General features: G+C 50.7%; 1 protein-coding gene across 4 annotated transcripts; it reads left to right on the top strand.

The window, feature by feature from the left end:
• The first annotated feature begins 51,852 nt into the window (after positions 1 to 51,852).
• ST3GAL1 (ST3 beta-galactoside alpha-2,3-sialyltransferase 1) lies at positions 51,853 to 138,540 on the top strand. Of its 4 annotated transcripts, XM_032609443.1 has the most exons (9): positions 51,853 to 52,164; positions 96,829 to 96,883; positions 120,059 to 120,119; positions 121,160 to 122,066; positions 128,063 to 128,259; positions 129,413 to 129,592; positions 130,878 to 130,923; positions 132,046 to 132,165; positions 134,082 to 138,540. In XM_032609443.1, exons 4-9 carry the CDS (start codon positions 121,755 to 121,757, stop codon positions 134,253 to 134,255), a joined length of 1,029 nt encoding a protein of 342 aa, XP_032465334.1. In that variant the 5' UTR covers positions 51,853 to 52,164; positions 96,829 to 96,883; positions 120,059 to 120,119; positions 121,160 to 121,754; the 3' UTR covers positions 134,256 to 138,540. The 4 variants fall into 4 exon arrangements, with proteins under 4 accessions (XP_032465334.1, XP_032465333.1, XP_032465335.1 ...); XM_032609442.1 differs by lacking the exon at positions 120,059 to 120,119; XM_032609444.1 differs by lacking the exons at positions 51,853 to 52,164; positions 120,059 to 120,119 and adding an exon at positions 96,602 to 96,675.
• The last annotated feature ends 4,239 nt before the right edge of the window (positions 138,541 to 142,779 follow it).

Genomic DNA, 142,779 nt, shown 5'->3' with positions numbered 1-142,779 from the left:
GTGACTCTGAGGTGGGAAGGGAGGCTTCTGCTGAGCACCTACCTTGGGTCAGCACCAAGAGATGTGGAGGCCCTTCTGACCTGCAGAAGAAAAGGTCACCTCCCTACAAGAAGGCTGCAGGATCATTTTTGGGTACGCGAAAATCAGGAGTTGCTTCCTTGAAATTTCACTCCGAACACCAATATCTCACCCAGGTTCTGCCCTGGTAAGTGGGTCAACATCTAATCCTCATACTTTGTTTTATTATTTGGAAACCATCATGGGAATGCCACCATCTCGTTTTTAGAAAACAAAGGCTTGATGGACAACTGATAGATTCATACCATACGTCCTCCTGTCACCACGGGAGAAAAGTGCATATTCAGACCCTCCTGACATTACAAAGAACACACGTTCTCAGGGCAGACAGAGTTGTATTCAATTAGTGAACAAGTGAACAAGTCTCTTGTGTCTCTGAGATTCAGGCTTCTCATTATGTAAATGGAAATTATGATACTTACTCCAAAGAGTTTGTAGGACTAGGAAGAGGTCATCTTTGAAAACATCTCGCATGACAAGGCCCAGAAGATGATTGGTAATTATTATAATGATAGAGCTGTACTGGTACCACAATGTACAATACATAATGGTACAAACTGTTTTGCAGGGAAATCGCTCTAGCAAACCCCAATAATCATAATCAAAATAATAAGTAAAGGCCATCTGTAATTTATCCATACATTCCACCATTTAATAATCAGGAAGTTCTTCCTTGCATCCAACCTAAATTTCTCCGCTGCAGGTAAACCCGTAAACCAACCACCTGCCATGTGGCATTGACCCTGGTCTAGTGCCCGATGGCATGAAAAGAGCACTTCCTCCAGATTCACAGCAGGGCATGATGTGCTGGGCACATCACTAAAAATCTCTTGAGCTTCAATTTCTCCCTCTTTAAAATGGGATCAATATTACCTAACTTAGCAACCTGTTTTGAGAAATATTTTCAGAGTGATATATGCCACGCATCTGGCCCATAAAAGTTGTGCATTGAATGTGAGTTCCTTTCCATTTATTTCTAATGGATTTTACCATTTAAGGGAAAACATATTTTTTAAACTAAAGGGTTTTTTTTCAGCTCATTATTTTTATCCAGGACCATTATAGCTATTAAGTGTTTTGAGCTTCTCTCTCTCTAGAGACGTTTTATGATGCCAATTAGAAGCGTGAGTACACTGAGATTAAAAAGTAATGGCTAGCAAAATGAGCAGTGGATTTCCCCTCCTGCCACCCAGCTTGCTGCTCCTGAAGCTTATTTCCAAATATCTAACTCTCTACGGGGAAAAAAACACGTTTCTGGGGTCAACGGAATATCGTTAAGATTTTACAATTCAGGATCATTTGAAGGCCATGGGGGAGAGGGACGATCTACGTAAGCAGAGAAACACATTTACATTAAAACTGCACAGACCATATCGCTGCTCTTAATTAGGACAGAAATCTGACAACAGGAAATGAATAGACACATCTTAAGGAACTGGAAAGGTTGAGTCACCAATGAGAACAACCAAAGATGGGGTTCAGTTTTACATGCATGGGTCTCCCCCATTTCATGATTACACACAAAGAAGGTTCTCAGCAAATGTGTGAATTCACTGATGAATCCATGCTCATCTTGATGAAATTATATTATAGTTCTCCTTTTAAGGCTATTCTTTTCTGCCTCTTTGGTCCCTTTTCTCCACCTCCTCTGCTCTAAAGACCAGAGTCATGAGAATGAAGTAATCTTATTTAATTTGGAGACCACAGACAAGTTTCCTATTCTCTCTGAAGACCACTTTCCCCTCTGCGAATGGGGTAAGTAATGCCTGCTTTTGAACCTCATCTGTTTAATGCCCATGACCACCTCTTTGGCTCAGGCCCGTTCTCCCTTCTGGATTAAGGCAGCTGCAGTCCATCTTGTTTCCCTACCTCTAAAACCAGCATCACTGCGCTGTCCCCTAGGCCACACCCTTCATTCTCCAAGCTGTTGCCAATGTGTTCCTTCAGCAACGCCATCTGACCACGCCAAGAACCGTTATATTTCTGTCTATAGTAGAAGGGACTCACCTACCTTCAGAAGAAAGGAAGCTTGAGCCAGGCCTAAGGGAAGCAGGGCATCTCTCCACAGCTCATCATCCCTGCTCCTTCTTATTTCATTCCCCTTCCAGCCTCATGGTGCCCTTCTCCCAAACCTTCCTGCTCTTTACATCTCCAGTCTACACATGTGCTCTGCTCTCTTCCCGGATAATTCCTACCTGTTGAAGAGGAATCAGCTTGGAAATATACTCTTCCAGAAAGAATCTGAAAAAAAAAAAAAAAAAAATATATATATATATATATATATACATACATACGTATATACATGTATATTTACTTACGTATATATAAAACTGAAAAAAAATAAAGGGAGGTAGCCTGACTGCTGCAAGGGGAAATGGAAAGGCAGTAAAGAAAAAAATACATGCATTTATAAAATCAGGTATTGTATGTAATGCAATATATACCTATAAAATACATAAATTTATAAACTCATTTTAAAAATAAAGGGCACAAAGATGAATAGGGGAAAATAGAGGAGAACTAAATTGAGGCCCTTATTATACTCATAGAAGTTACTATTAACCATTCTTTCTTTTTGTTAAATAATGTACATAGAAGGAGATTTGAATGTCTTATTTCAAAATTACTTACTTTTTTCAAGTAAATTTTAAAGTGAAAAAAAAAAAAAAGAAATCTACTCTTCCATGAAGTCTCCCCTGACCACCCTAGGTTTCGCTCAGGACCTGTCTTCTGTGACTCAAAAGCGCTCTGCCCTTACAGGTGTCCAGGTCTCCTGCTACCACTGGATTGTACATCTTTCGAGCTGGCCTGAGCTCACTGGGACAGGCAAGGCCTCTTTCATATCCACATCCCAGTGTTTAATGCAGCACAGTGAGCCCCTAAGTCATGGTTCAGGAAGAAGTGAAAAATACATACCTTGCAAAATGATGCATGCTATAATAGAAATACCCTAAAAGATTGAATATCTCAGAGTCTAAAACTGGAAGCAAACAGCAGAAGCGCTCTGGGAGGATGCTTTTATGATCTCATCACTTCTTTTTTTTTTGGTAATTACTCTATTGAATGGCTAAATTTGGTAGGGTACAATTACAAAATAGACTGCTTCAGACAGTCTGTCATCTCTCCCTTCCCCACCCCCGAATGATAGATAGAACCATGAGCTTTAAGGTCACTTTCAGGAATACTTATGGTCCCAGAGTAATATTTAAACTTCCATGCTACACCAATCCAATCAGTCAGGGCCACCCCCTGACTTGGGAACCAGAAGAAATAAATGGAACCGGTGAGTTCTTGGACCCTCCAGGCTATGCACTCACTCTCTCTGCTGCTTCTACTGACCCTCCAGGTCAGTAGCCAAGAGCAAGGAAGATGCACAGGGAAGCACAGGTCTTTGAACTTAGATGATGCTGTGTGTGTCCCGCTGCCCTCCAGGCATCTAAATGCTGCCTCTGGAACTGGTTTCTGCAGAGCCCCTCATGGGCACTCCCACACTCAGTCAAGCAAGCCCTTCAGCTCCAGACAGACCCCCACAGCCCCTTTCTTCTGGGTTCCACACGCCTACAGGCGGCTCTCTTGAGTGGGCCCTTCGAGTCCTGCTAACTTCCCCCAGGGAAACCCATCTGTCCTTGCCTTCTGTGCTTCACCCAACACCTCCCCTCCCCTCCTTAATGCTTCAGTCTGTCTTCCACCTTCTAACTTCTCCAGGAGAGAAGCTGTGGCTACTTTGTCTCACATTGGCCCCAGCACCCTGGGACGTGTCAGGTCCTCTGGGGCTCCCTGCAGCTAGAGCATCACAAGCTTCCGTCCAGAAGGTCAGCTGCCTATCTCTCCTCTTCTGACACGCCCTCCTCCCTGGTCTCCACACAGTGTTCCCTTGGAGCCCAACTCTCTGATCTCCCATCTCCAAAACCCCTCCCTCCATTGACCCTCCCCCATGAATCTCTAGGTCACTGGACATGTCCTCCCGCCTTCCACGGAGGGAGCTTGCATTTCTCTCTAGAACGTGAGGGTCCTGGTCATCCTTTGTCCTCAACTCTGGGGTTTCATCCAAATTCTGAGACAGTAGGGAAAAAGCATCTTTTGTTATTATAAATCACATCTCAATGATATCAGGAAAAAAAGAGATAGGAAATTTATTTTAATGACTGACAAATAATGATGGTGTGTTCTGCTAAGCTAAAAACAATGGCCCGTGATGTCACAGAGGCCCAGTGCCTGTGGTTCCTACAGACAGAAGGATGGGAGCATCCCCACAGGAGTGATGCTGTGAGTGGTCTCATAAGCAGAGGTGGCCCACGTTTGCCGTTTATAAGAACTATTTGGGTAACAACGGCCTAAAAGGTAGAATTGCACTGTGTGCACGCATGGGTGTGTACTTATCTGTTTAACGTGCCAAAGAATTTTTCAGCACCAGTGGGCTGCATTGCAGCTAAAAATGCCTAAACTCTAAAAATATTAGTAATTCAGAAAATGCCAGGTGCTGGGCCACAGAGAAGGGAGTCACAATCCTGCCTGAGCTGGGCAGGTAGGAAGGCGATGGGACTTCTAGACTCAGCAAGAGTTCTTTGAGGGGAGACGGAAGAGCATGCAGGCCCCAAAGCAGCTTGAATCAAGGAAGAGAAAGATAGGAGCACCTGGTGGATGGGGGCACATTTCAAAGTCCCGGGAGATGAGAAAGAGACAGGAACAGCGTGTTGTCTGAGCCCTCGCTCCATCGAGACTGGGGCTTCTGACATCTTTCCCCATCTGGTCCTTACCGCGGCCCCATGAGGGTATTAACATCTCTTTTTATTTATTTATTTTTATTTATTTTTTCAGATGAGGAATATGGTTCAGAGAGGCTGATTGACTTATAATGAAAGCCAAGCTGGGAACTGAATCCAGGTTTGGCGGACAGTAAGGCATGTGTGTTTCCTACAGGCAGGGAGGAAAGGCAATGGAAACTCAGCCGGGCCTCAGGACAACCTGACCTTCCACACAGCACCTACCTTGCTCGCCAGAGAACAAAACTGCCAACCCCCACTGCTGGGAAAGCACAACAGGTGTCAGAGTGGCCTTGCTGGAGAGTGGCCAAGGCTGGCCCTGCGTCCAGACGGGGAGAAATGTGGGTCCCCAAGCTCGGGAACAGGATGGGTGTGTGAGAGGCTCCTTCCTGATAGGATGTCAGGGATCTGAGCCCCACTCCAGGTGTTCCTGTCACCACGAATCACCATCAGATGCTTTGACCCCCAGAAAACTTCAGCAACTTCACAAAATCATCCCCGCGGCCCTGCATCTCCAACTCCACAGTCCCGCAGTCATCCTCCCTCTGCCCTGAGAGTGGCCTGCAGCTGAGGGCTTTCTCTCAGGAAAAATCCCTGCTGATTATTGCTGGGACCTGCCTGCCCTTCCAGCCAGGTCAAAGTCAAGGTGAGAGCAGGGCTAGCAGGAAGGGGAGGGCGCCGGGCCCAGAACCTTCAGGTGTTTGCTCGGCCTCCATTCTGTGCCAGCCCCACCCTGGGCAGTCGCGGTGCAAGGAGAATGAGATCCACTTCCTACCCTGGAGGGGCCACTGTCAAGGAAGAGAGATGGACTTTCAAATAAGGAATGGGTCCCCTTGACTGCCCTGTAGGAGAAGGTTCACTCAGCCATTCAGTAATTCTAAGCAGCTCATGAAAAACAAACACACAGGGCTTCCCTGGTGGCTCAGTGGTTGAGAGTCCACCTGCCGATGCAAGGGACACAGGTTCGTGCCCCGGTCTGGGAATATCCCACATGCCACGGAGCGGCTGGACCCGTGAGCCGTGGCCGCTGAGCCTGCGCGTCCGGAGCCTGTGCTCCGCAACAGGAGAGGCCACAACAGTGAGAGGCCCGCGTACCGCAAAAAAAAAAACCAAACACACACACACTCTTTTCTACTCTCCCACTTCCCAGAATATGTCTAACAACCCACTGTGACTAATCTACCCAAAGGACTCATCAACTCTGGCTTCTCTAGCCTCAGAGAAGTGGGAAAAAGGACTTCCCTGGTGGTCCAGTGGTTAAGACTTCACGCTTCCACTGCAGGGGGCACAGGTTCAATCCCCGGTCAGGGAGCTAAGATCCCACATGCAACACGGTGTGGCCCCCCCCCCCAAAAAAAGTGGGAAAAATAATAATAACAACAGTAAAGACAATGGCGAATCCCCAGTGAGATGTTACCCTCGGCCCAACATTGCCTCAGGATGTATGGTTTTAATGCCATCTATTCCTTGATGACTCCCCGAGCTTCACTGAAGAGAATTCTGATCTCTATCCTGAACACAGACATCTCCACTGGGCTGTCCGATAGGCCTCTCAGACTTGACCCAAATTCCTGATTTCCAGCCCCTCTCCCAACGTTTTCCTCCCACAGTTGCCCCCATATCAGTTAGCGGTCATTTGATTCTTTTGGGACCTCAGCCCAGAGCCCTGACATCACCCTCCAGGTCCAATGGATCAGCCTATGTTGCCTCTATCTACTCCTCCAAATCTACCCCGAAGCTGGTCACTTCTCACCAACCTCCAACACTCACACACTGCCCACTGCATTATTTCAATAGCCACCAAGCTGGTCTCCCTGCTTCTGGCCTGTGCCCCTTCAGTACAGCAGCCAGAGAGACCCTTTTGAAATATAAATCAGATGGTGTTACACTTTAAAGCCTCCCCATAACTCCCTATTGGAGTTAAAGCCAAAGTCCTAACAGTCACTAACAGGAGCATAAATGATGTGCTCCTCCCAACAGTTCCTGTCTGTCTTCAGCTTTCCTCCTCCCCCTGTACTCCATCTGGTCCCCACAGATGTCAAGACCATGTCTATTTTCCTCACCTGCAGAGAACCTAGCATCGTGCCTGACACCGCAGAGACCTTCAGTAAACACTGGCCAACTAAAGCTCTCTCTCCTCTCTCTCTCTCTCTCTCTCAATCTTTCTTTCCCACCAGACTGGGCACAACTCCAGAGCACAAGCTTTGCCTCGTTCCCCTTTGCAGCCTTGAGCACGTAGCACATCATAGGAGAGGCTGTAATTACAGGATTCTTCCTGCCTTGGCTTGAATGCTGCTCCTGGACCCCACGGGGTACTGAACCAGACACCAGCGGAAGGGTGGGAAAGGCCCACACACAGACACACGGAACTTAAAAGGGGGATGGAGAAAAGCCTATCCTACGCTCTTTGAATTCCTCAGTTGGAAGGTCAAGGTCCGAAAGAAGATAAAAGATTGGTGAAGAAACTTCTTTTGCCCAACTGCTCTGGCTGGAGGCCAGGAGTGCGCTGTTCCACTGGAATAGGTCTGCTCGTGTAGCACTAGAGGGCACATTCATGCATCTTTGGCAGTGACTCTGCTAAAAATGAGCTGGAGTGGGCATCTTAGAACAGCTGTAATCCTTCTCAGTGGAGGGTGGGAAGGACCAGGTCAGTGGGGTACAGGAGAGGGCCAGGGAGAAAGAGTCAGCTTAAAGCGACAGTCGAACCAGAAGGAACAAAGCCACCTTATGACTACGACAGCTCTTGAGACTTCTATTTTCTATGACACACCAGAAACCGGCCACGGAAGTAGAAAGAAGAAAAGCCAGGCAGAGAAACGGAACAGAAGCCATCCACACTTCCATCTGCCGCTGCAGGCTTCACCCTGAAACCCACCCAAGGCATGAGAAGGGAGAAGATTTGACACTAAGGCAGATGAGAGTTTTAATAATTAGGTGGGACTGAGACCACCTAGGGATTTCTAAATCAAGACGCAAAGTGAGGCAAATGTCTGCTTTTCTGTGAGCGGAAAACTTATGAGCCCAGCAGAGCTTGCAACCAGGGTCAGAAGACAACAACTTCAACCGCTTAATGTTTGAAAGTTGCGTCTTGACCATCATTCACACACCTTGCTTATTCCATGTGTAGAAACACACACACACACACACACACACACATCCTGAAATCAGCTAGGGATATAGAAATAAATAAGACCTGAACTCTACACCTAAGAAACTCACTTTTTGGAGGTATCAATCACATCCTTCAACTACCTTGTGCTAATTGCCAAGATAAACCTATGTGCAAGGTGCCATGGGAGCCCAGGGCAGAGAGAGGCGGGGGTCAATACAGATCCCACTGCAGAGATTCTGTCTCATAAAATGTCCTGAAAAACTCTGAAGCCAAATATTTCTATCTCCATGTCATGAGTGCAGAAAGACCCTGCATCTTAGAGAACATGAGAGCCTCATCCACAGGCTTCTCAAGTCTCAGCAGCTGCAAAGGAAGAGGAAACGCAGGATCCTGGACTAGCCAGCCTGCCTCCCACCACCCCCACCCCGGGATACCCAGGAACAAACTCGGGAAACCTAGAAGCTTCAGTTTGGAATTTTTTCCAAGCTCCTGAGGCTGCTCATCAGCTCTGGACCGTTCTGATGGCGGAATGTTCTCCCTGAGCTTAAGCTGAAGACGTGTCTCTCTGTGGTTTCCCGTCCTTTGTCCTGGTTTTCCCAGGTAGCCTCACAAAGTTTCACAGAGCAACTTTGCTCTTTTCCCACACGACGGCCACTAAGAAGCTTGACAACTCCAATTGCAGTCCCGTCCCATCACCCCCCGCTGCCTGTCCCTGGATTAAACGGCCCTTGCTCTTCAACTGAAGGTCCTGTCACCCTGTCCCCTCTTGTGAACACATTCAGTTGGCCTCTCTAGTGAAGTAAGCTTTCAAATGAGACCTGGAAGAATTGAGTGGCGAAGCGTCCAGGAGGACGGGGAGGCAGGTCCTGAGGCAGCAAAAGCTCATGAGTTCACAGGTCACTGCAGAAGCATGGACCAAGCAGAGTGTAGTAAGAAAGGTGGGAGAGGTAGTCAGAGGCTACTCTAAGTAGGTCTTATTGGTAGATGAGGACTTGGGGTAAAATTACAAGTAATGGGAGTGATGTCATTAGACTTCATTTTTAAAGCCATCACAATGGCTGCAGGATGAGAATGGATTATAGAAGAAGCGAGAGATGACACAGGAGACCCCGCGGAGGTGACCACCGAGGCCTGGGAGCTTTGATCAGCGTGCCCTGGTGGGTAGTTGTAGGTTATAGTCTCTACAGGAAGTTTAATCAGAGGTGAAATCACAGAGGTGGGAAAATCTTAACACCAAGGGCTAACATTTCTTTTCGTGCTTACTATGAGCCAGGCACCCTTCTGAGTGTTTTATAGGTTTTTAATTATTTAGTTCCCACGACCAGCCTATGAGATAAGGTTGTTGTAGGGATTAATTTCCCATTTTACAGCTAAGGAAACCGAGCTACAGAGAAGTAATCATAAACTCCAGGGGAAAAAACTGGGGTGTTGCTGGGAGATGTTTGGTTTCCCATCTGCCAACCCCATACTCTTGTGAAGTCCTCCATCTCTGTGCACAAAGCTTCCAGAATGTACATTTCCATCTGAGGTTAGTGCAGTAGGGTGGGAGGTCAATGATACTTCCTGGACTGTGACAGTGTCCACCACATATGGCGCCTCAGTGGTCCCAGAACTAACCCCATCAGGTCAGTTGAACGTGGGAAAGCCCACTGGACAGAGTCACTTTGTGGAGGGCTTGGGCTTGACCTGCCAGACCACAGGGAGCCGCTGACAATTCCACGGTCCCCTCTGGCCACTGGCAAGGCACTAATAATGCAGATGAAGAGATCTCTGAGACAGCTCATCACCGAGTTCCAAATGAGCACACAGCCCCTTGGAGAACTTGTGGGGGTAATTAGTATTAGGAATGGGTTTGGAGGACAAGCTTATGTGCACGTGTTCTTGAAACATTCCCATTGGACGCATCCTTGTTTCTGAGTGTTAATTAGAGCTTCTGCACCACAGCTTGGAATTTAGTGGGAAATAAGTTGACATAGGTTAATTCGGTGGATAAAAGAAACTGTCCCTCCTTGAAGTCTCATCTGCTTCCAGGATTGGGAAGCTGGACAAGTTCCAGGGGCTGCACCTGGAGATCTCAGAGTGCATTCTCCAGACTGAGTAATATCCCCGAGGTGTCTTTCCAATTAGCGGTGTTAGAGTTTCCCTCCCAGGTTAATTGAAGGACAGAGTGGTGAGATGAAGTTTGAAGGTCAGTTCTGGAAGAGCTGTTCTGGCCTTGAGTCGCTCTGAGGCCCCAGGGAAGTTACACAGTCTCTCTGAGCCTCAGGGTCTCCATGTGGGAAACAGGGATGGGAGGAGCAAGATGTCTCATAGAGTTGGTGTGAGGATCAGAGGGCCAAGGACCCAGGAGGAGATGGGCCCTCGGGAGGGTCTTGTCTCAATGCGCAAAGTGTGGCTCCATCACTGTCTTCTGGACACACCTGCTTTGGAAATATGCTCCCTCCTGGTTCAAATCTATAGCAGAGTGAGCAGGTGTGTCTCCAGTGACCTGGGGCTGGATCTCTGTGCTGCAGGAAAACGAGGTCTTTCATCTCTCTGCCAGGGGAGCCACTCCAAGAAGGGAGTACCAGACATCAAGGGGAGAGCCCGTAGGATGCTGGCTAGACTCTGCTCTTTGATTTGGTCCAGCAAATGCACAGATGACAAATAAAGCCCACCGGTAAACCGTGCCAGGATATTTTTACAGATCATCACATATTGGGATTCTGTAGCAGCCACTGTCAGGGCTCTGCCCACATCCCCCAGGAAAACTTAACCATCTCAAGTCCCCTGACTCCTAGCATGTTTCCACTCCCAACAGCACCTGTGTCCCTCCATCACTCCATTGGAGGGCTGCCCCGAGGCAGCTGGAGCCCACTTTGCCGGTCTGCATAGAGAGCAAAGTGCCTGAGAAGAGTTTGAAGGTGATGGGTGCTGGAGTATCAACACTGCAGCTCCCTGGCCCCTGGGCTGGACAGCTCTAAAGGATGACCTGCACTGTCCCCAGAGTTCTCCTGCAGAGCTGAACCGAAGTCATGCTCTGTGGGACTTTGCTTGGCATCACAGCTTTGCCTGACCTCCTCCCTCCACAGATCCACTTCCCCACAGCCACACCAATGTTTTTATGCAAACACTTCCTAATACACCACTGTCACGTGCCTTATTCCAAGGTCTGCTTCTGGGGAACACAAACTAAGACAGAATCAAATTCAGATCCTGAGTATTTAGCACTTATTCTGTGCTAGGCACTGAGTTAGGAAGGTTTGGGGTTTTGTTTTGTTTTGGGATACATTATCTCATTTAATTGTCACAATTAACTTTGGGGATATTAGAGGTAAAGAAACTGGGACTCAGAGATTTTAAGCCACTTACTCCCAGTTGCACACCTGGCAAATGATGAGCTTCTGCACCTGGGAGTCCAGTGCTCTTACATCTGCCTCTTTTACATGATGGTGGGGGCTGGGAACGGGGAGGTAGGAAGGATAAGAAGGTCACCAGGTCTACTGAAACCACATGGCAAAACTTTCATCCGTTCTAGATATTGAAGGGTCCATAGAATATTTTATTTTCAATGAAGATTCTGTCTAAAAAGAGCAACTTGAAAACCATTGCCTTATATCTTCTCTGTGGGATAACTATAAAGATTAAATGAAATAACGTATGTAAAGGGCTTAGCACAGAGCTTGGCACACGGCATATAGCTGACAAATGCCAGCAGACAGGATTACCTATTTATTACCTGCACTCCCAATTTATGTGTGCTTGTTCTATATAAATATGCCACCTATAATTTAAGAAAACAAATAACTTATACCTTTTCAGTGGCTGCAAATAGTACTCTCAATGTCTAGTTAGTAGAAGTAAATTATAGAAACACACATATATGCATTATTTCTATGTACACATTTGGAGTGCATGGATACAAATGATTTAACGCCAAGCTGTAGGCGTATGGTTTCTGGGATCCATCTCCTAAGAAAAGTATGAAGAAGAATGGCTATACGTATACGTATAAATGAATCACTTCTGCTGTGAACCTGAAACTAACACAACATTGTAGATCAACTATACTCCAGTATAAAAAAAATTTTAATGTAAAAAATTTTAAACAATTAAAATCTTAGCACAACAACAAAAAAATTAGTTTGATACTCCCACCCCATCCCTACCTCAACCCTACCCCCAATTCCACCCCCATTGTCTGCTGTCTATGTATTTGTCAGGAAGTGAAGGGAATTCGCTCTCCGTGATCAGCTCATCCCAGCCCTTTGCTGCTGGGCAACAGCAGAGAGGACCCATGGACAACTATCGCTTCCCACACAGAAGCCAGGTGCAGGCGACCCATGCACCAATCCCAGAGCTGCCCTTCCCATTCATTCACTGCAGAGCAAATACTTGGGAAGACCTGCTCTACGTGCCAGGTTCTGTGATAAGCTCTGGGACAGACACAGTGGAGAAACAAAAACAATGATTAAACAGGCATGACCCCTGTCCCCACAGTGAGGTAGAGTCACACTAGTGTATAAGTATATACTTATTTGTATATTTCTACACGATTATACAAATAAGTGTATATGGCCAACTGTGAAAATGCCACTAATGCTGTATAGAAAACCGCATCAGGAATCTGAAAAGACAGAGAAGGTTTCTCTACCAAAGGGAGATGTGAGATGAAATCAACAGGTATTAGTCAACTAAGTGAGAGAATAGTCAGGTGGGAAAAGTTCCCAAAGCTAAGACTCTAAGATGAACAGAGCACATAGGCTTTTCTGGGCAGTGAAAATATTACAAGGGTGGATCCATGACATTACGCATGTTTCAAACTCATAGAATGTACACCACCAAGAGTGAACTCTGTGATAAACTATGGACTTTGGGTAATTCTGATGTGTCGATGTATGTAAGTTCATCCTCGGTAAAAACCTCATCATTCTGAGTGAGTGATGTTGATAGTGGTGGAGGCCATGCCTGTGTTGGGCAGGGGGTATATGGGAAATCTCTGTACCCTCCTCTCAATTTTATTGTAAACCTAAAACAGCTTTAAAAAATAAGGTCTATATATTTAGAAAAATCCGTTATCCCTTGTAACTGGATTACTTATTAAGAGAAACCATTCCCTTTGATTGCCAGGGCTGCTCTGCGTGGTCTTAAAGAACTTTATATTGAAGGGCCCAGAGTTTGAGTTTCCTCGCCCGGCTAACAAGAGCTGGGGTGTTGAGATCATTAGCCAGACCTCTGCCCACAGGAGCCCATAGTCTAGTGTTGGGGACGGATCGTGCTCAACCAGATATTTGCCCACTGGGTATGCTGGGCACTCTGGCGCCCCCACTGCCCTTGATGATTTCCGACACCATAGCTCTAGCCATACTGCACTCTAACTGTCCTTAATGATTGCTCTTGGAGTGAGAACAGTCATTCTCTACTATATCTCTATCTCAGTGTCAAGCTCTTTTCAATAAATATTTGTCAGGGAGATTAGGGGCCGTTTGGAGATGGGTAGAGGTTCAAAGGTGAGAGAGAGGATAGACAGATGGAGATGAGCAAAGTGCCAGTTGAGTATATTCAGTGTGCCTGGAGAGGTCAGAAAACACATCCTAGAGAAGGGGATATTTGAAAGGGCTCTTACAGATTGAGTAAGAGTTTGCTGACCAGAGAAGGAGAGAAATGGTGATCCAAGCCGAGAGACCAGCGTGTGGTAACTGCAGAAGCCTGAATAACAATGACTTCTCTGGGCAAGGGATGTGGGGGAATGCCTAGAAATGAAGCTAGGTGGGACGCAGGCCACGGCCAACTAGGGAAGACATCGGTAACGTAAGTATGAAAGCTGGGACTCCAGCCTCCAGCAGCAGGGGCCAAGAAGGATTTGCAGGAGGACACCGATGAATGCCAGCAAGCTAATTAGGTTAGCAGGTCCAGGAGTTAATAGGGATAAGTCAGGCCATAATCCCTGAGGCTGAGGACAAACTCAGGCCAGTGTACACTGCCTTTACAGTTGAACAGCTCACAGGTGCTCCCAGAGACAGGCTGGACCAGCCAGCTCCTCTTGCTGTAGGTTTAACAGTTCTCTCTCCCGGCTGCTAGCAGACTAATCCCTAATGTTTATGTGAATCAATTACAATAGAGAGAAATCCCATGGGCGGAGAGGGTCTTAGAAGTCACCTTCCAGGGTAGTTTTCTACCTGACCAGAGTCTAGAGGCTCACGATTTTGCCAAAAACACACAAAGCGGGTGGCAGAGCAGAGGTTGAAACCCTGTCTCCAGATCTCTACTGCAAGGGTCCTAGAGCTCTTGCACCATTCCCTGTCCCAGCCATCTGTGCTGGGGTTCTTAGAAACAGCTCTTTGGACTTCCTAGGTACAGGGCAGGTGAGGGTGAAGGGCTGGGGCTGCCCTCTCCCCACGAGAGAAGGGACAGCTGAGGGTGTTTTCTGCCTCTTTCCTCCAGAGGAATCATTCTGCAAGGAGTAGAGGATGCCCTCACTCTGAGACCTGCTAAGTCTTGAATTAATTTCAAGTTCCTCTGGAGGCTGTTGCTATTCTTGTGCCCCTGCTGGACTAGGCTGGGAGCGGGAATGCCCGGGACTGAAAATGGGGCCATGTGCCCATCGAGCCATGGGAAGTTGGGAAGGATTCCAAGCCAGGAGCTGCCCACTGCTCTGATGCTCAAAACAAGACAGCCTCCCCCATCACTTTCTCATTGATCTACGATTTAGGAGACTGAAGCAGCCCCTGAAGCATTAAACAATGCCCACTCTCCGACCTCCCCCCCGTCCAAATATAATTCACTGATGGACACTTAGGCCATGTGGACAAGTATTAATAAATTATTCCCCCACTCCCAATTTTCCTTTCATTATGCTTTGAAAAATCAAATCAAATCCAGAATATGGAACAGCTTATTAAAAACAGAAACTCACTCTTTGACTCTGTGTGTTTGAAATAAAAGGTATTTTTTAATCCAAAGGAATTTCTAATTCACTGCAGGGCTCCGTTTGCTGAACTTAATGTTTGAAATGCCACTTCTCTAAACAATGTGGGCTGGGGTCTGGTAGAGAATAAAGCAGCCATCTCAGCCTGTTCTGCATCGGCTTTTCAAGAAGTCATACACACTTGAAAGACATCAGGCTTTGGAGAAGTCTGCTGAGGCCCCCCCAAAAATATTTGAGTTAGATATGTTTAAAAATAGAAGAATATCTAAAGGAAACTTACCCAGGGGAATGAAATGGGCTAATTTCATCCATTCAACTGTTCGTGCAACAAATATTTATTGGGCACCAGCTATGTACCTAACTTTGTTTTAGGTATGGGATGTCTAAATGTGCCTGACTTTGTTTTAGCTATGGAATGTCTAAAAATGACTCATATGTGGCCCTACCCTCAAGGAATGCCCCGACCGGTGAGGATTGGCCCACAGCGATGAGGGCCACCAAGGAGAAATATGCAACGTGCAGAGCAAGAGAGGAGAAAGAATGAACACCTCGTCTTCCAGAAGGATCCAGAGAGCATTTTAACTGAAACTAGTCACAACTCTTTCTGCTGCAAGGGGCTTAACTCAACTTGGCTTAAACAAAAGAGAGATTTCATTGGCCCGAGTGAACACGTAGAGATTCAGGTAGAGGTAAAGATTCAGGTATGGCTGAATCCAGGAGAGTTAACAGAAAGAAGAGCTTCTGTAAAGGCCCTGAGGCAGGTTTGTCTCCATCTCTCAGCTTTGCTTTGCTCACCAAGCTTTCTCCTTGGGCCCGTTTCCCTAAGTAACAGTAAAACGGCCTCCTTTAGCTGGGAGCCCACATGTTGTCAGTTCAGCACCTCCACAGAAGAAAAGAGCCTCTTTCCCGGTAGCCCCTGGGCTGACTCTTACTGGCGTGACCAGGGCCTCGTGCCTCCCTGGGCTTATCCCTGCTTCCAGCGGATAGAAGATGCTGCCTGGGTAGGCAGGCTTGGGTTACCTGCCCATCCCTGGAGTCAGAGGGCTGCATCAGGCCTTTCCAAACTACATTCATTCCAGAACATTCATTAAGGAACACTGTGAGCTAAGCACTGCTCTGACAGTTGAGGATGCATCAGGACAAACAACAAAAAAAAGAGAACTCCCTGCCCTCAGTGAGCTTTCAAATAAGAACACATCCAGGCAGATGCATAAGTGCAAATGCTGGAAAGCAAAATAAGCCAAGGAATGGGGGTGCAGTGCCTGCGGGAGGGGCAGTAGTCGCTACATTAAAAAGGTTGTCTGGGTTTCCCTGGTGGCACAGTGGTTGAGAGTCGGCCTGCCGATGCAGGGGACATGGGTTCGTGCCCCGGTCCAGGAAGATCCCACATGCTGCGGAGCGGCTGGGCCCGTGACCCATGGCCGCTGAGCCTGCGCGTCTGGAGCCTGTGCTCCGCAACGGGAGAGGCCGCAACAGTGAGAGGCCCGCGTACCACAAAAAAAAAAAAAAAAAAAAAAAAAAGGTTGTCTGGGGAGATTCCCCCCCCCAAGAAAGAGACAACGTTGTACAGAAGCCGAAGTTGCTGAGGACTCAGGTCAGAGGGACTGCAGAGGTGGGAAGAACCTCCCCGAGGCCCTGGGCAGGGATGGACTTGACAGCTCTGAGGGACAGCACATGTCCCCGGGCTTGACCCTATTGAGTGATGGGAAGGAGAGCCCGTCAGAAGAGGGCGGGACGTGAGAGTTGGCGGGGCCTGAGAAACCTCGGTTAGGACCTTGGCTTCTGTGTCGAGGGCAGCAGGAGCGGCAAGGGTAGAGCACGCGCACCAGGTGGTGCCAAAAAGGAAGATCGGGACCCCATTGATCGGAGAGCAGAGGAGGGATCCCAGGCGAAGAGGACCAGAGACGCCCTACTCAGAGTCCAGGATGGAGTGTGCGTGGACCCGGGGGATGGACCAACCCTGAGAGGCAGAATGGCACAGAGCAAAGACAGACATAAAAGGCACCGGCCGCTGTGTAGGCTAGAATATTCAGAGAAAGAGACTACGTCTGGGTCAGAGCCACCATAAAGAAGGCCCAGGAGAGGGACCTAGGGTGGTCCAGGCTGTGCGCCAGGCCCCAAACTGAACGGTGTGGGTGTTCAAGAGTATCTCTATGGAGACAGTAGAAGCCTCACAGAATCAATCACTCCTCCTACTCTTCCTCCCGGGAAACTTGCAGATATTAAAATGACCACTCAAGGGGAACGGCATTTGATGTCAGGTTTAATTGAAGGGCATTGTGCAAATGCGGAGACTGAGAGAGGGAAAAAAAATGTTTCCTGGAGATGGTTTGATTTCCATTTCTTCTTAAAAATACAGCAAACTGCCTATTAAAAATGTTAGATAAAGGATATTGCAAACAACCATTTCTTTCTTTTTTTTTTTTTTTTTTTTGCGGTACGCGGGCCTCTCACTGTTGTGGCCTCTCCCGTTGCGGAGCACAGGCTCCGGACGCGCAGGCTCAGCGGCCATGGGTCACGGGCCCAGCCGCTCCGCGGCATGTGGGATCCTCCCGGACCAGGGCACGAACCCGCGTCCCCTGCATCAGCAGGCGGACGCTCAACCACTGCGCCACCAGGGAAGCCCCAACCCTTTCTTTTCCTTCCCGGGAAAGGAGAGATGACATTTGGGATGCCCTGAGCAGACGATAATATTAGCGAACACGGGTGAAGCTCGAAAATTGGCAAAGCACTGTCCATATGTGCACGTCATGAGCACAGCAGCTGCAGCGAAAATGTAGTGGAGTTTCACTCCACATCGAGTGTGGAGGCCTAGAGTTCTAGGAAATCAGTCCCACCTGGAAGACACTTACGCAACTCAGCAAGCACACAGGGAACCCCATCGATGTGCCACATGCTGAACCAAGCTTGGGGGTGACCTGGCTTCTCCTGTGTGCCAGGATGGTCTTAGAGGCCAGAAGACATGGACCCAGACGACCATGACGATGAGTACAATCTCACGTACTAATCCTTCTTGCACTCACAGCACCGCTGTGCAGCGGGAATTAAGCCAGATCTATATGACTTGGGTGTTCTGGTGGCTAGGACTTAGTTCTTGTCTTAAAATTCTGGACCACCCCATAAAGTACCTCCTTCTACCGGCTTTCTCAGCTGCTTCGACTCTTGGGCTAAGAGCTGTGTTTTGCATACCCTTAATTCTCAGCATAGCCTACGAAGTTAAGTCCTGTTACTATCCCTATGTTCAGATTAGGACACTGAGACTTAGGTTAAATGAAGTGCTTCAAGGTCACTGCCTAGACTTGACCCCAGGCAGCCTGGTTCAGGAAGCCATGCTTAAGCACCCAGCTCTGTGCTGGGCACCTGAGGTCAAGGGTCAAGTGTGAATATGGTGTTATGGTAGAAGATTATTTTTAATCCTCTGCAATCCCTGAAAGCTTTTGTCATAGCCCTATTCTCAGATGTGGAGATGGAGACTTGGAGACGCCAAGCCAACCCTGATGTCTGGGCTTCCTCTTAGGAGGTGCCAGAAGTGGGATCTGAACCCAGCTCTGCCCCAGTCAATCCACTGAACCTGTGTGCCTCCACAGGACTTGTCTCCTGCTAAAGGTTCATCACGGTACCTCCCGATTCATCCTGACTTTTCTTCTCTTCCCCTCCGAGAAAACCCAACGGGTATATCCCTGAAGGTTCCAGTGCGGCGGTGCAGGGGGAATTCCGGTCCCCAACTTCCACTGCTGCTCCTTGACTCCCACCAGGACCCCCAGAACCTAAAAGATCCTGGGAGAAATGAGGTCATCAGGATTTCTACACCTGCACACACACAACCAGTCTGACCACAGTGCAGCTAAATGGGTCCAGTGGTCAATCAAGGAAATGACAGCTGAAGGGCTGTGTGAACAGCCAAGTTAGGGTAAAATCAACAATGGTTTGAACAACCAGTCCCTTCTGTCAGGGTGGGGGACTTTACTGGGGTGAAAAGGGCACTGGACACAGAGCCGGGGCCTCTGGCTCCCACCCTGGCCATGATACTTGTTTGCCCAAGTAACTGGACCCCTGCTTCCTCAGCTGTAACATGGCTATCACCCACCCGGACGGAGGTCATGAGGCCTCAGTGAGGACAAACAGGGGAAAACGCCTAGCGTTCCATTTGCTCGTAGTGTAGGTTCACTAAACACTCGTTAAATATACTGGTTGTGTCTGGATGTAACGTTAGCTCATGAGGGAACATGTATCAAAGTGGCCGTTATCACTGGATAGATAAGAGAAGCAGTTAAATGTATTTTTTTTCTGTCCTTGACCATCCACGTTTTCGGAGGGGCCTCATAAAACCAAACTTTGCAGTGGCCTCAGCACCCTCTGGGGCAGGGGGAACGTGTATGCTGTTGGCTTGTATCTCCTGCTTTGAAATCCACAAAGAAGCTCCATGGCAGTAATCCCAGAAGCCACCTGACGATTTTCTACTTCCCAGTGCACTGCTGCTAGGAAGGAGACCCAAAGGCGCCCCAGGCTGAGTGTTGGGAGCTCGGGACCAGGGGAGACAGAACACTCCCTCTTTCAGTAAGTGGCTGTTTGGCTTTCAAAAGCCACTTTCTCTTCCCTTTGGGTTTCCTCAGTGAGTGGAAGACAGAGGTTAGAAATGTCTCCGCCACAGTAATTAATAAGAAGGGGAAATACTTGCTGGGCTCACAGGAGCCTATCGTGGTCTTAAACATGTAGCATTCACCATCTCCTCTGATCTTTACGACCACCCTACAGATTTCGGGAGCTGCCCCATTTTACAGACAAAGAAACCAGCAGGGAGATGAAATAGCAAGCCCATCATCACAGGGAATGAAGTGGTGGAGACCACCCAGGGGAGCCGATCCGACGGGGTCCAGTGTCTGAACACTTAAACACCTTCTGGTTCTTTGATTAGGACCATCTCTGAGCGTCAACTCGGACGATATTAGTTGGCGTTTCTCAGGCAAGCCCGAATCGCAGTCTCTGCAACGCTGAACACAATTTCTTCTACCTTCCAAGACAAGCATCAAGCTAACCTTCTGGGAGTTTAATTTCAGTGTTTCCATCCAAGTCAAGAGGAGTCTGGGAGGTCAGGGAGGACACGCCGCCACGCCCCTGCTCCCACCTTCTCTCCCTCTCAGAGCACGGCCCCCCATCCTCCACCTACCCAATCAGAGACCCAAGGTCTGCCCCACGCCTCCCTCATTCCCCCCAGATCCAATGAGCCCCCCAGTCTTTCCCACTGCCCCTGGGAGGACCCAGCTTCCCACCTCCACTCTCACGGGCTCTTACTGGTGTTCCCTCAGCAACTGCCCTGCCCCTGGTTTGCCCCTATACACACATGCTCCCCCCCCGCCCCGTCTCCAAGTCTCCAAGGTGTTCATTCAGAAACCCGCATTGGATATTACTGTGCTCCCGCGGAAGCCCTCCGACTGCTCCCCAAAGCCGCAGACTAGGGGGCCAGCTCCCAGGATCCACCATGACCCACTGCCCCCTCCATCTCCAGCCTCATCCCGCCACCCACCCCACGCAGGGCGATGCTGGGCTGCCCCTCTCTGCAGGCCGCGGGACTTCCTGCTGCCACCCGTTTGCCTCCTCTTCCCAGAACTCTCTCTCCACCCTGGTCACATGCTCACACCTCTTCATCTGCCAGCTCCCCCTTGACCTTCAGACTCAGCTTGGCATCACCCTCCCCAGGGAGCCTTCTCTGAGCCCCGGGTTGGGAGGCACCTCCGCTGTAGGTGGTGAGGACCTGAGGAGCGCAGGTGACGCACCTACCCCATGGTGATGCCCCTGTATCTGCCTGGCTCGCCCACCCGCAGTGACTTTGAATTCAGCATTGCCACTGAGGCTTCTGGCGTGGAGCCCCGGAGTCTGTGCTTTTAGCGAGTGATCCTTGTGGCCTCTGGAAAGCATTGTTCTAACCTTGCTTTGCCTTTCCTGGTTTAGACCAGGGTTTGGCTGAAAGTTGGCCTCTCAGCGATGAGTCGTGAATAGGACTGAATCAAAGTGTTAAATCAGAGTCTCTTGGGGCCCCTACTACTTTGCCCTTCTGCTGTACCAGTTCTTTGCTATTAAAAAAAGAAGACTGTGTGTCATTCCTCAGGCCCAGTTTTTTCTTTCCAGCACACAGTTCCTGTTGAAGGGGCAGAACGTGTGTTGGGACACCTTCTGCAGTTCGTTCCTGGTCTTTCTTGTTATTCTTGTTGTTCCAGGAGGTTCCAATGCCCACAAACCCTCCCCTCATAGAATCAAGGACAGCAGCCATAGGGCCTTTGGGGAGCTTTAAAAGGGTGACTCTTTTTAGCGAGTTGATGATTTGAGGAAGGAGAATGCTGCTCTGTGACCATAGAGGTGCCTGTGCTAATTGTCCTTTGACAAGTCTGAAACAGCAAGGTCAAGTGGAAGATATCTCTAGCAAAACTTTTGGTGCCATGAGGAAAAAGAAACGAGCATTTATCAAAGACCCACCCTGTGCTGGCCGTGGGCACTGTGCTTGACACACACTGTTTCATTGAATCCTCTCAAATGCTCCCATTTCAGGCACGAGGAAACTGAGGCTCAGAGAGGAAAACACGTTGCCCAAGACGGTATGGTTGTTACCTAAGAGCAGCAGGGTTAAAGGTTGGTTGCTTAAGGCCTCACGCCTGTGAGCCTTCCACCGATCACACCTGAGCTGGGATGGGGGTCAGGGAACAAGGGTCTAGAGCAGGGTGCAGCATCCTAGCTGTGGAGCCGGGGCCCCCGGGCCTCCTCTCTGGACCGCAGTTTCTTCCCTTGCCGGCTGTGAGGCTGGATTTCCCGGGTGCTTTCAGGAAAAGAGCCTTGTTCTGGGAACAGGAGCTTGGGGTTTTCTGCTCAGTTTATGGCAGGTTACGTTCCCTCACTTTCCACCTTCCAGGTGAAGCTTTCTGACCATGTTCCTAGGAAGTCCTGAAGCACCATGGAGGCTGTACTAGGGCTCAAGGTAGTTGAAGGGGGTGGGGTCCTGACCAAGAGGTGAGGTCCTGACGCCACTTTGGATGGTTTACAGATGGCGGTTACGTGTAAGAGCTCTTCTGAAGAAAGATCCACGGCTACATATGAATGAGTGTAGAAGTGAGTAAAAGAAATAATACACACAAAGCCCGACGATTACAGTCTCTGTGACCCCAACTCTCTCAAGTTCAACAGCCGGGTGTTCTATTGACCGATGGCAAGCTCTACCCATGACTGTGGTGTCAGGAGTGGTAATGTCTCCACCCGAAGCCAACACCTCCCACAGGTCTGTAGAGCCCAAATGTACCAACATGCAAATCACTATTACCCCGCTTAGTCAGCCCATTGGTCACTCACAGGGTGTTTCACAGACTGTAAAGCACAGTCATACCCATGGTCGTATTGTGATGTGTTGTCAGTTTCACCAAGATTGTGGTGTCAGGGTTTGGGAAGCTCCATTTTAACGGGCCCACCTTCTCACTGACACCCTCACACCAGCCCCTCTGAGGCTCTGGAAACTTCTATCTGCCCTTAAAGGCCAGCTCGAGTGCCACCATCTCTGGGAAGCCTCACCCCGTCCCTTTGCTGTCTGGCCCTTCTTCCTCTGGGGCCCATCTGACTCTGGCCCTGGTGAGGAATGTTCCAAGTTTTGTTGCTATCTAGCTGTTACTCGTCTCCCCTCCGATCACAAAAGCAAATGGTTAACCTAAAGGGATGAAGAATGAAGGATGTATGAATGCATGAACGAATGAATGGACCAATGACTAAATGCATGAGAACCTGGTTTCTTATACTAGTCAACTTCCTCTACCTCCCTGATTCCCTAAGTCAAGTCAGTCCCACCCTCATGCTCACCATACAGCAGGTTTATGAGGGCCTGCTATGTGCCTGGGACCACACCAGGTACAAGGGACACAGCGGTGAACAGGAAAGTCAAGGGTCTCTGCCCTCACGGAGTTTCTACTTTTTATGTACACAGTCAGAGCACTTCTCAGAGGGAATGGTCTGCCCCTGTATTGATGTGTGTCTTTCCAAATCTCCGTGGGAATCAGGACTATGTCTTGTTAATCTTCATTCCCCCGGCACCCAGCTCAACACCTAGTGAAGGTTAGGTGCTCAGTAAATGTTTGATGGATGAATGTTGACACCCATCACAAGCCAGGTTCTTTGCTCGATTCTATTTCTGGGTCATATCCAGGACCTAGGACTAAACTGTAAACACATTTCCTAACATTCCAGGAATCTCAAGCAGCACCCTGAGCAATGAATATTTTCAGTTTTCAATACTTACACTGTTTACCCTCAAGACAGGGGCATTAATAAATCCCATTCAGTGTGCCTGCACGAGTGTCTGTGTGTGTGTGAAGCTATAGTTTCTGTCACCTGGGACCATTGCGAAGCCCTTGTGTCATGACGTGTGATGCGTCTGGTGTGTGGCAGGGGCTCAGAAAATGCCAGCATCCTCCCCTTGGCCATTCTCAGTTATAATAGCAGCAAACAGAAACCCCTCAGTATCAGCCTCCTGGCTTAGGGCTTAGGGAGTAAGAGGTGATTTGGAGAAATTTAAAGCCAAGCTGGAACAACCTTATGGATTAAAATCACCACCCATGAGCTGGAACTGATACTGCTTCTACAAGGCAGAGCAGAAGCTGAGAAAAAAAGCAAAAACAAAAACACGAAAGAAGATAGTCAAGAATATTAGAACCTCAATGTTCACAGCAGCACTATTGACAATAGCCAAGACATGGAAGCAACCTAAGTGTCCGCTGACAGAGGAATGGATAAAGAAGATGTGGTACGTGTATACAGTGGAATATTACTCAGCCACGAAAAACAATGAAATAACATGACTTACAGCAACACGGATGGACCTAGGGATTATCGTCATACTAAGTGAAGTAAGTCATACAGAGAAAGACAAATATCGTGTGATATCACTTCTATGTGGAATCCAAAAGAAAATGTTACAAGTGAACTTATTTACAAAACGGAAAGAGACTCACAGACACAGAAAACAAATTTAAGGTTATCAAAGGGGAAAGTGGGGGAGGGATAAATTAGGAGTTGATTAACAGATACATGCTACTATATATGAGATAGATAACCAACAAGGTCCTACTGTACAGCACAGGGAACTCTATTCAATATCTTTTAATAACCTACAATGGAAAAGATTCTGAAAAAGAATTTATATATATATATATAATTCACATTTTATATATATTATTATATAATTTATATTTATATATATAATATATATATATATATCTGAGTCACTTTGCTGTACACCTGAAACTAACACATTATACATCAACTATACTTCAATAAACTATAGTTTTTGTTTTCTTCTTGCTTTGGCAGGATCGAGTCTGAATCTCCAGCCGCTGCCTGACCAGCCCCACTTCTTCAGTTTAAAGTGCTGATCTGATTCTGGAAAAGAGTCTCTGCCATTCATCCTTTCATCCCTATTCCTTTATTTAAGTGAGTGTTGGTTGAACATTTACTATGTACTTGGGTAGGGTTGGCAAACTATTTCCACCAAGGGCCGGACAGTAAATATTTTAGGTTTTGCGGTTTACAGGGTCACTGTCACAATTACTCAACTCTGCTACTGCAGCAGGGAAGGAGCTACACAGTCTGGAAGTGAGGTCGCTGTGTGCAATGAATCTTTACGTATAAAAGCAGGTGGGGGGCCAGATTTGGCCCACGGGTCACCCCTGCGCGGGGACCACTAGGTACTGGGGAAGTAGAGGTGATCAGCTCCGCTGGAGAAGTTCACAGAGAATGAAATAGGCAAATGCAGTGCCCTGCGCTCAGGCTTCTAACACAGAAGGTCCTTTGAATAAGATAAAGGAAGCGAGGTAGGCACAGAAGCAGAGAAGGATTGACAGAGGAGAGGACTTTGTCTGGGTCTTGAGAGGTAAGTAGGAGTTCACCAGGCAAAGGGCGAAGAATATTACAGGTGGAAGGAACAGCATATGCAGAAGCGTGGCGTCTGGAGAGAGTGCTGCGAACTTGGCTCGAGGCCACCATCTCAGCATCCTGTTCCCGCCCTGCCTGCCTTCTGCTGTGTTCTCTGTACTTGTGGTGTGTTCACTGGTCATTTTATTTACCTCACTTGCTTATGGGTGGCCCTACCTCTGGAGTGTGAGTTCTACGAGGGCAGGAATGACCTGCACCATGGGGTGAAGTGTCACACCTTTATGTTTTCCCAGCGCCCATGGCTGCTCCCACCACGGCAGTCATGTTGCGGACAGTCGTCTGTTCATGGGTCTGCCTATTCCCTTGCCGTGAGCCACTCAGGGCAAGACCCAGGTCTTCTTAATCCATGTGTGTCTCCCCTGCACCTCGGACCATGGCTGGGGCTCAGCACATACATGCTGTGGGGAGAATCAATGCAAGTGACTCAGCGTGGTGAAAATGAGGCAGGAGAGGACGCTGGAGGGGGTCAGGACTCAGGTCATGGTGGCCGTGTGTGTCACAGGCAGGGGCTGGGATGTTGACCCGGATGTGCCGAGACACAGGTTACTCCCTTTGCAGAAGGAGTACACGCTCAGGGGCCAGTCCCATAAACTGACAGTGTTAATGCAGGTGGCGGAGGCGAGGGCAGGAAGAGCACCAAGGGCAGGGCTACTACACCACCAAGGAGGAAGCTGGGCTGTTTGGGAGCAGTGGGGCGGGTCAGGTAGCCAGAGCATTGCTGCAACGCCTGAGGGCCTGGAAGAAACTCGTTACTGAAGAACCAGGCTTTAGGAAAACACAAAAGTGACACTTCGTCCCACATTGTAGGTCATTCTTGTCCCCAGAGAACTCACCTCCGTGTCCCCCTAAACTACGGAGGCAGGCCTGCCCCTTGGGGACCGAGGACTTACAAGCTATGACGTGCAGCAAGTCACACCACGACTTAGTCCCTGTTTCTCATCTGAAAAACAGAAATACCCATAACACCCCTGTCCTGGCTTGGGCTCTCTGGGAAGCAAACTCTGAGGAAGAGATTTAGGCGCCAGCGGGGCATTAGGGAGTGGCCCCATCCATCCCGCCGGGAGGAAGAAAGTGGGAGGGGCCGCAAGAGGAGCCGGACTGTGATGCGGTCACAGTGAAGGCTTCCAGCCTCAGGGCTGCATGGTCCTGAGGGGATGAGGACCTCATGGGAGTGGGGCCATTTCTCAGATAGTGAAATGACTCTCTCTGGCTCCACCTTGGGAAAAAAAAAATTAAGATCTCCAAGAAAAACCAGGGAAGCTTGAAGATCTCAGTCTTCAATAACGAGTCTGTCACAGGCACTCGTAGCATTACAACAACCGGAGGACCACTCCAGCCCTCCCGTTGAACAGATGGGAAAACTGAGGCTCAGGGAGAAAAATGGCAGAGCTGGGTCAAGGGTACAAGTCTCTCGACTGTCAAATGGGTGTCTTTTCGTGTCAGCCTGCCATGTCAACATGCCTTCTTTTTCTGCCAAGTTTCACTCAAAGGCGGAAACAAGTCAAACTCAATCCAGCAAGGCATCTAAAAGTCCTTAGGATGTGGTCTAGGGACTGAGCTCTCTGGTGTGAATTGGAATAAATCTGCACACAGATTCCAGCTCTATCACTCACGTTGTGTGATCTTGGAGAAGCCACTCACCTTCTGCACCTGTCCTTTCATCTGTAAAATGGGCATGGTGATACCAACCTACCTCAGAGAATTGTTGCAAGAAGTTAATAAATACTCTGCGGATGAAGTGCTTGGCCTAGAACCCCGCTCACTGGAAACACCCCAAAATGACAGCTGCTGCCATTATTATATGTTTTTGGTGCTGGCCCGGCACTGAGAAGCTTGGGGCAGGTGAATGATCTCTCCCTTCGTGGGACTTATGATAAAGAGCTAAGATTTAGAGCTGGGGATGAATACTTAAAGGCAAAGGTCAGGGAGGGTGTAATTAAGTGACTTTGTATGAGGCAGTGAGTAACACAGAGCTTATAAGAGAGGAGGAAATGCATAGGGTTGACTTCAGACTGACATGAAATGTATGTTTGACATCATTTTATTTCTTATTAGAAATATCTCTTGTAATCATTTGATATTAGACGCATTTTCATCAAAATGTCAAAGCAGTTCGGCAACGCAGGCAATCATTCCCCTTTTACAGAATAGAGGACGTGGGCCCAGAGAAACCAAGTGACTTGCCCAAAGTCACGCAGTTAGACATACTCAGGACTGTTTTTAATGAAAAAAGAACGTTTATTGGTATTCTTTAGTTCTTCTGATACTTTTTTTCCATTGAGGTGAAATTAACCGTTTTATTTAAAGTGTACAATTCCGTGGCATTTGCTACATTCACTGTGTTGTACAAATTCCATGTCTAGGTAGTTCCAAAGCATCTTCATCACCTCAAAATAAAACCTCTTACCTATGAAGCATTTATTCCCTATTTCTTCCTCACCTAGTCCCTGGCAACCACCATTCTGTGTTCTATTGGTCTGATTTACCAATTCGAGCTATCTTATATAAATGTAATCATACAATATTTGTCCTTCTGTGACCGGCTCGTTTCAGTTCGCTAATGTTGCCCAGTTTCATCCAACTTGTAGCATGTATCAGAGCTTCATTCCTCTTTATGACTGAATAGCAGATCTCATTGCATGTATAGACCACAATTTGTTGATCTATTCATCCACTGATGGACGTTTGGGTTGTTTCCACCTTTTGACTATTGTGAATAATACTGCTATAAACATTTGCGTGCAAGAATTTGTTCAATTCTTTTGGGTATGTATCTAGGAGTAGAATTTCTGGGTGGCATGCTAATTCCACGTTTTGAGGAACCCCCAAACTGTTTTCCACAGTGGCAGAACCACTTTACATTCTCATCAGCGTATATATCAGCAGGTTCCAATTTTTCCACATTCACGACGACTCTTGCTATTTCCCTTTTTTACAATTTTTACATTCATCCTAGCAGGTGTAAAGTGGTAGCTTGTTGTGGTTTTGATTTGCACTTCCCTAATGCCTAACGACATGGAGCATCTTTTCCTGTGCTTGCTTGCCATGTGTCTACCTTCTTTGGAGAAATATCTATTCCAATCCCTTGCCCATTTTCTAATTGAGTTGTTTGTCTTGTGTGTGTGTGTGTGTTACATCATAAGAGTCCTTTCTATATTTTGGATACTAGACCCTTATCAGATATATGCTTTGCAAATATTTCCCCCCATTCTGGAGGTTGTACTTTCTCTTGATAATGTCCTTCGATGCACAAAAGTGTTTCATTGTGATGAAATCCAAGTTCTCTGTTTTCTTCCGTTGCTCATGCTTGTGGTGTCATCAGGGCTGATGTTTAAACCTGGGTCCTCTTGCAGAAAATTGAGGTCCCTTCTGTACACCACCGCAGCCTTTAGAGGGGCGGTGAGAGGAACTTACATTGGATGTGAAATGAGCCTGGTCCTGAGGGAGTAGGGGGCTGCCAGTGGGAAAAGCTGTGTGAACAGAAAGACTGAGGTGAGGGGAGGGCTCCCTGAGCAGCTTCTGCCCTCTCTGTTGGGCTGAGGCGGGGGGGGGGGGGGGGGGGGTCCCAGTTCCAGATGCTGGAGGGAGCTGTGCAGCAGGAGGGCCATGGAAGAGCCCTGCCCAGACAGGAGGGCAAATCTCTAAACAGAACCATGGGGGCAGGGAACTAGGGGCAGCCATGAGACCACGCGGGGAGGCGGCGACAGCAGAGGAGAGGGGAGAAAGGACAGGAGAGAGGAAGAAGAAGGGGAACATCTGGGCCGGGCAAGGGACAAGAACAGGTGTGGGAAAAGAAAGTGCTTTGCCAAACTCTCAAGCACCAGGTCCGCATTCCACCTGGGAAAATTAGTGAAACAGGGGGACCCCGGGCTCCAGCCTGTGGCCGCCAGGGGTGCCCCGAGGGGGCTTGGAGTGAGGGCTTGCCTTTGAGAATAATTTCAGACCCAGATACATGTAAAACGTGTCGTGTCTTTACACACGTTAGCTCATTGAATCTTCCCGCTAGCTCTATGGAGTATTTATTTTCTCTACTTTACAAGTAAGGAAACGAAGATGCTGAGAGCCAAAATAACTTGCCAAACGTCACATTACCGACAAGGGACAGACCAAGATTTGGACTCTGATATCCTGATCCCTAGCCTCGGGCTGTTTCTGCTATAACCCAGCTACAGTCAAATCTACAGTGATGCTAAGTAAATCCTAGAGGCCATTCGGATGCAGAGTGCAGTACACACAGGTGTGGGGTGGAGAGGCTCGATACTCAAAGTGTGGTCCGTGGACCACCAGCGTCTGTATCCCCTGAGAGCTGGTTAGAAATGCAGAATCTCAGAACAGCTGAATCCCAGTCTGCATTTTTTTAACGAGCGCCCTGAGGGGTTTGTATAACAGTTTGGGAAACATTTGTCAATGCCATATCATTTCAGATTTTCAAGAAGAATTTTTACCATTAGAAATAAAGATAATAATAAAAGTAATCATCATACTTAAGCTTAGCCTCCTGAGTCAACCGCTGACCTCCCAAACTTGGAAATATCATTTAACTTGGAAAAGATTACAATCTGTTTTGCTTATCAGCCAACAGCTGACCTCAAAGCCTTTGGCAAGACAAGATGTTCTGCTCTCCCAGTGAGATCAATAGTACGCTTCTGGTGGTGTATTTATCTAGCTAGCATTTCTGACATATGTTATGTAAAACTTCCCCTCTTCTTTCAGCTGTCTCTGCTTTATCTGAATTTCTGGCTTAGCTTGACCCTAGAGCACACTGACGCTTATGCAACAGCACAGTGTTTCTCTTTGGAAGTCCCCTGTGTTCCCACAGTGGCCTTGCCTCCTGCCCTTGCCCTGCAGATAAGACAGCTGTGTCCCACCTGCAATTCTCTGGGCGAACTGGGATCCAACATTGGCTGAGTCCTTACTGCCTTCAATTCTTTGAGAATTTTCTGGACTTGACTGAGGTCCTTTTCAGACCTTCTTTGCCAGCTTTGCTGGGAGTAGAGACTGCTAGGTGAGTAGACGCACCTGTCTCAGCGTAAGCGTAGGTCATGCCAAGCAGACTTTTCCTCCGCTCTCCAGGATGGCAGGGGAGGAGTGTAGCTGGTGGGTTAGGACCCAGGATGGGACCCCAGGGGTCAGCTAGGGAAGGCAGAGGTCAGGAGAGAACAGCCTTGAAAACCTAGCGCTCTAAGGTCGGACCGAACTGAGACTGGATCCGGTTGTGCTTCTTATTTGCTGGGTGACGCTGGGTAAATGACTTATCCAGGCTGAGCCTCCCAGCTCTTATCTATAAAATGGGATTATGATGTCCACCTTTGGGGGTTAAACTAGATAATATAAATGAAGTACTGGACACCAGGCCTGTCACGTACAGACACTCAATAAGAGGGAGTTTGTAATTTGATTATAGAGTAGGTCATTGAGGGACAGAGCTCACAAATGTCACGCATCTTCCAATTCTTAAAACACACACTCACACAGGAATTTTTCCTGCGCAAAATTCAATGAAGAATAACTGAAAAAATTAAAAGTGACATGACTTCTTCAGGTATTTAATACAATAGTGGCCCACAGGCCAAATCCACCCATGGCATATATTTTTTGTGGTCCACAAACAAAAATAAATTTTTAAAGAAAATTTTGCTGGTCCTTGATTAGAGAATAGTCCTAAGAACAGCCTCCTGTATCGAGTCCACACTACGTGCACAGTTACCTTCACGGATAGCCTTGGTCAGTCTTCCCAAGAAACCAGCAAGACACCCATCGTTGTCTCACTTTGCCGATGAGAAAACCAAGGCTTAGAAAGCATAAATAATTTGACCAGAGCCACAAAGCTAATGAGTGGCCAAGCCTGGATGGAGTGTCACTGCTCTAAACAAATTACTTTATCGTGGACCTTCTGAATTGATTTGATGAAGAGTCTAAACCAAGAAAGGGAAATCCATGAATGCCAAGAGTCCACTCATCAGCCTGAAGGAGAGGACATGGCTAGTGGGGAGACTCACATCCAAGGCCCCATCAGGGAGTCTAAGTCAGCTGAGTCAGGAGTGAAAAAGGTCTGGGTCATCACAGGAGCAAAGAGCAGGAGAGACCTGGTAGGCTGTTTCACACCTGGGCTGGGCAGAGGGAGTTGAGATGTTAGAAGACAGTGGGGCACATGGAGTGGGCTTTGTGGAGTATTTCCTCAACTTGATTTACCTCCACTCAATTATCAGCACCCCACCCAGGTGCTAGGCACATGCCAGATGCCTTGAGAATGCAAACGTGAGGAAGGCCTGCTTCCTGCCTTGAAGTCACACTAGTGGGTAGAGGAGAACAGACTGCAGACATGAGGTCTGTGTCAACGAGCTGCAGTTCAGGTGCGAAGGAGGAAGCATAGGTGAAGCCCTACTGGGCGAATCAGGAGGAGAGGGACCCACGGACCTGCTCATTGGCATCTGCTTCCCTTCTCTTCCCTTCCTTCCTCCCTCACTAATATTTTCTGAGCCCAGTGCAGTGATGGATGCCGAGGAAAACACAAAGAAGCAGCAGACCGATTCTCTGCCCTCACAAGCTCCTGAAATCCTGAGGGGAAAACATGGAGCCGGGCTCCAGAGCAGCGTGGTTGGAGGCGTGTGCAGGCACCGGGCAAGTCGGAGGGGCCTCCGGGTGGAGTGGTTTCTAAAAGCATGTCAGGCACAGTTGAAAAGACTTTACTAACAAGATTCCATTTAATCTGCATGTCCAAGTAACACAGTCAGAGCAAGGACTCCAAAAAACGCAAATGCACTGAGCCAACAGCAGACTCTGCAGGGCCGCCGCGTACAGCTCCGCAGATCGCGCACTGCGTGAAGGGGACGAGTGAGAGCTGAAATCCAGCCCTCCTTCTTCTGGCCAATTTGTGTGCTCTGGTGCAAGCCTACCCCTGCCCAAAGCAACTGGGGCGTTTCTTCTCACGAAGGGGCCACCCACCCCCCACGCTGTGGGGCTGCACCCACCTACCAGGGGCATCTTTTTCAAATCACGTCGCGACTCCGTATAAGTTAGCAATGTCACAACTCTGTGAGGATTTAGAAGGAGCCAGGCCTGGGTGGTCTCGGAGACGGAGGCATTTTCACCTTTAAAGCACAGAGAAAGACAAGACAAATATGGATCCTGAGGTCTTACAGAGGGCGTGTCCCAGGCCCCAGGGGGAAGCCCAACTTGCCCAGTTAGCGGCACAATTCAGAGTAAAACTGACCCCTATGTTTGGCAGGCTTCCCTCTACGCCCTGCAGTCTCTGAGACTGTCTCTCAAAACGCAGGAAAGAGGACAAGGAAAGTAGGAGGTCGGGGGATCTTTCCCCAGCTTCACAAACTGGGCTGCAGGATGGCGCCATGTCTTTATGACTTCTCGGAAACTCAAACTGCCTGTAGTCAGGAGTCGCTCAAAGTCTTCATAAGTGGCATCATCTCATTGATAACTATACTGAGCACATGTCCAGTGATAATAACGAGAGCGGCGAGGGCAGCAATAAACTGGGGCAGTTTTCTGGTCAACGTCTATTTTTCCAACATAGTGTTGCATTTCAAAGGTCTTTTGTATAGAAGCCAGGGGTCACGCACATTGGGTGCAGAGGAATCAGAAGAGAGGTGTCTCCATCAAGGATCCCTAGAATGGAGTGTGCTGGGACGCTGGGAATGTCACATAGTCCGATGGAGGTGGCATTTCTGTACATAGGTGCATGCATATGTAAAATGCATTGAGCTTTACACCGAAGATTCACACGCTCTCTATAAAGTGTATTTCCACCGTAGGCAGTTGACACGTCTTGTCTGATTTCATCCTCCATAGGCACAGCTGCGTAGAATTGTCCACGGGTTTACAGGGGAGGAAGCTCAACTCTGCCACTCACCAACGCAAGCTCAGACAGTCTCCCGGAAATGCTGCTTCTTTATCTGAAAGTGGTTCCTGCTAAATTAGATTATATGGGGTTGTCTGTAAACCCTTGGTCACCACTCCAGCCCTGCTCTGTCTGCACATCACCCTAATCGAGGTGGATGGCACTGTGCGCTGATGCACTGAACCACAGTAGGCTGTTGGGACATTAGGGTGGATCCCATCTGGACAGCGCTCGTGTCCTGCGGTTAGCAAGTCAAAGCTCGTACTGCTTGCCCCACGACTGGCCAGTTAGTCGAGAGACCAGGCATTAGGGCGAGGAATAGCGACTTTATTCGGGAGGCCAACAGACAGAGAAGATGGTGTCCCAGAGAACCATCTTACCCGAGGTAGAATGCAGGCTTCTTTCATACTGAAAGAGGAAAGGTTGTGGTTGGTTGTTGCAAACTTCTTGGTGCCAGATCCTTTGTTCTTGGGGCTGTCCACCTAGGTCAGGTCACAATGTTCCTATAAACCTCCAACAGGACAAATGTTATTCTCTGTTTGGCAACTTTTTATCTGTGAATGGAAAAGTGGTATACCTTTAAAGGTCAGAGCCTTGAGAATGGGCGATCTTGTATATTTCAGGCTGTAGGCAACATTCTTAACTTGTAGCCAAGGCAAGAGAATACAGAGGTTAAAGGAAAAGAAACAGATCCCATATGGAGCCGGATTTGTTCTTCCCTATTACACTGTCTTCTCCCTGTGCAGCTGCCTTTTCCTGAAAGCAACTTGAGCACTTAGAAGGGTGCCCAGGGCATGTCCCTTCTGATTGTGTGAAGTGTTCCGTGGCAAACCTCGATTAAGCAGTCATAAAACTATTTAAAAACCCCAGCTGGAAGGATAGGGCAGACCCACTATTTCCACGCTACTTGAAATGAGATTGCTTCCTCTTAATCCTGGAAAATATAGCGTGTATGTAAGTGAGTGTGTGTGAGGGAGAGAGGACAAGAACATGGTAGGCAAGCACCCCAAATTCCCTTTTATCTTGGAGCCTGTGCGCTTCCTTTTTCTGCTGAGCTGTTGGTCTGGGCAAAGGACATGGACAAACGTGTACTCATTAAAAATGCTTCTCACGTGGCTGATCTGTGCAGGGGTTTGGAAGAGCTGGCATGATGAGCCCAGAAATTAGGACAAGGCTGTGCGTTCTCCAAGAGCATCGGGCTCTGCCTCTTCCCACTTCAGGCTCACGGTGGATGTAAATGAAATGTTCGTTGAATTGAACTGAGCAGAGAGAAGCTGATAAATAATCCCTCTCGACTATGTTCCCCTGGAGATCAATCCAGGCATGCACAGGTACAACCAAGTCAAATCTCAAGTCACCGAGTCATTATTACTCTCCTATGATGAACCAGAAGAGGTTGTATTCAGTTATTCATTTGTTTATTCAACAGACATTTATCTGTTGAGCTCCTGCATTTGTCAGAAACTGTGCTGGGCGCTGGGGTAGTTACAAAGAGGTAAACCCTTCACCCTCAAATAACTCAGGAAGAGGACACATTCCCTGATAAACGTGACACAGTGTGCTCACTCCCAAGGCTCCTGAAACCTGCGGGAGGGGCATTTTAGCTGGGGGCACGTGGAAGGCATGCAGATAAGTTGCAAACTAATCTCTGTTTAAGTTCAGAAGAGCAAAGGGAAGAAAATGGGCATTGGTTAAATTCCATCGTGTTCCTGGCTTTGAACTAGGGGTTTTTACATAGCTTGTCTGGTCGAACTTCATAAGACTCTTGCAAAGGAAAGGGTTTTCTCCTCATTTTGCAGCTATGGACACAGAGTTTTAGAGAGGTGAAGATGACGTGTTCAAGGTCAGAGAACTAGAATGTAGCCGATCAGGGTTTGAAGGGTAATTTTCCTGGCACCACTGAGGGGCATAGAATGGAAAGGGTTGGTGGGTTGGGAGGCTGGCGGGGTAGCCCATCCCGCAAAGAGTTTGCACTTTATCCTACAGACAGCTTTGCTGCTTGGCGGCTCAGGGGCCAGATCTGGGTTGTGGTAAGTGTTAAAAAGCAGTGAGTGGAAGTGTAGAGCGTGAAGTCTAGAGCTAGATGTCTGGCGGGTAATGTCAATTCCACCTCACACCAGCTGTGCCATGTGGGGCAGGTGACTCAGCTACTCTGAGCCTCATTTTCCTCATCTGCAAAATAGAGATAGTCACACCACTTCCTCTCTCCCAGGGCTGCTGAGAGGAGCGAATGAGTGGCACATTGTCCTGTGAGAAGCAGTGCCCAGAGCAGAGACGTGCATAATGTGTGTTAACAAATGTGATGAATATACAGCACCTAGCACAGTCTCTGGTACCTAAGTGGTATTTAATAGATGATCATTTTTCTTATCTTGTGTTTTACCAAAATTATCAAATATCTACAATGCTTAACCGATCTGTAGCACAATAACGAAGGAAGTATTGGTCAGCTACTGATGCCATCTGGGGACAGGGGCGCCGTTTATTCATTGAGAATAAACCTTTTCGGACAACTCAGAAGTTAGGGACCTAGGAGAACGCACTTTCTTGACTCGAGATGAATTTCTGTGTCCCGCTGTGTGGCCGTGATGTGAGGGGCTGCACAGCCATTCACAGATCGCTCATGTATGTAACAGGGGGGTCTTTTCCGCAGCTGGCTGGCTTGGAGCTGGTTAAAAGTTTCTTATTCTAGAGTGCTGCTTGAGAAGTACCCCAATTTTACTGCAAAATCTAGATTCTTTTCCTTTGGCTCTACCACCAACCCATTGTGTCATCCTGGAGGTGTCCCTTTCCTGTTCATTTGCTTATTTGATCTTCATAATATCTCATTTAGTGAATGGGAAAGTGAGAGGAATGAAGAGACCTGCCTCAAATTACAGAGACAATTAGACTAAGGATGAAATAGGAATGAGAACCAGAAACGGGGAACTCCTGGCTAGATTTGGATGTCAGGAGAATCCAACAGCTCCACGAGGCAGGGGTATCAGACGCCTTCCACCCCCAGGACGCAGACCAGCTCCCCAGAGACCCCTCTGTGCACCCTGGGCCAATTTCCCACCCCAACTCTGCAGGGCTGCAGCCCCTCCCCTCATGACAACCTTCTCCAGGGGTCTCTGCTGCTGCAGAGGTGAGAGATACCTGGAGCCTGGCCAAGACGGCAGCAGTAGCCCCGGAATGTAGGAGAGTGAATGCCCCAGGGAGCAAACCTTTGACCTATGTAAAGTGGGAGCCAATGGATGCATTCTTCCCCCTACCCCCTCCCCTCTGCAACTGTTTCCTGGTACTTCATAGGCCTCTTAGAGACAGTCCCTCATGAATAAACAATACCAAATGGAGACCAGCTCAGTGATGCACCTTGGGATGCATCCCCCTCCTTCCCTGCCCCCCACCTCCCCCTTTCTCTCTCTCCAGCTTCTTTGGAATTCTCTATAGTCAAGTAGTAACAACACATAGGCTTTTGCTCAGCCTCCGCTCAGTGGGATTCTCAGAGAAAGTAATTTCACTCTCTTTATTATTAATTAGGATAGATAAAAGGCTGGAGGGAAGGAGGGGGAGAGAGGAGGGGGGAGAGATGGAGAGAAGAGGTGGCATTGACTGTAGATGAATATTGAAGAAGCATGATGAGTATTACAGGAGCTGAGGCCAGTAAAGTGGTTCAGGTTCAGTGCACAGACTCTACAGCCAGCTGCCTGGATTACATCCTTCTTTCGTTAATTACAAGCCTGTAATTGGGCAAGTTACTGACCCTTCCATTTCCTCATTTGTAAAGTGAAGATGATAATAATTTCTGCCTCATAGGGTTTCTGTAAATATTAAATGTTCTGACAGTTGTAAAACACCTAGAATAGTGTCCGATACAGTATAAGCATTATGTGTTTATTAAACATGCAAATCAACAAGTGCCTCTCCCTTGATCTGGTATGCAGGACTCTAAGGGAGTTAGTGAGTTTCTCTGGGCCACAGTTTCTTTAGCAATAAAATAAAAGGCTTGAGTTACAGTCAAGTATCTGACCAGTTCTGATCCTGGATATTTTAAGGAGAACCCAGGTACTAATGCAAATCCAGCAGGGATGGTCTTCATGATCTTGTATAAATGGCCTTAAGTTTTATGTAAATTTTGCCATAATTAATCCTCACAAGAGGTCTATGAGGTCGCAGTGAGTTCCCTGCATTTTACAGATGAGAAAGAGAAGGCTCAGAGAGGTTAAGTAACTTGTGCGTGGTTACACAGGGAGCTGTGGGGGGAGAATGCACACTTGGATCTGGTTGACCCAGAAGCCCTACCAAGTGATAGTCCTGTTCTAGGGCTGACAAACTATGACCGTATAGATCTAAGTTCTGGTGTTAAAGGTGTGAAGAGTGGGCTGGTGGCATCTTGGCAATTTGTAGATTACTGACTGGGTGTCCTTCTGCATACTTGATGGCTTATGAGAAAAGGGGGGACAATTGCCCAAAGGTCTGCGGTCAGAGTGTGAGACGAGATGGATTGATCTGGGGGCTGGAGTATAAGGGTCCAGATAAGGAATGAAGCACACATTTTGAAGGGACAATACCATTTGGGTTAGAATTCACTTATTTCTCTGTCTGCCAGATACCGTGTTGAACCTGGCCCATGGTGGATGCCCAGCACAGGTTTCCGTGGGACTACTTCAGCTTTCCCAACAAATTTGGTTAGATGAATGCTTGGTTTGGGTTTCTTAAAGTTTTTTTTTTTTTCTTTTTTGGCAAGATGTCTCTATGTTACTATGAAACACTTCATATTTCATTAAAGGAACGATCGCATAAAATAAATAAGACATGGTTTCTTTTGTCACCTTCTTAGAAGAATGGCAGTGGCAGAAATTCAGAGCCCCAGACTTTCTCTGTAGATTTGAAGGGGGACAAGGCTGAGGGGTCATTGGAGGATGGAGGGGTCGGGGGAGTGAGGAAGAGAGACGTGCACCAGTAATAGCATCTCCCTGCTTTGGGTCTCATTTCTGCAGAAGCCCAAACACTTCCCTTCGGTCCAAGCTAATAGCATTTGCTGTGAGTTTATTTTGATTTTGTCACAACTGTCCCCAGAGAGTGACATTGACAGGCTTTCTCTTCTTTCTGCCTTGGTAGCACAGCACCAGATTCATTGCTCACGGGTATCAGAATCATTTCATCTTGACACCAAACCCTGGCATCTACAGATTCCAAGAAACATGCCTCTGCTTCTCGAGGAAGCTCACACAGGTCCTTGCATTGGGGCGACCAGGACATGACAGACCATCTGTCTGGCAGAGATTATGTTATGTAAGCGCAGGGTGGGCTTGGACTCAGGTATGCAGAATGAGCAGTGGATGGATTTATTATTCTATCTAAGGCATGATTATTTGAGTACCTTTTTAAGCACTGGAGACCCAGCAGGGAAAAAGGATGATAGTCTCTATTTTCAGAGAGCCTCGTTTGAAAGGAGATTCAGAAACTGAACCAACTGCTTCCCCCAACAACCGATTTCCAGCAGGGGTGATGCCCTAGCAGCCAAGCACAAGGAAGGGAAGCGTATCAGAGAAGGACAGTGTGGTCTGGGGAAGACCCTGTTCAGTAAATATTCAGGACCACCAGCTCTGGGTCAGGGACTAGGCTGCAGTGGGTACAACATGATGGAGAGACACACACACCCTGCCACAAGGATGTCACATTTGACGAGTGCAAAATGGGGTTACATGTAAGGTGCATAGAGCAGTAGGGACAGAGATTCAGCGGCATGCCTGGGGAAGTCAGGGGCTGTTTCAGGGAAGACAGAGTGTGATCTGAGGCTTGAAGATGAGTGGTCCGTGCCAGCTGGACAAGACAGCAAGGAAGGAAGGAAATACACACAGATGTGGAGGCATGAGAGAGCGGGGAATAAATAAGATGTAGCGGGAGTCTGGTACTTATGAAACACAAAAGATGACTGGAAGAGAAGAGAAGAAGCAGAACTGGGAGTGGACAGGTAGCCAAAGGCCGTCCTGGGCCGTCTGCGTGCCATGCTGCGGAGTTGTCACCTTTATCCCGTAGATGAGGGGGGCTCGAGGGGGGCTCAAGGGGGGCTCACAGAAGAACACACCGAATGGTTCGGTGGAACATCCAAGTAGTCCTGAGACAGTGGTGGTGGTTTTCTGCTTCCCCTTCTCCATCTCATTCTTATTTTCCTCCTCCTCTCCTTCTAAAGTTGACCCTTGTTGAATATATTGTACAATTACGAGTTTATTCCTCTGTCTTAACGAGACTCTTGTCATCATAGACCCTCCTTGGATATTTGTCCAGAAGTTGAGGTCACTATTCAGTACACGATCCTTATGGCCAGGGTGACAGGTGGGACTGGCGAAGGGAATCAGAGCACACAAACCAAGGAGGAGCCCTTAACACGACTGGGTCCAGTGGGTTTCAGGCAACGTCACACGGAGGTGATCTTACGCAACTGTAGCAGGTACAGGGGCCCAACGGGTCATCCGTTGAGGATATCTATTTTGACACTGGGGTTTTTCCAGCCAGGAAATATTTGCTTATAAGGAACATAAATAGTCCAGAGTTAAAAAGTAAGGAGGACAAAAGGAATCCAGTGGAAAACCGTGGGTTCATTCATATAATTGAAAGGAAAGCTCAGCACCTAGGTAATAATAACAATAAACATACATTGAGCACCTACTATATGTCAGCTGCCATTCAAGAGCTGTACATGTATTAATTCACTTAATCTTTACAACAATACTAAATACTAAAGAGGACATTAGTATGGTGCTAATTTTATACATCAGGAAACTGAGACTCGGAGAAGTTAAGTAATGAACCCAAAGTCACACAGGGAGGCAGCATCAGAGCCATGATTTGAACACACAAAATCTGGTTTCTGAATCAGGACTTTTCACGCCTGTGCTAAAAAAACAGGAAGTAGGAAGGTAAAATTGAGTGTTCTAGGTAAAAGGAAATAAAGAATGATTGATGTCTTCGGAGAAGTGTCACACGTGACGGGCCTAGCTTGGGGTGCCTGCCATCTTGTAACTGAGGAAGGAGAGGGTCCCTTATCTGAAAGGCTCCCCAGACTACTTGGAATAAGGGAGAGTCATTTCTCAAAACAAGCCCAACTCTGGATTCCACATAAGATTTAATTTGTTTTTTTTTTTTTTTTTTTTTTTTTTTAATTTATTTTTATATTTTGGCTGTGTTGGGTCTTCGTTTCTGTGCAAGGGCTTTGTTGCGGCGAGTGGGGGCCACTCTTCATCGCGGTGCACGGGCCTCTCACTGTTGCGGCCTCTCTTGTTGTGGAGCGCAGGCTCCAGACGCGCAGGCTCAGTAGTTGTGGCTTACGGGCCCAGTTGCTCCGCAGCATGTGGGATCTTCCCAGACCAGGGCTCGAACCCGTGTCCCCTGCATTGGCAAGCGGATTCTCAACCACTGCGCCACCAGGGAAGCCCAAGATTTAATTTGAAGCAACAAACAAAGAAACAAACACAAAAGAACTCCACTACTAAAAGAAAAAAGAAATTATCACCAGAGACCTCTTATTTGTATGTGAATAAATAAAAAGTTCTAAAAGTTGAAGCTGTCAGTGTTTATTATATTATCATTATTAGGCAGCTTTTGCACATAGAAAAATATTTAAGGTTGATTTTTTAAATGTATTAATATGAAAAAAATTTAGAAATCCATTTTTTGCCTTAGGCCTTTGAATTCAACTTACAATTCTCTTTTAACATAGACTATATTTTAACAGTTACTATCAGGGAGTTGCTTATTCAATGTTTAAAGAAACCTAAATAACTTTAAACAATGGACCCAGATAAAACAACTCAATTCATTAAATCTCCTCCAATACTTATACCGATATGATAAGCAAAAGCCTTCCTTAAGTATTCAGGGACCTCCCTGGTGGCGCAGTGGTTAAGAATCCACCTGCCAATGCAGGGGACACGGGTTCGAGCCCCGGTCCGGGAGATCCCACATGTTGCAGAGCAACTAAGCCCGTGCACCACAACTACTGAGCTTGCACTCTAGAGCCTAAGAGCCACTACTACTGAGCCCGTGTGCCACGACTACTGAAGCCCGCGTGCCTAGAGCCCGCACTTCACAACAAGAGAAGCCATCGCAATGGGAAGCCCGCACACCACAACAAAGAGTAGCCCCTGCTCGCCGCACCTAAAGAAAGCCCACGCACAGAAACGAAGACCCAACACAGCCAAAAATAAATTAATTAATTAATTTTTAAAAAAGCCGTCCTTAAGTATTCAAAACATCTAGTGAAGCAATAAACTTAAAACCAAGTTTAAAGACTCTTAGATTCTTCTAAACAATCAACATGGCAAATTTTCTTTCTTTAAATTTTCCAATAAAAATTTACACTAAATTCAACTGCTGCTTGGTTACATTTTAAAGTGGCGTCATCAAGCTAATCTGTCTCTAATATGTCAAAAATATTTTTTACTACACCACATACTTCAAATACCAAACATGTGCTGATTTTCCCACAAGTATTATTTCTGTGACTTACTTTCCCATCATTTGGTGTATTTCTATGCTTTCCCAGGGTGAAAAAATGTTTAGCACTAGGAGAATAAACAAGTTGTTTTAACATCATAAGTAAGTACCACCCTAAACTTAGGAGCTTATCAGCCAGAGTTTTCGGGCCAGAACCCAGGATCTGAGATGCAAGGACAATTTTTTTCTTCATAACACTTGGCATGTTCAGTCTTTTCTGGTTACTATGGCAACAAGCAACTCGAAGTCCATGCTTTGCACATGGGATTAGGTTCTGCACTCCTGGCCCTGGTCAAAATTGAGTGATCTAACCCCTTTTAACCCTGCAGCACAGACTGCTAATTGTCCCCACATAGCCACTTCTTTCAGCATACATTCCCAGGATAAAGCCTACATTACCAGCATCCCTTGTAGCTAGGCAGCAGGGAGTGGCCTGGGGGATGAGATGTAAGCAGATATTGGTGTGGGCAATCTGTTGGAGATGTTCTGAAAGGTAAAGGACATGCTCTTATCTCTTTCTAAATGCCTGGAATAAAGATTTGATGGCTGGAGCTGCAGCAGCCAATTTGAAGTAGGAAGTAAGCTTATGGACAGATGGTAGGCGCTCTTGAGGAACAAGATAGATGAAGCCTGCGTCCCTGAAACAATAGAATGCCATATCAGCCTTCCTACCAGGACTTGTAAAAGAGAATTAACTTCTATCTGATTCAGCTACTGTTATTTCAGGTTTTCTGCAGCCCAGCCTCATCCTAACTGCTACAGATACTATCATCTGATTTGCATAGATGAGATTCTGAATCTTTCCTCCATCAACAAGATTTTTCACCAGTCAGCTATTTTACTGCCTGATGGAATTCCACCCTCTCCCATGTCTGGCTATGGACCACAGTCCTAAGGCACCCTAATGACTTAAATAATTTTACCAAATGGGCAGCCCAAATTAGTAGCAGATGTCACATCTCTTAAAACTGATGCCATAGCTCCCAACACAATCTTAAGGTAGATATAGCTGCCTCCAGAATCATTAAATGCAGATTATTAAGTGCAAGAAGCTAATATTAATTTATATTTTATGAGTTTGCAGTTCAAAATATATGTCAATATCAAAATACTTAGTACATTGATACACATCAAAATAGCAATAGCTAAACTTACTATACACTTTCTATGTGCATGGTGTATTTAATAATTATCTTCTTTAACCTTCCCAACAATCCCAGAGGGTTGATCCTATCATTATCCTTATTTTAGACGCAAGCAAGGTGAAGCTAAATGTTTTGCCCAAGTTCATACATGCAGCTCCACCCCATAAACCACTGGGTTATAGAGGTACGCCAGCCCTTGTGCATTCTCTGATTTGTTTTAATTACCAAAAGAGGGGGGGAATTAAAAAGATGTTTGCAGACTTAGTCTCAAGGAAAGTTAACCTATTAAACTATCAAAAATACAGAGAAATAATTTCAGGGCCTCTTTTTTTATTTCTCAATAACATATATTGATGCCATCTTCATTCTTTGCAAACATGGAACACTTATATCCCAAATTTGAATATTTAGGCTTTGTTTCAACTGGGAAAAATAACTCACTCTCCTTTGGGAGAAAAAATAGGCAAACTCAAATTTTGAAGGCCACCACCGTGGGCATGTATTTTAAAAAAGGAAGAAGTACAAGGCTTTCTTCCCTCAGAGAGATGCTGCTGGCTTGGCAGAGCCCAGATCCTGGGCAACGCTTAAACTGTGTGACTTTCTATTCTCATTTATAAAACATCTGCAGGAACGTTGACAAGTGTCGTATGCATTAGAAAGATACTTAAATTAATGATGGTCATCATTTATTGAATACTTAGTAAGTATCTGGCAGTGAGACAGTAAATTTTTATATATAATATTTCTCCTTGAAAGGTCTCTGAGAGGCAAGTACCACACGCCCATTCTACAGATGGAAACTAGAAGGCTCAGAAAGTGCAAATCATCTGACAAGCAGCTTCAGCACACATATCAGAGTCCAGAGCCCCGCCCTGCACCTCTATGCTCGGCTGCTTCCTTTAGCAAGCTGGGCTACATTTCACCCTTCTCGGTCTGTTCTTTCACTCAATTTCCCAGGGTAAGGCGCTGGTTTTTCAATGTCATAAAACCATGATATAGAACATTTTTGATCCCTAAAGAGCCCCACAATTTCTTTTCAAGAATGACGTGTTAACCTTGGGGTCTTGGACAGCCTTCAAATCCAGGAATTGCCTTCTGCCTGTTTTGATTTTACTCCAAAGTAAAATCATTGAAAAGTATCACAGAACAAAGGTTTATGGTTGCATGGACTCTTAGAGATCGCCTAAGCCAGTGGTTTCAATCCTGGGAAGGGTTTGCCCAAACGGCAACCCAATGGGAAGCACATGTACGACGGTTTAAACCACCTTTGTCGACTCCCTCTCTTACCCCTTCTTGGGTTTCTCTTTTGAAGTACCTTTCATAATGGTAATCGGTCACTGATTGGGTCATATTCCTAATATCCAGCCCAGGGCCCAGCCGACAGCAAACATTCGCGAAACGGATCAGTGCAGACGGAAACCCAACGTGGAACCCCTTAGGTCCCCTAGAGCACAGTTTGAGAACATTGCTTTAAATCGGCCTCCTAATTGTACACATGAGAAAACTGATATCAGAAGAAGGAAACTGATGGATCTAGAGACTGTAATACAAAGTGAAGTAAGTCAGAAAGAGAAAAACAAGTATCGTATATTAACGCATATATGTGGAACCTAGAAAAATGGTACAGATGAACCGGTTTGCAGGGCAGAAATAGAGAACAAACGTATGGACACCAAGGGGAGAAAGCGGCAGGGGGTGGTGGTGTGATGAACTGGGAGATTGGGATTGACGTGTATACACTGATATGTATAAAATAGATAACTAATAAGAACCTGCTGCATAAAAAAATAAATAAAGGGCTTCCCTGGTGGCGCAGTGGTTGAGAGTCCGCCTGCCGATGCACGGGACACGGGTTCGCGCCCCGGTCCGGGAAGATTCCACATGCCGCGGAGCGGCTGGGCCAGTGAGCCGTGGCCGCTGAGCCTGCGTGTCCGGAGCCTGTGCTCCGCAGCGGGAGGGGCCGCAGCGGTGAGAGGCCCGCGTACCGCAAAAAAATAAATAAATAAATAAAACAAATAAATTCCCACTGATGCTAGCATGTATGGTATCCACAACCAGGTCGAGTTCCTAAAGCAGCCAACCTCCCCCTCCTCAAGGCCAGGTGGACACATTCTGTTTACCACTCGTGCAATCAGTTGGCCTGGCCGCCATCTTTGTTCCCTCCACAGGTCTGGAAAACATTATCACACATAGGAAACCTCTTACTAAATTCACCCAAAAGCCATAAGTTATAGCCAACAAAGCCTACCCTTACCAAACATTAAAATCTCTCTGATAAAAAAAGCAGTCCTCCCAAATAAAATGGCCTTAAACATTATTATTGCCTCACAAAGAGACACCTAGGCCATTATCCAAACAAAATAACATATGTTCATACCTGATAAGTCTACCAATATATCATCTTTATTAAATCACAGAGAAACACAAATAAATGCCCTCAATGATCCTATCCCCAGCCTAAAAAAAATGGTTCGGATCATGGGGCACTTCATTAAAAAAAAACAAAAACTGTTACTTATTTTAAAAATCATTATCTTAACTGTGCTTTTCTTTACATGTACCTTTATTACTGCTGTAGTATCTGCTTCCAGTACAGCCAGGCAGCCACCAAATAGTCCAGTTTCATGCCAGCAAAACTCATTGCTGACCGCTCAGGGCATATTACACAAAAAAAAAAAAAAAAAAAGAAAGGAAACATAAAATTGTAAAATCCGGTCACAGAAAAGAAAATGTTGGAGGAGGTCATCAAGAAGACATGACCTCGGGTTGACCCCTGAGCCGGACCCAGGCAATTGGAGGCTCCTCCCCGTCCCCTGTCCTTGGGATGAACTCTGCCTGTCATGCCCACAGTGGGAGCTGTTTTCAAGGACGCAGCCTTGAGAGAGCATGTGTGGTTGAGACCCTCTGGATGGTGTATGTCACTGAGCCCCTTTAAGGCCTCTCTGTAAACTCAAGATTCTGACTGGCAAGTGCAGAAATCTACTGGTTTTGTTGCCCAAAACAAACTTCGTAAGTTTCCATACTTATTAAACCTGCCACCTACCAATCTGGTGTGTCTGCCTCTCTCTTTGGTCTCTTCTCGCCTCCACCTATGGGGCTGGTTTCATATTTCACCCAAAAAGCTCCTGAGGTTGCAGACCAACAACCTGTTTGTGATCTCCCTATACCCACTTGTTAGCTTATCACGGTGCTACCCAAACGTGGTGAAATAACCAGCCACCATCAGTCTCCTGCAAATTGTGGGCTCCTTGGGGGCTGGAACTATGTCGTGTCCACCTCCTTGCCCCCAGCACTTGGCACAGTATCTGACACTTAGTAGGTGCTCAATAAATTTGTGTTGGATGAATGAAGGATTGCACGTTTTCTCCAGGACTTTTCCATCTTATTGGAAATGTAGCTTAATACGCAAATAAACTACCAAGCTACAAGGAATAAAAGATTCTAAGAAAGACACAGGATTTCATAAAGGGAAGAGACAAAAGCTACACAGGGGATGACAGTAACGGTTTCATGTGGGGACAGTGAGACAGCAGGGGTCAGGCTAATGGAGAGCCTTCAAGGGCACCGACTGTCCATTTGCAGAGCCTGGTGGTGGGTTTTCTAGGACTGGTGAGGTGTGAGACCACAGGTATGACAGGCACAGCAGGTCACTCTATTTACCTATTAGTGGGTTTTGTCCCCTTTGTGTTCCTGTTTTCCCCATTTCAAACCAGGCCTTGGATGTTTCTTTGCCTCAAAGACTTTTGCCAAAGGGAAAATTAGAAGTAGGAATTCTTTGAAATCCTGTTTCAATCCATGTACAAAGGAAAAGTGGAGAGGACCATACTTCTGAGAACACCAGGAGGGAAAGTGACAAAAAGGATCTCTGAGGCTGGAGGTCAGCTGGAGGTCTGCAGAGGGGAGCCACCGCTCAAGGGCAGCACCCTAAAGAGGGGTGAGCAGGAAGGTCAAGTGTCCCTGGAATTGTGGGTTGAATAGTGTCCTCTAAAATTCATGTTCCCCTGGGAACCTCAGAATGTGATCTTATTTGGAAATAGGGTCTTTGCCCATGTAATTAATTAAATAAATTAAGATGTGGTTATACTGGATTAGGGTGGGCCCCCTAAATCCTGGTGTCCCTACAAGAGGAAAAGATACATACAGACACACAGACAGACACACACACACAGACACACACAGACTCATACAGACACACAGACACACACACATAGCCATATGAAGATAGACGCAGAGATCCAAGTGATGCTTCCACAAGCCAAGGAAGGCCAAGGACTGCCAGAAGCCACCAGAAGCTGAGAGGGAGACAGGAGACAGATTCTCTCAGAGCTTCCAAAAGGAACCAATCCTGCTGATGCCCTGGTTTCAAAGTTCTGGCCTCCTGAACTGTGAGAAAATAAAGTTCTGCTGTTTTTGGCCACCCGGTTTGTGGCAGTGTGTACTGGCAGCCCTAGGAAACTAACACATCCAGGAAGCCTGGACCGCATGACAGACGTGTTCGGGAGCCATGGTCCTTTATGGGTTGGGCAGCCTAAACCAGCGGGAGGCTGTGCTGATATAATGAATGCTGCTAAGAAGCAGAGTTCCCTCGCACCAGGCCCTGTGTTAGAACTCTGGACCTTTGCACACCTCAGGGGTTGAAGAGTCCTGTGATGGATATTAGGGAAATCTTTACCAGCCCAGCAACAGGGAGATCTATGTTGATTTCAAGGACACAAAAACGTGTTAATTTAACCAGAGCTTCTGGGCTGAGTCATGTTTGCTATATAGGGTTTACAAAGAGGAAGAGTGGAAGGAAACAAGTGAGAAACATACATTGGGACCATATCAAGGAAGACCTTAATTGTTAGGCTCAGGAGTTTGGATTTACTTCCCAAGGCAATGGGAGCCATTGAAGTTTTAAGGGTTGAAAGCTTGGAAGTGAATTGGGGGAATGACTTTCTTGAAGGGGGACTTCAGGAAAATCACTCTGGCTGTAGTTTTATATAAGTTATCAAGTGTCTGGCTACAAGTAACAGAACCATGACCTAAAGTGGCTTAAACAAAATAACTGTATTGACTCATACAAAAGAAAGACTAGAATGTAGGCTTCAGGTACAGTGTGATCTGGGCTCTGGATATACTTAGCTTCAATTTGGTTTCTGGCAAGGGCATAAGATATCTTCCAGAGAAACTGAAATAAAAATACTTCCTTGTTCATATCCAGCTGGAAATAAAGAGTAGCTTCCCAAGGCATACTTTTAAGAACTTCTTTCCTAGAAGACCCAAGTATATTTCTATCTTGTTGATCCAAACAGGGATTAAATCGACTTATTCCTGAGCCAATTTCTGGCAAAGAGATTAGGGGAGTCATGATTGGACAAGAGTAATGAGCTGCCTTAGCTGTTGGATCTAATATATGTGAGCAGTGTAGTGTATGGCTCTGTTTACTACTGCTGACTCAAATGCCTAGAGATTTTCAAGGTTGGAAGAGGACTGAAGGATCATGGGTCCTACGTTCCCTGTAATGCAAAATCTCCTGTAAAGGTCTCCATCCACGTATTTATTATTGAGGTGGGTACTTGCTGCCTGAGCAGCCCGTTCACAGTTGGACTGTTGACCTATAACGGAATGAGACCTGTCAATCAGATTCCTGTCCTGGAAAAGCTAAACCTTGGAGCGGATGAACAGTTGCCACGATGTAGAGGGGCTGGGGCTACAAGCATACAGAAAACTTTTAGGGCGACCCCAGGACTTAACAGGGAATGCCTATAGGCGAGGAGAGAGCAGAGAGACAAGGAAGGGAGAGAAAGAGAAAGACAGAGAGGGCCACAGAGACAGGCTGTCATTCTCCTTCTGGGTCCCCACTTTTAGTCAGTCTGTACATCCCTACATCACTTTTTTTTTAATCTAAGGAAAGTTGGGCCAGGTCCTCACAGCCTCAAGAACCCAAAGTAAAACACTGCCCAAAACCAAACACCAAGTACCCAGCAGCTCGGAACTCACCTTTGACAAGCAACGCAGCTCTTTCCTTTTCTGCACAATCACCCAGATGGCATCAGAACCCATTAGAATTGTTCCACTCTGATGCACCAAGAAAGGGGATGGGGAAAGGATGAAATCAATTTCCTTAACCATCATTACTGAGAGCTTTGCTGTTGCTCTGAAGACATTGTGGGGCTGGGTGGGGTGATGGTGAGCATTAAATCAACGTCAGGGCTCCCAGGGAACTCATTGTGCAGACACTCCAGTCATGACTGTTACCGGCTGGCCATGTTGGGAGACACAGTGCGGGTGAGAAGGAGGAATGTTCACAGACACACAATCCTGACACATAGCCCCAGATCTGGGCTCCTGGAAACTGGCGAGGGTATCAGAAGTGCTTTCATAAAATGTCATAACTCTAGGAAAGAGGCCTTCTGTGCTACCTGGTAAGAAGTACATTGTAAAAATAAAGGAAGTGGGGCTAGAAAAAGCCTTCCCAGGTTAACCCATCAGAGACTGGGAAAAGATGTGTCTGATGTACATCTTTTTATATGGATAAGCTGATGATTTATGCATGTTTCACCAGAGTTGCTTAATAAGAAATTTCCATCTCACTGTACAGTCATCTAGGGGAACTGCCAAGAACCCAGGGGTGAAACCGAGAGCTGACTTTGATTCTTGGCTGCAAAGCAAAGAGCTGGATGATCTGGGGCCACTTACTTGCCCAATCTGACCTCCCTCCTGCTAGGATATAATAGGATAGTCTTAATGACGGAAGCATTTTCTATTTTGCAAAGTGCTTTTCTGTACATTATACTATTTGATCCTTGCCATAAACAACATTTCTTTATTAATTCATCCAGGAAGTCTTTACTGAGCATCTAGCATGTAACTGGTATGAGATGGGCACTGCAGTCAGCCGGGAGCAAAACCCAACGCATTCCCTCCCCACGGCAAGCTGAATCAAATCAGAAGGCAAACGCCGCCAATTATATAATCAGGAAAATCAACAGGGCTCTGTAGGCAGTTGTCCCTGTGAAGACAGCAAGAGGACCACTCTTACATTTGGATACTTGGACCTGGTTGATGTTCCAAGCTAGGCCCCCAGGTGCTGAGTCTGAGAGGTCCATGTCAGAAGGTTCCCATGGCTGGAAGACACTGCCGCTGCAGAGAACAGAAGTTGATGTTCCTAGGAACCCTCTCTGCTCCCCTCGTCCCAAACACTAAAGCATTCTGGGGAATGCCAAGTGCAGTGGATGCCCTGACTCACATCTCAGAAAGAGCAAAGCCCACACGATGCTTCCAGGCAGGCTAGAAGGTTCACCTCCACCCACCTCTAGAACTGAAACAAAAACCAATAGGTTCAGGCAAGAGGTCTCAGGTCACGAAATACCCAAAACTTTTCTTGCAAACTCCCGGAGGGCAGGAAACTTAGCCAGGCAGCAGGGCCCGGGTGCAGCTTGGCAGGGTTCCTGCTCCTTGAAGAACTCTTGCAGATCCGCATGCTTTTTGTTTCGGCTTCCCCCACCCCACCCCCCGCCCTTGCCCTATTCTCTCTATTCCTCTTTTCCTTCCCCTTCTAGTAGGGAGTTTTCTCACTCTCTCCCCTGCCCCTTTTAATCGTTATCTCTTCTGCTCTGAATCTCTCTCTTTTTCTCCTTCAACTCCCAGAAGTCTTCTGCATAACACCACCCCATTCTCTAGGGCAGGCCTCCCCCAGCTGTGGGCAGGGACCTGGTGCCGGAGAAATCCACCATTCACACAACGCACTTTTATTGAGCATTTACTATATGCTAAGTAGAGGTTTTAATGTTGGACATACATGAATTCACTTAATCATCACAGCAACCTTGTGAGATGGACAGTATTAAGCCCATTTGCACAAATGAAGAAACTGAGGCACAGAGCTAGTAGGCTTAGGGATTCTGAAACTAGCCTAATTTTGTTGCAGGAAGGGGGACCCCTTGCAGGGCCCGAGAGTGGGCTCTTAGTCTAACACCCGGAAATGAACTGTCCGAGGAGACACACGTGCTGACAAAGCAAGAGACTTTATTGGGAAGGGGAACCCGGGTGGAGAGCAGGAGGGTGAGGGAACCCAGGAGGACGGCTCTGCTACATGGCTCGCAGTCTCAGGTTTTATGGTGATCGGGTTAGTTTCCGGATTGCCTCTGGCCAATCATTCTGATTCAGGGTCCTTTCTGGTGGCGCGGGCATCGCTCAGCCAAGATGGATTCCAGCGAGGAGGATTCTGGGACGTTGGTAGGCCATGTGGACTGGCATCTCCTTTAGACCTTTCCCGGGTTCCGGTTGTTGGTAGCTTGTTAGTTCTGTGTTCCTTACCAGGACCTCCTGTGACAGAATAACTCATGCAAACTGTTACTGTCTTTGCCTGGCCAGGGCTGGTGCTTTCAGTCAGTGTTTCCCCTAATGATTTCACACATCCAGGGAGTGGCAGGCTTGAACCAAGAAGTCGGGTCCAGCTGGTCCTGGTCTGAAGCACACACTACACATTCCTCTGATGAAGAGCTAACGAGCTCTCTGACTCCACTGCAGAAGGCTGACCTCTCCGACTGGGGCAAGGGAAGCTGAAAGAATTAACTGACCCCGAGGCCAAGCTATGCCTTTTTCCTCTTAGCATTCCTCAGTTAAACAGTGAAAGAGGACAAACCCCAATAAGGGCATAAGAACTGTAAAACCAGATTTTTTGGTAACGCCTCTTAAATCCTGTGTCCTGCACGTAGCCTTAGGACTGGCATTCCGCCATTGAGCAAGACGCCTCCAGCGCCCACACTTCCCTGTAAAGAAGGAAGGGCAAAAACCGCGCAAACCCGACCCCGAAAGGGGGCCCGGTCCTCGAAGCCCCAGCCCCAGGAACCCTTTGGGGTTGGCTCCTGCCTGGGGTCCGGCTGCCCAGAGCTTGACCTGCTCTGGATCACGCTGCAGCCTCCGCATTTGGGAGGAAAAAAACAGCGGCGGGCAGGAGGGCCAGGGCGGGGGCCGGGCCGCGGTGGCGCCTCCGCGGCTCTCATCTGGGCCCCCGCCCGAGCCTCACCGGCTCCCTAGCCCCACTCCTCCCCTCCCTCTCCCTAAATCCCACCGCGAGTCCCGCGCCCTTAGAGGAAGGGGGTGGCTTTGCCCAGCCGCCAGCAGGGGGGATCGGCCCCTTCTCGCTACCATGCACCCGACTCGGGCTCTTCAGAGCCCGTCCTCTCGCAGGGTGCCGTCACCTCCTCCGCGGGACTGATCCCCCGGCCCCCCTGGCCTCTCTTCCCCAGCCTTCCCACCCTGAAGGCGGCGGCCCCGGCGCGAAGTGTCGCCGAGACGTCCCCGCAGAGCCCCTCTCGGGGCGGCGATCCGGTCCCCGCGCCTGAGCCGACAGCAGTCCACGTGGCTCGGAGCTCTATATTCGGCTCGCAGGCAGCCCAGAGCGTGTGGAAACCCGACCGCGTCCGGGTGGAGGGAGTGACGCGGCAAGAGCGCAGGGCGGCGAGGGGCGGGCGCTGGGCGGAGGAAGGGGAGGGCCGCGCACAGGAGAGGCGCCCGCCCGGCTCCGGCGCGCGCCCCGGCTCCTGGCCGCGGCCGGCTCCTCCCCGGCCCGCCCGCCTCCCCCTTCCGTTACACCCGGGGGAAGGTGTTCCCGAGGCCGCTCCCATCCTCACCCCGCCTCCCCGCTTCTCCGGCTCCAGCCTCCGCCGGCGGAGCTCCACTATGCCAGACAGTTTCGACACTTTGCAAAGACAAAGACCAGAGGAAGGAGAACGAAGAGGAAGAGGAGGAGAGAGAGGAGAAAGGGGCGATGTGAGCTGGGAAGGGGGCGAGCGTTCGGGACACCCCCTTTTGATTCTCCTCCGAATCCCCTCATCCCCCGAAGCCCAGGAAACTTTCGCGTGTCTCCGGCCGCGGTGAGTGAGCGCGCGGAGCCGGGGGTGCGCGGGGGGCTGCATCCACCGGAGTTGGGATCCGGCAGTTTCGCTTGTGTTCTCCGAGTGGAGGGGCGATTGTCCGCACCCGGGGACAGAAGTGGTGGGGAAGGATCCAGGAGGGTGTGACAGGAGGGTGGAAGTGGGTTGAAGACCTCAGGTGCCGGGAGGGAGGAAGGCAAATGTAGGAAGACCCCTTCCTTAGCAGCGGTGTCGCCGGGGTCTTTGGGAGAGGAAGGAGGTCGCAGAAGAGGGTCGGGCTCAGGGGTTTACAGCCGTTTCAAAAGCAGCTGTTGGGTGCTCAACGGGGAGCCTACACCGGGTCTGGGGCAGCGGTCCCCGGGGTGGCCCCAGTGACATTGCTCTCGGCGCCGGGCTGGCATCTCCCCGGTGGGGGCCGCCGAAAGGCGGAGTGGCCAACGGGGTCGCCCTCCGGCGCTTTAGAGCGGAACCAGGGGTGCTGGGGCGCTGGGAGGCCGCCCAGTGATCCGGTCGGGCGGCCGAGGTTTGGTATCCGGATGGTGCTTCCAAATCCGCTGCGAGCAGGCGCAGATCGAGGAGATGGCCATCGCCCCCGGGGACACCGCAGGCCCGCATTGCTCCGGATACGGTGGAGAGGTTGGCACCCGGGACAGGACGGCTGGACGTGGCGTGGTGGACAGGGTGGGCGAAGGGGAGCGTGGCGGGGGTGGTGCCCGTGGCGACTTGAAACTCTGGGTCCGCCCCAGTCCCGGTAGGCGCCGCAGCTGCCGCGAAATAATCTGACAAAAGTTAGCAACTTGTCTGCGTCTCGGGTGTGTGACCCGCGCGGCGCAGGGGCCGCTGCTTGGGAGAGCGCAGGAGCGGTGAGCGGTGCCACCGGGGCATAGCGCCCTGATGGGGGTACAACCTGATTCGGAATCGGGACAGGGGCGCAATTTCTAGCTCCTCCTTTCACTAAGCGAGAGTGTGTTTGAACTTGACCTTGCGGGAGGAAGCGCGCCTGAACTTGACGTGGGGATTGAGGCTGCTCCCCAGCTGGGCGCCGTCGCTGTATCCCGAGGCCTGGTCTCCTGGGAAGGGTGTTGGAATTATCTGGGCTCTGCTCTTCCGCCGGAGACCTGAGTCTCTCCTCCCTCCTACGCGAGGGTCCCAAACCGCACCTTCCACGCTCGGGGCTTGGTGGGGTCGCTGGGCGAGCGGACACGTGCCCGCTCAGAAGTCTGCGAGTGGTTGGGGGTTGGGCGGGTTCTGCGTGTCCCACAGAGGGAGACAGCCTTGACCCTGAGGGCAGTGACCTCCTCACTGCGTCGTCGCCGCATCAGGCATCCGCCGGGCTTTCACGCGCCCACGTCCGGGGACCTCGCGCCTCTTCCGGCTCATCCCCCTCCCTGGTCCCACGCCACGCGGATTTGTGCAGAGATGGTTCCCCAGGGAGACAGCGAGTACCCGCTCCCGCTCTGCGGCTGTGTGCGTGTGCGTGTGCCTGTGTGTGTGTGTGTGTGTGTGTGTGTGTGTTGAGGTGGCGGGGGGCGGTACTCGCCAGCGGGGAAAATGAGGTCGGCGGGGAACGAGGTTGTACAGCCGTCGCGCCTGGCACACAGTAGGTACGTACGAAGGCTGTCTGAAAAGGCCTCTTCGAGGGAAGGCGCTGGCAGAGGCCGGGACGTCCCTTGCCTCTTTCTCCCCACGTTTACTATTCATTTCGCATCTATCTACCCAGCCCAGCGCTTTTGGCTTCTAGACGTACCTTGCGCACCCACTACGTGCTGGGCTCAGAGATGGGCTCTTCTTAGACGCTGGGGCGAAGCCGCCAGGTTTTCTTTCCCGGGAGCTGCGGGAGAGCGTTCCCGACGTTCGGAAAAGGCAAGGTGCACTGCCCCCTGCCGACTACTCTAGAGATTGCCTCTTGGTTCCGGGGCTGGAAGAGGCGCGGCGGCAGGGTTCCTGGGGTCGCGCCCTGCACCTCCGGTTCCTACCCCCAAACACCATGGCCCGGCCTTTTTCTGAAATCCTGCGGTTAGCTGAAAAGACCGACCCGACAGTTCACCATAATATGCCCCGATCTGGGTACGGAGTGGGGGTAAAACGGGGTCATTGCTCTTCCCTTATAAATACGTTATGCAAGATAAACATTACGTGTAATTGAGTGTGTGTGTATAAGTAGATATGCATACGTATGTTCACATACTACATATGTGTATGTATATATTCACATGCCTCGATTTCAAGTTTGGGGGAAAGGAATTTCATCATAAGAAAAATTTATTTTGCTGAATAAGTGACCGAATAAGTAGGGGGTCCTTTCCCGACCTTTGAACTACCCCACAGGCGTGGAAATATGCTGCCCCTGTGTTGTGCTAGGCCTGCATTTGCTGTCCAGGTCTGCGCTGGGGCAAGGCCAGGGCCTGGGCCCCAGCAGAGTCTTACCGTCACTTCCCTCTGCTGGCGGGGGGGGGGGGGTTAGCACCCCCATGGAGCACTGGGTTTAGAGAAAAAAAAAAAAAACAGGAAGTGTTGCCAGAAGTAATGGCAGAGGAATTTCTTTAAGGGCTGAAGATATGCTCCTGCAAGCTCTATCAGCAGATGGAGCTGGCTCTCAAGCAGCTTCCTGCTGACCTTTGGACTGTTTCCACTTTGGCGGTACAGGCCGGGCACTCCCCGACTGGGCTCACCAGTACCTGAAGTCCTGAAGTCGGGGACCTGCCTAGTACTGGTCGTCGGAGCCTTCTGGTGCCCCAGCTTTGGTGAGCTGGATCCATCGGTGGGCCGAGTGGCGAGGGTTCCTCGGAGGTCCTGGGGCCTCGCGGGTACTTGGGACTCTGCGCCAGGTCGGTACACCTCTCCTCTCTCCACCGCCAGCCCCAGGAACATCACCTGGAGACAAGCTGTCTGCAGCCCCGTAGGAAGGGACCCCTTAATCTTCTGGTCAGTTAACTCTGTCTGAATCAGTTGTTGACTCAAAAGCATTATATTTGAACAGGGCTTTTGCCTTGCAGAATCTAAACCGTAATCCTCTCCTAGGTTCCCTCCCATACCACAAAAAACAGCCAAGAAAGCAAAAAATAAAATCGACCAGTTATCTTGTCCATTCACGGCTTCCCAGTGAGTTCTCCGTATGCATCTGAACACACACACCACGGGCCGGAGGAAGAGCTGGCCTGGTCACAAAGAATTACTCTAGAATAAGGCTTCCATACACTTTGGTCAGTTATGGAACCCTCTGGAACCTCCAGCACTGCCAACCCCCCTGCAGAGTGGAGGATCTGGGCACGCTCTTCTCAATTTGGTCCCAGGAACCCAGCCTTGGGCCCCAGCAAGACCCTGCGTTCTAGCCCCAGGGCCAGCACTCAGTTATGTGACCACTTAAAACCCAGACTGTTTCAGGCTCTGGGTCTGTGTCACTCTGGGCAATGAGAGGTGTGGAGCTCTGCTGACATTACCTTGGGGGCATTAAGGCCTTTCTTTGCGAAAACAGTGCCCTCCTCCCATGTGCTTTTGCCTCCAGCTCCGTCCTCAGAATGCTCCAGGCATCCCTGGCATCACAGACAACCCTAGCCCACCGCATGCCAGCTGTGTACCCCCTTTCACTCCTGGAGCCTTGAGAAGCCCACCCTCACTTGGCAAAGTTATTCTGCAGCAATTCTCAGCATTGGGTATGGAGACAGGGCCCAGAAGCTTCCGGCTCTGGGGTGACATCTGTTAGGACTCTCCAATGATGCATATTGCAAATAGGGACCACAGGGACCTCTCCAGGACCTAGGTGTTTCCCGCTGTAAGAGCTGAGATGTTCTTAGAAATCATTTTTGTTCAACTAACTCTTTCATTTTATGCAAGAATACTGAGGCCCTGTGGAGAGGTCACAGGGACCTGCAGTGACAGAGCTGATCTAGACTGCTGGCTGGTCTCAAACTTTAAATAGATTAGCTGTCTGGGCTCCCCCTTCCCCAAGCCCACTCATTTCCATACACTTATGTCTCTTTTTCATTGTTGGAGACAAATATATTCTTGGAGATGAAGCTAAATCCGGCCTCTGTACCCTGACACTGAATTAACTCTCGGAGACAGAGTTTGGGGTGAAGTAGAAAAGAATAGCTTTATTGCTTTGCCAGGCAAAGGGGGCCACAGCGGGCTAATGCCCTCGAAACTATGTGTCCCAACCTGGAGTGGGTAGTGAGAAGTTTTATGGTAATGGTTCAAAGAGGGCGTGATCAGCTGGTGGCCATTCTTCTGACTGGTTGGTGGGGAGGTACGTGGGAGTCAGCATCATCAACCTTCTGGTTCCAGTTGGTTGGATTGTTTCGGTTGAACCAACATTTATTAGGAACTTATTGTCTCCCAGGCACCATGCAAGGTGCTAGAACTATAGAGATGGAAGGACATGTGGTCAGTCCTTGTCCCTTCCATCCCCACCCCGCCGGAGGTCACGGTGTCGTGGGGAGGTGCATGGGGACATGAAGAGTTACTCTATAGTGGGGGTTTGCACTAGAGCAGAAATACGCACTGGCCGAGGCGGGGTTTCGACAGAGAAGAAAAGAGATTCGTCTACCTGGGGGACCCATGGAAAGATTCATTGAGGAGACAACCCACGGGTACCTTGGGGAATTCTTCCAGGCACAAGTCAGACTGCAGGAGAGCAAGAGTGTTTTCTTGAATGCATAGAACTGGTATCGAGTCAAAGTGGCGTGTGCCCTGTACAGGTGCGCAAGAAAAATAAAGTAAAATAACAATAACAAGAGGTCTTTTATGCATGGTTCAGCAGAGGGGAGGGAACTGGGGATTTTAGGGGTTCGGTGCTTTGGCCCCCGGTTCCCGCGCTGATCTCCGGTTTGCTTCTGTGGGATTCATCCTTGCTACTCAGCCAGGGTGCAGGTCCCTGAACCCTGCAGTCCTCCAAAGGCTCTGGGCTTCAGAGTGATGGTGTGTGAGAATGCCAGTGGCTACTTTGGCTTTAAAAAATAAAATTCGATGCTTTCTCTCTAATGCTCATCCTTAGACGAGCATCAGGTTGGAGGAGCTGATCTGGGAGAGGGCAGTGAAATGGCGCAGCAGGCAGCGTGGGGGGGGAAAGCACCCAGGTTTTCAGGATCACACTGCCCAGGTCGAGCTGGGTGAGCTCGGGCAAGCCCTGCACCTCCGTTGGCCAAATCTGAGTTGCAGGTGGGCGATTATCCCCCCAGGAAGTGGGCCACTATGAGGATGAAGCAAGGTCATGCGTGAGAGGATATTGCCTGTGGGGCTGGGCTCCCAGAGCCCCCCGGGACCCGGTTAATAACAGTCTGGTTCCAGAGGGTTCTAAGAGGAAGTGCTGCTGGCTGGAGATACTGCCTCGGGACAGAGCATGTGGGAATAGAAGAGGTGACTGGAGGTGGAACGTTTTGGGAAGCTCATGGAAGAACACTGGAAACCCGAGGCTGGCTTTAATGTTCAGTGGTGGGTAAAAAACCCACCCTGGAAGCAACAAGGCAGAATAGCTGGGTTGGGGTAGTAGCATTCTTTTCTCATTCCTGCAGGTTGCCTAAGCGTTTAAAGTTTTCTTTTTCCCTTGGGCATGACCTGGAGAGTTCCCGGGAGCGGTGGCACCTGGGTTGGGGGAGAGGGATGCTCTGCGCCCTGAGCCTGTCCTGGCTCAGGTGGCCTGGCTGGTCAGCAGGCCGTGTGGCATGTGTCAAAGTTGAAGGCACCTGGAGTGGACTCTGTAGTGTCAAGCCAGGGACAAGTGTTAGAGGGACGGCCCTGGTGTCAGGATATTTCCTCCCGTTAGGGGCACCGCTGGCCCAGGGTTCAGAAGTGCCCCACCCGAGTACTGATCCTGTTCTACCTGCTGCTGCCCGTGACCTTGGGGACCTCATTTGTTGATGGAAAAAAAGGCACAACCTAAAAGTCGAGGTTGATAATTATGTTTTTTTTGGTGGACTTTCTGAGGACTTCAAGCCGGGGAGACAGCTTCTCAGATCGCTCTGAGGGACTGCCCCAGGTAGGTCAGGGAGGAACCAGGATATAGAGGGGTTTTTGCCACAAAGACGAGGTAGTTCGAACATCAAAAGATTACCACTAATGAGAGAAAACCAGACATCTCAAGTGAATGAATTTGGCACTTTTCTGTGTATGGGAAGATGCATGTCTGGGCTCATTGAAATCATTCCTTTGATGTGCATCTCAGCTATCTAGGACAAGTGTCCTGTCCTTTCCCATCCTGAGTCCCCTCAGGATGTACCTTTGGGGGTGGCTGCAGGGTCTGAGGGTTTGTTGCGATCCTGTGCTCCCTCAGGGGTGACTGTAGTGTCCTGATGGCTGCAGCATCCTTCATTTGCTGAGACGGCAGCAGCATTTTTCATCCACACACTTAAGCTCTGAATCTCCATTTCCTCAACTAGTAGAGGGTAATATAAATCCCCCAAGACAGGATGAGGCTGATGAACAGGCCTTCTTGATTATAAATTGAGTAACATCTACTTCTTATTAAATGTTTAGTGTGTGCCCAGTGCAGTGGCAAGTATTCTAAACTTCAGATCATTTTGTGTTCCGGTAGAAAAGATGTGCACTCACATTGAGTGGAGAGTTTTAGTAAAGAGTGTTTAACAGAGCCGGGAGCAGTATTTAGGGAAATCAGTAAGGGATGTAGCAGTACCTGGGCCCAGTGACCACGCCCCACCATTCCCATCCCCCCCAGAGGAAGCAGAGGGAGGGATGGGGGAGAGGAACCAGGAGAGCACGGCAGTAGGGGCTGATAGAAGCTTGTGGAAGAGCCTCCCCCTTCCCCCTGGCAGGGAGGGGACAGGAGGATACACTCTGCCACCTGGCTCTGTCCTGCCTGCCCCCACAATCCCTGTGTCACCAAGAGACGAGCCCTCCCAGCAGCCAGAGGCCACGGACCTCCTTGTTGGAGCTTCTCAAGGACATGACGGGATGAAGACAGGTCACCTCCGCACTCACAGCTGTTGGCATCTGACCCTATTTGGACCTCCGTTCGTCTCTTCTGTGTGCTCCACTGGGATCAGGGCCCTCCCCATTTTGCAGACATACCCAAGGTCACATGGTCTTGCCCACACCCGGATCTTCCGTGTGCCTGGAATTACCTTCATGGGAAGTAGGTGACTCCTGGGGAACGAATAAGCCCACATTTCCAGCTGCCTTGAAGCCCCATCACACATCTTCCTCCGCTCACCCTTTGGAGCTCCCACCACCCACCCTTCCCACCTTGAACTGTACAGGTGAGGAAGTTGAAGGTCAGTCAGGTGAGCCGGTCCACATGGGCTTAAGATACGACCTCTGACCTTGGTGGAGCCACCTCCCTGCATCCCGGCCCCTCAGGGCCTTGCTGTCTCTACCTCGCCCCCTTCTCCCTCCATCCACTTGGCTGAGTCTGAGAACAGTGGCAAAAAATCCCATAAACTAAGTCTCAGCATCCCCATTAGATCCTAGAGTCAACTTAGGGAACCAAAACTTTATCATCATAACAACGCAATACAACACAGCACAACATAACACAACACAGGAGCACATAACAAGCACAGCTGCCGTTTACAGCTCATGCAAAGTGAGTATGGATGAACCTGACCAGAAACAGACTTGGCGGAGAACTAGCTTTTAGCATTATTAGGAAGCCAGAGAGTGCCGCCCCCAGGGGAGGCTTAGAGCATCAGGGTGGGGTTCTGCTGGTGAGACTCGGGTAGGCACATAACAGTGGAACCTCCAGAAAGGAGCTGTCAACAAATAACTCAGACACTTTGCTAGATAATTTCCCTGCTATTTAATTATTTTGCCTGTAAATGATTTTTTCCCAGGGGAGGGAGTCAGCTAAGTACATGGAGTTAAAAGTCATAGAACAACTGCGTGAATAGAGTTTAGGAGAAAGCAAAGAGGAGAGAAGAAAGCCGCAGGCAGTCTTGGAACAGGGAAGCTTGCCCGCACATTTTTGGGGGTAAAGTGATGAATGGTCAGCAAAGAAGTTACTGTGTGTGTTCTGTCCTTGAGAAGGTTTCACTTGTTGGATTTTCTAGAAAACCCCGAGAGTTCAACCTTGGAGCCTAGTGATAGGTGGTCTCTGGGTTCCCCTGTGCTCAGGGCCTGCCATCAGCACTTCTACCTCCACTGAGCTAAGATGTACACGTTCCCTCCTCAGTAAGAGCGGATCATTTCTTTAATACTAGATCCCTAGTCTTTATAACAGCCCTGTAAGTCACTGTTTTGTACTTTTTTCCTAACCCATTTTACTGATGTGGAAACAGGCTCACAGAAGGGAAGCCACTTGCCCAAGGTCACATAGCTAGAAAGTGGCAGAGCCAGAATTCACGATGGTTCCATATCTGCCCGAAGCCCAAGATCTCAGGCAGCATGCTGTGTGATTGCCAGGATCGTCCTGTGTCTCTAGATCAGGGGAACCAGGAAGGGGGGCAGCTGCCTCTGGAGGTGCAGCTATGAAACACATCATACCAGGTATCTGTTCCCAACCGTAGCCCAAGACATGTGCCATCCCACCCGACAGGCATGACAAATGGACCCAGGTTCTGTAACATCCTTTTTGGAAGGAGGTTCTAATTTTTCTCCACATGCTCTTTGCCGAGGCCTGGGGCTCCAGGCCTTTTCCCTGATTCACACATTTGGGGCTGGTTGGATGGGTTTATTTAGCCCTCGATAGTCTGGCTGGGTTCTCAGATCTCCACGAGGACCCCTGCGTTGCTGATTGCAAGCACTCGTCCTTTGGCTTGTCCACATAAATTGAATTCAGAGAGCCCCACGGTGCCTGGGGATTGAGGAAGGACTGAGCAGGAAGGCTTGGTATAAAGTTTGTCATCAGGGGGTGGAAACCTGCCCAGATCCCTAGACAGGTGTCTCTCGGCAATCTGCTTCAAGAAAAATGAACAGTGAAAGCTGCTGTTGCAACACTGAAAACTTGCCTTTTAATAACATCTTCACAGTTGAGAGAAGTGTTTGTTGTTCCGGTTACTTGAAAGCGCTGTTAATCCTACCACCTGGTGGAGAGTTTGATGAATAAAAACTGTTGCTTGGGAAACATGTTAGTTGCCACCAACAAGAATGTTTTAGTGGGGGGTATTCCTGGGTGTTTCTGAAGCGTATCCTTAAATTTTAAACTTCAGTCTTTTGGCAAAAAGGAAATTAAAATGAAAAGGAGAGATTAGAAGGTAGCGCGGCTGTGTACCACACTTGAGGGAAATTTCAAATGAAAAACACACCTTTCAGAATGGTCTGAAGAATTGGTTCCAACATAAGAGCCGCTTCTGTTTTTCTGTCTGTAACCTATGAAAGGGAAGAGACTGAGCTAAGTGAAAATCATCGGTGAACTACAGGATTATAGAAATGAAACTGATGTCTCTACAATGCCAAACATCCAAGCAAGGAGAAAAAAATGTACTGGCCCTGGGGACAGTTTGGAATATCAGAATACCCCCTGCATCGTTGGGAAACTGCCCCTGGGATGGAGTAAACGGGTTTTCTCTTTTTCTCTGAACATAAGCTGTAACCGTTATAGGAGAGGTTGGAAGGAAGTTGTGTGTGAGTCAATTAAGTGACAGCAAGTTACAAAGGTTGCACATTTAAAGAGCGTGAAATCAGAAGGAATTGTAAAATCCAAGCATTTGCAAAGATTCTTAGCAGCGCCCTTGTTCAGCCTTCCTCTTCCAGACTTCAGTTATTTATCGACCGAGTCATTCACTGATTCACTCAATAGAAGTACTGGCTCTGCCACTTCCTTGCTGTGTGACCTTCAGTGTGTTTCATAACCTCTCTGTGCCTCCATTGCTTCACCTATAAAATATGGATAATAATAGTACCTACATCCTGGTGGGTACTAAATACTTGGAAAGTGTTTAGAACAGGGCCCTGCAGCGTGCCTACTTTAAAGTGCCTGCTGAGTACATGCTATGATCATCATCTTTCGAATTAGGAAATCCCTTGCTCAGCTTCCCACTGAAGTTTCCTCACTTCAACTCCACTGTGTGGTTATCCCTCCTCTGCTTGAATGCTGCCAGTGATAGCCAGATCACTGCCCCACACAGTGGCCCTCTGACCTCTGGACACCTCTGTGGATTAGAAAGCTCTTCCTCATACAGAGCTTCCAACCATGGAGGACTTCCTGGAGGAGGTGGTAGGGTGGGGGTCTCCGGAGCTGTCTAAATTTAAGGCTGGGAAAGTTGGCTGGGCTTAAGAAGCTATGGTGTGGCCCCTGGACACTAATGGTAGACGAGGTCCACCTGAGACTTTGGACATGACATTTTAGCCATTCCCTGCCTTGTATTTCACTGCTAAGACAGCTCAGACGGAGGCCTGACCCGTGTGATTCCTCAGCCCGTTAGCAGGTAGAGCCAGGGTGAGAAGCCAGCCCTTCGTTCAAGGCTGCCACCGCCGACTTTCACCGCTGGCTTTTCCGCCCGACTTGGGCAGCTCAGGGTTGTCCTAGAGCTTCTGGTGCCCATCTGCACGCCAGAGCAGGGGACACGGCAGCAGGCACAGACCCGGGTGCCAGGACTCCTAGATGACCCCACTGGGCGGGCCCCCTCCTCTAGGGACCCCCATCATGTCTACACCTCAGCCTCCCAGACCACCCCCTGACCCCCAGTCTCCCTGACCTCCTTCTCAGCAAGTCAGGGTTGGCTTTTGTGAATTCTGCCATCTCTCTGCCCTTGTATCCTTCCTGAGTTTCTGCCCGGGAAATGCTGGACATTCTGGACTCGTTTAACCTTCTAAACAGGGCTTTTCGGTCCTTCTTGTTAACAGTATTTCGACAGTTGAGGACACTGAGGCTCATGGAAGTGGCCCCCCGGGTGGGGACCGGCCCCCTCCAGCCACCCCCGCCCTGCCAGTGTCTGACCTCACGCCACCCAGTGTCTGACCTCACGCCACCCACGTTCCTCCCACCCTCCTTTTGCATTGTTCTGAGAATCAGATAAGAGGCTCCTTCACTAAACCCTATTTCGGGGGCTATAAATAGGACACTTAATGGTGGCACTCGGGTCCCATCACCAGGGACAGAATCTGTGTGATGCCAGCATGTCCTCCAGCCCAGGGTTTTCATGGTCAGCACAAGATTCTTCCCTCCCTCCCTGCCTTCCTTCCTTCCCTCCCTCTCTCTCTCCCTTCTTTCTTTTTCTTCCTTCCTTCTTTCCCCTCATCCACAAAATCTTGTCCCAAAGTACATAGTTAAGCCTCCTTAATTAGGCCGTGGTTGCCTAGAAGACAAACACATGCGTATTTCACGATTCTTCTCAGTTCTGGCAGGCAGGGAACAGTGCCCATCAGGAGGCCCCGGGGGAGGCTGCCCAGCCTGTCAGCATCTCCTTCCTCTGAAGGCAAAGTCAGTGTAGCCCACAGGAAGGCCACGAGGGCACCGCTCACCCGGAGGCCAAGGGGGCAGAGGGATCAGCAAGGACCAGGGGGAGGTCAGGGCCACTGTTTGTTAGGTCTGGGGCAAGTGCCTTCTGTGTCCAAGCCATATCAGTTTCCCCACTAGTGCTCTGGGGACACCACCACCCATCTTGCCGGCTGAGAGTTGAGATAACTCAAGCAGGAGAGGGTTGGGGAAAAAGCCCCAGAGAACAGATGTCTTCAAGCTGGAAGATGGGTGGGAGCTGCTGACAGTAACAGTGAGGGTGGGAGAGCCATTGGACGGGGGACCCTGGGGAGCAACCCACAGATGGAGCCGGGGCACCTCCCCAGTTGTGTGGTTGATGGCAGGAGGAAGAGAGGAAAACACGGTGCCCGCCTGGGGGGTCCTAACCGTCCTGCCTTCCTCCAGTCTTGAGGAGCGATCAGGTGTCTCTTCCTGCACACGGAAGGAGATTTAGCCAGACGAGGCACACAGTGGTGCTAGAACGTTTTTGAAATTCATATCTGTCTAAGTGATGCTGAAGAGTCACCCTGACCCGCTGTCAATTCCACCGCCCACCACGTTTATTTAACCGTGGATCGGGTCCTGTTCCAGACCCTTTCCTTGCCGTTACTGCTCACAAAATCCCACTGGCGGGCTTCCCTGGTGGCGCAGTGGTTGAGAATCTGCCTGCTAATGCAGGGGACACGGGTTCGAGCCCTGGTCTGGGAGGATCCCACATGCCGCGGAGCAGCTAGGCCCGTGAGCCACAACTACTGAGCCTGCGCGTCTGGAGCCTGTGCTCCGCAACAAGAGAGGCCGTGATAGTGAGAGGCCCGCGCACCGCGATGAAGAGTGGGCCCCACTTGCCACAACTAGAGAAAGCCCTCGCACAGAAACGAAGACCCAACACAGCAAAAATAAATAAATAAATTAAAAACAAAAGTAGCAATGCTACCGTGGATGTGAGGATTAAATTAGTCAATGCTTTAAAAAAAAAAAAAATCCCACTGGCCCAGGTTCAGAGGAGGAAGCAAGATTCTGAAAACCTCATTAACTGGTACAGAGTGATGCAGCCAGTGAACAGGCAAGCTTGCAGAGAATGCCTGTCTGCGGGTTGACATTTGATCAGACGGCCGTGGGAGACAGTACTGTCCCAGAACAAAAAAAAGAGCAAAAGGTGGGGGAGCGTTTGTCCCCACGGACCTGGACCTGGGGTCTCTGGCCCTCCAGCAGCAAGAAAGGCAAAATATGTGGGTGGACGGCTACCTCCTTCACACCCAGGGAGCTGTGCTTACGGTCTGCATCACTGATGGAATCACGTAATGTACAACAGGGTGTGCAGAGATGCGTGTGGTGGAAATGTGCATCTGTGTGCGATGGCTGGTGTGTGTGTGTGTTTCTGTAGGGGGTGGCATGTGACCGCTGTCCAGTGCTTGCAGACACCTTGATCAGCTTGAGGATGTGATTACGGAACTGGGGAGAGGGCATTTCCTCTCTTGCAGTGGGGTTTTCCCCAGGCGAGCGACTTAACGTACAGAGGCGTTAACGTGAACACGTTTGTACCCCCAGCACCCAGCAGAGTGTATGCAGAATGTGCGGTGGGTAAATGCTAGTGTCATTTGTGCATCAACAAATATCTCTGAGATCTGTTATGTGCCAGGCACTGTTCTAGGCAAAGACCCAGGGAGTTCACATCCTAGCAAACAGCGGGGAAGGGAAGGGATTGGCCGTGAGCAGGAAAAAATAGCAGGATGGGGGGGCCAGCAGGGGTACCCCGGGGGAGATCATAGTGTAGGTGTGGTGGTCCAGGAAGGTCACTCTGAGGAGATGTTTATGGAACCACGTCCCACTGCTGATAGGAGAGAACAGACCGTGAGGGTGGGGAGAGGAGGGGCTGCCGATCAAAGGACAGGCAGAGGACTCATTTACTCTCCTCCAGGGGCTGTGGCCTGCCCCCTGCAGAGCCAGGCCTGTCTTCTCCAGTGCATCCTTTCTGGCCTGAAGAGTCACATGTGTGGGCTCTCTCCCTCAGAGCTCAAGCATTTCCTCCCCCCAAATAAATGTTATCAGCTGGACCACAGACAGACCTCGGGCCAAGGCATTCCGCGTAGATAAGAGCACTGTTTGGCAGTCTTTAGATATGAAAATGGACAGCAGTGGAAAGCCTGGTGGAATTTCTGTTGCTGATAACCTTTAAGAAAAGAGCACTAGTTACAGGAGGGTTGTTTTCCTGAAAGAGAGGAGCCATCTTTGAATATCTGAGAGGCTGTCAGTTGAAAAAGGATTAACCCCTTCTGGGCAATTTTGAGGAGAGAATCCAAGTGGAATGGGTGAAATGAACAGATTTCAGTTCACGGAGTGTTATCCTTCTCATCCCCTCATTCATTCATTCAGCAAACACACCTAGGTGCCCGGCACTGTGCCGACGCTGGAAGTGTGACAGAATAAGGTAAGGGCTGTGTCTTCAAGATGTTAATAATTTAATGGGAGAAACAGACGGATTAACAGATCAGTGGTATGTCGAGATGCAGTTCTGTGACGCCTGAAGCTAATACAATTTGGGAGTTCTCTTTAAGAAGAATACAAGGTTAGGAATTTAAAATGCAAGCCCTAGATTAATGGGGAGCCACTGAGGGCCCCTGGTGCTTACCCTTCCTTGGCCTGGCCCAGGCCTCCTCTGGGAGAGGTGAGAGGGCACGAGGGTTTGTTTCCTGCGAGGCTGGATGAACACTTGGCAGAAAGGCTGGCAGTGGGAATTCTGGAATTCTGGTGGTAGGGCAGCCTCACCTTCTGGGTCCCCCGAACCCTTGTTCTTGGGCTAAAGACCCTTTTTCTCTTAGCGCTGCTGCGATTTTCAAAGGTGCTTTCCTTAAAGTTCCGCAGGCTGACCTTGTGATCCCAATTCCGGGACAGTGTTCTGTGGAATCGCCTGGCCTTCAGGAGTGTTAGTGCTGGTGGAGTGGCTGTGAGCACTTTACAGAGGGCTCACCGGGGCTCATACGCTCTCCTGACAGCCCCCGATATTGACACCTTTAACCCTACAGCCACTCTGCGTGCCAGCTGCTGACATTCTCCCTGTTTTACTGATGATGGAACCAAGACACAGAGTGGTTAGGTACCTCACTCACAGATGCACAGCTAATAAGTGGAGGAGCCGGGCTTTCAAGCTACCTAGCCTGCCTCCAGGGCTCCGTGCCCTTGCTGCATTGCCTCTCCAGGGTCCTCGCTGTTTAACTCTTTTCTAGCAACATTCTGGAAACATCCGGAGGGGCCAGCATGGGAGAGTGGCTGTAGTACATACGTAGAATGGGCTAATAAGTGTTTGATCCGTACAAAGAGTTCTTACCAGCATGCTGAAATGCTTTCATTAGGTGTGAAGGTGGGATACATAAGAAGTAACACTGTCAACAGTGTTAGCAGTGCTTGAACCCCCTCTCAGCCTTTGTACCCTCACCTGGACGGCGGTTATAATGGCTCATTTCGTTCACGCATCCATTCAATAGGTTTTAACTGAGACCCTGTCATGCGCCTGGTACTGGGAATATGGTGGTGACAAACTCAAGCATGGCTTCTGCTCTCCTGTTGATTACTTTTGGTCCAGCTTCTGATTGCACAGTCTGTCTGTGCTTTCTCCCTCTTTGTTGCCCTACGTGTACCTTCCCGAGGCCCTGACTGGCCCCCAGCCCCAGATCCAGCCCCGCCCAACACCTGTTGCCTCATTTGTAAAATGAACCAGGGACCCACAGACCTCCCGGACTTCAGAGTGGCTCTTCACAGTTGTCAGCGGGCATACCTCACATCATTACCATCTTCTAGAAAAGGTCAGGCTCCTGACAGCTGCAGGGAGTGCCCTCCTCCCTGGATGTTCAAAGATCCAGCCCCGGTGGACAGCTGCGCTGGAAGGGAGGAAGCCAGGGCCCTAGAGTCCAAAGAAGAAGCTTCACGACAGCTCTGCCATTGCCAGCTGTGCGTCCTTAACCTGCTGAGCTTTGTTCTCTTGATAAATGGGGCCAGTCCCACCCACCAGGGGAGATGGACCCCACGGGGACATGCAAGCTGTAGCAAGTTCAAGGCCCTGGAGTGGGATCCCCCTGGCAGGCACTGGCGTCTGTCGCTCTCCAGCTCTTGGGCAGGCATTTTGCTACTCTGTGGCTCAGATTCCTGCTCTGTAAGAAAGGAGACAATCACAGTACCCCACCTACGAGGGGTTGTGAGAATTAAATGAGACGATGATTCTAAGAGCTGGGCACGGTGCCTGGCCCATAGCCAATGCTGGATAAGTTACAACCGTGTTATTATTATTACATTAGAGCTGAGCCGCACTGGTGGGACGTGTGAGCTGTGAGGGTAGGAGGGAAAGGTGTCCAGCTACAGCAAAGACATCTCTTCCGTGAAAGGATGGACATCCCAGGGGTAGCTGTTGCGAACAGGCCTGGAGGCCTTGACAACACTAGGGTCACAGGAAGAGGGCATCCACCCAATGCATGGAAGTTTACTGCGTCCTTTTAGGAGCCAAACCCATAGACTGAGTCATCCTCAAAAGATTAATTTCTGTTCTAATCAGGCCCAGCTGATAAGCATTTGGGCATTTACAATAGCCTTTGTTCCTGAAGGGTATCCAGTTGTGCCCTTCCAGCCTGCAGTGACCATTTCCCTTATGGCCTCGGGACCTAGTCCAAATTCCATAGCAGGACAGACAAGGCCACTACCACCGGAGACCCCGCCCACGTCCCTGGCCTTCTCACTGCTTTCCGGTTCTCGTGGTTCTTATGATTGCAAGATGCACCTCGGCAAAGACCATCAGGGAACTTCGAAAGAAACCCAAGGTTTATTGGCCTGGGCCACGCAGGGAGGTGGAGGTGTGCACAGACCTGGGGTTCTGCCTTTACTGGGGCTAAGGTTGGGGGCCTGGTGTTTTGCAGGGTCACTCTTTACTGGCAGATTTAAAACAGAAGAGCGAGAATTAAAGCGTGGGAAGGGAGAAGCAAGGCCACTCAAAAGGTCAGTTATCTAGGCTACCCAGGGCTTTCTAGAAAGAGGAACTTCATGGGTAGGGCCACCTGGCCATTTATTTAGTTGTGTAGCTGTGGCAGTATGTTTATTCGAGATGGGTGCCTTTCAAATATTAGATGCCTCGGCAATGAAAAGCTTAATGTCGGGCACTTACATTACAATCAAAAAAGCTAACTGCCAGGCATTTCCACTACAGATGCATAGGTGTGGCTATAGAGACAGACTTAGATACAGACGCATCCTATGTTCTCATCACCCTAAGTAACGTTCGCGCTTAATGAAGTAACTTTCCTGTCTCCAGGACTTGGACTATGCGGTCTGCATCTGCTCTGCTCTGCCACTAAGAACACCCTTCTTTTACTTTCCTGCTTCAATCTTCTCTCCTTCAAAACTCAATTCCAGCATTGTCTCTTCCAGGAGTCCTTCCCCGCTCTGCCCTCTACGTGCGTGTGCGTGTGTGTGTGTGTGTGTGTGTGTGTGTGTGTGTGTGTGAGAGAGAGAGAGCGTGTGGCTGGCTTTCATCCCACTGACCCCACTGCTTGTGGTGCGTGGCCTGTGTGCGTGTCTGTTTTCCCTGTTGGCTGGGGAGCTCCATGGGGAATAGGAATGTGTGATTCATCCTTCGTGGGGACTTACTGAGAAACCACCTGGGCCGGGTGCATCTCTGCATCTTGAGGGCCAAGAATGGGCATTTGAAAGCGGGCATGGTTTGTCCACTTGTCTCAGCCGCAGAGAGCCAGCCCCGGCTGTTGGTTTGGTCAACATGATGTCCAGTGAGCTGACCTCTCTGCCGAGCTGGACACAGGCCTGCGCCTCCTTGGGGATCATTTCTCTCTCCTTGGGCCCCCCTCGGGCCTCACTCAGCCTGCCACACTTCCTCTACCTCCAGCTTTTGGAGAACTGGAGATGGGGGATCCCATGTCTGGAGGCTCATGGCTCTTTAACGTTGGGACTGGCCAGCATCTCTGTGTTGCTCACAGCTCGGCCTGCCTGCTTGCAGAACACCTGCTATTTATAGACCTGCCTGCCTCCGCCTAAGTTAAGCAAGCATGTCCTGCCAGGATAGCCCACTGCCCTTTTGGACCTGGACCAGGAGAAAGAGGAAGAAGGACATGGGAGGGACCCAAAGCCAGCCAGTCTGAAATCCATTTGGCCAGCATGTCCTGTACACTGTGCAGGGAAGAGACACGTCACCGTGTGGCTCAATGGTCTTCACGTAAACACTTTGTCGCAGGCGCTAAAAATATCCTCATTGCTGGGGGATTGGCCATCAGAAAAAGAGGACGGACGGGAAGGCCTTTGGGGGCAGGGGAGATGGATTTCTTCCTTCTAGTGGTTGGATGTATGGAATTGGCTCCCTGTACCAACCACAGGGAGCCACAGCAGGTGGACAGTCGCTTAACTGGGACCTCCTTGAGGGCAGGGGCCATCTCCTTCCCCACTGAGTCTCCGGTACCCCAGCCAAGGAGGTGGCACTCAGTGAGTGTTTCTGGAGTTGTCCTGAACAACTGTCATACTGTGTGGCTGTGTAGTGATCCATCAAGTAGCAGTACCATATGACTTATCTGTCTCTGTGACTGCATATTTCTGTGTGATATGTGTCAGCGTAGACCATCATCATTATTGTAAACAACGCTGCACTGAATTCACATCTTCCTGCTTTTAGCATTTTCCTTCATTTGGACTATGTCCTTGGGATGAATTCCCAGGAAAGAGGTCCTTGCCACCTATTACCTATTGTGACTTTGTCATGGAACAAAGAGGGGAAGTCAGACGAGGGACAGGAACTGGAAGAGACTTTCTGCTGGGACTGGGAGAAGAACCAGTGCAAAGGCCAGAGGCAGCAGCAGTGGGATCTTGTGAGGGCGAGCGCATGTGCTCTCAGCTGGGTCCAGTGTCCACCCACCTCCCCAATACACACACACACAGACACTCACATGCACTCACACACATAGGGAGAGGCATGTTGGCTGTCATAGCACCTGTGGAGTCTTCTGGCGTTAGGTAGATAGCAGTCAGGGATGCTATACATCTTGCAACATGGCCAGTCCTTCCCTGGGCAGGAAGAATAGTCTTCTCCAAATTGCCAAGATGCCCTCTTCAAAAACCCCGAGGGAGGACTTCCCTGGCGGTCCAGTGGTTAGGGCTCTGCACTTCCACTGCAGGGGGCGCAGGTTCAATCCCTGATTGGGGAACTAGGATCACGTCTGCGCGGCACAGCCAAAAACAAAAAAACAAAAAAAAAAACCCCAAAAACCCAAGGGAGATGTGGTATCGAGTAGCGTAGCAGCAGTTCTTAAACTTTTTTATTTTCAAGGCCTCTTTACATTCTTAAACATTACTGATGGTCCCAAATAGCTTTTGTGTCTTATATCTTTTAACGTGTATTGTGTTATTAAAATTGAGAAATTCTTTACATATTTATTACTTTAAAAATAACGATAGGGACTTCCCTGCTGGTGCGGTGGTTAATAATCTGCCTGCCAGTGCAGGGGACACGAGTTCGAGCCCTGGTCCGGGAAGATCCCACATGCCGCGGAGCAACTAAGCCCGTGCACCACAACTACTGAGCCTGCGCTCTAGACCCCGCGAGCCACAACTACTGAGCCTGCGTGCCACAACTACTGAAGCCTGCGCGCCTAGAGCCTGTGCTCTGCAACAAGAGAATCCACCGCAATGAGAAACCTGCGGACCTCAAGGAAGAGTAGCCCCTGCTCGCCGCAACTAGAGAAAGCCTGCACACAGCAACAAAGACCCAATGCAGCCCCCCCAAAAAAAACACAATAGAAAGGGTTGATGAAAAAGGTTCAAATTATCCAGAAGTTGTAATAAATCTAAATACATATAAAAAAACAACAAAAAGATAATAAGGTCATCACATGGTAACATAAGTGTGATGAAAACCAGCTACTTTCCCAAACAAAAAAGAAAATTAGTGAGAAAAGTAGTGTTGTCCTACAGATCTCCTCCATGTCTGTCTTAAAGGAAGTCAGTTGGGTCCTCAGTCGGCTGTTGCCTCGGCCTGCGGTGAAATGGCACACCACTTGCCTCCGGGAAACCCCTGAGACTGAAAAAGCAAATGATGTCTTATTAGCACTATGAAAATCGATTTGATATCATGGACTCCCTGGAAGGGCTTATTGACCCCCTGGGGTCCCTGGAACATAATTTACAATGCAAAAGTACAAGAATATGGCTTTGCAAGCAGGCTGCTGTGGGAGGAGGGGAGGTCATGTCTCAGGCAGAGCCATATATCCATATCCTAGGAATAGAGTCACGTGTATTCACCCACATCCTGCTAAATAAGCTTGGCGGTTCTCACACAATGAGTTAATGCAGAATTCCACAAACAATGTGAATATTCATTTATTGGACAGTGGTACCAACATCATTTTAAGATGTCAGTATTGTCCAGTACTGTTACCAAGGCAACAGCTCTAAGCCTTCTAATTTCTCAGTATTTGGGGGAAAAACCCACAAAAAGAAGGCAGGTAAACTCAATAATTAACTAGTTTCTAAACAAAATGTTTGCCATTCCAGTGTCAGCAATCTTGTGCTCTGTTCCAATTTAATCATTAATCTCTACCACAGTTTTTCACCCTTTTATTTGTTCGGTGCCCTTGAGCAAAAGCCCAAGAGAGTGAGACTGAAAAAGCTAATGATGTCTTATTATCACTATGAAAATGGTTTTGGTGCCGTGGACTCCCTGGAAGGGCTTACTGACCCCCTGGGGTCCCTGGTACATAATTTACAATGCACAAGTACAAGGTGAAAGGCATGGCTTTGCAAGCGGGCTGCTGTGGGGTGAGGAGAGGTCACAGCCCAGGCTCATCGGCATCCAGCTGGGTGACCTCAGGCAAGATATGTAGCTTTTCTGTGCTCCACTTCCATCCCCTATAAAATGGGATAATAGTACCTATTTCTCAGAGTTATTATGAGAATTAAATGAGCTGATAGGTATGACGCTCTTAGAGAACAGTGCCTGGTACTTAGTAAATGCTATGTATCCATACATATGCACATGCATGCTATATGTGTATGTATATGTGTATACATATGTTCTGTACGTACGCTATACGTATGTATACACGTCATACTATATATACACTATATATGCGCATATGTGTATGTATACATATCATACTCTATACATATACTATATATATACTGAAGCCAATAAGAAACAATTTTAAGTCACTACAGCAGAAGTTACCCATTTCACTTCATTGCTAAGAATCTGAATCTTAAACAGAGCCACATCTTTTTTTTTTTTTTTTGGTACGCGGGCCGCTCACTGTTGTGGCCTCTCCCCTTGCGGAGCACAGGCTCCGGACGCGCAGGCTCAGCGGCCACGGCTCACGGGCCCAGCCGCTCTGTGGCATGTGGGATCTTCCCGGACCAGGGCACGAACCCGCGTCCCCTGCATCGGCAGGTGGACTCTCAACCACTGTGCCACCAGGGAAGCCCGAGCCACATCTTAAGGCGGCATTTCTGTCCCCTCACGCCGGTGGGCGCACTGAGGGACAGTCACATGGTGCCTCGTAGAGCATGACCATCACGACGGGACCCCAACGAGAGCTCAGCTGTGGGGTGCAGGGGCCGCGTGTCTGTCCCAGCTCGTGCTCCCTGGAGCCCCGATGAAGGGCTTGGTGACAGCTCCCAACTGCCCTCCTCATTTTCCCTCCCTTTGCTGGTGAAGTGACTGTCTTCATTTAACCCCTGATTGAGGACATCTTGCCGCTGGGTCAGGAATCAAAGCAGGAGCCCCCGGTGCCTGGCCCCAGGGATTCCCCGGAAACCCCAGGCTGCTCCTGACGGCTCACGGGATGCTCTGTCAGTGGCGTGGTGGCTCACACTGGGAGTGTTTTCCTGAAATGCTTTTTGTTTGGAAGCTCTCAGTGTGAGCTTTACAGAGGCATATGCATTCCCTTAGGCTTTGAAAATAGACATCGGTTCCAAAAGAAAAAAACGATAAAAGGTCGGTGTGGATTATCCAGCCACAGCTTTTGAGCGTGTGAAGAAGGAATTGGCAGGGCGGCGGGAGGGGGGTCTCTTAATAAAGCGCTGGGTCCTTCTCTTGCGCCCGCTTTATTTATTGATTCTACTAACAAATATCGATTGGATGTTCCCTTGTTCCAGGCAGGGTGCAGAAAGCTGAGGCTCCCTCAGTCAACTGACTGTGAAATGTACGTCTCGGTGGGGATGACTTCTGATAAATGACCAAGTTATCAGGTGGATTCAGGGATCTGTAGGAAGATGGGAAGTGCTGTGAGAGAGAGCGAGAAGCTAGGACAGGACTTGGGAGTGCTGCCGGTGGAGGTGATGGGCTGGTCACACTGAGAGCAGAAAGGTGAGCAGAGACCTGGAGGCAGTGAGGACCTGATCCAGGTGGGCAGCTGCGGGGACAGCCATGGCCAAGCCCTAGACTGGGAGGAGTGCGCCTGGAGAATCCGACCAGCCCTGCAGAGTGAGTGAGGTGCCGGTAGGTGGTCAGGGGGGAAAGGGGAGGGCCGATTGAAGGGGTCGCCTTGACCTTTGGGTGATACTTGTCTCCAAGGGTGACCCTGTGTGTCCTGATGGACTTCAGTGATTTCCTGTGGCTAATTCCCTATGCTCCTCCAATTATTCAGCCTCCCCCCTCCTCTGGGAAACCAGCCCCGAACTCCTGCCTGAGCCTGGAGCCCCTCCTCCGGGCTCCCGTGACAGCCCACGTCGGCCCCTAGCCTCGCGTCCCCAACCTCAGATGGAAATTAATCCGCCTGCCAGATTAAGACCCATTAGCTGGGTCTTTCAATATTCTATCTGCCAGGTGGGCTGCAGCTGGGCCTGGGTTTCATGACGTCTAACCCTTGTTCAGGAGCACCACCCCCAGCCTGTAAGAGACCCTAGGGCCTTTCTCAAATTCCAGCTCTCCTGTAGGACCCTTTTCATCTTGTCCCCAAACGGACTGATCTCTGTCCTTCATCAGAACCCGCTCAAATTCTCTCGTGCCCCTCCCAGGCACTCAGCACATTCTGCGTGGCATTTGCCAGTCACATTCCCCCACTAGATGCTAAATTCCACAAGGCAAGGAACGGCATGTGTGTCATCTTCGTGGCTGGAGAGAGCTGGGGATGAGTACCCACCGCTACAAGGTTTGCCCCCGAAGCCTTCAACGCCCGGCTGTGCGGTGCTTTTGCGCACCCTCCCCCCGCATGTGCCCATCTACCTGCTCAGTACCTACAGTGCCCATGCGTCCTTGCAAGGCCATCCCTCTGCCAGGAGTGCGCTTGCCCTATTTCTCCACCCAGCAGGTCACCTGCCGGCCATTACTAAACTCAACAAAAGGGCCACCTCCTCAGGAAACTGTCCCCGTTGACCCCTCCCCTTTAGCGCCGGCCCTTCCCCATCTTGCTGGCTGTTTTCCTCTCCCCACAATGGATGGAGAGGCTCTGATGTGCCAGAAGGATTCACGTGGCCCTGCCGTCGGAGCCCTTGCGGTCTAGAACAGGGGCAGTGAACTCTTTCTGTAAATGGCCGGAGATAGTAAATATTTGCGTTTTTGTGGGCCAGATCGTCTGTGTTGTGTCTGCTCAGATCTCCCATGGCAGCACAAAAGCAGCCACAGGCAATACATAAATGAACAGGCGTCGTTGTGTCCCGAGAAAACTGCATTTGCCCGAACAGGCGGCCGGCCAGATTGGGCCCACGGGGGGTCATTCGCTGAATCCTGGTCTTAGCCTTGGCTGTAGAGGAAAACAGCTTGACTAGCACTTGTATGCATTGTTTGCTAATGCCTTGCGTCCCCCTCGCTGGACAGGGGCTCTCTCTGAGCAGAGAGCGTTTGCACTCAGCACCGCACCCTCAGGGACTGGCACGTGCCTGACACAGGGCTGGCCACTGGCACGTGGGACCAGTCAGTGAGTGACGGAATGACGTTCCTGCAGGTCCTGAGCCTAGCAATCTGGGCTGGACCCTGCCTCTTCCCTGCCAGCACCAAGGCTGAGGAGGGGCTGGGCGTGGGCTCTGGGGCCCCTGGGCAGGAAAGCAAATCCCCTCCTCCAGGTGCACCATTTCTGCACTGATTTTAATGGGGTGAGGATGGGTGCCATCTGCTCGAGGTGGCCCTGGGAGGATTCCGCTCAGACTCCCGACATCCTAGGAATGCCTCCTTCCTGGCCGTAGCCCACAGACTTCTAAGCCACCCGGCCTTAACCACAGAGCTGAGAGCGGGCTGGGGGCACCTGGAACTTCCTGTCTGCTGTTAGTCCCTGAAAAGGAGGCATTGAGGTATGAGACCCATCTGGAGGCAAGCTGTTCCCTTCCTGCACGGGGATGGTCCCGGGCTCTGCGTGGCCTTGGCTTGAGTCCCGACATGCACTTAGGCAGCGCCTTGTATGCTCCAAGTACGATTCACTCACGTTATTTAATTGTCATAACTGCCTATGCTGGGGATGTTATGATCCTGATGTGTCACAGGGGTTACACCACATGGGGGCGAAGCTGGGATTTGAACCCAGCAATCTGCCACAGAACCTTAGCTCATAACCTCCATGCCAAGCTGACAGGCAGTAGGAAGGACAGAGAGCTTGAGGGAGCCAGAGTGGATCAGACTCACCCACCACCCCAACCTCCTTTCTCCAGCTGGGACACCGTTGCACAGAGAACTGAAGTAATCTGCCCCAAGATCACACAGCATTGGTAGTAGAGGCAAGATTTGAAGCAGGGTTTCGGTTTCCAGTCCAATGTGTTTTATCCACAAGCCCAAACCCCTCCTTTGGCCTGGGACCTGCAGAAAAACAGAGGCGAGCTCTCTCCTCCCACCCAGAGTAATCTAGCCTCTCACCTTGCTCTTTGTTAAAAAGCAGGGAGGTGGCAATACAGATGCACACCTTCGTTAACATGGATGGGTTTCTGGGCCCGGAATCAGCCAGATCTGGGCTCAAGAATCAGTACGCTGATGGGCTGGGGCAAATCTCTGACCCTCTGGTTTCTCATCTGGCAACTGGGGCTACAGGCCCCACTTGGCTGAGTTGTTCTGAGAACCAAGTACACTGATGTATCTGAGTGTCCAGCCATCACAGAGCCCACAGCCTTCAGCAAGCATGGCCTCCGGTCCCCCCTTCCTCATTCGCTCCCTGCAGTTCCCCCACCCCCTCTGCACCAGGAAGCTGTGGGCACCCCTCCCACTGCACTCAGCTGCAGAACTTCGTGCCATGATTCCTCTTGTGAGTGGACGCTCTGACCTCATCTTGGGCAGTATTGCAAATCAGGAAACCACGCTGGGCTATTTCTACCCCAGGGGCCGGGGCAGCTCACTTTTTTGTTTTTGCCCCGTAATTGCAAGGTTTTACAGTGGTTTCTCTGTTGCCCGAAAGTCCCAGTATTCGCTCTGTTTCTCTCTGACACGTAATTGTATCTCAGGAACCCACAGCAATTGGGCCCCTGGCCCCTCGGTGGATGCCTTTTTTCTGTGGAGACAGATGTCTGGATGAAAAGAAAGATATTAGCTGGTTGAAGCAAACGGTGATTAGACAACCCTTTACTGAAGCCTCTGCATGGATTTGCTGGCTCTGAATGTTTGGGGAGCCTTGAAGTCTTCATCAGCTCTTTCTAGCTTCCTTCCTCTTCATCTAGAACAATCTGTAGGAACCCAGACCCTGGAGACTGGCTGGGGAATGAGTGATGGAATAGGGAACGGCAGAAGGTGAAGGTCTCTGGCGCCCAGGGCTGGGGAGTTGTCAGGTCTGCAAAGGTGGGAGAATCTTCAGCTTAGGAGCTTGTCAAAATGCAGGCTGCCTAGGGTCCAGGCCTGCCTTCCAATGCAAGGCTACCTTTGGGAGAACTAAAGGAAGTGGCAGGGTCCACTTACCTGCAAAACGGTGATGTCAGCTGGAGGTGGCAGTGTTGCCTGGTGGTTAAAGCTCTGTCCTGGGAACACTGCCTGGGTTTGTGTCCTGGTTCTACCACTTACAGGCTGGGTGACCTTGGACAAGTTCTTAACCTCTCTGCGTTTCAGATTTTCATTTGAAAATTTAGGGTGATAATAACTTGCTCAACCTTCATTAAAAACATATATATATTTTTTACCAGTCATAAATATTACCCTGGAAGAGCACTGACCCCAGTGCAGACCTTAGGGAATTCCTGGGAATCCCATGAGAGTTGACTGTGCATTTGACACAGAGCGGGAAACATGGCTGGTCTCCGTCGGTGGCATGACTTCTCAGTCTTTACATAAACTCCCGATCCATCCTTGCAGTGCCCCGTTGAGGTAGGTGCTAGTTTTAACATCACAATCTCTGCTTTACAGAGAAAGGAGAAAAAGGCACAGAGAGGTTAAGAGACTTGCCCAGGGGTGCCCAGCAAAGATTTGGCAGAGCCAGATTCAGACTCAGGCCACTTGGCCCCAGAGTCTATGTGCTTAACCTCTAGGCTCTCCTGCCTCTCAGCGTGGAGGGAGCAACAGCTACGCACAGACGTGGTTGTTGCCGTGTGACATGTGCTGTGACAGAGGCACGCCCAGGGGCAGGGCGGGCCTGTCTGTCCTTTGGCTTATGTGGGCCTGGACCTCTCAGTCTCCGCCTCTGTGGTGTTCCGGAGGACTGAGCAACACCCCCAGGAAGGGCTGTGCCCCACCCTCCCCAGGAGGCCGGGCAGCACCCCTTTGGTCTGGTCCGAAGGCGGGAGGCCCGTGGAGGAGGTGGGGAGAGACTGAGCAGGGTGAGGGCGGGGCACAGACCCATCTGTTTGGAATTAGACACGAATTGAGCACAGTTGGCCAGAAAGCAGCCACGTGAAGCCAAAAAGCAGAGTTTGGAAATGCTCCGCAAATGTCTCAGCAGAGCTGACCCTCCTCTCGTGATTCTGTGCCGGTCTCGGTCTCTTTACTCCGTTGCTCATTTGCCCAGCACGTTCTCCACGCTGGTCTGGGGATGGAGCTGGGAAGGCCCTTTCCTCGGCCTGGGAGGGTGGAAGGAGGGGGGCAGTGCGCTGGGGCACACCAGGAGGCCAGAGAGGGACCTAACTCCAGGGAGGACAAAAGTGACAAGCAACAGCAATAATAGTATTGGTTATGTGCTTACAGGGTACCAGCGGCTCAGCATTTGACCCCTAGGGTCAGTATTAGGTTTGTCTCCCGTTCATGGATGGACCCTGGGCTCCTAGGGCTTAACTAGCAAGACTCCCACAGAGGCTGAGTGACTCTGCTGGGATTTGAACCCAGGTTTCCAGGTGCCATTGCTGGGCTCCTGGGCCAGCTGTGGTGTGGGGTAAAGTCCTCCGGGGGTCAGAGCAGAAGCCTGAGTCCCACGCCTTGCTTTGTCTCTTACCAGCTGTGTGGCCTCGGGCAAGTCGGTTGACCTCTCTGAGCCTCAGACCTTCTGCTGTGGCGTATAATACATGACACCGTAATACATTCCCACAAGGATAGTGCAAGGAGCTTCGCCCATATTGATCCAGGGACGGTGCTTTGAAAGGCGAGGAAGGACCTCTCTGCGCTCCAGGGTGAAAGTGAGGCAGTCCCTACAGGCTTTTAGCTGGGGTTGGAGAGGGGAATGGGGGCTGGGCGGGGCCCTAGGGAGCCTCAGAATCCAGGGACAGTGTTCCCAAGCCCTCTTTCCTGGGAGCCAGGTCCACCCTGGCTGGGTCCGCATTCTGACACACCCTTGCTGACATCCTATATTGCTTTCTATTTTTCCTTCTCTTCTTTGCGTCTGAGCTTCTGGAAATGAAATCCCAAATCCTAGGAGGCTTTCTCATTAAATACAGCCTTGGGAGATTGCTAGGTCAAGGTCCTGGTGCTGAGCGTCGGGTGGCTGGAGAACGTTTTGAAGGTACCACCATTTTTTAGGGTTGGGGAGTGTTGGTAGTTTTATTTCATGATCATAAAAGTAGCCATGATCACTGAAGAAAATGCTGAAAAGAGAGAAGAGTGTGAAGATAAAAAATCCTACAGAACCACTTCTCCCAGAAAGTATCTGAGTATTTTAGAGAATTTCCTTTCACTGTATGTTTTTCGGTTCCTCTATTGTTAAAACTGTCATTCTGATTCTGATATTGTTTCCTTTGTCTTTTAACAATTTAACAGTATAGCAGATGTTTTCTCCTGTTCAGATTCTTCATGAGCATTATTAAAGATGCAGACTTTTCCGTGGTATAACAGATACTCGCTCGTACCATGACGCACTTAGTAATTTCCTTACGGTGGAGCGTGTTGGAGCTCAGTGGCATTTTGCTATTAAAAATAACAGGATGGGGTTTCCCTGGTGGCGCAGTGGTTGGGAGTCCACCTGCCAATGCAGGGGACAGGGGTTCGTGCCCCGGTCCAGGAAGATTCCACATGCCGCGGAGCGGCTGGGCCCGTGAGCCATGGCCGCTGGGCCTGCGCGTCCGGAGCCTGTGCTCCGCAACGGGAGAGGCCACAACAGTGAGAGGCCTGCATACTGCAAAAAAATAAATAAGTAAAATAACATGACAAAGATAAAGAAGATGTGGTGTGTGTGTATATATATATATAAAATAACGTGATATTTTATTTATTTGTTATTTATATAAATAAATAAAATAACATGATAAATATAAAGAAGATGTGGTATACATATATATATACATACAATGGGATATTACTCGGCCATAAAAGAAGAATGAAATCTCGCCATTTACAATAATACTTAGAGGGTATTATTTAAGTGAAATGAGTCAGACAGAGAAAGACAAATACTGTATGGTTTCTCTTATATGTGGAGTCTAGAAAACAAAACAAACAACAAAACAAAACAAAACGAACAAATATAGCAAAACAGACACAGAGTTATAGATACAGAGAACGAACAGGTGGCTGCCACAGGAGAAGGAGGGGAAGAGAGGAAAGAAATAGGTGAGGGAGGGTAAGAGGTAGAAACTTCCAGCTGCAAGATAAATGAGTCACAGGTATGAACTATACAGTGTGGGGAATACAGTCAGTAAAGACAGAATATCTTTGCATGGTGACATATCATAACTAGACTTATCGTGGTGACCATTTGAAATACATGGAAAAAAATCGCTATAGGTTGTGCACCAGGAACTAACATAGTGCCGTAGGTCAATTACACTTCAAAAATAATCAAACGTACCGACAAACCCATAAAAAAGACATGAGATTTGTGGTTACCAGAGGGGAAGGTGAGGGAGGGAGAACTGGATGTAGGTGGTCAAAAGGTACAAACTTCCGGTTATAAGATAAACAAGTACTAGGGATGGAACGTACAACACGGTAAATACAATTAACACTGCTGTATGTTATATATAAAAATTGTTAAGAGACTAAATCCCGAGTTCTCATCACAAAATGTTCTCTGTTTCTTTAATTTTGTATCTGCATGAGAGGATGGATGTTCACGAAACTTATAATCATTTCACGATGTATGCAGGTCAAACCATGATGCTGTACACCTTAAACTTATACAGTGCTGTATGTCAATTCCATCTCAATAAGACCGGAAGAAAAAAAAAGATAACACGATGATAAACCTCTTTGGGCACAAAACTCTGTCCACACATTGAGCCATCTCCGGGGATAGATCCCTAGAAGGGGACTCCAGGGTGGAAGCTGAGTACTTGTTTAGGCTTTTGATGCCGAACATGAATGTCCTCTTGTTGGAGACTGTGGTGAGCAGAGCTGTCAGGGACGGTGCCTCTGCTGCAGGGGGCTCATGCTTCTGCTGAAAAAGGATCTGAAACCATGTGTTCCTGACTCAGAGGAAAGGTACCAGAGGGACCAGACTCAGTGTCTCTTCTCGATGACTTCGAAGCAGCTCGAGTCCTCAGGAGCTAAATGAAGTTTCACCTGAAGCTGGTACGACTAGGAGCCCTAGGAGAGCAGACGTGGCAGGACACAGAAGCTTTGGTGCTGCTGGCGTGGGGGGCTGCCTCTAGCGAGACGGGGTTCCCTGCAGAGTATCCACAAAACCGTCCAGCTGCGTGTGCACCCTCCCACTCTCTGCCCATGCCCCGTCCTCTATTCTCCATCACTGGTCTCTGGACATCTGACGTGTTACGCATTTACTTCTTTGTTGATTCTCTCTTGCGCCTAAAACTTAAGCTCCCTTCATCCATTTTGTTCCCTCTTGACACATTACCTGACATTTAACAGGTGTTTAGTAAATAAATATTGAACGAATGAATGGACGAATGAATGAATGGGGGAAAATGTAAAGATCAGATCAAAGCTCCCCAGAACATGACTGTCAGAGGTAACAGGACCTGAGCACATTGATTTATTGAATTAAATATGCCTGGCATGTAATCTCGGACACTTCCCGGGTTACCCTACAAGGTGGCTCTGTTCTCAGCTCATGTATTTCCCGCCTCCTGCCTCCTTGGCCTTACAACAGAAACATTTCCCCATGTCTTTAAAAATTCTTTGTGAACCAGAATTTATCTTCCTTTAACATACATAAGAACATTCCAAAATTTGCTTGATAGATTCCTTAACACTTCAGATAGGTGGGAGTGGAATTGCTGGGGCATAGAGGATGCCTATGTGTAACTTGCCCCGGTACTGCCAGGTGGTGTCCTAGGACGGCTGCCGAGTCCACCTTCCTATCAGCAGGGCGTGAGTTCTCACGTCTGCAGCCACCCGCCGACAGTTGGCATCGCAGCACCTGATGATTTTTGCCAAGCTAATAGGTGTCAAGTGATGTCTCATCCTGTTTTTATTGGCATTTCTCTGATTACTAATGAGGCCCCAGACCTCTGCACCGGCCCAGCCCTCAGCCTGGCCCTTCGTCCACCTCGGGCTCACTCTGTCTTCTGCGTGTCCTTCAGGATTCAGGACAGACTTTTGTCCCCTCAGCAGGGGCTGCTCCCCAGTCTCTCCTCTCTGCTCCCCAGGCTGCCCTTCAGAATAGCAGACTAAGGTTGTGTTTACAAACCCAGTTCTGGAGTCTCAGATCGCTGGGATCAAAGCCTGCTCCAACACCTATAGGCTGTGCAACCTTGACCAAGGGCCTTAACCTCTCTGAGCCTCAGAGTCCTCACCTGCAAACGAGAGGTTAAGGATAGCACCTCCTGAATAAATACTTGAAATTCATCACTTTGTTATTGCTTTAGTACATATGAGTAATATCTATGCTACTGGGTTACTTAGGTCTGTTTTACTGTCTGTGTAAGCGCTATATAACGTTGTCTACTGTATATCTCTTCCCAATTCCCTGTAGCTTGAAATCGGCCGTAATGGGAATATTTTCATATGGAAACTGACAAACCTGCGCGAATCATAGTCTGATTTTCGTTTTGTTGATTGTCTAGAGGCTTAAGAACGTGATGGAGAAAATGTCAGTGTGTGGCGCGTGTTGTAGTTATATTGTGAGTAAAACAAAAAGTTGAGGAAATAAAAAAAGAATAGCACCTCCTGGGAGAGTTTTCTTGAGAAGTAGCTGAGATTATTTATGCAGTGTTTGACAGATAGTATGGCCGAGTTCCTGGTAGCTGTTGGGTGTGAAAGCCCGTGCCATCCTGCGTCCTCATTGTCTGTTTGCCAGACTGGCCTCCACAGCCTGGGAGGACTCGCAGTTGAGGCTGCATTTGCTGCTTTTTTATATTTTCAGCTCCTGACGGTGCCGGGCAAATCGTAAGACCTGGAATGAATCTTGTCAGCCTCTCTGGAGGAGATTTAAGCATCAGATGGTGGGTCTAGATGCTTTTTTAAAGTCGCTTGCAACCCCGAAATTCTGTGATCAGGAAATTATCCAGGAAACAGTTCTCCTTGTGGGGTCCTTTCTCAGGTTTCTAAATGGGGCTTTATTACACACTGCAGGTAATTATAGGAGGCTGCAGTGGCCGCAGGGAGCTCCACATGGCCTGATGGATGGCTGGTAGGTGCGTTCCAAAGGCTATCATCTTTCCGCTGACCCGGGCATCGGAATCCTGACAGAGGCAGGGCCTCTCCCTTCAGCCAGGCAGTGAGAGGAAGCCCTGGAGGTCTCAGCCTCAAGCTGGGCGGCCCTCCACTCTCTACCCCAGGGTATGGCAGGGTAGCAGGAGCAGCGGAGACCTTTAGGACCTCCAGTCCAGGAGTCACAGTCCCCTAGGTTCATAGGGACCAGGTGGGTGATATGAACAGATAAAGAGACCTAGTAAGACAATAGGGAATAGTGGGGCCTGCAACAAACTAGAAAACCGACCAGGTTCTGACCAAAGGAGATGGCTGCTGCTCAGCCGTGGGGATTGGGGAATGGGAGCCCAGGGTTCCTGGCTTTTCCCCTTCTTTAGCAAAAGAAGCTTGAGGTCCAGATTTTTATGTAAAGCTTTCTGATTTTTGACAATTATAGCTAATTCAAAGTTTTGTGAATGGCTGTATGGCACAGACAGAATCGGTTTGTAAAACAGCTGTTACCGTGTCTTCTGATTTAGTGCAACATTTGACTGATTGGGAAACTGAGGTTCAGAGTTTGGGAACTTGCCAAAGGTTCCTGGGGAGGTAGTGACCCCGAGGGACGTAAAGCGTAGTCCAACGTCCCAGTGGTCTCCTAACCCCACCTTTTGCCAAAGCAGGAACCGAAGCCCAGGGAAGGAAAGGGACCAGCTCTAAGTCACACAGCTGGTAATGGCAGAGTCTGGGGTAGGGCCGGGCTTCTGGGCCCTCCTCCATGGGATTGTCCAGTGACTGTGTTGGCAAAAACAACCCTGGAATGGTTTCGGTGAAAGCCTGACCAGGAGTGTGGCACAGGGCAAATTCTGACTTGTCATTCGGCAGGAAACGGTTGGCACGCAGTGGGGCACGAATGCCAGGGCGCCCCTGCTGGCAGGAGAGCTGTTTGTGCATTTGCTGAGCTAACACTTTCAGCTGTGAGGGCGCAGAGAACAGCTCTGGCCTCTTTGTAAAGGGTCTCTTCGACTGAATGCCTGGAGTCTGACTGCCCTTGAACTGGCATCCTTAGAGTCTGCCTGTGAAGTCTCAGGCGGAGTGGGGGTGTCTTCTCTCGTTTGTGGTCAGACACGTGGCTTAGGGAAATGAACCCGAGCTTGGAGTTGAGAGTGAATGGCAGTCCAGTTCACGATGACCCAGCTCTGACACTGGGCTGCCCGTGTTCATCACCGTGGCCCTGCCGCTGGCACAGAGCTATTATGAGAGTGTAATCAAGTGGATGGATCTAAATTGCCAACGAAAAGGCTAGAGAAATGTGAACTACTTTTTCCCTTCTATTCCTTCTCCCCAGAGGGTGGCATTTGAGCTGGGAAAGGAAGGAGGAGAAGGAGTTAGTACAGTCAGCAAGTGCAAAGGCCCTGAGGCAGAATGAACTTGGAGAGTTCAAGCACAGATATTGGGTTAGCAGGATGGGAACAGAGAGGGCAGGGGTGAACACGTGAGGGTGAAGCAGAGAGAGGTGGCCGAGGACTCCAGGAGTGGGTGTGGGTCTCAGGAGGGAGGACGAGCTGCCTGCCCTTTCATGATGTTCTCCCCCAAGATCGTGGCAAGGAGCTCACTCTCTGAGACAGGCCCTTCTAGTGAGGCCAGGACTGTGGGTGGGGGGACGAGAGGTCCAGAAAATGAAGAGGACCGTGGGGAGGAGGAGGCTGGATCACCCTGAAAAACGTTAAGGAAGGGACATCTGGGCTGTGAGGCGTGAGTAGGGTTGGCTGCATAGTGAGAGGGAGATGGATTTTGCCAGTAGGGCTTTGGATTGGCGGAGGGGCCGGTGTGGAAATGAGCAGCGTGGCCTCCCTCTCTCTATGAAACTGTGGGTGAGCCCTGAGCCCTGGACTAGAAAGGCAGGCTCTTAGGAGGCAAACCCACGTGAGGTCTGGACCCCATGTCTCCACCTAGTGCCCCAGGAATTCAGAACTTTGCCCCCCCCATTCCTTCCAGCCTCGCTCGTGTGCTCAGAGGTCAGGGCCCCAGGAGCGAATCTCACTGCCTGAGAATGCAGAAGCCTGAGGAGTCTCCAGGGACCCCTGTGCTCATGTCGTGGTGTTGACCATCCCATGGAGGGCTCGCGGAGGAGAGGGACTCACCAGAAGGAGACTGGGCAGCAGCTGGAAGGGAGGGAAGCGACCAGGTGGCTCTTACACCTCCTGATGCCGCCCCTTCATTCCTCTCCCACAGCTCGGGGGGCGCATCCACTCTGTGCCTCGTGCTCCCAACGTGATGCGAGCCAGTGCAGGCAGCGCTGGTCCACTCTGAGCATGTGTGTGAGCCCGAAACCACAGTGAGTCAACTGTGAGTCGCCTGGGAGTGTGTTGTGCAGGGCAGGAGGGGTCATGCAAAGAGGGAACTAGGGGTCAGGGATCGGCATCCTTGAGATTCTGATATGTAGGAAATGACGTCTCTTTGCTGTTTGAATGACTTCGCTTAGTAGTATAGTTGAAATGTTCTTGATAGTTGATGGGTCACCTGCCTTCCTTTTGTGCTGATTTGCCTTTTATGTCCTTTCCCCTTAAAAAAAAAAAAAAAAGTTCAAGGCATCTGGTCCCATAGGTCAGGGATCAAAAAAAAAAAAGCCATCTTTTTATATAAAGGGACAGGTAGTAAACATTTTAGGCTTTGAGAGCCATACAGTCTCTGTTACAACTCCTCAACTCTCTGCCCTCGGAGCACAAAAGCAGCCATCGACAATATGGAAATGAATGTGCACAATGGTGTTCCAATAAAACTTTATTTATAAAAGCAGGTGGCCAGCCTGCAGGCTGTAGTTTACCACCCCTTGCCTTAGAGAAGTTCACATTTCTTGTGTGTTCAGCCTTTTCCTTGATGTAAATATGGAGTTTTACACTAAGCATGGACCTTCTCCATTCCAAGATAAAATGCAAAAACAAACAAACAAACAAAAAAAAGAAGAAAAAAGTACTCAAAAGTGGTATAAACGGGTGGTTCTGGATGAGGCACCCTGGACGTGCTGGCATCGACCTGCATCTTGGTCAGTCTTTGGTCCCTAGCAGGAGAGGTGGGCGGGGCACTGATGCAGGCAGAGGCAAAGCCAGAGCCTGGGGGCCTGGTGGGACCTCCGAGCAGGGGTGGCCGAAGTGGGGACAGCTCTGTCCTCGTTCTGTGCTTCTCCCTGACCTTGAAAACTGTGTTCTCAGGGGTTACTGGGCCCGTCGAGTCCTGAGAGACCTGTCCAGTCCACCAGCCAGTCCTTGGCAATAGGACCCCAAGTGAGGACCCCCTACTTCCGCAGAAGCCACCAGTCCCTTCCCCCCAGTCTGGACCCTTCCATGGACTGGGTTGTCAGCCTGATCTTAAAGAATCACGTGCGACTTTTATACTAAGCGAAAGGAGACTCCTCCACCCTTTTCTTCAGGTCCTATTTCGAAGATGTCCTCATACCCAGTGCTGTGCCTAAGATACAGATTTCCTGTTAAGAATCTTAATTATTCACTTGAAAACCCAAACTGGTTTGGCAAAGGGCAAATAGGGAGCTGCGTTTGGTTCTCTGAATTTGAAGAGGCCAAATGGCTTTGTCTTCCTTTCCTCCCAGCTCACTTCCCACCCACCCCTGACTTGGTTGGCCTCGGGACACACTGCAGAAATGAGGCTTGGGACCTGGACTGTCCCTGAGTTGACTCTTATCTGGCCTGTGACCTGGGAAAAGCCCTTCTCCTTCTGCAACTTGATGGACTTCCCTTAAGAATGGAAATGATGATATGTCACTGTCAAGGTCTGTAGCTAAGAGGAGGGGAGATACCTTAGGATAGTTTGTCACTGTTGGCGTCAGCTCCGGAGCCCGGCAATCTGGATTCTGGTACCGACTCTACCATCTACTCGCTGTGTGACCTTTGCATGAGTGACTTCACCTCTCTGTGCTAGCCTAAACGTGGGGTGACAATAAGGTACCCAATACTAGGCTGTTTGGAAGATTGAATGGCTTTATCCACATAAACTGTTTGAAACAGTGCACATCCAAGTAGTTAGTGAATGTTCTGTTGTATGTAAAGTGCCGGGCAGATAGTAGGTGCTCATTAAAGACAGTCATGCTTCTGTGTTATTAGACGCTCCAGAACAATTCCATATGTTAATCTTGCACAGAGACTGCAGATTTCATGCGTATCTACGTCTCCATACACTCTTAACGAATGTTCTAAGCCCAGATAACCTTGCTTTTCCATCCTTAGCAAGCTGCGGCTTGATGAGAATTTTCACAATGTGTTTGTTGATCTTTTAAAACCCCTGAGATGAGTATTTACTGCCAAAATGTACAAGTATATCAGAGGGATTTAATTCAGGCGTTGGATAATAAGGCTGGAGACTTAAAGAGGGAAATGGCAAGGATTTCCTTTCTTTGCCCTCTATCTGCTGTGGCAACAAGCACTTCCGTTTATCACTTAAAACCTTGTTTGAAAAGGTCAGAGGTTATTTGCGTGAATCACACAGTGTGAGGACTCAGGAAGGATGCACTGGAGACAGGCGTCCTCAGATTTCTACTCCATGCCCTGTCCTTTCCCCATGATGGACATTTCCCCATGTCCCCGTGCTGCTCCCAGCTGGGGTGGGCGCCCTGGGTAGAGGAGGACCTGAGTGCAGTCACGTGACTGTCAGTGCTGAAGACCGGTCACCTGTCCTCAGCGTGTGCCCAGCATGTGAGCCGCCTTCAGTCCACTCTCTCACGGTTCCTAGCACTCTTATTTTCCAGAGGAGGACACGGAGGCGCCGGATGCTTTCAGCACTGGCTGCAGGTTGCCCAGCAAGCGAGCAGCAGGAAGCACATGCAGCTGTCCCCACTCCAAAAGCCCATCCATGCTCTGCCCTGACTCATCTCTCCAGCAGGTCCTCCCCGCGCCTTCCGCCGCCCCTTCATTTGATGTGAGAGGAAATGAAGGACGATGAAATATTTATCAGTCTCGTGTCTGCTGGGCGCCTTCACATGAAAGCCCAGAGAAACACTTTGGAAAGTGGAGGTGATGTTCTAAATGCCGCTAACTGGTTTACTCACGAGTCTTAATCTCTGGTTTTGAAATATTCGACGTGAAAGACGGGCTCGGCCTGGGGAACCCCAGTGGGACTGGCGTGCCACTGGTTTCCAAGGACAGAGCTCACCCAGAGCGGGTGACTAGGAAGGGGGTCGTGAAGAGTCTCTTGCCTCTGCTAATTTGCTGGGTGACAAGCCACTGCCCTCCCGGGGCCGCACGATCAGGCCCTGCTTCCCTCTCTGACCCCATCCTGTAAAATTATCCCTTAGCCAGTGTGCTTGCACCGCGCTGGCCTTTGGGCTGAATATGCATAGCTCGTTTCTGCTGTACCGCCTTGCACGGACTCTCCCCTCCGCCTGAACTCTGGTCTCCTCGCCCCTGCCTTTGCACGGCCGACTCGTTCAGGAGCTCAGCTTGGAGTTTACCCCAGTGGCACCTTCCTTGTCATCCACTGTCACGCCACCCCCTCGACTTTGCTGCTGGTGTTTGCCGTGATCTGCTCTGTTTGATTTGATGCCTAACCTTGCAGAGGAGGAGGCTGTTTCCTTGTTCACCGTGGTGTCACCAGCACCAGAACAGAGCCTAGCACATTCTGGGCCCCAGTCAGTCTTTGCTAAGTGACCAATGGCTTCTGCTGCTTGGTATAAAGCCAAGAGTTTAGACCAGACAGTGGTCGGGGAGCCTCCGTACTCTGGAAGAAGCTCTCTGAACTTGAGAGCGAGTGCTTCACTTTGAGGCTTTCTCTTCCTGACGGTCACTGCTCAGACCAGCCTCATGCAGGGGGCCCAGTTCCCTCCCAGCAGAGCCTGAGGCAGGGTTTTGGTGCCTGTGGCTTCCAGAAGGTGGTGAGAGAGGCTGGACAGGGCAGGGGGAGGAGAGAGGCTGGGTAAGGAGGTATCTCAGCTGGAGCCAACCCTCAGCCTGACCCCACGGGACCCCGGAGCATACAGGGCACCCACCACAGGGCTGGTTCCATGTGGAGGCAAAGGGGGTCAGCTTCGTGCGGCCCCGATTCCCTCCGTCATAGTCTGGGGGCAGCCCAGGGTGGCAGGGGCCAGAGGTGGTCACCTCCTGGGCGAGACAGCTCCTGTCTGGCCAGGGCAGTCCTCTGGAGGAAGGGGCAGCTGCTAGCAGCCAAGAGACACAACAGCTGAGGGGTGTTAGCGGCTCAGAAAAGCCTCTCTGGACTGGGCGCCAAGGGCGGCCACTCTCCAGGGACCTGGCGGCCCCTTCCACGTAGCCTGACCCCAGCTGAGGGAATTCAAACCTGCGACCTGCCTTTCCAGGTGAGGTGTCTCTGAGGGTCACTGCGAGTAATCTGCTACCCGAGGAAAGGCCAGCAGCTCCTGGTTACCACCCCCTGCCCCTCCAGGCCACTCAGGTTTCCTGCCTGGCCTCTCGGCCAGCCCAGAGAAGAAAGTAATGGATTTTCCTGTCTTAGTGTGCCTGCTATGCGCCAGGAACTGTTCTAGAAGCTTTAAGTGTATTATCTCATTTACCTCTCCCACCAACCCCACGAGGTGGGGCTTACAATGCCAGCGTCTGCAAGGTGAAAGCCACGGCTCTTGAGATAAAATACTTGCCCAGGGCCTCACAGCTCGAGAGGGACAGTGTCAGAATCCCAGCCATGTCTTCTAGACCAAAGCCTGTGACCTTTCCCCTCCCACACTGCCTCCATGAGCTTGGGTGGGCAGAGAAGAGGCCTCCCTCTGCCTACAGTCTTCTGAGGCTCCCACTTGCCCTCAGGCTAAACCTTTGGGCTTGACTTCCTAGGCCTGTCTGTGTTTGTCACCTTGCTTCCTGTTCATTCGCACCACTCAGTGTTGCCTGCCACCACCTGCCACTGTAGTGTGACGGGGAAGTGGCATTTGCTCAATATCTGAATTATTAGTTCCTGTTTAGGGACCCCCTCAGCAGGCCGGACTGCACACTTTGTACGTGTTGTCTTGCGGAATCCTCATAAGAACCCTTAGGTCAGCCCTGTTTTTCTTGCCTTACAGACAAGGAAAGGGAGCTCAGCTGAAATAACTTGCTGAAAGTCTCAGAGCCAGAAATTGTAGAAGCAAGGACTGAACCCAAGCTGGTCCGGCCCCATAACCTGTGCCCTTATGTATTAGATCAGCGCTCTTCATAGAGCTTTCCCAGTGATGGGAATGGCTCCCATCTGTCCTGTCCAGTCACTGCTAACCATACGAAGCTGTTAAGTGCTTGAAATATGGTTGTCGCAACTGAAGAAATGTATTTTACATTTTATTTCATTTTAATTAAAAATAGCCACGTGTGGCCGGTGGCTGCGAAGAACTGAAAACCTTGAGATGTTATTCTACTTGTAAGCTAACAAATCAGCCTGTTGGCAGTTGCTGGCAGAAGACGTGAGCTTCCTGGATCAGATACGAAGGACTGAATTACTCATAGCACACACAGAAGGCACTCTGAGCTTCAGTTTGTATCATTTCCTTGCTTCCCAAGTCCCACGGCTTTGCTTTGTAGATGAAGATCCATGATCTTTTATAATGGTCTGCAAGCAAACCTACCCAACTTTATTACTAATAAAAAATAGTCTTTATCATAATACTGGATGGTAAGCAGACCTGGAGTCTGCTCCAGAGGGATACACTACCTCTATCTTCCATTCCCTCTGCATCCTTGAAAAGACAGGCCAGAGCAGAAGCTGTCGGTGCTTCTGCCCCAAAGACACATAGACGTGCAGAAGACCCATGAAGAATTGCCTTTCAGCAGCGACTGCTGTGCTGGGCGGTGTAACTCTGGACTACGTGGCAGGGCCTCCTCTGGGATGTCCCACATGGGCTTCATCCTTCACTACCCTCCAGAAGCCTATACAGTTGGCTGCAGTTTCCCCATTTTGCAGATGGATAAACTGAGACACACTCCAGTGATGCTCCCTGAATGTTCAGATCATGGATTCTACCTATTACTCATTATCAGCTCTGCCCCCGGCCCTGTGAAGAAAAACAAAAACATAAAAGTGGGATGTTTGTCCTCCTTGCTCTCTTTCAAAACTTGACCCCACAAGACTCTGGAATTCTTTTTCTCCTCTACCTTGTCTTATTCTCCCTGTCTTTCTAGAACCAGTGCCAGGCTCAGCTCTTCCCTGAAGCCTTCCCTGTCGAGCACAGCCTGTGCTCACCTTTCCTGTCTCTTCTCTAACGTACAGCATCCTGTCTCACATACTCTGGACCAGCAGCTCTGAAGAGCGGATTCTGTACCTTCCCGCACCCACTCTTCCCCCCACTGCCAATCGCAAGGCTTGGGGGAAAGCAGACCAACAAACAAAGACCCCAAAACCAAATCCAGTGCCCACCAACTCCTCCTTTATGCCCTGCGTTGAATTCACAGTTGACTACCCCACTTCCCATTCCAGGATCCATGGAGCATGTGAATGAGATCGACTCTCCCTGAAAGACAAGGGAGATATTTTGAAGTGACTCAGAGAAAAGCTTGTTGAGTTATGTTGAGTTTTGGTAAATCCACCCACGGAGATAGAGAAACTTGACATTTGCCTTCCGAGCCAGCAGAAGGAATGAGCCGCGTTTCCTCGTAAAAGAGCAGGAGGCGGAGGAATGACGCTCATATCAGGAGACCAAGGTTCTATTCCAAGTTCCGATGTTAAGTGGCTGTGTGACCCTGGGGAAGACACTCCCCCTTCCCAGGTTCAGTTTCACATCTGTGAAGTGGGACTGGAGGGGGGAGAAGAGGAGCCAGACCCTCAAAGTGCTTTCCCAGCCTTCCTTCCTGTCCAGGCTTTCTTGACTCTGGGCTGGGGAGAGCCCAGCTTTGCCTTTGCAAGAACCAAGTGCCTCCTGGTTCCTCCCGCAGCCTGCTTCCTGCTGCCTTCTTGAGTGGGACCGGCCCCGCCCCCTCCTGTAGAACGCAGACTTCCACCCGATTGACATGGAGGGAGGCCTTGCTGTAAAGATGTGCTGAAAAGAGGACCACTTGATTCTAATCCAGTCCCGTCCACCTTCCGACTTAACACATCACACCACCATCCCGCTTACCAACCGTACCGAGCACCTACTATGTCAGACGCCGTGCTGAGAACTTTCTATCGTCTCTCACTGAGTCCCTGCAGCAACCCCAGGATCGGGGTCGGTGGGGGGGGGGTTGCTGTCATTATGCCCATTTTGCAGATGAGAAAACAGAGGCTCGGAGAAGTGAAGTGGCTTATCCAAAGCCACAAAGCTGGTGAATGGCAGAGCCTGGGTTGGAAGTCTCCAGACCACCTACTCAGTCCTTCCAAATGGAATGTTTGTTGGAAGGAGTCTGGATAATTGCAAAAGGAACCGTGTATGGTGCTGTATAACAAAGAGTCCCCGAACCTCAGTGACGTACAACACGTGCTTATTTCCTGTTCACATCACAGGCAGACTGTGATCAATGGCAGGGTGACTGCGGCTCAGCCGTGTTCCTTGAGTTCTGTCGGTCAGAGGCCCAGGCTGAAGGTGGTCACCATCTAGGACACGCTGTGCTCACGCCAGAACGGAGCGAGCCACACGATCAAATTTAAAACCTTCTGCTTAGAGGTGGCACACAGAGCACGTCTGATCACACTCTATTGGCCAAAGCAAGGGACGTGGCCAAACCCAGCGTCGGTGGAGCAGGGAGTTAGAGTCCCCCACGGTGAGGGGTTGGGGGCAAAGAGAGGGGAACGATGTGTGCATAATACAATTGGCCGTAAACCATTGGGCTCTGCAGCCAGATGCGTGGGTCTGACTACCTCTTAGTAGTTGTGTGGCCTTCAGTATGGTCCGTCACCTCCTTGTGCCTCAGCTTCCTCATCTGCAAAATGGGATGACAGATATAGCCCTGGATTAGCCTCCGAGGGCTGCCGTAACAGAGTATCACAAACCGGGTGGCTTACGTGAAAGAAATGTATTTTTTTTCCCAGTCTTGGAGGCTCAGAGTCCAAGATCAAGGTGCCGCCAGGGTTGGTTTCTGGCGAGGCCTCTCTTTCTGGCCACCTTCTCATGGTGTTCTCACACAGCCTTCCTTCTGTGCGTGCACGTCTTATAAGGACACCAGTCCTGTCAGCTTAGGGTCCCACCTTTGTGACCTCACTTAACCTTAATTCCCTCTCTAAAGGCCCTGTCTCCAAATTCAGTCACATTGGAGGTTAGGGCTTTAGCATATGTATTTGGTGGGGAGGTGCCACTCAGTGCCTTATTCTGTAGGGCTGTTGTGAGTGTGATGGGCCAGGCACTTAGGACGTCTGGCTTGGGAGCACTGAATAGGTGCAGAGCTGTTGGGAGTACTTGGTGGTAGTTTGTCCCACGTTTTGGGCATTCCCCTGTGTAGATGATCTCTCATTCCATTTATCTTTATATCCTTGGCCTCTGTCCCAATTCCTGGCACACACTAGGTGCTCAGAAAATATATTGTGGGGATCCTACCGTGAAGCCTGAGGCAGCTGACAGCTGACAGGAGCCACCCAGGGTTAGGAGGCCCTGGGCTGTGCTCCTGGCTGTGCTGTGAGCCTGCTGTGTGGACAAGTGACGGTCTCAGGCCAACCAGGATCCCTCACATTAGACAGAGCGGGTTTGTCAGCAAAATCTCAGCAGATTTCTCGTGGCCTTTGTGCTTATACCAAAGTAGTTAGGCAATGTTCAGAGCCAGGGTAGACTCAGAGAGATCCTTTTTTACGACGATGTTGTTATAAACTCCAAGGTGGCCATAATTCTCTAAACTCCCTCCCACAGATACTGTCCCCCACCGGCAAAGCACCGTAATGTGACAGGGCTGGGCATGGATGGGCAGCAGGAGAACTTATTCTCGCTGCTTTGGGTCCGGGGAAGTTTCTGACAGAGAACCACGAGCTTGGAATGACCTCTTGGGGTTCCATGGCAACACTCAAAAACCCTGTGCTCGTTTCTCTTTCCTCATTCATGTTACCTTTCCCACTTCTGGCCTTGCTTAGGAAGGACTGTGTCTGAGGATGTTTATTTAGCAGATGGCGCTATTGCCTGGGGATGAAAAGGTTAAAGGACACGGGGACAGCCGGCCTTTCCAAGCCCTCTGCCTGATGTGCTCAGGCCAGCAGTGTCATGGAGAAGAGAGTACCATGTGAAAGTTCTGGGCCTCCTCCCAGCTCATTGCTAATTAATTATTGGCATGATGAATAATTCACTGGGTGCTATCTTATCTCAGGCTCAGTTTCCTCATCTGGGAAATGGGAGCAGTGACACTTCTCATGTGATGTGCAGCATCTGGCCAAGAACAGACGATGAGGATGAGATGATGATGGTGATGGTGATGATGATGGTGATGATGGTGATGATGGTGATGATGATGATGATGATGATGATATAATTATGATGATGATATGGTGATGATGACATCATGGTGATGATGATGGTAGTTTGGTCCTTAGAGAGCACTTTCTCCTTGTCACTGTATATACATTGACCTTCTTAATCTTCTCAGCAACCCTAGGAGGTAGGCAGTCTCAATGTTCCTAGTTTACAGATGAGGAAACTGAGGGTAAGTGACTCACTGAAGGAGGCACAGCCAGCAGTGACAGAGCTGGCAGTCTGGCTTCACAGCCCATGCCCCTTGCCGCTGCATGTATGGCCTTGAGGCTCACCTGACGTTATTTATGGACTGTGTCTCCCATAGCTCCCTGCATGTGGTGGGAGAAGGGGTACAAGCAATACATGCTGCTTGTTCTGGAAAGTAATTACTTTTAATTAAAATATTTGATGATTTTTAAAAATTCCTCCTTTCTGGATGTATATCCAGAGAAAATTGTAATTTGAAAAGATACATGCACCCCAAAGTTCATAGCAGCTCTATTGATGATAGCGAGGACACTGAAGCAACCTAAATGTCCGTCAACAGATGAATGGATAAAGAAGTTATTTTTACATGTTATTTTTATACACACACACACACACACACACACACACACACACACACACACACACACAGTGGAATATTACTCAGCCATGAAAAAGAATAAAATAATGCCATTTGCAGCAACATGGATGGACTTAGAGATTATCACCACACTAAGTGAAGTAAGTGAGAAAGACAAATATCATATGATATGCTTACATGCGGAATCTAAAAAAAAAAGATACAAATGAACTTATTTGCAAAACAGAAATAGACCCACAGACCTAGAAAGCAAACTTATGGTTACCAAAAGGGAAGGGGGGAGGGATAAATTAGGAGTTTGGGATTAACATATATGCACTAATATATATAAAATAGATATCCAACAAGGACCTACTATATAGCACAGGGGACTATACTCAGTATTTTGTAATAATCTATAAGGGAAAAGAAGCTGGAAAAGAATATGTATATATCACTGAATCACTGTGCTGTACACCTGAAACTAACACAACACTGTAAATCAGATATACTTCAATAAAAAAACAAAAAAATTCCTCCTTTCCTGTTGTTTCCATGGAGAGTCAGAGGCAGGTTGGGCACATCCTGGGCAGCAACTCCCTCCTGCTGGCCGGGGCGGGTGCTATGTGATACTAATGTCCACAGGTCATCCATTATTGACGGGCAGAGGTCAGCCAGCTCAGGTCCACGGTCGCGGGTGTGCTCAGATGAAGGGGAGAGAAAGAGGACCCGGAGGTCTTGACCATTCAGAAAGTCGTTTTCATCGCCACCCCCAGGGGCAGGAGCATTTTGCACACCTCGCAGGGGACAAGAGCTAAGACAGCATGTGGCTGAAGCAGCTGCAAGCCCGCAGGCTTATCAGTAATAATAATACCATAGCATGTCGTCCTTGTTGTTTACGGAGGGCCCTTCCCCTACTCCACGTTTAGGGAAAAGTGCTAAAATAGCAATGACACCTCCTAATTCTCAGATTCAAGTTCTCTCTCCCTTCGCAAATGCAAAACGCACAGCTGTTTGCTGCCAGTTGGAATATTCCCGAGTCAGACCCCCTCCCACCCCACGTGTGACCTGGGACTTGCCACGAATTCAGCTGCAGGTGCTACCTGCTCATGTCCGCCCTCTGTCCCCTGGGTAGAGAAGGGCTTCGACCCGACAGACAGGTTTCCAGCCCCGCTGTGACCCCACTGGGCTCCACCTGATGAGCCCCAGTTTCCTCCTCTGTCCTATCGGAGGCTGGGAGGTTAAAACCACATGTGAAGAACCTTAGCTCAGTGTGGGGCACACAGCGGTCTCAGGATCAGAATACGCCCTCCTCTGTCTTCTGTCTAGAGCAGGAAGCGGTCATGGTGATCAGGCAGCACGGAGCTTTCATTTACAGTTTGGAGCAGAAAGCCTCCACATTCAGGTCCCCTGACTCCCTGCAGGGCTCTGTAGGTGACCGCTGTTCCCTCCCCACACCGCGGCATGCCTTTTCTCATCAGCAGTCAATATTTACTCTGTGTCTGAGCTGAGTAGAAGGCAGGCACTCTTGTTAGATCTTCACTCCCTCTCCTTAAGACTGAGTATTTTCTTCTATTTTTCAGATGCAGAAACTGAGGCTCAGAGAGGTTAAGGAACTCCCCAGAGGTCACACAGCCGGTAAGTTGCAGAGCTGGGATTTGAACCCAGCTCTCTTTGACACTAGAATCTGTACTCTTAGTCGCCTTGTTTTTTGTGCCTTAAACCATGCTGAAATGACCGTCCTCCTCCACCCAAGTGTGGGAGGCCTGTGACTTGGTTATTATCATATTTCTTCCGATGCCTTCTACAGCATCCAGAGCACAGTAGGCTCTCCGTATCTACAGGGTGATTAGAAGGCAGTCCTTTCTAATCTCACGCGGTCGTGCAGTGTTCAGGGATAGGGATGTGTGTCTAATCATAGAAAAGTCTTGGTTAACTAAGTGTTGCCCCCTTTTGCCACATTCAAATGCATCAGCAAGTAGCCAACACGTGCAAATAAGAAATGCGTTATAACCCCGTTATAAAGAGCAGATACTCTATGCACAGACTGTATCTATAGACTATTTTGAAGATGAATGGGTCTTTCTTTGTGATTCCAAAAGCAGGACCCTTGACTTGGTGGTGGGAAGGAAGGCAGGGCAGGCGTGGAGGTGGGTCCAGCCTGGGGGCCCCCAGCACCTCCACCCCACATGCAGATAGGCACCCACCGGGTGCTAATGCTCTCCACCAGCCTCTCTCCTGCATCCTCACTGTGGTTCCGACCGTGTCCACTTTCTCCTCGTCCTGCTGCTCCTCACATCCCCTTTCTTCCATCTCCTCTTTCTCATCCTTTCTTCCAAACCTTCTCTCTTCCTTTTCAGAAGATTTCCTAGAACTCAGTTTTGAAAAACCTTTGAGAATGAACAAGCCCCATTTAGTAACATGACCACAAATAAACTACCTGATTTGGTCTCCAAAGTCCTCAAAGAAAACCCTGGAGTCGGGGTGGAAGTGAGTGTGTCATTCACAGGCTACTAGAGTGGACAGTGGGTGTGGTCTGTGAAGGGCTTTGGTTTTAAAAGCCCCTTGGGGTGGTGAGGCGGCCCAGCAGCTGGGCCAGGAATCCCCACCCTTGGATCAACCGGAAGAGCTGAGTTTCAGTAGCTACTTGTTGCCTGGGTGAGATTCAGTTTAAAGAAAATATGAAAACCACAATCTAACGGCCATTGTCCTCGTCGAGGAGTCCGGAAAGCTGGTTCTAGGTCTGGTTCTGCCACATCACACTGTGTGGACTTTGCCAAGGCCCTCCTCTTCACGGGGCCTCAGTTTGCCCATCTGTACAGTGGGTTATGGACCAAGTGCAGCCAAGGCTGACCCTTGGCTGTGGTTTCCCAGCTGGGGCATCGGTGAGCCTTTGATGATGCTCATGCAGGTTCCTGGTTGACAGGGAAGAGCCATGGGGGCAGAGGACTGAGAAGGGGGTGGCATTTGATAAAAACCACCCTATCCTCCATGCATACCCTGGTCAGGACAAACCCAGAGCCAGATGCACACGTGGGTTCAGGAATGAGCCTCCTGTGGCCGACAGAGGCCATCCTACTGTTCAGGGAGGTCAGACGGAGGCTCCAGGATCTTGGGAACCAGAGCCGTGGACCCCGCAGTGGGGCCAGGCTCCTGCTCACGAGCTATGTGCTCTGCGTTCTGTTCCTGCCACAGAGGAGCCCAGCAGGCAGGACTCACACCTGCTGGCCACGGCTCTGAGCCCTGTACAGATACATAGTGTGGTTTTGTAGTATTTTTGGTTTCGCTGTTTTTGCAGAAGCCAAAGGAAATCTGTAGGCTGGGCCCTGACTTCCTCTCCCTGAGGATGGCTGATCTGCTCGGGCGGGGACAAGCAGAGCTCAGCTAGAAGAGGAAACCTCAAGACACAAGGTCCAGAGTTCGGAGGGCACCTGCTCTGAGCAGGGTACTGTGGCCGGCCGTTCATGGGCCAGGCTGGTTGAGGTTGTCATGGGAATCATCCCATTCACCATATGAGAACACTGAGGCCCGGAAATGACCAAGTTCCCTCATTTTCACTGTGCCCACACCAGAATGAACCTCTGCTCCCTGAGCTTGGAGCACTTTTCTCTCTGCCGTCAGTCCACACATATTTGTTGAGACCCTAACGCTGTTCTCAGCAGGGGGGAACACAGCAGTGAGGGACACAGGTGAAGTTCCTGCCCTCCTGGTGAGGAGGAGACAGACAAAGAAGGAATTCAGTATACAATGGAGTGTCATTTTTCTGATTAAGGCTGTGAAGGAAAATGCAACTGAGCAAAGGGATAGTGACAGCGAGACTGTCTTGGGGTGATCAGGGAAGGCCTCTCCTAGGAGGGCAGCTGGGAAGAAGAATGAATGCAGTGAAGGAGCAAGTCCTGTGGGTTCCACCTTGAGAACATGTTCTAGGTAGAGGGAGGGGCACGTGCAAAGGCCCTGGGGCAGGGCATGGGCTTATTGTACCTTTGCACCCTTGGATTCTGATTCTCTATGTGCTTGCCTCCCCACCTTCCAGCAACACAGTTCCTAATCATCTCCATTGTTCCCTCCATCTGTCACCTCCAAGTGTCTAGGGGTGCGGCAGGGAGTAGCAGTTGTGTAGCAAGAAACATCAAACAGAATTGAATGGGGCAGAGAGAAGGTATATCTCTAACAGGAAACCGCTTGTCTCATTTCTTCATCCTCTCTGCACAGTTCACTCTTGGGTGACATTTGAAATGGTTTCACATTCTTGCTTTGCATTTATTCTCAAAATGTGTGTTTAAACCAAGACTGTGGGTTTTCCGTGCACTGTAATGTACCATCTCAGGCCCGTGCTTCCAAGCAGGGCAGGAATCTGTATTCCAAAATCCCAGAAACAGAGCAAGAAGGTAGGTTGGAGCTGCACTGCTGACCTCAAGCTGAGCGCAGGAGAGGGGGCTCCAGCCCACAGAGCCTGGGGTGGGGACGGGGGCATGGCCGTTAGCAGGCTGTGACCTCGGGCAGGCCCGTCCCATCTGGGGCTCCGTTTGCTCTGTATCTGTGTCGGTACTGATGTTGTCTGGCTCTTGCTGGAGCAGCTCATGGGCCAGGTGTGCCAGAAGGGACATACTTTGGGAGTGAGGGACCCCAGCTTCGAACCTTGCTGCTACCACATATTCTCATTTACAACTTTGGACAAGTCACATCCTCTCCCCGCCACCCCGGAGCCTTAGTTTCTGAACCTGGAAAAAAAAAAAAAAGCAGAAATGTGTGATGCTGCCTATGACCCTCTGCGATCCTGAAATGCCACGAGCCTTTGCCTCAAAGCAGGCAGTAGTCAGGCCCAGGGACAGAGAGTTTCGGCAGCTTCCCTTTGATTCTGTAGACATGGGGCTCTTGGCAGGGAGGGGCCCAATGAAGGGGGCACGACCTTGGCCGTCCTGCCTCAGGCGTTCACGTAAAGGGCTTCAAATAGTCCTCACCTCTCCCTGATCTGAGACCTGGGTCTGCAGAGCCAGAAACTCATTTCCGGGAGCAAAGGAATGTGTATCTTTCCTCAGGGCCCAAAAGGACTTACTAAGTCTTCTGTGAACTTAATCTCATTCAACTGGAAAAATAATAATCAGAAAGCAGTTCTGCCTGGTTACCATGAGTTCCTTGAAAGTTTCCCATGAGAAAGGGGCAAAAAGCTCATGTACCATGAGGCTCAGCCCTCCCTGCTTCCTCCCCAAGGACCAGGGAGCCTGGTGGTCGACCAGCAAGCCCATCAGCATCATTGGGCTATCTGCCTGTCCATCTGTCCATTAACAGGCCCCCATGAGGGGCCAGGGCCAAGGGCACAGCACCAGAGACACAGAACTAAATAAGACACAGTCTGTGCTCTCAAGGGCAGTTCAGGCTCAACCTGACCGTTTTCTACATTTGGTCAAACTCTAGAGACTCCATGACTGAGCTCGCTCTCAAGGTCACAAAAATATAAATGTTCAGAAACTTTCACTTCTCTACGTTTTCTGTTTTCCACAATGTCAGCCCCCAATTCATTGGCGAAACACGTTCTATGTTTACTAACTAGAGCTAATGTCTCTCTTTGCTTTAATCAAATCAAATTTTCTTCTGGTCTGTTCCATCCAATACATCCCAGTCTCATATGAATTCTGGGGAAAAGGGGAAGAGAGGGAACCAGGGAAATTCGGGGGGAAGATGATGCTGGAGACATGAAATTCACCAGCTGGGAGGCGACAGGAGACAGAAAGTCACTCCATCAACAAGGACGTTTGGTTGATAACAGAATACTTTAAGATATGGAAAGTAGAAAAGCATGGGTGTAAGGTCTGGGGTTTGATTTTATTCCACTAACAAGCTAATAAGCTAGCTTGTTAGTGTTTCAGGGATGCTGGCAGAAGACAGGGGAGTCCTGGGTCAGAGAAGAGAGACTGGTATGAGGTGGGAGAGACCCCACTCCTTTCATGCCTGGAGCCTGAGCTCAGGGTGAATTCTTCTAAATCGTAGGGACGATTTTAGCTCAGTCAGTGCTTTCAGAGGCTGAGCTCAGGAAACAAAAGGGAGTGAACGTTCTTGGGGCCGATTCCGGGTCATGGCTTGCCGGAAGGCACTTATTCTCTAAGCCTGCTTATCTACTGATAAAATAGGAAGGAAATTGGCATCTGGGCATATTGTGGAGGCCTCGTGAATATAAGTTGAATCTGAAGACCATGTACTTATTATTTGCATTAACATGAGGATGCAAACTCATTCTAAAAATTCAGCCTTCTAGGTTTTAGATTCCTTTTTTTAACTGAGATTGAAACTGTTTGATGTGCAGCTCTAGTTCACAGCACACACGCAGACACCCATGTAGAATTCACCTGCCAGTATCTTCCTTGATAAAGATGTTGGTCATTCACTGGGAGAGGGAAGGATGTGAAGGTGAAAAGGGTCAGGTTCCCAGAGAGCAAAAGAATAGAGCCAGAGAAAAGCGCTTCTTCAGAGCACGTTCCTATGGATGAAAAAAACGAATCAATAGTCCGTCTAAGAAAGAAATGGAAAATCTTATTCGAGCTAACCTGACGATTATAACCCAGGAGACAGTCTTTCAGAAAGCTCTGAGGACTCTTCCTCCCGTTAAAGGTCAGAGCACAGGTATACAAGTTTTGGACACAAAGGGTTGGACATCAAATGACGTATTATGGGCAGTGTACACAATCCAGGTCTACACGTCCAGAGCAAGTAATGGGTCATGGGTCATCGCGACCCCTTACCGGATTAAGAGGAAAGGTTATCTCCTAAGGAATTGTGACCCTTTATGAGATTAAGGAGGAATGTTCTCTTCCAAGGAGGTCTGGATGCAGATACACAACACATACTAAAGGGAAGGAGGAGGTCCAAAGGGGCAAAGAAAACTTTTGTGTTTAAATTTTTCTTGAGTGGCCATAAAATATGAATTTGATTTCATCGTCCCTCACTCCCACCCCGTGCTGTACATCTGGAGAGAGCTGTAGTTACCCCCATGTCCCTCCCTCAAACTCCAGCGGTCCCTGTGTCAACCCCGGGATACTGCCCCGTGGCTGGGCGAGGTCACCTAGCTGGCAAGATAGAAGCTCTGGGACTCTCAGGTGGAGACCCTGACTGGTGTCAGGTGTGCTCCGCCAGACCCTGAGACATGCCTGGACTTGCCACCCTGGCCAGCCTCTGAGACCCCAGGAGAGCAGCCAGCCTCTTCAAAGCCCGCCTCTCACCACAGGCATTTTAGGAGAAGATGAAAGGACGCCTGTGTGTTTTAAAGCAAATTAGGCAGAATGAGAGATTCTGAAAGTGCTGTGTTCCCCAAGTTGGAGGCCCTTTGATGGCCAGCAGGGGACAAACCCTGAAGTCTCCTGCCCGCAGCCCTCGGGAGCTGGGGCAGAACAGCTCTGTCCCTGGGGCACACCTGACCACAAGGGGGGCATTCGCCATCTGGGGGTCAGCGTAGCTCGCTCTTTCCCTCTCTCCTGCTTGACTTGCCTCTTCCATTGCATAGAGGATAAGTAGTGGCTGTGAGTACTTTGCGGGGAGGGGTGGGGGTGGGAATAGTCCTGAGTGGGGTCTAGTTGGCATGGATGCACCCACAGGGGAGGTGATGGGCTCCAGCCAGGACTCCAGCTGTGGAAGCAGGTCAGGCTGCAGGGCACTTTGGTGCAGAGGCCGGGCACTTGGGTCCAGATGGCTTGGATCACCTTTTAGTGTCATTCTACAAAATGTACAGCCCTGGGCCAAATGGCTTAACCTCCCTGAGCCTCCATTTTTTCATCTGTAAAATGGGTGTATTAATAGATTCAGCAAGTTCGCAGGAATAAAGCTCTTAGACCAGCTCTAAGAGCTGCACTCAGCCCAAAGTCAGGGCACAGGATACGTCTGCTCTTAATCGGATTAATACAGAGGACGGATCAGATAGGCTACTGGCCTGGATGGAGGCCAAAGCTTGTCCTTGTCTCTTTCCGTTCCTTTAGGACTCCTAAGGCATGGGTCTTTACTGTTTCAGTTTTGCACACAAGGGCTGGGTATGGCCCAGTGTGGTCAGGTGGCTCGTCCAAGGTCACACAGCTAATCAGGCTTTGGAACTGCAGCCCCCGTCCTCTTTCCACTTCCCCCACAGGAAACGGATGCTGGCCTGAGTTGTCTGTCTCCATCCACTGCTTGCCCCGATGGGTGACGGTGAGCAGGTCCTTTAACCTGCCTGAGCCCCTTTGGTCAAATAAATGCTTAGATGATGAACATTTATGAGCACTTACTAGATAATATTCGTTAGTTACAGATGTGAGAAGGGAGACCGAGGGGCCGGAGCTCCAGCAGCGGGAGAGGGTCATCTGGGTGTTGCCCAGAGTCCCTAACATCTCCCAACTGGGAATAAGATACAAATACCTGCAGGTCAGGGCCTCCCAGTAGGCACAGTGGCTGCAGTGCAGCTTTGACTCTGGGTTGAATCTCACGTCCCTCCCTGGCCATGTGCCCTTGCACAAGTGCCCTCAGCGTTGGCTATGACAGAGGCAGCATCACCCCTTATGCCCTGGGAGAAGTGCCCAGCTCTGTGCCCGGCTCACAGTTGTTGATGTTAGGGACAGGTCCCCGACACACAGTAGCACAGATTTCTTCAGGACTCTCCAGCTGTGGGTGCAAACGGAGAGATAGCAACCCGGGCATCTCCGTCTCTTCTGTGGCTCCGAGACCTCCTGCCCCCCTTAGCTACGCTGGGCTCTGGGGACATCTGCCACATCCTCCCACCGTGTGCCAGGTCATCCCTGGCCTCTGCTCTTGCCCTGCTTGCCGGGATCCTGCTGCCACAGGCTGGCCCGTGTTCTCTCAAACTTCCTGCCCTAGTCTTTCCCGGGCTTCCTGGTCTCAGCTGCCCTGGAAACTCCCTGGCTCCCATGACACCATCCTCGCGCACCTGCTCCAGGCACCCTTATTCTCGGTCCTCCCACTGGACTGTCGCATCATCCCTTGTCAAGGGGGCAAGGTCTCCCTCCTTTGGTCTCCCTCCTTTCCCAAGTTCCGGGCTCGGGAGGGAGTCCCATGCAGGTGGCTTGGGCCCCGAGTGCTGTGGGGTTGAATGGGCTGAGCTGCCCTTCCTTTCTTCCCGAGTGGGGCTTGGCTGGGGGATGGGGAGGGAAGCTGGGCCCGGGCAGTTTTTGGCTTTTTTAAAGTTTTTTCTTTTGATGTGGACCAGTTTTAAAGTCTTTATTGAATTTGTTACAATATTGTTTCTGTTTTATGTGGTTTTTGCCCACGGGGCATGTGGGATCTTAGCTCCCCGACCAGGGATCGAACCCGCACCCCCTGCATTGGAGGCAAAGTCGTAACCACCGGACCGCCAGGGAGGTCCCCTGGGCCAGGGTAGTTTTATCCCAGCGGCCCCACTGGATACTATGATACCCCTCTTACCCTTGTTTTCCGGGGATGGTTTGTGCCAGACACGTGCTTGTCTGGGGTCCCCGCCCATCCCAGAACACGGGGGGCGGGAGGTGCCGGGCTCCTCGCCACTTTGGCTGCTGGGTTTTTGAGGCACTCCGAATCCCCGTTCTGGGCATCACCAGAGATCGACCCCCAACCCCTTCAGGAGCCTTCTGGAAGCCCCTTGTTAATCATTAGAGTGCAAATCTCCCCATGAAGTTAGGGGGCCTGGGAGGAAGTTATCTCTTTAAGACCAGTCAGGACTCCAGCCATTCACTTCTGCAAAGCTCTTTGGAGTCAGGGGCCAACCCCGGAGGCGGGGCCTGGGGTGGGGATTCAGAGTTCCCAATCGGCTTTCCTTTGTCATGACTTTTGTGCCACCCAAATCAGGGAAACCCCTCTTTCTTCTGGGGACCAATGTCCTCCTGATGTGCTGCCGATACAGGGCAGCTCCTTAAATTCCTGACCACGTTACACGCTTTGGATGTTGTGCGGATGTCTTTGGACTCCGAATTGAGCACCCTTCAGTCTACACACGTAAGAAGATTTGTAGATTTAAATTCCTTTTGCGTGGCTCACAATAGGAAAATGTATCCAGCTCCTTCTCATATGACCCTAATCCTGGTTAATCATGTTTCTCGGGGGTGCTTCTCCAAAACACCTGCTGAAGCACTGCTTGTGCTTCCAGGAACCTCTGCGTTTTCCTCCAGCGCTCCCCCGCAAAGCAGCAGGCAAGAGGTACTAGGGTGAGGGGAGGAGGATCTGCAAGCCCTGGGGAGGGTTCTCCCAGCCTGCCGCACTTCTTGGGTGTGGGGGAAATGGGCAAACGGTCAAGTTAGTGCAGGAGTGGGGAGACAGCCCTCCCAAACAGGCTTCCCAAGGCGCCGAGACAGAGGCAGGGCTGCTCTCCAGACTCTAGGGGGCGCTGTGTGCACCCTCTCCAGTCCAGACTCCATATGCTAATTGTGTCACTACTGTCTGCTGCTCACAAAGCATCATTGGCTCCCCATTTCCTTCATCCCAAAGTCCATATTTCTTAAGACTTCCATGACCAGGCCCCTGCCCGCCAAAGTCACCCCTAAGGGCACCCTGTTTTCCATAACTGTGCCAAGTGCCCCCATCACTGCTGCCTCCACCGTGCACTTTTTGGGGGCTGCCTGGCTTACCCCACCCTCTCCGTTCTCCTCCATCAGTGCCAGAGGCCCCCTGTGTTCGAAGCCGGGCTCCATGGCCACCTCCTCCACAGAGGTTGTCTCCCTTCTCCCTTCGGTTATCACCAACACGCCACTCCCGCATCCCTGGGGCCCTTGGCATTCCCTCCTTGGAAACGCTGGTCCCTCACGAGCAGAGAGTTATATGTACGAGCCGCCGTGCACACGATCCTGGAGCGGCCCAGGCTGGCTTCACCATCTAGCGGTGAGGAGAGGCGTGGCCGGTGTGCTCAGTGAGGTGTTACGGGGTTCTCGCATGCCCAGGTGAGAAGCCAGGCAGGCTGGCACTGAAGAGCAGGCCTGGGAATCCACCCCAGCCATCGGTAGTCGTGTGACCCCAGCTCCCTCTCTGTAAGATAACACTACCTTCCCCGCACGACCTGCAACTGTCTCGTTCCCATCCTGCCTGGTCCCTAGGAAGCTACATAGCCTTGAATGGAACCTTCCCTGGAGATCCTCTGGGTGCCTTGCCAGGTGTCCGGCACATAAAGAGTCAGATGCTGTCACTGCCAGATGGGCGGATTGCATGGATAAATGGGGAGACGGTGGCAGCTGCCTAATCCAGAGACAGGATGAAGGAGACACTATCAGTGGCCACCAGACCTGGTTAGAGATGTTCTAGGGGCCTTAGTCTGCAGGAAAAACAATGAGGATTCTCTCTGATATCTAGATATTTAAGTCCAGCAGAAGTCAGAGAGTTGACAAGTGGGAGAGAGAGCAGGTGAAACGGTCACAGAGCGGGGCTCAGGAGTGGGTGGGGTTCAGGCTCCAGTCACTGCCCAGAGTGGCCAAGGGCTAAAGGGGCCTTGCCCTGTGATTCCCCTGTGATCCAGTGGGAGGCAGTGTTGAGAGATGGCTGGTGGGTGTCCCCAGGGAGCCTGGAGGTGGGGCTTGTTAGCACGCCCCCTAGTGGGAACTGGAATGTGGTGAGCCTGGAACTTGAGTGGTGCCCACAGGGAGCCTCCCTGCCCCCAGTTCTCTCCCTGCCCCAGGCTGTCTCCATGGCATGAGGAGGACGAGCAGGCCTCCCGAAGGGTGAGTCCCAGGCAGCGTTGGGAGCAGCATGGTTGGGAGGATTCCAGAAAGCACAGGAGGAGGGAGGGGAGCTGGGGCACAGGGGGATCCAGCTGGCCTGTGCCAGCTCTTCCTGCACATCCTCTGAGCTGCCAGGGCTGTTCTCAGAGCAGCTTGTTTCTCTGGGGAGAGGAGTGGTGGGGAGGCAGGGCTCCCTGTGGGCCAAACCTCCAGGTGGTACTGCTTGCAGGATGCAGATGGGGAACTCAGAGTGGGCCACTGAGGGCAGGTTAATGCCAGGGTGATTCTCAAGGGCGTGGTCTGGGATAGGGAAACACCAGGACAGTGTGGTCCCTGGGAGTGAAAACATTGGGGTGTTTCTAACCTTGGGGCTGAAGAGGCAAGAGGACAAGGACAGAGACCCCCAAGCAGAGCCATTGCGTGGAGAGGGCCGCTTGACAGGAGCCAGAGGCCACCAGGTCCTGGCTGCCCCCCAGGGAGGGGGCCAGGGCCCTAAGCACCTGCCCTCAGCCCCCTTTCTCCCTCCAGTCTCCTTTCTGCGTCCCTATGGCCCAAAGCCCCCAGGGAGCCCACCAGCGTGGGAACCCGTGCGTGCAGCCCTTGGGCACAGAGCAGGGTGCGAGAGGTGGAGGGACCATCTGGAAGGGAAGTCAGGGTGCCCGGTTCACCTCCCGAGACCCCGGAAGGCCTGGCTGCACACATTCGGCCCTCCCTGGCAGGCAGGGCAGGGACAAGGGGTGGCACTGCAGGAGGTGCTGTGCTGTCACTCCTGGTTTTCCTCCAACTGGTGTGACTTAGGCAAGTCTCGACCTCCCTGAGCCTGATCAGGAGACCCCACGGCTTCAAACCCTGCAGGGGCTTCCCATGGTGCCTGAGGTGTGGCTCCAGCCCTTAGGGGGCCACCAGACCTCGCCTGCCCGCCCCCAGCCCCATCCTGCATCTTCCTCTCTGGGTTTCCGCTTGACTTGACGTCTCTTTCATTTCCTTTGGCCTCACCTGCTCTCCTGACAGGCCTTTGCACCTGCAGTTTCCTTTGCCTGGGGACCCTTGCTCTCTGCCTAGTTACCGGCCCATCCTGCAGTCCTCCGGCCACTACCGCTTTCTCGGGATGCCCGCCGGCTCATCCCGTGCTCTATCCCCCATCGCCCTGAAGGAGGCCGTGTCATTTGGTTCTCCATGGGAAACATGTAGTACATGTAGTACGATAGCTGTATGTGTATATGCAGAGATGAATTTTTAGGAATCGGCTCACGCTTTGCGGGTGGGGCTTGCAAAGTCAAAATCTGGATGGCAGACCTGCAGGCCAGAGACTAGGCAAGAGCTGATGTCTTGGTCTTAAGCATGTGAAATCTGTAGGGCAAGCCGGGAGGCTGGCAAGTCAGGCAGGATTTCTATGTTACTTTGTGTCACGGCCTGTTTGCCTCTCCCTGGCTGGGGCCATCTCTCAGGCCTCACCGCACCAGGCCGGGCTTCTGTTGGATGATGTTTTCTAGAGGGACCTGGGTCTGACTGCAGCCAAGGCTGGTCCTTCCTGAGCGGGGGCAGGAGACGGCACAGGAGCTGGCCCAGGACGGGCCGGGGGTGGGGGGGCCTGGCTGCCAATTTCGTGTGTGACTCAGAGGGTGGGGATGGGCTGGAGGAGCTGACCAGGGAGAAAACAAAACCGGGAAGGGAGGGTTCACATCCGCTGCCTGCCAGGCCCTGAACTGGCCGCACGCAAACCCTGTTCAGTGCTCGGGCTGCCACCATGGAGTGCAGATTGTCACTGGCCCTCTCTCTCAGCCCAGATGTCGCAGGGCTCAGGGCTGGGCCACCACCCGCTGGGCTTTCCCTTGCCCAGAATCCCGGCTCCTTGGGCAAGTCGATTGACAGCTGTGGGCCTCTGTTCCCACCTCTGAAAGAATGGAGCTGGTACCAGTGCCGTGTGACTGTCCAGTACCGTGCTTGAAACCAGGGTCTGCAAGGAGAGACCCTCCATGAATGGAAGGTGGCCCCTGACAATAGATTAATTCGTGCCCCGTGTGGCCCCCTCAGAGGCAGGGATGGTTTTTAACCCCACTTTCTACATTAGGCACTTGAAGCTCAGGCAGCGGCTGTAATGCCCCTGGGTTATACCGCAAAGGGCTCGGTGCTTTTAGGATTTTCCGGCAGGGTCCCACCCCTGGCTGCAGCAGCTAGACTAACTCCTGACCTCTGACCTCTCCATCTCAACCCCTGATGGCTCCATCTGGGCCCATGACGCCCTCTGAGCTCCTGCCCTGGGAGGTGTAGAAACAGCCACGCTAGGGCAGCTGCGTGAATACAGCCGGTTCCTTATAAGGGGCCATGCCCATCCTGGAGTTGGGAGCCTGGTTCCCCTCTGAGCTCTGGACGTTGCTGTGTGTCATTGGATGAGTCACTTGCCCTTTCTGAGCTCAGCCTCCACAGCTGTTAAATGAAGTGGGGCAGAAATGAGAGGGGGCAGGTGGGAGTGTTAGCTGGCGTTCCCCGCAGGAAACCGCAGGGGGAACGCCAGTAATCAAACCTAATATTCAGGGAGCAGTCGCTGTGTGCCATGCACAGACCTATGAGCTTTACCTGCACTGACTCGAGTCTTTCTTGGCCCCACGCTGTGAGCTGGACACTACCTTATCCCCACGTGGTAGATGACGCTTCACTGAGGCAGAGGCTTCATGCAAAAGGATTTGGTTCAGGGGATCTGGTGCTTATAAAGTTGTTGGAAATGTGATGGGGGGCATATTGGTCCTGATGCTGCAGGCTGGGGCCCAGAGGCCAGGAAGCCAGCACAGAATCGGAGGCTGCCCTGCAGACTAGGGGGTAGAGGGAGGCAGAGGGCCTGGGTCCAATGCTCAGGCCACACAGCGGCCTCCGCCCCTGCGGGAGGGAGGACAACCTGCAGTGTTTATCCTTCTCTTATTGGCCGATTTCTCAACTGCATCCAGAGCCCTCCGGTCAGCGGAAGCTGGGAAATAGAGTTTCTAGACATCCAGCCCCTGCAGCACAGGGCCGAGAGCACAGAGGGAGGAAAGAATCCCCAGTCCCATAGACACTAACCAGCAGGGGGACCCTGCAAACAGAAGGGATCAGGATGCCCCCAAAGCCCTCACAGGCACACGGGTTGATGCACTGAGAATTAACCGTTTGAAGAGAGAATCTGGGCCATGTGAATTACAGATACCCCTTATGCCTCTAGCCCATTGACTACTTTGGGACCCCCTTCCCTGCAGGTTCTCAGAGGTAGAGCAGAGAGCAATGAAGTACTGGTTGTCCCGTCCCTTGAGGAATGGAAGCAACTAATGAAGCGGGTCGGAATCATAATTTTCATAATTCCCCCGGTTGGTTCTTTCATGCCTGATTTTGTTTGGTCTTTTATGTAACCCTGTCAGTAGGGCAAGCCAGGGACTCCTCCGTTGGACTTTTTACAAATGAGGAGCCTGAAACTTAGGGAGGGAAGAGAACTGACATTTATAATGTATCCTCTCTGTGTCCCGAAACCAAGCTGGTCACTTTTTTGCAAATAATTTTTATCCTACAGCAACCCTCCATTTGGGCATTATTAGTCCCACCTTGTGGATTCAGAAAACGAGTATTAGAGAGAGGCAGTGCTTTGCCCATGAGAACAAAACTGGGAATGGGAAGAGTTGGGATTTGAACCCAGGTATGTCTGGGCCATCTTTTATCCCAACAACCATTGGCCATGATCCACTGGCACAGAACCAGAACAGATGGATTCCTAGTGTCCAGTGACCAGGGGCTGCAGAACAGTGCAGGAAAGACTGTTCTTCTTTTTTTAATTTATGTTCTATTGGTCATTTGGAGCTCTTTGGAGATTTTTTCTTCCAGTTTTATTGAGATATAATTGACATACAGCACTGTTTAAGGTGTACAGCATAATGATTAGACTTAACATACATCATGAAGTGATGACCACAGTAGGTTTAGTGAACATCCAACATCTCATATAGGCACAAAATAAAAGAAGTAGGAAAAAACGTTTCTTGTGGTGAAAACGCTTAGGGTTTGCTCTCTTCACAACTTTCCTATGTAACACACAACAGTGTTCCTTGTCTTTATTGTGTAGTACATCACATCCCTAGCACTTCTTTATCTTATAACCGGAAGTTTGTACCTTTTGACCGCCTACATCCTGTTCGCACTCCTCCTACCAGAGAGGGTGGGAGGAGTGGGAACTGGTAACCACAACTCTGATCTCTTTTTTTTTTTTTTTTTTGCGGTACGCGGGCCTCTCACTGCTGTGGCCTCTCCTGCTGCGGAGCACAGGCTCCGGACGCGCAGGCTCAGCGGCCGTGGCTCACGGGCCCAGCCGCTCCACGGCATGTGGGATCTTCCCGGACCGGGGCACGAACCCGTGTCCCCTGCATCGGCAGGCGGACTCTCAACCACTGCGCCACCAGGGAAGCCCACAAATCTGATCTCTTTTTCTGTGAGTTGGTTTATTTGTTTGTCTTTGAACTATAATTGACCTACAACACTATGTTAGTTCCTGTTACACAACATAGCGATTCCATATTTCTATACATTTCAAAGGGATCACCATAATAATTCTAGTTGTGATATGTCACCATACAAAGATATTACCAAGTTATTGACTGTATTCCCCACACTGTATATTTTCGTTCCCCTGTGACTCATTTATTTTGCAGCTGGAAGTTTATACCTCTTAATCTGCTTTCGCTATTTCTTTCTTCCCTCACTCCCCTACCCTCTGGCACCCACCTATTTGCTCTCTGTGTCTGTGACTATTTGTGTTTTATGTTTGTTCATTTGTTGTTTAGATTCCACATGTAATCGATACCATACAGTATTTGTCTTTCTCTTTCTAACTTCACTAAGCATGATACCCTCCATGTCCATCCATGCTATTGCAAATCTGCTTTATGGCAGAGTTATTTATGCACATCTTCCTTATCCACTCGTCTGTTGATGGGCTCTCAGATTGCTTCCGTATCTTGGCTGTTGTAAATTATGCTGCAGTGAACATAGGGCTGCGTATATATTTTGTAACTAATGTTTTTGTTTTCTTTGGATAAATACCCAGAAGTGGAATTGCTGGATCGTACGGTAGTTCTATTTTAAATTTTTTTAGGACTCTCCATATTATTTTCGATAGTGACTGCACCAATTTACATCCTCACTGACAGTGCACAGTGGTTCCCTTTTCTCCACATCCTCACCAACACTTGTTATTTGTGATACTTTTTTAAAAAATGTATTTACTTTAGTTATTTATTTTTGGATGCGTTGGGTCTTCGTTCCTGCGTGGGCTTTCTCTAGTTGCGGTGAGCGGGGGCTACTCATTCATTGCGGTGCGTGGGCTTCTTACTGCAGTGGCTTGTCTTGTTGCAGAGCACGGGCTCTAGGTGCGCAGGCTTCAGTAGTTGTGGCGTGTGGGCTCGGTAGTTGTGGCGCACGGGCTCTAGAGCGCAGGCTCATTAGTTGTGGCGCATGGGCTTGGTTGCTTCGCGGCATGTGGGGTCTTCCCGGACCAGGGCTTGAACCCGTGTCCCCTGCATTGGCAGGCGGATTCTTAACCACTGGGCCACCAGGGAAGTCCCGAGGATTTTTACATCTATGTTCATCAGTGATATTTGGCCTGTAATATTTTTGTGTGTGATATCTTTGTCTGGTTTTGGTATCATGCTGGCCTCATAGAATGAGCTCAGAAGTGTTCCTTCCTCTGCAATATTTTCGTATAGTTTGAGAAGGAAGGGTGTTAACTCTTTTCAGAATGTTTGGTAGAGTTTATCTGTGAAGCAGTCTGATCCTGGGCTTTTGATTGTTGGGAGGTTTTCGTGTGTTTGTTTGTTTTCTTACTGATTCAATTTCATTACTGGTCATTGGTCTCTTCATATTTTATATTTATTCCTGATTTAGTCTTGGGAGATGGAACATTTCTAAGAATTTATCCGTTTCTTCTAGGTTGTCTGTTTTATTGGTGTATAATTATTCATAGTAATCTCTTACGATCCTTTGTATTTTTGTTGTGTTGGTTGTAACTTCTTTTTCATTTCTGGTTTTATTGATTAGATTTCTATTACTATTACAATTTCTTCCTTTATTTTTGTTAAGATTTGTTTTGTGTATTTAGGTGTGCCTATGGGGTGCATATATATTTACAATTGATATATTTTCTTCTTGGATTGATTCATTGATCGTTATGTAATGTCCATCTTTGTCTCTTGTTACATTCTTTATTTTAAAGATTAGTTTGTCTGATACAAGTATTGCAAACCTGGCTTTCTTTTCATTTCCACTTGCGTGGAGTACCTTCTTTCATCCCCTCACTTTCAGTGTGTGTGCCTTTAGATCTGAAGTGAGTCTCTTGTAGGCAGCATATGTATTTGTTATTATTCCTGTTCAGCTTCAGTGATTTCCACAACTCCATCTTCCAGTGCGCTGATCCTTTCCTCTGTATAATCTAATCTGCAGTTGATTCCTTCTAGTGTTTTTTATTTTAATCAGTTATTGTATCTTCTTCTCTGTTTGGTTCTTCTTTATATTTTCTATCTCTTTGTTAAAAAACTTCTAAAGGCTCACTTTGTACATCCAATCTTCTCTCAAGTTCTTTGACCATCTTTATGATCATTACCCAGAACTTTTTATCAGGTAGATTGTTTATCTCTGCTTCACTTAGTTCTTCTTCTGGGGTTTTGTCTTGTTCCTTTGTTTGGCATATATTCCTCTGCTGCCTCATTTTGCCTAATGTGCTAATTTTATTTCTGTCTATTTGGTAGGTTGGTTGTTTTTCCTGACCTTGGAAAAGTGGCCATATGTAGGAGACATCCTATGGGTCCTAGCAGCACACTCCCCTCTCATCACCAGAGCTGTATGTTCTAGGAGTGCCCCCTATGTGGGCTGTGTGGGTCTCTCTGTTGTGGCAGGCTGACTACTGTGGGTGGCCTGGTAGGTGTGGCTGGCCCCCAGTCTGGGGGATTGCCAGGCCCTGCACTGTATGGAGTATGCCAGCCACTGGTGGGAGTGGTTGGGTAATGAGGCCCCTAGCCATGGGTCCCTAGGGGACCCCAGGGCTAGTGCTGGCCCACTGGTAGATGGAGCTGGGTTCCAGGGTGAGTGGTTGCAGGTCCGAGGTTCCTGCATCTCGTGTTATCCTGCTGTGGCCAGGGTCAGATCCTGACATGGCTAGCTGCAGGGTCCAGGGTGTCCCAAAGCTGGTGTCAGCCAGCTGGTAAGTGGGGCTGGATCCCAGGGCAGCTAGCTGAGGTGTCTAAAGTGTCTTGGAGCTGGTGTTGGCCTGCCCTACTGGTGAGTAGGGCTGGGGCTCGGTAGTGGGTGGGAGGAAGGTTCCTGGGTCTGGTGTTGGCCTGCTGGTGGGCTGGGCTGGGGCCCAAGGCCCCCTGGGGCTAGTGTCAGTCTGCTGATGTGCAGAGCTGAGTTCCAGGGTCTCTGGCTGCAGGGCCCTGGGGGTCTCAGAGTTAGTGTGTTGGCCTGCTGGTGGGTGGGGCTGTGACCTTGCCCCGTTAGTTGTTTGGCCGGAGGCATCCCAGTAGTGGTGCCCAAAGACTGTTGAGCAGGGCTGGGTCCTGGTGCTAATAAGCTATAGAGAGGATTCCAAAATGGTGCTGCCAGCACCAGCATCCTTGTGGTAGAACGAGCTTCCCAAAAAGGCTGTGTCTAGTGTCTGTGTCCCCAGGGTGAGCTCCAGTCGCCTCCTGCCTCTCTGGGAGCCTCTCCAAGATCAGCATTAGGGTCTGACCCAGGCTCCTTTCAAGTTACTGCTTCCGCCCTGGGTCCCGGAGAGTATGAGGTTTTGTATGTGCCCTTCGAGAGCGGAGGCTCTATTTTCTACAGTCCTCTGGCTCTCCCCAAAGCAAGCCCTGCTGGCCTTCGAAGCCAGACGTTTTGAGGGCTCGTCTTCCCGGTTCAGGACCCCCAGGCTGGGGAGGCCAGTGTGGTCTCAGACCCCTCACTCCTTGGGGAGGATCTCTGCAGCTGTAATAACCCTCCCGTGTGTGGGTTGCCTACCTGAGGTCCTGAATATAACGTAAGTCTGCCCCCCTATCCGTCTCATTGTGGTTCCTTCTTCATGTCTTTAGTTGTAGAAGATCTTTTCTGCTAGATTCTGGTCTTTTTCATCAATAGTTATTCTGTAAATAGTTGTAATTTTATTTGGCCCATGGGAGGAGGTGGACTTAAGGACTTCCTACTCCACCATCTTGGCCACTCCCCCAGAATTGTTCTTCTCTGATGGAAGGTTTGGGGGCCCTTCACCAGTCAGTTCTGATTTCATGCCACCCTGTGCCTTCACGTAAAGCCAGCCAGGACCCCAAAGGCCGGGACGTGGTGGGATCCAGTTTTCCGTGATCAGCAGGTCCACAGATGCTAATTCCCCACCACTGCTCCTCACGTTCTCAGGATGGTTGAGCCAGCCAGTCACCTCGCTGTGTGTCCCAAAGCTGCTGTGTGAGGAAGCAGAGTGAAAGCAGATGGGGCTGGGCCTCTTCGGGGACAGGGAAGTGGTGGCAGACGAGAGGCTGCAGCTGCAGCCCTCTGCCTGTTGGTTTGTTTCCTTCCCTCCCACGGTCCGCTCATTCAGCCGGTGCAAGGAGCTTTGCCCTGGCACCTCTGGGGACTCTCTGCCCCTCCCCCTTCTCCGGATTCACCAAGCCCTCATCATGTGCGGGACCCCACGCCAAGCACACAGAGTGGCAGAGAAAAGATTCCGTGCCTTCCACGTCTGGCTGTGGCTGAAGCTTGTGTCAGACCACTTATCCCACCAAGGACTGTAAGAGCTGGGTAAGATAGAAATTCAGCTCTTCGAAGGTTTTAGAGAACAACCAGGCAGCCAGGACTTGAGGGACGAAGACCCCTGGAAGGAGAGAAATGGGCGGGGGTGAGCCTGACGCTTCCTGCCGCCCGCCTGCCCAAGGGATGCACTGGCTCGTGGGAGGCTCCAGAGGACAGACGGAGAGAAGCAGCTCAGTGTTGAGCAGTCTCACGAGGCTGGACATAAAAAATAACAGTAAAGAAATGAAATAAAAGTGTAGTGCGGGACTACCAAGTCAGCTAAAATCAAGGGGCCAAGAACCTAGGGCAACAGAAACCACAGGCAGAGTCATTATTCCGCACCTCTTTTTCCTTTCAAGGCATTTGCCAGAATTTCAGTGGAGTGGGACCAGAGCCTAAGGAAACAAGCTGGAAGCTGAGAGGTTGAGAAGCTAGACTGAGCCTTTGACAATCTCACAGTGTAGGGGAGACAGGAATTGGAAGTGAGAACGTGCAAGGAAGAGGTCTCTTGGTAGGCCTCCTAGCTTTCCTTTAAGAAGGGCTATGCCCTGTAAGTAAGGGCAAGCCAGAAATAACTAGTCATCATGAAGACAAAGTGCGGCCCCAATCATCCTGGTCACCAATTGGAGCAAGGTAATGTGCCCGTGCTCTACCTAGCTCCAGGAGCAAACAGATTCCTCCCTGAATAAGGACAGCCTTATCCTCAACTGCTACACTTCCAGCACATGTGGTATCCACCGTTGCCAGGCATTCCAGGAGACAGCCAAATGACCAAAGAGAGATAAGGAGAGAAAATCGACAACAGAAATAGACCCACATCTCCTCCAAATGTCATGAGGGTGAGACGGTCTTTAAATAACTGAATAACTGTGATGGATCATTGGAGGAAGATAGATGACAAGGTGCAGATTTTCACCTGAAAACTAGAACTTATTTTTAAAAATTACTCAGATGGAAATTCTAGAACTGAAAAATACAACTGAAATGAATACAGTATATAATTTAAACAGATTAGACACAGCAGAAGAGAGGATGGACAAGGTAGTATATCCATCTCAGGAAGCTGAAAAGATGACAGGTTACAAACCCAAAGAAATGACAAGAAAGGAAATGAAAATGAGAGCAAGTCCTGATGAAGTAGAACAATTGGCTGTGTCTACAGAGGACAGCCCAGGAGGAGGCAGGAGCCTGGAGCAAAGTGCTGGCTTTGCCACCATCTCGCTGTGTGACCTTGGACAAGTCTCTTGCCTTCTCTGAACCTCAGTTTCTCCTCTCAGGGAAATAAGCATGATGGCTCACTTCACCCAGATGACGTGAGGACCCCGTGGACGACGGTCATGGCAGCTCTATATTAGAAGTGCTGATATTACCGTTCACTCGGTCATTTCACCAACAGTCATACGGCAGGAGGCTATGCAGAGAGCTAGGAGGGCATCCCAGCCTTGTTAGAACTACTGTGCGGTTCAGCCGGCATTAAATAAACATTCACAAACCCATACTGTCCGTTCATTTGGTTTTCCAAGCGTTGGAAACAACTCTTCTCTCAGTGGCTGGTAATTGCCGACCTCTCCTTATGGACGGGGTAGGGGGGCGGTATATCTTCACTAGGGACCCTCCTTCGGGGAATCCTTACTTTCTGAGTTCTTGAAAGGGCACCAACTTGCGTCAGCTTTTTGCAGTGACCCCGTTAGCCCGTCACATCCACGTCCACTGTGCCTCTCCCAGAACTCCCATGTGTGGCTGTGAGATGACTGTCTCTCTGCAGACAGGACAGGGAGCTGTGTCCTCCTCCCCCCTCCCTCTCCTCGTCCTCTTTGTTTTGGGAGGCTCGGCCAGCCTCCGTCCCTGGCCGCACTCTTGGCATGTGGAGATCTGTGGCCCATGGTGTACTGGCCTCAGTTCCATCTCCGGGTGCCAGGGCTGGCGCTCCCCGTGTGTAGCAGGCTGCCTCACATCACAGAGTGTAGAAAGTCACGCATTCCTCCTTTCTTCCCTGGGGCTGGGGGGAAGGGGAAGGTGGAGGGCTGTTCTTGCTTTTCCACTGCAGTTTTTTTCCAGGGCTTTCAAAAGTGCTAATTGATAACCAGCCTGGAAGTGTCTGCTGGTAGGTGGGTTCAGAACAAGCGCCCTGGCCTCAGAGATGCAGCTACCAAGACGTCCCAGCTGGATGGGAGGAGGATGCCACAATCTGTACCTCGGCAGCTCAGCCTTGCCCTCTGTCCCAACTCTCACCACACCTTCCCCCGGCCTCCGCCAGCGCTGGTGTGGGACATTAATATCTCTCGTGGAGCTGGGACGTTGTGGGGAACATTAACATCTCTCGTGGAGCTGGGACGTTGTGGGGAACCTAACCTCTCATTCAGAATTTTATTCGATCAACATGGTTCAGGAATCATCTGTTTCCGTGAACTTGTGTCTGCCCTTGGCATCAGGACACAGAGTCAATAAGAGCATCATGGGCCCTGCTCGTGACAAAGACAGATGTAATGAGACCATGTGAGTCCTCTGCTTAGACCCTCCAGCGGGTCTCCATGTCCCTCAGGGAAATCATGGCTTCTGAGTCCCGCACACCCTCGAACCCACCCACATACATGCTCCTCTCCGATCCAAGGACACCAGCCTCCTTTCTCCCAAAGGCACTGGAGCCTTGCAGATGCCTGGGAAGCTCCCACCTTAGAATCTTTTATGATGGGTCCCCCACCACCCAGCCCAGAGCCTGGCACAGCTCAGGGCCCCAGCAGAGACGCAGCGAGCGCATCACGTGAATGGACAGATCTTGCTTGGTTAATAGCCTCGAGAAGTGGGCAGGATCTGTGTTGTCAGCCCCATGTTCCTGTTGAAGGGATGGTTCAGAGAGGTTAGGTAACTTGTTCACAGTCACACAGCAAATGGGTCGTGCAACCTGATGAGAATCAGAATCTTCCGACTCTTAGTCTGTGCTTTCTTGCTCAGGTCTCCACTCTGAGTTGGTGGCTGTTTCCCTTCATTCACCTCTGCGTTCCTTCATGCCATGTGTGTTCCCGGTTTCCGGGCCACGACAATGAGTGGGACTGAGTTTCTATCCTCCTGGAGCTCCCAGCTCAGGGAGGAGACAGATTAAGTACACAGCACGGGCAGAGTGGAGCCAGGATGCTGTGGAGGCCGGGAGAGGCCCCTATTCAGGCCGGCAGTGGGCAGGCCTCCCTCCAGGATCAGTGCCAGCTGAGCCCTGAAGAATGAATCAGAGCCAGGTGGGGTGGGGTGGATTTTCCGGACGGTGGGGACAGTCTGGGTAGGTGCCCAGAGGCAGGAGCAACTGTGACCTGTGGGTCAGTCATGTTGCTTCAAGTTAGGGGATTTATTCTCTCAGGCCCCTGAAAAGTCAAGGCATAGGGTGGGCTGCAGGGCTGGATCGACTGGGGATTCAACACTGTTCGCCTCTTCCGGTGAGCTAGCAAAATGTCCAGTACGACCCTGACCTCGCATCCAAACAGCAAACTGGCCAGAGCAAAAGAATGTTTCTTTGCCCCCCACGGCAAAAAGTCAGGAGTTTCACTCCAGATGAATTAGGCTACATATCCATCCCTGGACCAGTGACTGCGGTAGGAGGGGTGGGAACCCTCTGCCTGCCAAGTTAAATCAGAGCCCGCCCTTGAGGATAAGCAGGTTAATCTAACTCAGATGACAGAAGCTTGATGGAGAAGCAGGGGACAGCTGGAAGGGACAGCTCTGGACACCATTAGGTTCTACATACAAGTCACATTGTCACGACAAGTAGAAAGTGGAGCAGTAGGCAAATGGAGAGACGTTGCCACCCGGGCTGAGGTGTTGAGGAAGCAGTGGAGGCAACACATCTTGAGCCCTGGCTGCCTCCAGGAAGGCACTGTGGATTTAATCTGATTTTTGAGCTGCCCCTCTTTCTACCAAAAAGGTAAATCAATCTCCCTTCCACTGTTGCTTTCCTGGAAAAAACATAGCCTGCTTGTTGATAGTCTACACGTTGAGGATGGGGAAGGAATTGATCAGACAGATAGAGACAGGGGCACGTTCCAGGCAAGTACCAAAGGGAATCGTGTTCAAGTGCGGAGGTGTGACCACAGCTGCACCCTGCAGAAGCCCGGAAAGTCAGTGAGGTGTGGGAACTTGTGTTGCAAGCGTTTGAGGAGTCCTGGTTTGCTTTCTTTGATTAAATAACTCCCAGCTTTCTCTGTATCCCTCCAGCTATGGTCATCTGGAGCCCAGTTAACAGACAGGGTGTCCCGTCCAGGGCAGACCTCCTGCTCGTGTTTCTGGTACCCTGGCCCCTCCAGGTGCATGGAGTCAGAGGGGTGTGGGTCTGGATTCAGATCCTGCTTCTTACTTTCCCCATGACCTTGGGAAAGTCATTTAATCTCTTTGAATCTCCGTTTCTTCTTAGGACAACCTGGGAAACCCCTATCTAGCTGATGGTATACTTTGTCAATCATCTGAGGAAATAGGTATGTATGACTGTACCATCCTGTTTGGCTGTTAGTGGCTCAGCCAAGAACATTCATTCGTACATTGAAAATGGAAAATGAACGTTTAGCAGTTACTTAATGAACACCAGAAACTCAGCATATAGCATTTTTTAAAAATAACTTATTTATTGTTGGCCGCATTGGGTCTTCGTTGCTGCGCGCGGGCTTTCTCTAGTTGCGGCGAGCGGGGGCTACTCTTCGTTGCGGTGCACGTGCTTCTCATTGCGGTGGCTTCTCTTGCTGTGGAGCACGGGCTCTAGGTGCACAGGCTTCAGTAGTTGTAGCACGTAGGCTCAGTAGTTGTGGCACGTGGGCTCTAGAGCGCAGGCTCAGTAGTTGTGGCACACAGGCTTAGTTGCTCCGCGGCACGTGGGATCTTCCTGGACCAGGGCTTGAACCTGTGTCCCCTGCATTGGCAGGCAGATTCTCATCCACTGCGCCGCCAGGGAAGTCCCAGCTTATAGCATTTTGTCTTATATAAGTGGAGCTATTACTATCCCATTTTACAGAAGGGAAAATTGAGGGTCAGGAAGGCTGAATAACTTTCCCAAAGCCATACAACTGGTAAACCAGTACTTGAACGTGGGCCAGGTGGAAGCCTGGGCCACCCCCTAAGCATACCATTTTGGTTGTGGTTGAACTTTAGAATCTGAGAGAGAGAGAGTGAAGGAGAGAGAAAGTAGCATGTACTTGGCAATCTCTGTGTACCTGGCACTGTATGTGCATTATTAACTCATTTCACAAACTTAGGTCTGATTCTTATAGGTACTAGGTTCTGGTTGCAGGAAAGATGGGTGGGCCACCTTCCGTGTCTCTTAGCAACCTTGAAGGATAGGCGTTAACATCCCACTGTACACATGTACACACTGAGGCTCAAAAGGGTAAAATATTGTCTGTAGCCACTTGCCACATTGGCTTGACAACAAAACGGAAGACGATGGGAGGAAGTGGAGAGAGAAATGGTTTTTATAAAACAGTAATAGAAGTTCATCCTGTTTTCTTCCTCCTTTTCTGTGCAGATGACAGACAACCCTCAGTGCCTTTGTCAAGTCGGCTGCTTCACCGCCACATCTCTGGTGACAGCAGGGGCAAGACCAAGTTCTGATTAAGGATTGTCACACACCGTCTTCTCTGGAGGGCGGTAACAAAGACAGCTTGACCCCGTCCTGTACCGCGACCCTTCCTTCGAGGCCCTCACCTGTGAGGGACCCTGGCCTATCACAAGGATTAATTACCCCTCAACCCCCTTGGATGGGAAAGGAAATCACTGTTATCAAGTTTCGATTAAAGCTTCATGAGGAGACATTATCGGCTGTTTAAGGATTGCTGAGGAAGCAGGCCGCTTTATTTCCTGAAAGACAAATTATACGCCAGCAGAGGCACCCCGCCACAAGTGGTCCGCTTAGCCTTTGGGTGTCGCGGGTGATGTCGGGCACAGCCGGGTGGCCGTTGCCCAGCAGCAGTGGCCATAGGAGGCTTTGAGGCTCCCTGGGGCTCCCCGCCTTGCCTTGCAGTCGATCCTCTGTCTCTGGGATCTTTCGTGGAAGTTCCTCCTCAATTAGGCGCGATTTCCTGCAGCCCATCCCTGGGAGGCCCCGCGTCAGGAGAGCAGAAATGGCGACCGCGAGGAAAAGAATTCTCAAAGTGCTCACTTTACTCACCCTCTTCATCTTCCTCACCTCCTTCTTCCTGAACTACTCCCACACCATGGTGGCCACCGCGTGGTTCCCCAGGCAGATGGTCCTCGAGCTCTCGGACAACTTCAGGAGGCTCGTGAATTACCCCCACAGGCCCTGCACCTGCGCCCGCTGCATCGGACAGCGCAAGGTGTCCTCCTGGTTCGACGAGAGATTCAACCGGTCCCTGCAGCCGCTGCTGACGGCCAAGAACGCGCTCCTGGAGGAAGACACCTACAGCTGGTGGCTGGTGAGAGCCGGGGCTGAGTGTGGGTCTGGGGGTGAGATGTGGGCGGCCCCTGCCTGCCAGACGCTCAGACCCAAGTGTGCACCAGGGGCCCTGCCAGGCGCTTGGCGGGATTCAGAATACTGGTCATCCGTACGTTCGTTGGTTCATGCATTCAGCCTCTGTTATTGAGGATCTCCTGTATATATTATAACTCAGAGCAGAGGGCTCTGTAGCAGTTCCCTGTGTCTGCCGTAACAGGTGACCGCACACTTGGTGGCTTACGGCAACAGAAACGCATTCTCTCGCGATTCCGGAGGCAGAAGAAGCCTGAGCTCAAGGTGCAGGTTCCAGGGATTAGGACTTGGGCATATCTGTTTAGAGGCCACTACTTAACGCACTCTGGGTATGGAGAAGCCAAAAAAAAAACCAGATCGTTATTCTCATGGAATTATATTCTGGCAGAGAGAGACAGATAAGAAACAAATAAACAAGATAGACTCAGATAGAAGTGCTCGGAGGAGGATAAAAGGGGTTTGGGAGAAACTTGGGGCAGGGGCCTCTGTAAATGGGCTCGTCGGAGAGGGTGCCGGCTGCGGGAGGATCTGGGGAAAGTGCCGCGGGTCACGGGGACAGCGAAGTGCGAGAGCACTGGGGCAGCATCCGCTTGGTGTGTTGGAGGAGCTGGAGCTGTGCGTGGCCGTGAGCGCGGGCGTCCAGGAGTGGGCAGGACCCACAGCCAGGAGCCTGGGGTTTGTTCTAAGTGCAACAGGAAACCACTGTAGAATTTTAACCAGGGGAGGTCCATGATCTGATCTAGTTGTTGAGCACAAAGTGGATTGAAGGGGAGTGAGAAATATCCATTCATTGAAGACTTATTGAGCATCTATTAGATGCCAAGATACTGAGATGGAAAGAAACAGCCTTGCCTTTTTAGCTTGCAGGGATGGTTGGAGGAGAAGGAAAAGCAGACCAGCACAAGGCAGGGTGATATGTGATAGGCACCCAGGGTCCCTGGGTTTTGCTCCTGACTTTCTATATTTTATCAAGGGTGATGTTGAGGAAGCTCTTCGTCTCAGATTCTCAGATTGAGGTAGTAATAGTCACCTCACCAGGTTTCTCTATAGCACCGCAAACGTTAGGTTTTAACATTTTTATTTATTTTTGCTGTTTCCACGGGCAAGGGAAAATGAATTTGCATTCTTTCAGCACTTAATGAAGGCTGAATGTTTTCCCATGTGGCTCTTACCGTTTCATCAAATTGTCCTCCCACGTCCCCACCCCAGCCCTTATGTGCAGTCCTCCTTTGCTGGAGTTTAGCCTCTTGGAAGGGATTTTGCAGGGTAGGAAGGAAGGGGAGAAGGTTCCTCATGATAGAAATCAACAGAAAGGAGCAGGGCTTTAGAGCTTCTGGGTTCCTTGACAACACACAGACCACATGTTTTGAGTAAAGAATCAGGACACCACATCTGACAAGCACTCCCGTCCCTCCAGACGGAGACACAGAATATTGAAATAAAAACCACCCTGGGGGCTTCCCTGGTGTCGCAGTGGTTGGGGGTCCGCCTGCCGATGCAGGGGATGCGGGTTCGTGCCCCGGTCCGGGAGGGTCCCACATGCCGCGGAGCGCCTGGGCCCGTGAGCCATGGCCACTGGGCCTGTGCGTCCGGAGCCTGTGCTCCGCAACGGGAGAGGCCACAACAGTGAGAGGCCCGCGTACCGCAAAAAAAACAAAAACAAACAAACAAAACACCCTGGGAGTTCCAGCAGGCACCGTAGCTCTGCATAAAGGCCCCCAGACAGCCAGGACAATGTCTGACAGATCCAGATTTAGGACCCCAAACACAGAGCCCTGCTTTTAAAGTATGACGTGCCTGGTGGGAAATGCCCTGAAGGATGCTTGGCTGGCGGGGAGCCCGCAGAAGGTGATTGATGCCAGGTGTCAGAGGGGCTGGCCCTAGACATGCTGTTCCCCAGACCTATTCGGGGCCCTGGTTTGGAGCAGACCCCTCGTGTCTGCTCCCTCTTCTACTTTGTCTCCGGGATGCGGGGAAGGACTTGACTGAGGTCACTCAGCCATCCATACAGAGCCAGGCCTGGGACCCGGCCGCCCACCCCAAGGCACCCTTGCTTTCCCGTCCTCTTGCCCACCGCTGCTCCTCCAGACCCACATGGGAGGGAGGGCAGGCGTGGGGGAATCAGGAAGAAGCCTTCAGGAGCTGGGGGCTGACAGCTCAGGTGCCTTGGGTATCACGAAGTCCCCCATGTCCTGCGGCAGTGGGGTGATGCTGGCTGTCTCAGCCTCTGCCTCCAGGCTCTGCCTTAAGACTTGATGCTTCCTCAGGGAGCCTCTGACAACCAGCAGCAGCCACTGCTTGGGCGCTGATTGTAGACAAAGAAATACACTGCTTGGAAACTAGGCAGGAAGAGTGAGAGGGGAGAAGGGTGTCTTGGAACTTCTGCCCTTTCTCTCCTGCGTGCATGTCGGCAGCCCTCTGGGACTTCCGTTGTCATTTACAAAAGGCAGAGAAGTCAGAGAGTTCCTTCCCAAGGAAGACGGGGACATAGCGGTACTGACCTGCCTCATCTACCCCAGCTGGTGAGTGGATGCTTTAGGGCTCTAATCCCCAGAAACACAGCTCGATTCCAGCCCGCTGTCCCCGAGTTCTACTCAGCTCTGTACTCACCCCGTGGCCTAGATCTTTCCCTCTCTGGGCCTCAATCTCCGTTCCTGCCAATGAGTGTCTGAAACAGAGCCAAGGTTCCTGAAGTGTGAGCCGGTGGGGCAGCGTGATTCCTGGTGATACAGGGGCAGGGCCTTTAAGAGCATCGCATCACGCTCAGGGCGAGGATGTCATTCGGCTTTAATTCTCTTTCCATCTTTGAAGTTGCAAGGATTCAATGTCGCTCCTTGTTTCATGATGTGCCTCTAACACCTGCCCATCTTGGTTCTAGCAAAGGAGGGCGGCTTGCCTGGGCAAGCAACAGGATGGAGCTGGAATCAAATAAAGTGGTTTTGTTTTCATTGTACTGGACACTTTCCTTTTTTTTTTGGACAGATTTTTTTACTTCTGCCAAGTAATTCTTGCTTTCCGCTTGTGGCAGAGATATGAGATTTCCTTTAAAAATAAACTTGCTTTTTAAAGTGAATCATTAAAGAGGGGTAAGTCAGTAGTAGGTGGACGGGACAATGTGATGCTGCACTCCCAGCGTGGGTACCCTGCCGGCCGTGAGCCTTCAAACCCCGGGGCCCCCGAGGCAAAGCAGGCACATGTGTCACATAATAGGTGCTCAGTAAATACTGCTGAGCGCTGGATTAAAGAATGCCGTGTTGCTCCCTTAACCCAGCATACAGTGTCATGCTCCCCGAGGCAATGACATGGATGGAGGACACTCTCTGGTTCTGAGCGCATCTTCACATTGTCAGGGCTCTTCCTGGGTGGGGGCCCCCGTGGAGGTCCCTGCCGGGCAGCTTGGCTGTGGTCCTCGATCCCAGGGGTTCTCAGAGTGTGGTCCCTGCATCAGTAGCAGCATCACCTGGGAGCCTGTGAGAAATGGCTCTGTTGCCCACATGTCACACATTAGCCCAGGTGATTCAGGAGCCTGGAGCTGCCCCAGGAGATCCTATCGGAGCAGGTGTTTAATCTGGATATAATTTTTGTCTTATTGTCATAAAATATACATAACATAATATTTATCACTGTTTTATAAGTGTGCAATTCCATGGCATTAAATGCATTCATGATGTTGGGTTACCATCACCACTACCCGTACCTGGCACTTCCGTCACCTCCAACAAAAGCCCCTTGTATCCATTAATAACCACCCCCCTCAGCACCCCTCTCATCCCTCAGGCAGCCATCATTCTACGTGCTAGAATTTGGCGATTCTAGTATCTCCTGTAACTGGAATCGTACAATATGTGTCCTTCTGTGTCCGGCAAATAAGCCAGTGAAATAACACTTAGCATAAGTGTTTTCAAGATTCATCCATTGGGAGCATATATCAGAATGTCCCTTTTTTTTTTTTTTTTTTTCCGGTACGCGGGCCTCTCACTGTTGTGGCCTCTCCCGCCGCGGAGCACAGGCTCCGGACGCGCAGGCTCAGCGGCCATGGCTCACGGGCCCAGCCGCTCCGCGGCATGTGGGATCTTCCCGGACCGGGGCGCGAACCCGCGTCCCCTGCATCGGCAGGCGGACTCTCAACCACTGCGCCACCAGGGAAGCCCAGAATGTCCCTTTTTTTATAACTGAATGATAGTCCAGTGTCTGCACGTTCCACGTTTTGTTTATTCATTCTCCATCGATGGACACTTGGGTTGTTTCCACCTTTTGGCTATTGTGAGTAATGCTGCAATGAACACGAGTGAACGAGTATGTGCTCATGACCCTGGTTTCAGTCCTTTTTTTTGGTTTGTTTTTGTTTTTGTTTTGGCCTCATCTTGTGGTTTGTGGGACCTTAGTTCCCCGACCAGGGATTAAACCTGGGCCCTCAGCGCGGAGTCCAAACCGCTGGACTGCCAGGGAATTCCCTGGTTTCTGTTCTTTTTAATACTTGGGAATGGAATTGCCGAGAAAACACCAAACAGTTTTCCACAGTTGCCGCGCTCGTTTACATTCCCACCAGCAAAAAGGCACGAGTGTTCCAGTGTCCTCACCTACGCTTGCTATTTCCCCTTTTTCTTCTATTGTAACCAGTGATGTTTCTAAGTAGAAGTGTGTCTGCGGTCCTGATGTCGTTGCCTGCGGCTCCCGCAGCATGTGAGTGTCTTAGGCTGGAGGAGATGCTGGGTGGTTTTATCTATTGGACCATCCGGGCCTCCTGGTGTGCCTCTCCTTGGGGATGCTGATTCCTCCAATGCCAGGTGGGGACCAGATGCCTGGGGATCTCCCTACGCGATCCCCCCGTCACTGACCTCCTAGACAGTGGCCAGAGCAGCTGCTAGCCTCACCTTTCTCTCCCAGCCCCTCTCCTGTCCCTGGGGCTGCGAGTGACTGGTGGGACTCACCCCACAGCCACCTACCCCTCCCCAAGCTCAGGGACTGGGCTTTCCAAAGGTCGAGGTTCCAGGGCTCTGAGGCAGGGGTGATGTTGTGGGAGAGACTTCAAGGTGGGTTTATAAAAGCCTGGCTTCAAATCCTGCTTTGGATTCGGGACACGTGCTCAACCGACCTGGGCCCCAGAGCATCCTTTCTCGTCTGCCTTTGAAGTGGCACAGCCCTGCGGCTTGGTGACACAGGCAGGTGCGGTGCTTCTTACGAAATCTCTCCAGGTTTCGCTCTGAGTGGGGAAGTAATGTGCATCAGCGAGTGGTCACTATGCAGCGTGGCCGGGCTCCCCGCGAGGCAGTGGACGGACGTGGGTGTACAGAGAGAGGGCTCGATAGGGAGACCCACTCATCCCACTTTTAGCACTGAGAGTCCTGCTTCTAGGGGAACCCCTGGGCCAACCAGGGGGCTGGTCACCCTCAGGATAAACCCAGTGTTTGTCTCCGCCTGTGGGTCAGAGAGGTCCCAGGGCAGCTGACCTTGGGTGTGGGTGTGAAAACAATTTGTTAAGCAGACATTGGACTCCTTGATGCATCCGGCAAAGGGCTGATTCTTGAGTCTGGCTGGAGCCTGGTGGTCCTGGGGCTGCAGGAGCTGAGAGGCGGGAGGGTGAGGGGAACAGAGGGGAGGGGAGGCGATTGTGAAGGGTCACCCGACCCTTCTCCCATGTGCTTTACTCATACCAGCCAGTCTCATTGCGTCGAGGCCAGAGCTGTACCTCGCACATAGTAGGTGCTCAATAAACCTTTGTAGAATGAGTGAATGATCTCTTGCCTTCCCATCTCCCTGAGTGGCCCTTGGGCTCCTGGCAGGGGAGGTGGCTGTCTGAGCCACCTGCATCTCCAGGTGCCCAGCGGAGAGAAGGGTACTCGGGAGGGGCTGGGTCACCAACCACAGGGGGCTCGGGGCCTGGCAGCGGGGGCCAGAGGTAACACATCCAGACTGACTGTGTCCTGCGTCCTCCGCCCACAGAGGCTCCAGCGGGAGAAACAGCCCAGTAATTTGAACGACACCATCAAGGAGCTGTTCCAGGTGGTGCCCAGGAACGTGGACCCCCTGCTGGAGAAGAGTTTGGTGGGCTGCCGGCGCTGTGCCGTCGTGGGTAACTCTGGCAACCTGAGAGAGTCCTGGTACGGGCCTCAGATAGACAGTCACGACTTCGTGCTCAGGTGGGTGCCAGCCCCTCGCCCCCCAGGCCACCCCGCTGCCCCCCAGGCCCCTAGAGCTGCAGGGGGCTTCATGGCTCAGCGTCAGGAGGTCAAGACCCCAGTCCGGGTGTGCCCAGCCTTACCTGGGGACCCCGGGCCCCTCACTGCCCCCTCTGGGCCTCAGTTTCCCCATCTGCATTGCAGATGGACCAACAGGGCCTCTCTGGATGGAGAGAGGAAACCATACACAGAGGTACCCAGGGGGCTGGGAGCTTGGCCTTGAGAGGCCTGGCCAGAGGGCAAGACTAACTTGAGGACTCTTGTTTAATCTTTAAAATCCATCCCTGTCTGGGAGTTCCCTGGCGGTCCAGTTGTTAGGACTTAGCACTCTCACTGCCAGGGGCCGGGGTTCCATCCCTGGTCTGGGAACTAAGATCCCGCAAGCTGCGCAGCCAAAAAAATAAATTAAATAAAAGCCATCTCTGTTTTGCCATCTAGGCCGTAACATAACTATATACTTTTAATGTAAAATACGTTTCCCTGACACTAAGTAAAATGGATGTTCCAGGGAGATGCCCCACGTCTCTCCCGCATTTCTTGTCATCCCCAAACCAGTCACCCAACCCAGGGGCACCAGTGACTCAGATGAGAAGCGCAGGCACCTTCTAGAACCATCCCCTGTTTCTGTGGTCTCTGACTTTGTCTTTAGACCACTCACCTGGCCTCAGGGAGCCTCAGTGTACCTGGTGTCCAATGGGCATGTCCATGGTGAGGGGGAAAGAGTCAGGTTCAGGGTCAGACAGGCCCTGAGTTCAAGGCTGCCTCTGGGTTACTCTGTGTCCTGGGATAAATTCTTTGCGCTCAGATTTCTTTGGCCATAAAAATAGGACCATAAAGTACGTGCTGGACACCGTCATCACTAAGCGTCAATGATGTGCGTCACTGGACCAGGACAGAGTAGGCCATCGATGGTGGCGATGGTCAGGCTCACTCGAGATCATAAATGAGAAAACAGTAGCAAAAGCCTCTGAGCTGTGCTGCAATTGCCCCCATTTTACAGATGCGGAAGTTGGGGCCCAGTGGAAGGGGCCCAGCACAGCCTCGCAGAGCTGAAGCTGACCCTCAGAATCGGTGCCCCAGGGTGATGCCTGTCCTCTCTCCCTCCCCCTCCCAGGATGAACAAGGCCCCCACGGCAGGGTTTGAGGCCGACGTGGGCAGCAAGACCACCCACCACCTCATGTACCCCGAGAGCTTCCGGGAGCTGGCGGAGAACGTCAGCATGGTCCTGGTCCCCTTCAAGACCACCGACCTGCAGTGGGTGATCAGCGCTACCACCACAGGCACCATCTCCCAGTAAGTCCCCTCGGGGCGCCTGGATGAGGGTCACTGCTTGTCCCGCTGCTGCTCCTTGCTGTGTGAGGGCCTCTGAGCCCCCCGCCATGCTGTTCCACCCCCTACAGCCATGCTCGTGCTGTCCCTCCCCCGGAGCACCTCCCCTCCCCAGGCCTCCTCCTGGAGGGCAGAGCCCCAGTCCCCCGGCCGCCTCCAGACCCTGCGGCTCTTCTTGGTACCCCTCCTCCCATCACCCCGATGCACCTGGAGCTCCGGCCTTCCTCTTCCTCATGACTTCCCACCCCCCCCCCAATAGACCTCCCAGGTTTGCTTCCCCAGACACCCTGGAAACCCCTCGGGAGAGGGAGCCCCGCTGGAAAGGACACAGCACGTGTTAGTTCTGACCCCGTGCTCATCTCTGGGGTGCTCCCCGTTGATGACAGCCTCCGCCCACCCCCGCTTCTCAAACCATCAGAATGGCCCCGGCCGGGCTGGGGGGCGGGCGGGGAGACCGGGCGAGGAGCACGTCGGCTCCGGCTGCCTTGAGCACCGAGATGCCCACGTCTTCTGATTTGTTCCGGGCACTTGGCACGGGTCTCAGTGAATTCCCACTAGTCCTTCTCATGACCTCCAGCCTCCAAGGAGACCCGGAGGCTTGGCCCCTTCGCAGAGCCAGGCTCGCACCTGCCTGAAGAGAAGTGGCTTGGTGCCCAGATGGCCAAAAGCCTCCTTGTCTGAGGCCTGGTTAGGAAGCCCGAGGGATTTGGGTGCGGGAAGCCTGGTGGCTGTGCTCGGAGGAGGAGGGCAGTGAGGGAAGTGGGCGCAGCCAGGGGAGGAGCTAGACCAGCCAGGGCTCCGCTGCTGGCCCCTTCCTCCTGGTCCCACAGGCTGGAACGTGACTTGTCGCCGAGGTAGATGCAACGTGAGGCCAGGTGGCCAGGCACGTATGCCGTCATCTTGGGGGCAGATGAAAAGGGGGCCATTGTGGGCCTATCAGCCAGCGTCCCAGCAGCGGGGGATGGGTGTTGTGGGCCCCGCTCCGTGCTGCTTGTGCTGTGGGCACGGCTTGGAGCAATCCCGCTTCTTAAACTTTCTGGGAGAAGGCGGCATAATGCAGCAGCAGGTCCTCGAATGGGCCACGATCGCCCTCTGGTGTCCATAATGGGCCACTGCGAGGAGGTGGGGTCCCTCGGGGAATGAGTGTGCTTTCCCGCTTGCCCCACCTGCGTCTCCGGCTGCCCCTACCAGCTGATGCCCAGGCCGCCAGCCCCCTCCCACATTAACCACCTGCCTTGTCCTCCCGCAGCACCTACGTTCCTGTCCCCACGAAGATCAAGGTGAAAAAGGATAAGGTGAGTCAAGGCTCAGGTGCCTTGTCCCCTGAGCTCAGCCTCGCTTTCAAGCCTCTGCGTGAGGATGGCGGAGATCACCGTCTCCCCCTCTGCCAGCATCTGGTGGTGGAGAGCCCCTGGGCCCCCGGGCTGGTGGGGCTGGTGGCCCCCCGCTTAGAGAGTGGAGAGACGAACCCTGGAGAGGTTCCCTAAGCCTGGACCCTGGACCTGCAGCACCACCCGGGAACTTGTCACCAATGCGGATCCTCAGGCCACCCCAGATCTGCTGAATCAGAAACGCTGGGTTTTTACAAGCCCCCCAGGGATGCTGGTGCTGTTCGAGAACCACTGCCCTACAGCATGAGCATCTCCAAAGCCAGACCTCGTCACCTGTCTCCATATCTGCATCTTCCCCAGTGGGCCCTGGAATGGGGTTGGCTAAGATGTGGACAAAGGGCAGAGGGATGAAGGAAATGAAGTGTCCGCCACACCAGACGTTTGCATACACTGTCATGTGTAGATGGAGAGATCAGGTTCAGAGAGGTCAGGTAACTTGCCCAGAGACACACAGCTAGTCACTGTATGGCTGGAGCTGATGTCTTCCTGATGGTGGCTGTGTGATATTGAGCATGTCACTTAGCCTTTCTGAGCCTTGGTTTCCTCATCTGTAACATGAGGAGAGGGAGAGCTGGCATGCGGGGTCATTTTAGGGACTGGAGATCATTCAGGCCCATGTGAGGCAGAACGGGTGGCTCGGTGTCTTCCTGCAGTGTGACAGGAGTGTCCCTGCCCCCAGCTCATGCTCTTCCCTGGAACCTTCTCCTGCAGCCTCACGTCCCACTCCTTGGCCGCATTTGATTGTAATTCAGATGTCACCTTGTCTGCAAGCCTTCTCACCCCAGTGCCTTATCTCCTTTCTCTGCTTTGTCTCCGTAGTCTCATCATTCTTTTCTAGCATCCTCTGTGTCTCCGTGATTTAGGTCACGATCCATCTTCTCCACTAGAACGTAACCCCCCACCCCGAGTGCAGGGTTATGAGTTCCAGTCACAACAGGGTCCCCCGAGGCTACAATAGCGTGTGTGGCACCTAACACAGGCCTGGTATCCTTCTCCAGACCCCTCACCGTGTCCTCCCTCCCGCAGATCCTGATTTACCACCCAGCCTTCATCAAGTACGTCTTCGACAGCTGGCTGCAGGGCCACGGGCGGTACCCATCCACCGGCATCCTCTCGGTCATCTTCTCACTGCACATCTGTGATGAGGTAGGACCCCCTCCCCCATGCCTGCCTGCGCCCCCCCCAGGGGGTCGGGGACCGAGGGCTCCTCATTCTGTGTTCTCAAGAGGGGCGGCGAGGGCGCCTGCAGTCAGGCAGACCTCCATCCCCACTCCCAGCCCCAGCGTAGCCTGTCTCTTCTAGAAGCTCCGATCCTGTCTCTACGGTGAGGCTTGCACTGTCTCCCGCACGGGAAGTTTTGGGGAGTAGCCGTGTTCTCTTGGTGTGTGAGGTCCCAAGGCAGAGCCTGGCCCAGCAGGTGGAAGCTCAGATCTGATCTGGGGGCAATATAAGCATATCTTGCCCCAGGAGTATATTATAATCGGGGGAGGTGTCTGGGGTTGTGGTTTCGGTCTCAGTTGCTCATCGGAATCATCTGTGAAGCTAACTTCCGGCCCCCAGGCCACAGCCCAGCCCACTTCCACCAGAACTCCTGAGGTTGGAAACCCGGCACCCAGGGGTTCCACTGTTCACCGAGGTTGAGAATCAGTGATTTTGCCAACCGTGTGTTTCCGATCATGGACTCGGCTCGCCGTCCGCCAGCCTGGGCCTGGGTTTCCATCGATGATCTGGGGTGCTTGCTGCCCCTGGACAGTGAAGCAGGATGGGGACCACAGTGCCCCCTGCTTCTTCCCTGGCCTTGGGTTCAGGCTGGGCGCTCCGCTGTCCCTTCCTGTCACGTACAGCCCATCCCCGCCCTTGCCCCATCAGGCTCATCAGTGGACATCGCAGGGAGGAGGGGTCGAGGGGGTAGCAAGGCCCACCCACCGTCTCTGCCTCGGTTGTTCAGCCACCATCTTCGCCTGCCCTTCACCCCAGAAACCATACCTGCCTCTCATCTCCCCACCAAGCCCCTACCTCCAGCTGGCTGGTCAAAGAGCCCGTGGGCTTCTGCCTCAGAAATGCCCCTCCTGTCCCTTAGCGTGTGCTCTGGGGCGGGCCCGTGTCCCTGCTGGCATTTTCGGAAAAGGCTGCACTTGCCACGGAGCTGCCTCCTGCCCCTGGTGGGTCCCCGCCCCTGAAAGCTGTCTGCCATGCTGCGGCCCACATAGCTTTCCCTCTCTCTGGAAGCCCCTCCTCCCGTCCCTTCCTGGTCACCTTCTGCTCATTTTCCAAGACCCAGTTCAAGTGTCACTTGCTCGAAAGAGCTCTCTCTGCTCTCTCCGGCCTCCTGCCCCTCCGTCCTCGGTGCTGAGGGAGCCCCGGCGTTAGCCCCTGTCCCCCACGGGGGCCCGGTTGGTGCTTGTTATAATTTAGGAGCGCCAGGGGCTGAGACCTGACTCCTGCATCCCTGATCGCGCCAGCATCTGCCTGAACTCTGATGGATTTAATGCAACACCTGGCACAGAATAAGTGCTCCGTAAAAGTTTGTCATGCGTAAGAAGCACCCCCGTGCCCCGCCCACCGGACAGTGAGGACCCCCGGACCAGATGGGTATTCGCCCAAGGGAAGGCAGGGATCAGAGCTACCGCCCACCTCACTGTGGTCGTTGCTCTTGGCCCCATTTTCCATATGAGGAAAGTGAGGCTCAGAGAAGTGATTTGGGACTTGCAGGATGTATGAGCAAGAGGTAGAGCTGGGATCTGGGGCAGGCTGCTGGGCTTCGAAGCCCTGCTCCTCAAGCCTTGGAGAAGAGGTTGTGCCTCCCCAGAGGTGGACCCAGCACCCGCAGGGCCACCCACAAGCAGTAGCCTCCCACTGTGCGCTCTGGCATTGGACTTGACTTTTACTCAACTTGCCTTTGCTTCCCCAAGCCTCTGGGAGTTCCAGGCTCCTGGAGAGGGGTTTCTGTGAATCCTTGGAAGTGGTGTTTACAGATGCTGGGGGTGCCTGCAGGCTCTCTTTGTCAGAGGGTCCACCTGCAGCCCTGCTGTCCGGCTCTCACCTGTGTTTTGCCCCGGCAGGTGGACTTGTACGGCTTCGGGGCGGACAGCAAAGGGAACTGGCACCACTATTGGGAGAACAACCCGTCGGCGGGGGCTTTTCGAAAGACTGGGGTACACGATGGGGACTTTGAGTCCAATGTGACGGCCACCTTGGCATCCATCAACAAAATCCGGATCTTCAAGGGAAGATGACGCTGTGAAGGGCTAAGGACAGTTGCACCAGAGCGCACCTCTCCACATCCAGCCCCAGCTTCTCGCCGGAGCCATTGCGCTCTGGGAACTTGGAGGGCCGGCCTCAGGGGTGTGCCCAGGTGCCCCTCGCAGCCTCTTCCACCCCAACATTTGGCAGCATCTACTCAGCAAGGTTGCCGAGCCCTGCCAGGGCTGCAGGGCAAGTCTCAGAACGATTCTGGGGTGGGGAGACCCCTCTCGCTCCTGTTCCGGGCTGGGGAAGGTGGGGAGACTGGGGAGAGGTCCAATCCGAAGATTCCCACATTCTAAAGAAGAGGATGGTCTCCTGGGGAGGGTGCACAGAGACTCTGCTCTGCTGAGGGGTCCGGGGCCAGCGCTCTGATTCTCGCTGCGAAGTTCCTGGGTGAGGACGACCCCCAGGACAGCCATGTGGGGCCTCCCTCACATGGTAGGACCACCACGCCTCCCCTTTCTGCCCAGAGCTCATTTATGGTGGCCAGGAGGGCTCCTCACCCACAGGTCTTCAGAGACTCTAAGTATCCAGATGTCTCCTTCCCAAGCTGCTGTTCCCTTGAGTAATCAATCTTTGTGTTTATCATGATGGCTGAGAGCAGATCTGACGCCTTCTGTGTGCCTTTGTATTGGGGAGAGAGATGCATGCATTTGGCTGAAATGAGGCAAAAGCCCCGACTTGGGAAAGGGGACCGCAGCAGTGCACTCCCCTTACTCTGTAGCTGGGGACAGTTTTCTAGTTCCCTGAGCCAGCGTCTGAGTTGGAACAAAGCTCGGATGATACGCGGCTCCATCCAGAGGCCCGTCAGCCATGGGGACTTACTTTCACAGACTACTGGATTTGGCGCCCGTAACCTTCCAGAGCTGTGCAGGAGGCCGCCACCAGCCAGCAGTTTCCCCCAGGGGTCTACGCTCTGGGCCAGGTCCCTCCTGGTCACCTGTGTGGTGTCCTGGGGGTTGCAGGGTCATCCTAGGAACGTGACCATCAAGAGGGGAGAAGTCATACCTCATCCTTCACGTCCCAGCTGCTCGCTCTTCCTTGTCAGACTTCCTGATTATTTATTGTTTTGTTTTTAAAATTCAGCTGACGTCATCTGCACTTTGTGACTCAATTGCCCTCGTTTCAGCTGGCAGCTGGGGTGTGGACACTCAAAGCCAGTTTTGTAGGAATCCTGAGACTTGGGGTACCGTGGTGTCTAGGGCTTGAGGGCTTGCTGGTGGGCAGATCCTGGGGTGTCAGGTCGGTAGGTTTGTAGGATGCTCTGTACCTCCTTCTCTCCCAGTCCTACCTTTCTTCTTTCTCATTACGGGCTTTAGATTGAGTCTCAGGCTAGGAATCGCCAAACCCAGCGGCACTGTCTTGGGGCCGGGTGGGGAGTAGAGTCACAGGCATAAAAGGACAGTGATTTTTAGCTCCAGTTGCTGACATTTAATCAAAACAAAACAAACAAACAAAAAAAAAACAGCCCATTTTTTCTGTCAAGAGCATTTCCTAAAAGGCCACTGATACTTTGAGGAGTTGTGACCGTGTCCTGGTCTGAGAAGCCAGGAGGCCGCCTCCGCTGCTCCCTGTAGCCCTCTGGGTAAGCCCTGCCCTCCCCAGCCTCACTTTCTCCCTCTGCAGATGGGGAGAGAGGAATTACAAAGGTCACGGACCACAGATGGCAACGGGCATTCACAAGCATCCCTAGAAGTCACACACCACGTTTTTTTCCCGAGTCCCTGTATATGAGTATTTTCCTGGGGAGAAGTTCCAGTTTTAATTCGATTCTCAAAGATTCAGGATCCAGAAAGTGGTTTTTAAAAGCTAACAAACAAAAACCTGTTCCAGCTTTAAAATTCTGCAAAATTGAAGACCCTCTTGACTGATAAAAGGCTTGTAAATTGCTGTGAGGTCATTATTCCGAGCATAAATCCTCAGAGGCTAGAGCTCATGGGAGTACTTGACGTGAAGAATTCAGCAAATGTGCTGGTTGGCTGATTAATCCCAGGGAAAAACCTTGCAGAAATGGACACTGGCGCAGGGAGTGGTGTGGGCTGACCCCTGAGCTCGCTCTCCCCTTCTCCTGAAAGCCAAGTCTGTTCAGGATGGTGGGGTCAGAGACAGCACTTAGCTTTCCTGGATGTGCGGAGTCAGGTCCCCAGAGCAGACAGGTGTCCACAGCTGAGCTGCACGCCACCTGGGTCGGCCGCCTGGTCCCCACTCCACCTCTCCTTCCCACCAGGCTGTTCACTGCGAGATGCCTTTCAGCCCTTGGATCCCATTTTACAGATGAGGAAAGCAACACCAGAGAAGGCAAGCGATTACAAAAGTGAACCAATTGTGAAACAGATTTTGAGCCGAAATAGGGTGTTCTTGGCTCCAGAGGTGGGCTTTCCCAGCCAGCCTCATCCAGCCCCTCAAAGAACTGTAGTCGGTGTAGGTTTCGGACTACAAGCCTCTCACCGCCAGGCTTCGTTCTCAGGCTGCCCACGGTGGCCCGAGGCATGCTGTAACCTCGGCCTTCTCACACCGTCCTTCCAGTGGAGGAGATAGCATCATGCTTTCCCAGAGCTGGGCCAGACGTCATCTTGTGGCTTAACAACGGCCACCTACCCGAATCCAGCCAGCCACTGCGGCCGGGATTAACGCACCATTGCCTTAACCAGCGGGGCCCATGCCGGGGTAAAGGTGGCTGAGAACTGGACAAGAGTGTTTCCCACGGGGATTTGGCCATCGGCTGGAGGACGAGAAGCACCCACACGAGGAAGTTCTTGCATGAACAGTATACGCAGTTGGGCTCCCCGGGGCTCCGGGACCCCAGCCCAGGGCTCTGTCCACTCCGCGAACAGAGAGCTCCCTGGAGACCAGCCCCGGGCACGAAGCCTGCGACAACCAGTGCTGAGCCTGAAGCCAAAAGGCGGAACTGATGAGGGAGAAAGACATTACCAACATCCCAGACATCTGACTCCCCCAGGGAGTGAAGAGGCTGCTTTCTCAGCTGGAGCGAAGCAATGCCTGCAGCCACACGACCCCTGGAGCCCCTGCTCTCACTCACCTGTAGGGGAAGAAAGGAGGGTCGGTTTGTAGTAATCTGGGGAAGAGAAGCAAGTTGATGCCTTTTGAAACCCTGGCTTCATCAGGCATCGTCCAGCAAACCACGTGGGCTGGGCTTAGTGGGAGAGGCCAGATACAAGGAAATAGGACCTAAAAGAGAGAAGCCAGGTTAGAACGGGGGCAGGTGATTTTTGTCGCGGGGAGTGGGGGTGGGTTCGGGGACTTGATGGCATCCCAGGCTCTGCCGTGGCCAGAATGGCCAGCGAGAGGCCAATCCTACCTCGACGCAATCTGGGCCTCTGGATCAAAGGTGGGATAGAATCACAGAGAATATTATGAACTGTGATGTTTGCTTTAACTGTTCTCTTCAAGGCAGCTTGAACCCAAAGGAAAAATGGAAAACTGAAAAGAGCTCACTCTCCCTCTCATGGTTGTGGTCGGAAATGCTTTCTCCAGGGAAGCCAAAGATGGCTGGACTCCAGCCACGTGCCATCAGGGACTGGCAACTGTTCTCGCTCCCCCAAAGAGTTCGCGGATGTCACTGTGTCCATAGTGGACATCTGGTTTGCAGCAGGCATGGCCTCAGGCCACTGGCTGGTCATCTTTCCTGGGATCTGGGCTAACAAGTTTTGAGCCCTGCTGGGGGACAGTCCACGACACCTCTGCAAAAAAAAAAAAAAAAAAAAGGGTGTAGGAGGAACAGCGGGCCAGGCAAAGCAGCATCGCATCACAAAGTCTGTCCTTACCCAAAGCACTGCATTTCCTACAAGCAGCCAGCCTCTGGCCTCCCGTTTCCCTCCCAGACCATCAGAGGTCCGTACTCGTGTTGAACTTGACCCCGTTGCTCAGCTTCTGAACTGCCATTGTCGCCCTCCTGCCCAACGTCCTGGTCCAGACATCAGCTTTAACCTGGGAGCCCTCGCTGGGCCCCAGTAGGATGGACATGAGTGCACCATCATGTTAGCACTTAACTGAATTCATGTCAAAGCCAAAGTTTCCTGAGCACTTTTTCCTCTTTGCAATCTTGTTGGGTTGGTTGGTGGTGTTTTAAAATCTGCTTTCTTTGCCCCCCCCTTGCCTCACGCCCAGGTTTTGCAGCTAAGTGTTTGTTCATCTGAATGAACTTGGCAAGAGTCTGCCTTCCTCAGCCTCTGCTCTGCTTTTTATTTTTAATTTATTGTTGAACATTTCCAATGATCCGAATCAAAGTGAATAAAAAAGAGCTATTTTATTGTTTGGGTGTGTCTGTCGTTTTTCTGTGAGGGCTGTACCTTGGTGCCATCTCTTGAGGTTTCCACTCAAGAGATGTTTTCAGTCCTAAAAAGACGCCTCCTGTGTTAGTGTCTGCCCTGAACCAAGTGCCCAGATGTTCAGGACATGGAGAGATAGTCTCTCCTCAGATGCAACCGTGCCTTCTCCCTGCTGTGTGACTGTGGTAAAGTCGCCCAACCTCTCTGAACCTCAGCTGCCTCATCTGTCCAATGGGGACCACTCTACGGGCCAGCAGAGGGAGTGTGAAATCAAGAATAGATGCATCGTGGGAGGCTGGTGGAGACACAAGCCCGCCGCTCCAAGCGTTTGCTGAATGAAATAGGCCAATGTGGGCAGATTAGTGTCCATCCTTCCCAAAGAAGACTCGTCCATGAATGGATGCAAGTCTGATCCAGAGCTGGCACAAACTGCCCAGTTTTTAAAATAGATCCAACAGTCCACTACCAGGACTCTGTAAAGCTGGTGTAAATAATACTACTTCCCGGTTTGCGTGGCACTTTACAGTTTGCACAACGCCTCCCTAGGCACGATCTTGAACTCTCTCAGGGGCCTTGCAGAGCTGGTGAATGGATGCAGGCAGTTGAGGGCAGAGGTAAGGTTCAAGCCAAGCCTTTCCTCTCCAGATCTGGGGCTCCCTGTTCTCTGCGGTGACACCTCCCGAGTCACTTGAGAAGCTCGTCTGTGGTGACTTTCTGAAGGCAGCCCCCCCGGAGATAGGACGGTGCAGAGATTAACACAGGTGCCCAGGAGTCAGGCTGCCTGGGCTCCTACTTATTAGCTGTGTGAGTGTGAGCGAGTTATTTAACCTCTCTGTGCATATTTCCTTATGGATGAAGTTGGGGTGATGAAGTACCTCCCATATAAGCAGGCGTTGAGGGTTAAATGAGTTATACCATACCTGGGACCTTCTCTCATCAATGGTTAACAGGCTTCCTGACCCTCCACTCCATCAGAGACCCGTCTTACCCCAAATTTATTTCTAGTTGGTATCACATTAGAGCTGCAATGTGGACAAGTGGCCACAAGGTGCCGACACATGGACCCCAGCCCCACTGGATGAGCTAGGCCAGGCAGGAAATCTTCACTCCATGGAGCCCCCAGCAGGGAAAGGAATCAGCCAGGGCCCTCCACAGGGAGCCCGAGCATCTAAAGGCATTTCTTTGCAACCCTTCAGGCACCCGCCAGAGACAAGCCAAAGCCAGCCTGCTCTGCACCACCCGACCCTTCCCACAAACGCAGGTCCCCCAGGATTTGTTTTTGGGAACCCTGGGGAAATCCACCCAGCAACGCCCCTCAGGCTGCTCCAAACACGCACTTGATTGTTCAACAAAGAGCTAATGGGATAAAAAAAAAAAAAAGAACAAAATTTTGTCATTTACTATAACACGGATGGATTTGGAGGGCATGAGTCTAAGTGAAGTAAGTCAGACAGAAAAACAAATACTGCATGATATCACTTATATGTGGAATCTAAAATATACAAAAACTAGTAACAAAAAAGAAACAGACTCACCGATATAGAGAACAAACCAGTGGTTATGGGCTGGGATGGGGGGCAGCATTGTGGAGGGCACGGGGTGGGAGGAAGGAGGTACAAACTACTGGGTATAAGATAGACTCAAGGGTGTATTGTATAACACGGGGAATATAGACAATATTTTGTAATAACTGTAAATGGAAAGTAACCTTTAAAACTTGTGTAAAAATTATTTTAAAATTAAAAAAATAATAAGTTAAATTTTTAAAAATAGATAAAAAACCAACCAAAAAATATTTCTAATTTCTTTTTACTTTCTACCATAAGGATCTTTACACATACACAAAGATTGAAAGGAGAGAGTATATGATCCCAGGTATTAGATTCAACGATCCTCAGTGTTTTCCACATACGCCCCCTCATTTTTTCTTCTCCTTACTTTTTCATCATTTTTCTTGTCCAGCTGTGTTTAGGGATCTGCCTCAGATGTCACTTGGCTCCTGTGCGTGAGTGAGTAGGTCTCTCCGAGCGTGCCTGTCCCATCCGCCTGAGTGTCACCCACCAAGTGGAGGTGTCCCCAGGCCCTCTGGCGCCCCGTCCTCCAAATGCCTTTGGAAGGTGGTTTATTTACACCAGGATTCACAAAAGTCATGTCACCAAAGGTCTGTCCCTTTCTAAGCAAGGAGGTCATGTGAGGTCCAGGATACTGTGCTTCTAAGGGTCTGAGAAGAAACACCGCCACTGATGCGTGGGTCCCTCTGTACCCACTGGGGAAGGGCCAGCTTCTCCTTCGCTTCTGCTTCGTTCACTGAGTCAGCACCCACCAAACACCTCCGGGGCTCAGGTACTAACCAGCCCTACTTCATCAATATCCATCTGTGAGACCATGATGATGATGCATTTTTCCCCTCTCCCCCCCACCCCGCACCCAAAACCCACCACTGGGTCTGTCCAAACTCTGGAGCCCTGAAGAGCAAGACGATGCCCCTTCCACATGTCAGAGTCACAGCTCTTTGGTCGTCTTCAGCTGAAGCATCAGATCCTCATGGAATCAGCAAATTCCAGGTAACCTGCTTCTCAGAGATGCTAGGCACCTCGCCACACCTTTTATCTGTGGTCACGTGGAAGGATTCAGAGACTGGTTACACTCAACTCCTACGGACTGAATTGTGTCCCCAAAATCCATATGTTGAAGCCTTCACCCCCAGTGTGATGGTATTTAGAAATGAGGCCTTTGGGAGATGATTAGGTTTAGATGAGGCCCCATAATGGGATTAGTGCCCTTATAAGAAGATACATAGTGAAGAAAAGAGAAGATACATAGTGAGAAGGCAGCTCAGCAAAACCAGATCCCAGCTGGGCTCTGGGAAGCACGTCCCTCCCCCAATCTTTCCCCCATCTCCGGATCTCCACATGGCTCACTGCTCAGGCTGTCCTGGCTGCTGCAATCAGCGATAGAAAAGTCCGTTCAATTGGATGAGATAAGCAAAAGGGAATTGAATACTTTGCTCCAGTTCTAATTCAATTCAAAATTAAATTAACATTTAATTTTGACTGGTTCCTGAAGCAATCTCACCATGACCCCAGAGCTCAGGACAGTAAGGTGGGCTTGAGGCCCTAAGGCCCCAGCCATTTGGAATCAGAGACCTGGGCCTTGTCAGGCTATGGACCTTGGAGGCCGTGGATCTGGCTGGAAGCCTGCAGGCCAAGGGCACAAGCTGGTAGAAACTCACATCCCCAATTTGCAGTCTGCCGCGAATGAGGGAAAGTAGGCAGCAAGACGGTGGGTGCCAGTGATAGGGAAAGGCGAGTGTTGCACCCAGATGGCACACGCTGCAAAGGAAGGTTTGGGGAGTGGGCGTGTGTGATGTCCAGAAACGTCAGTGTGGCCAAGGGAGACATGGTCCTCACCTGGACACTGCTGCTGAGAGCTGGACGTGAGTGGCCAGGAGCTGGGGTGGCAGTCGTGTCCGCAGGACCCTCCAGGCACGTCTCACAAGACAGGGCAATGAGCTGCCCCCCTCTCCTCAGGGCCAGGGATCCCCTGGATGCCACATGTCCAGCACACTTCCTGGCTTGTGGAAGGCCTCAGCAGAGGGTCCTGATCGCTATCAATTCAGAACATCCTTTCTCCAGCCCTGGGGAAGGGGTGCTTACGTATAACCTATCACCGTGGTAAGTTGCGTGCCCTGAGGGCACCTTCAGATCCACGTATGTCCAGGCTCAGCTTCCTATGGGGACCGACCAGTTCTGAGAACTCCTTCCCATCCATATTTTAAAACATTTGGACTGGCTTTCCTGAAACTTTATCCAAAACAGGGAGCTAGAGGTGGTGTAGATTTGTGGATCGCTGGAAGATTCCTTTCCTTTGTAAGTCCCCCAAGAAGGAGGCTTGGCTGGATCACAGGCACACACAAGTCCAGGGAGTCAAAGACCTGGATTCAGACATGGGCCTTTTCTGTAAAGTAGGAACGATGATTCCTGATTTGCCTGTCTCATGGGAGTGCACGAGAAACTAACATACGTTATGTACCCATACACTTCATTTGATAGATATGTACCGAGAGCCACTGGGGGCTGGGCAAGGCAGGTTCTGTGCCATCAGAAGGTCACAGTCTTATGGGGGGACAACCGTAACACCAGGAAAAGTGGGAGATTATTAATAATGATGATAGTTCCCTTTCACACGCTAAGTACTTTGCCTACGTTAATCTCATTTAATCCTG

Source organism: Phocoena sinus, chromosome 17 (assembly GCF_008692025.1).
Source record: "Phocoena sinus isolate mPhoSin1 chromosome 17, mPhoSin1.pri, whole genome shotgun sequence".
Classification (NCBI taxonomy): Eukaryota; Metazoa; Chordata; class Mammalia; order Artiodactyla; family Phocoenidae; genus Phocoena; species Phocoena sinus.
Note: the sequence above shows the minus strand (reverse complement) of the source record. Positions and strands in the feature narration are given on the sequence as shown.

Excerpts from the sequence above, each read along its gene's own strand:
- ST3GAL1 (XM_032609442.1), top strand. The coding sequence starts at position 121,755 with ATGGCGACCGCGAGGAAAAGAATTCTCAAAGTGCTCACTTTACTCACC. Across the intron at positions 129,593-130,877 it reads ACCACAGGCACCATCTCCCA|CACCTACGTTCCTGTCCCCA; the intron begins GTAAGTCCCCTC and ends GTCCTCCCGCAG. Across the intron at positions 130,924-132,045 it reads TCAAGGTGAAAAAGGATAAG|ATCCTGATTTACCACCCAGC; the intron begins GTGAGTCAAGGC and ends TCCCTCCCGCAG.